Source organism: Mya arenaria, chromosome 17 (assembly GCF_026914265.1).
Source record: "Mya arenaria isolate MELC-2E11 chromosome 17, ASM2691426v1".
In the NCBI taxonomy this organism is placed as follows: domain Eukaryota; kingdom Metazoa; phylum Mollusca; class Bivalvia; order Myida; family Myidae; genus Mya; species Mya arenaria.
This window is the reverse complement of record NC_069138.1, coordinates 54848496-54970391: the sequence shown is the minus strand read 5'-3', so window position 1 is coordinate 54970391 and position 121896 is coordinate 54848496. Positions and strand designations below refer to the sequence as shown.

Below are 121896 nucleotides of genomic sequence, written 5' to 3'. Positions count from 1 at the left end.
CGAAATGCTTTTTGCGAATTGCTTAATGCGAAATTCTTTTTGCGAAATGCGAAAAGCTTCGATTCAATATTTTTTACCGTTGTTAGCATAAATTGAGCAGAATCATATGTATGAAATGAAAAAAGGAACACATTAATTTGAAAAATACTTTTATCTGCATGTAATAGAGGTGAAAAATAATACGTTTGTTGTGTCTATTCATTAGAATAACATATATAAACACACCAATACAATATAATATTCAGAAACGGTAAAGTAAAGAGGTGTCCTAGAGAAAATATGCCAGAAAGTCAGTTAGATTGCGAATAGCAAGATGTGCAACTCTGTATATTGCTGTAAACGCGTTAGGTTAGAAAGAGTATCGTTTCTTCCACCGTATAATAATATTTCTGTAGCAGTATCAGTAGCCTATGTTTTACATCCCCTTCACTGCCGGGAGCAGTTCGGAACGTGCACAATATTTCGTCCGATTCAATTTGATTGTGTTATGCCATATGCGAAATGCTTTTTGGGAAATGTTTTTTGTGCAAAATGCGAGATGCTAAATGCTTTTAAAATGCTTCATGCGAAGGAAATCCGTTATTCAGGAGGTGTTACTATATTTAGATTTCTCATAGCACGAGCTTCCGTAATTCCGTACCCGGCCATTCGATTGGTCGAAAATGAAACTATTGTTCTATATATATATATAGCATTTGCATAACGCATTTCGCAAGAAGCATTGAGCCCCGGCGTTCCATAGTAAACACATGCAATAGTTTAAGAGCTTGAGGCCGTCGCGAAGGCCTCCAACCCCCTGAATTACCATGAAAACACATGGGGGCCTTAGCGGCCAACAGAAGTCAATTTCAGAAGTTACGCCCCCCCCCCCCTAACTGAGAAAGCTGGATCCGCCACTGATGACATCGTTTACAATTGCCGGTCCAGGGGTGGGGTCACCCGGCACCCCCTAAAATCGTCAAAGTTTACTTATATGCACCATTTCTGGCTAGAAATTATTTAAAATAAATGATGGGGGACCTCCAAAGCAATTTAGGTTCTAGGTGTGGGGCGAAAGTACAAAGGTTACGGCCCCTAAGTTACGCCCCCTCTAACGTCAAATTCTGGAACCGCCCCTGGTTTATTTTCATAGCTGCACTCGGACTTGACGATGAAAAATAACGTCCATAATGTTAGCTTAATGTGTGTGTTATATGGTACAAGTTAAACCACTAAAACAAGCAAAGAATGTGTTACGAGGGAAAACGGAGTACCCAGAGGAAACCCACATGTGCAGCTTAAAATCACACTCACTCACTTTCAGCTCACTGTTCATGAATAATAAACAAAAAAAAGTGATTGTACTTGGCTTCTTAAAGATAACGTGGTTTAAAAATAAGTTAATCTAACCTGTAAAACTTGAACATTTCACTGTTAACAACTTTCACAGGAATGTTGACAAATCATGAAATGTGGATATAATGCTATACAAAGCTATTTACGAAATCGCAGCAGAGCGTTCATATTGCATGAACGCACGAAAAATAAGAAACATCCTTATAATTACATTTTCCAGTTTTCATTCCTTTTAAGCCCCCGAATGTCTGTTCGTCCGTACCCACATGTTTCCGATCAATAACTGAAGAACACTACAGCCTAGGAATCTAAAACTTTGGTAATGACCAGCAGAGGAACCCTATTGATTTGAGGTCAGTGTGTCAAAGGTTAAGGTGACCTTGAGCTGAAAGTCATTTTCCGATAAATAACTTAAGAACGCTATGACGCAGGGACATCAAACTTGGTACTCAGGTTGGTAATGACCAGCAGAGAAACCATATTGATACTGATGATTAATTCAAAAGGTCAAGGTCTTGGTAACCTTGAGCTGAAAATCCGTTTCGGCTCAATTACTGAAGAACACTTACCCCCAGATACCCCAAACTTGGTACGCAGGTTGATAATGACCAGCAGATAAACTCTATTGATTTTGAGGTCAGTGGATCAACGGTTGAGTCGTGGTTTACTTTAGCTGAAAAAAACTATTTCCAACTAATAACTGAAGGCACGAAGACGAGATTACAATCCACTCTACTTGCAGTGACTTATCATTTCCATGTACATACTTGGCTCTTTAAAAATGTTTCAGGTTAATATTTCCAAACTTCATGGGAAGGTAGGGTAGGTCATCATGAATACATGTTACATACTCAAAGCTATCTATTCATTCAAGCCCAAATACATGTACATACATGTCATGCATTTGTAACGTTCCTGTGACAGCTCTTGTTTGTGATTATAACGATTTTGGTGTAGTATTTTTTCACATTTTACCAGAAAATTATTGGATTTTTTTAATTCCTGTTGCACATATTCATGATCTTCCGACCCTTCGACTACATAAGTCACGAAAGGTCGACCGTTCATGCAAAATCAAGAAAATCAAGTATGAATGTAAATATATATGCCTATTATGCTATACAAGACATATTACATATCGATGCCTCAGTGGTCCAATGGTAAATTTAAGACAAGAGCACCGCCTGCGGGTGCTGAACGCTCGTCTGATTTGATCCTTTTAAGATTTATAACTTATTGTACGTTTGATGGTGAACATGTATTCCAAAGTTTGAAAGTGATAGCTTTGATAGTTTCCATGTAAGTGACCTAATACAAAACTTAACTTAAAAAATCAGACTTGCTACAAATTACAGTCCAGAAATACTAAAATATCCCCCACCCTCCCAAATATGTGACTCAAAAACATGTTTGATATATTGAAGGCATTAGCCATTTATTGTCTGTAAAAAAATTGATCTCAATTCAACAAAAATTGAAGAAGCTATGTCCAATTCTCAAAATCCATCAAAATTAATATTTTTTACCCCCTCCCCCCCAAAAAAAACCCAGGTGAAATGTGAAGAAGGGTATTAGATGAACAAGTTCCCTAAGTTTGAAAGTGATAGCTTTGATAGTATCCATGTATGGGCCTAAACGCAAAACTTAACCAACGCCTCCGACTCCGACGACAATCGAGTGACGACAATCGCTCGTTATTTTTTTTCAAAAATCCGAAGAGCTAAAAATGATTGACATTTTACTATGTTAATAACGCAGCTTTTGTGCCTTTAAATGATACAAGATACCATAATTTTTACTCAATAAAGTCAAGTATATGCTAACAAGAAACACTAGCTATATGAATAACAAACATACATAACATATCAAAACACAACAAAAGCTGGTGACTTAGAAATAAAAGCATATGGCTTTACAAAGATACAATATTGAAACAAGTTTTACAAAAGTCGTTTCCTATTATATCCATGCATACATTTACATCATGCATACATTTTCAAAAATTAAGATAGATAAGAGCACTGTAGAGAGTAACAACAACTAGTTTTCCTAGTTGTATGGTCTGTCCACATGGGCACGTTCCTCTTGTTGACTTACCACTGTAAAATGGTTAGTTTTTTCAAGAGTATAAACTATGGATATTTGTATTTAAACAAAATTGTAAGTAGCATCATGTATATGGGAATTACAGCATGGTACAGTGATGTGTAGTTGGTAAAAATGTTATAATTAATTCAGCTTGCTAGAAAATATCTTTGGAATCAGAATGAATTGCTTAGTATTGCTACTTAATTATCATGTAATTTAAATAATAGGATATTTTGCTAATATAATATAAAAAAACAGTAGCAGCAAAGGCATGGGATTCACAACATAGGTGAATATTAACACCTCAACTGCCATTCCTTAAATGAACTGCCTTTCGGCAATTGCGGTTATCATCCGATGTCATCTTCGGATCGCAATTCCTCGCATAACAATATACATTGAAACTATTGATCTTGTCATTGTTTATATTTTGTCAGCAGGTCCCGTAAAATATAAATCAACATTTTAGAAAGTGTTAACTTATTATATTTAAAATGTATTGTTACCATAAGTGTTTCAATTTTACATTTAAAAGTGATTTCAAGTGGTTGATCTTTTCCCGCGTTATTGTGACGTCATTTGAAAAAATTGTCTCCGGTTACAGTCGGGTCGTTCTATTTACATAATGGGTAAGGACGGATTACTGAAAGGTTTTCTTAAATGAAATGAAGTTTTTTTTAACAATTATTGAATGAAATAATGCACATTTGGTGTAAATATAAGTAATGAATTGCGGGGCTGATGTCATTATCGGGGATATGAACGCAATTGGGCTGGTCAAAGTACGCGCGGACTCCACACACTTTGACCAGCCCAATTGCGTTCATACCCCGATAATGACATCAGCCCCACAATTCATTCCTTAATTGAACTTTGTGTTTAAAATCATGGAAAATGCATCTGTTTAATATTCTCTTTGGAGTCAAAACATCATAATGTGGATGCTATGAATGTACAAAAATAATTCATGGTTTGAACTTATTCTTCTTGTCATTCATTATGTCTCGACTAATTGTTAAATATATCACACAGAAGTTGTTGAAATAAACATTAATGTGCTATTGCCATGCCAATATTTGGAATGAAAGTTTCAAATACACTTTGATTATTTCTGAATCCATCATCATTTTCAATTTTATTAGGAAATTTGTCTGATAATCAAACACTTACATTTAAGAAAGTACATATGTTTTTGTTTTATTTTCATGCGTTTGATTTTTTCTTTCCTTTCTTTGATATCTTTGTGACTGGTTTCTCGTCTGTTTCTTCATAGTGTGATCTTTTGACTGGTTGCTTGTCCATTTTCATTGTCTGTCTTCTTTTACCAGGTGATGGTACCATTGGCTTCTAAAACAAAAATGGTCTGGTCAGTCTGACCCTTATAATAATCATCCGGCCCCAATTTCTCGAAACTTCTTAAGTCCATTATAACAGGATTAAGCTAATCTCACTTTTTATTGTTGTTCTATAAAATGTGTTATATTTACTTCTTAAAGAATTTATAGAAATTATGTAGGAATAACTGTATGATTATCAGAATAAACCATTTTTCATTCATCAAAATCCATTTTTAGTATGTATTTTGGCTAATTGAAATAAGCGACTTAAGCCTGTTAAGCTTAAGAAGTTTCAAGAAACTGGGGCCAGAAAATTAAGTTACCTGCATGATAATAAGATAGGGTCATTGTAGTTGTAAGATTTAAAATAAAAAAACATATGATTTTCTGTAGTTTATTTAAAAATTACCGTGGAACTCCCTGTTTAAATTTTATTCAAAATAAATTTAAAGCATACAATAAAAAGAGAAACTGTTTGTTTAAAAGTAAGATTCTAATTTATTGTTTCTGGTGATTTATAGTGATTTATCAGTGAAATAAAAATGATATTTCACTGTTTTAAACAGCGCCACTCGTGAAATATAGCTCTTAGTGCTCGCTCAGTGAAATATATTACGATCTGACACTGTATTTTTGTCTATGTCCTTCAAAGTCTAATTATTGATGCTAAAAATCTTAGTGCAAGGGTTTTAGCCAGGTTTTTAACTGTGGCAGCGTGATACAGAAAAGGGACAGAGTACTAAGGGTAAAATGTAGAATGTTCAAGACTAAAGGACTCATGTAAAGGCACTGCACCCTGTCTTGTACTCATGCTGGTATCCATGAGGGCAGAAGGGTGCTACCGAACACGGGCAGAGTTCATCACTCTCCTTTAACTCATAAGCTTAACTCTAGTGATAGCCGGAGTTTTGTTTAGATGTAAAAAATATTATTAAGTAAGGAATATTAGAAACATTAACTTACATAACGCCTTTAGTTTTATCTTAGTTTTATCTTAAAAAAGAGTAGAATTTTAAAAAATTGTTAATTAAATATGTAAGGACTTGACCATACCTTTGATCCAGGTTCTTGGAACTGGCGGAGGTCAGCAGTAAAGAGTACCTGAAATGTATATTACAGTGTATACTCAATAAATGTACATAAGCATGATTCTATCAGGTGATTTCAAAGTCATTAATATACACTAATATTCATTAATAGAACAGGATAAAATTGCTAATAACTAATAAAATGTCTATTTGATGTTCTGTTTGTTTTTTATTTGATTAGTTCAGTCCGCCCAGAATAAAAGTCTAAAGCATCAAAGTAAAAAAGGGAAAAATTTACTTTTCCAGTTCTCAAGGTGAAATATATTGCAATCTTACACTAAAGGAAACAATTTTTCTTTTCGTTTTATGCTTACAGTTCATCAAAAGTACCAGTAATAATTAACTGACCATTGATTCAAAACATGCACCAAGTGATGTCATACCGAAAGTGACATCATTATTTTTCTTCCCTGTACTGTGTGGGTTTATGTTACAATAGTATCAGGATATATATCGCTGTAACTTTTCAATAAACCAACAAAAAGCATGAAATAAAGCAAAATTACAAACGTTCCCCTGAATTATGTTTTGTCAACCTTTAACATATACATCAAACATTCCAAACTTTTCTGTATTTCATGCTACCTTTGGGGGGAATTTAGAATTTGGTTAGTTTCTGTCTTGTTTGTGTTCCACATAATCTGTTTACATATTTACACAAACAACACAAGAACAAAGTCCATTCCTTTAAAGAATTATAACAGACTATATATAGATGTTCTCTTGCACATACAATGTCTCCATTCCAGGAAAGTTGGTGCATGTAGCCACTGTTTAGTTTAGATTGGATCTTTTTGTATGTTAGAGTCATACCAAGTACAAGTCCTCCTTCTTTAACAAATAAGATATGACTGTCAGAGTAAATCTAGGTTTTTAAACAACAAAACTCACACTGTGAGCCCATCCAGCATAAGGCCCCCATAAACTTCTGAAGTGATCTCCTGAAATATATGAAAAACATGATGTATGGAAATTATCAACAAGTTTTTGCACAATGTATTACACCATAGTATTATAATTATTTAAATAGATAATAGTCATAAAGAAATGGGTTTTTTGTAAATCATCTTTAATATAATGCGATGAATATCTAGACAAATTAATTATTTTAAACCAAATTATGGTTACTGTATGAAATGGTTAACAACTTAACAGTGCAATAAACTAGACTAGTGTAAGAAAATTTTTCATTTTCCTAAACAAAAGTTATTACTTATGATTTTGAAAGACAGCAGCTGATAAATCTAATACATAAAGCTTCTCCACATGGTTTTTCCAAACGACTTCATGACAAGATACTCTCTTTTCACCAATGAGTACAGGGTGCGATTCCCCCTTGGGCATACATGAGTTTGGTTGGTGGTTCCAAAACCAGACTTGTAGATTTTCTCTAGCTACTCCTGTTTCCCCACAACATAAGACCACACTCCAGTGGAACATCGTGTCAATGAGAGTGAATTAGCATAAGTTCATGTAACTTTCTTCACAAACGTTGTAAAATAAATCAATCATAAAGGAACTTAATTTTAATTAGTTCAACATGAACATGTACCCACCAATCTCATTATACAGTGTATCAGTGAGAGACTTTGCTTGCTTCAGCTTTGGCATGTAATCTCGTGCAGCTATCTGCCATACATGGGTGTCCACAGGAATGGCTCCCGGCTTGTCCAAACACATCAGTAACACACAGTCAGCTACCTGCAATATGGATGATGTCAGAGGTGAATAGTTGGTTGAAATACTTCATGAAAACATTTCCTAATACCTGTATTAGTTTTAATTACACTATTTTTATTGAAAGTATAATGCACTATTACCATGTAAGCATGTACCAGTAACCCTGTTTTAATCATACAGTTATGTATTTTTTCTAAAAGACTAAAGATACTCAACCATTTAAAAATAGACGTGATCCATTTAATAGTGTTAGAAGTTGCACAAATTTGGAAAAAGAATATGTTGGTGTTTGAAAAAAAATTGAATTAATGAATCAGAGCTACAGATAACGTTTTTACTGAAAGTGTACTTAACACCCTTATGCAATCTTGTAAAGTGTATGGTAAACCCTTGGGTCATTCATTAAAGTGTAATGCTGATTTCTATAGTGTACTGATACATTAAATTACATTGAATGAATTATTTTATTTATGAACTTTTATAGTACATAATTATATAAGAACTTTAAAATTTAAATGTTGCTCAACAAAGTACAAGTCCTGATTAATTTAAACATCTTCACTATTTTGCTTTTTTGGCTGATAGCCTTGTGAATGTCTCTTAAGATAGTAAATCGATTTTGACAAACCGGTTTAACATTTAGTCAAAATGGCTAGCTAGAACGGTAAAAAATACTCGGATGAATGCTACGCCCTATTTATTTTTTTAAACAGCTGTTTGATTTTATGTCGTAATGGGCGATTTTTAAAGTGTATTTACGCCCATTACAACCCTTTTCTGTAGCTCTGATGAATTCACTTGAAAATCAATACCTTAGCCCCAACTCCACACAATTTCAGCAGGCTAGCCTTTGCATCTGGATAGTCCATTTCCCGTAAGTCATACAGCCATTTTTCCCCACCCTGTCCTATTATGTATTCAGCAGACCTCTGGAATAAATGCAGGTAGTGGTAAAGGGATACATGTACTGTCACAGTCACCACGGTTACAATTTACTTGAAAACACTTAGCCTATTATCATCTGAGTCAACAAGTCGAAAGACAATGACTGGTCAATACATAAAAACACATGACTTTTTCATATTTATGCATTAAATTTAGAAAACAATGGTTATTTATTAACAATACAAACTAATCAGTAAACATTTGAAAGGGTACAAAACAGAATTTTTTCTGTAATGGAAAATCAAATTATTTATCTAAATTAAAAGTCACATTTTTAGTTCAAAGACTCAAAAGTTTATGGTTTATGGTTAGTAACATATAAGTAATTTAAGTCTCAGGGTATGGCTCATATAACAGCACCATTTTTCTATGAAGTGGTGCTACCTTACCTGTATATATTTAGCTCTGTATCCAAACCCAAGGGTTCTTAAACGCTCTTCAACCCCATCTTTTGCCAATGACGACACTTGTGGAAATGAAAAGTACTCCTGACCATCTAATTCCATGATTTTTTCGCCATAATTAGAAGCCAGTTTTTCTACCATAGATGTTATCCGTGAAATGTTATTATTAGAAGAACATATGAAGGAAAAGAGGCATTCAATCGGGTCTTGCCTTAGCATTCTAATACCAGTAAAAGTTCTTGCAACATTTCTGAAGTTTTCGTCACTTTCTGACCACAGTTCATACATATTTTCTAAGCTGACATTAAGCTGTAAGTAATCTCTTAGAATATTTAAGTCAGTTTTTTGGCAATTGCACATAATGTCTTCAGATTTCTTGCCATTTGAAACACACTTGCAGCAGCTCTCTAAGCTGTCCTCCGAAGAAAACTTGTGCACTAAAAGAAGTATAGGTTAAAACAGAATCAGAATTTTAAAAATGAATATGTTTGTATTTTCAAAATAAAATTCATGTCACTCTTTTATTTTCAAAGGTATTGTACCCAAACAACTATCAGCTAACCTTGGTTCAAAAAAGATCATAAATTATATAAGTTTTTATATTCTCTTTTTAAAAAATTCAGATCTCTGGATAACAACAGCAAAACGCAGCTTGAATTACCCCGGTACCAGGTAATTAATCAAACAAATATGAACATCATCATTGTTTAACTCTGAAAATGTATCTGTCAATGGAAACTTTTCTGAAGGCCTTTTTAATTAAATGAATGTACAAATTGAATGTATTATTTGTTTAAAAACTACAAGCTTTTATACAGAATACAACCAATCATAAATATTGCAAGGAGACTTACTTGGGTGTATCATTGGCAATGTGGAGTGAACGTTGCGGAAGGTTTGGTAGAAAATCTCTGTTTCAGACTGCTTCAATCGCCATACTGCATTGCCAATAACCCCTGTCCATTCCCCTTGTGTTGTCTGCTTCCATCTGCATTGTATAATATAAGAATCATAATAATTGGACTTAAAAAGAAACATTATTGCATGATTAAATAAATGAGGTAATTAACAGATCAGATTCAAGACAATGTTAATACCAGACTGTGACCCATCATCTGAAACCCCCAATACACTTCAACACTATGCTTCTTTGTGTACAATGGGTGATTTGGCTAAGAAAATCTCGTAATTATGAATAATTAATGAGGCAGTTTGATTGGTTCTGCATGGTACTAGATGCTTTCCCATTAAAAATTATAATTCTGGTGGAATCCAGGACTCGAATCGGGTCCTACTTTTCAGTACAATAATATTTGTCAGTAGTCAAGACCACTCGGCAGTGGTGGCTACTGACACTACTGAGTGAAGAATATTTAATTGTAAAATGTGAATTTATTGAAAAAAAGTTATCATATACACATACATGCCATATTTCTGAGAGGCTTCCCAGGGGGTTTTGGTCTGAATTCCAGGGGATTTTGATATTACACCAGGGGATTTTTATGTGACGAAAATTTGCGCAATATGTGCATTTAAAATATAAGAATAAATACAGAAATACACTCAAATTACAATAATGGTCCTTCATGGAATTTCACACTCATAATATTATTGATGCTTTCCACTGTCAACCTTAAGCTAGTTTTGAAGAAAAAAAAATCCCCGGCGGGCGACCAGGGGATTGGTTGAAATTCCGGGGGATTATTCCCCCCCGCCGGGGGATATGGCATGTATGTATACATATTTTAAAAAGAGATTTTGTCAGTCAATTGTCCCATTTATTTATAAAGTATAACAGATTCAAGTACTGTGGTTTCCAACCATGACACTGACTCTGACCACCTTAATACAATAACTCAATATCTGACTCTATTCCTATTTGCAGTTCTATTTCTATTTGCTGTTATTGATTTACCGTAATGTTACCAGGGTGACAAGGTATTTCAAGAAGGTGTTTTCTTTGAAATTAGTTAAAAGTCTATTTCTTATACACAATACATTATCAGCAAAATCAGTCCATTATTACGCCTGGTTATGGTCAAGTACTGACATGTTACCCTGCTTCCTGCTGTCCGTAGTAGCTCATCCTCCAGTGTTATTAGTTAAGTCTCACCGAGCTCTGCACTTTTGTTGGAAACTATGCTATGTTACCGTATGTGTTATATTAATTGCAACCTGGAGCTACCCATGTGGTTGGCATAATGGGATTTTTTTATTTTAATAAATAAAGAAGGGCTGATATGTGGCGCCTGTACATAATAATGTCGAGATATAACCAACCCCAGGCTAGATTAAACATTATAAACAGAAAATAAAATACAAACAAATAGATATATATCTGTAGCGCCTAAAATTCTCTGGGCATAATAAACAAGAGAAATACTGTCTAACATTCAACCACGTTTTATTTGGTAATCTCATAACAGAGTGTCATGATGTATATTTACTCAATCCCAATTATATTCTACTCTCAAAACATAATCCTCTCCTTTTATATCATTCGTAAACATCCAATATGCCATAATAATCATACAATCCCTAAGTTCCACCTAATCCAATATTTCCGAAACATCCATTTCTGTTAAATATCTTATTAACAAAAGTGTACATGTCGCTGTATTGCCAGGCAAACCAGGGTGGAGAATGTAACCAGTCCCAGCATAAGACTCCAACTTTAATGTAACAAATATGGAACGAGTTTGCCAAGGAAATTTAAACGTAGCATTTAATTAGTTTTCTCCTCCTGAGTGAAATTAAAAGATAAACTAAAACTGCTTCCAGTAGATATTTATGTTGGCATAAACAAAGACTATAAATACAAATTGAAATCATGAAAACAATCCTTTTCAGGGCAAATTATTTTTTTTCAGGGCAAATTGATTTTAATATATTTTAAAACATTTTAATTGTCAACAAATGTAATGTCTTGAAATTAGTTTATAAATGTTTGATAAGCAATTATGTAGATGGAATATATCTTAAAAATATTACAACCTACCTTCATAATATAATTTCAAATAATAACATGAGTGCAGGCTATTTGACCAAAATGGGAATGTTTGACCAAATTGGGGGCGTTTTGACCATTTTTTTCCAAGTGGGGGCTATTTGACCAAAAGTGTGGGGGCGTTTTGACTAGGGGGCTTTTTAACTTGGGGGCTATTTGACCAGGTTCCAAATCAATATGTTTACATCGCGAAATTTGGTGACATTTTCAATTACTTCGGGAAAGCATGAATTGTTTAGCGCAATTTTAAATCGTATGAAGAAATAAACGTTAGGTAAATAGAAACCTGAAGTTTTGGCCACATGCAAGGGCTCTGTCTAATCGAATTTCCGCAATTTTACACGGAAAACTCAGAAAAGTGGATGATAAGGGCGCAGACATCTTGTCGACTGGTTTTCAATTTCGCGAAAAACGCGATCAAAGTTAAAAGACGCATATACAATATTTTGCTATCCGTCAAGCGCCTGTATGAATTGAATAACATAATCATAAACCTGTCAAGTTGCTTGGGGAGACGTTTACAAATGGATAACTAATTGATAATTTTTGATGGACAAAATAGTCCTATTTAGCTGAATGACAGTGATTCCATTAATGGTAAAGTTGGTTTAACTTTCTAAACATTATGTTCCCTATCGAATGAAGCATGGGTTGAATTAGGGAATGAAAAGAAAAACAGTTTATTTAAAATAACTATTCGCAAGTTTATTTAATTGTTTTGAACTACAAATTACTACTTTGTTCTACTCAACTTCATGCACATCAGTTTAAAAAACTGTATCAAACAGTTCTATGTTGCTGACTGATCTTGTTTGGTAAACCTTAAATTTTGTAACAAGGAAAACGTGAAGTTTGGCCTTTGGTTCCGGTCTAGTCCAAATAATTGTACGTTGACGTTTTTTTTTTAGATATTTGATATGGCAAATCCTTCACGTACAAATTGTTTAGTATCAAAAGTGGGTAGTTGTTCCGATCAGGATTCCGGGTTAAAGCATATAGCGTCTATAAAATATCATAAAAACAAGAAATATTACCAGATAATGTTATTTTATATTAGTTCTGTACACAAAAAATAAATATCCAACTTATAATTATGAGTTTGATGGCTTTTCTTCATTTCATTCTGTCAAAACATAACGATATATACATGAAGGGCACCTGCAAGGCTTTAGGGCACAGTTTTAAATCGCTCGGAACATTTTGGCCATGGCCGAGTTGTTACGATTGTATAACAAGGTCTATCTCGAAGCTTTCTCGGAGGAGGCCGAGCTATTACGATTGTATCGAGTTGTACCCCTTCGCATAATTGTTGTCTGTGTCAGTCAACTTTCGTTTTATTGGAAAGGTAAACAACTTGTTTTAATGCATTAAATGCTTGTTTAGTGCAAAATAACATTTCACTTACATGGTGAAATATGAGTATAACTCTTTATGATCAATTTCAACCATAAAATACTTCACTTAAAACAATTTCAATATTTTTAAAACACCCCCGTTTTTTGCACATTCCCGTTTAGACGTTAGGGATTGGAAGAATCCCGTTTAACACGTCTATTATTTTAGACTAGTTCCGGTCAGTTTAACGACCATTTATAGTCTTTTTATAATTTTTTACTTGCAGATTCCTACTTCCATATAACTGACTGCCAATAATTACATAGTTTATTAAGTGCAATGATTTCAAATCTCTTCTAAAACAACAACATTTAATTAAAACTGGGTCCAATACTCCCGGATTAAAATTGTAATTTTTTATAAGTCCTGAAAATGTTTGTGCTTTCATATTATGATATTATAACAATAAAGCGCTAAAAATAAAAAGCCCATATAGTGGCTACCAGCTATTTTTGTCATGCACTTTGGTCCCCAAGTTCATCTTTTGGCCAAAGAATATATTAAAATGCATTCTAAAACACTGCGATATATATACAATAATCAAATGTTTGTGTTTATTTTACGAATGAAAATTCTCACTAATTCATACATTTTATAAGACAAATTGAGGGACCAAGAGATCAACTAGGGGACCATATTGCTGGTTGAACACAAGTACAGAGCTCTAAAATAGGTGACCTTTTATAATAGTTACTCTTATTAAGTTCCTCCCCACACAAAATACGAGGAGTTATTTTAATTGATGGATGTCAGAACTAAATTGAGTTTAGAACTGAATAGACTGAGATTAAAATGTTGTTGTTTAACTGACAACTTAGACGTTTTACCAGTGGTCGAAATTAGCACAAGCCCACAAGCCCTGCACTGGTAAAATGTCTTTCGGGCTTGCTCAAATTCTGAATTTTATATAGCAGGGCTTGTTCAAAAATTTGATGCTAAGCAATAGTATAATAATTCGGGCTTGTTGATCCAAAAGTCTAATTTCGATGACTGTTTTACTTGCATCAATCTCATCTGATGATGTGCATTCCTTAGATCACCAATATATCCAATGGCAAATATTTTTTTAAATATATATGAAAATAACACACATTCTTAAACCATGACTTTTTAACCAGGATATCAACAATGCATCTATAACTGTGTGACAGTGTAAAGTATCAGGATTTGGTGGTGTTCACACATGGGACCAGGTAGCCCTACATGTTGTTATTCCACAAACAATCATCTATGAGTGTTTTTTCAATTATAGGTCTAAACATTGTTACTGCACTTTTATTAACACTTAATAAATATAACTATGAAACATCACAAAGTTTGGTTGATTTTATTTTTAGATAAGAAAAACTAACAATATTTACATAAATAATAATGTAAAAGTTAATGATATAATGATATCTGTTAAACTTTGTTTTACTGTGATTTTGTTTCTAAGAGCTAATTTTTAGTGTGTTTTTTTAATTAATTGTATATAATTGGTTAAAATGGCATTTTAGTATTTTTTTAAAATATCTGTTAGTATATTTCCATAGTGATATTATATTTTCATAGTGATATTATGATAGTGATTTATTATATAATATTAGTCAAATCAAAATAGAGGTTGTTCGTAATGAAGTTGTTTCTTTTAAATATAAGTCTGATATATTTGAGTATCATTATAGTTGAAATGTTTGCTTATCATATTAAGCCCCGCTGTGCTTTAATGTTTAATTTCCATAAAGGTCTCAAAATAAACAATAACCTATACAAAAATTATCTTGTTTAATGATACAAAAATCAAACATCTGACAAAACACATCTCTATCTTATCTTTAAAGCACATTCAATTACAATATACACTGTCAAAAGTACTATACTAGTATTAGTAAATTATTGAATCAGTATGACTGTCATATACTTTATTTTAGTTACAAACAGTCTGTGCAAAATGCCACTAGCTTGTAAAGTTTCTTCTGTGTGAAAATAAATTCCTTTGCTTTTAATTATTAAACGACCCAATGGGCTGCAGTGAGAAGTCTTTAAACAAAATCAAGAACTTGTGTAAAATATTGTGTTGTGGTCAATAATTGATTACGTCAATTGCAAATTTATGTGTTTTGCAAAATCTGTGACATTGACTTCATCAACAGTATTTTTTTTTAAATTGATAATATTTAACTACTTGGAATTACCAACATGAAAAAATGATTGTACTGTCATTCATTGATATTATTTAGGGTCCCTTATAATGTCTGTAATACACATTTCAAACCTTTGAAAATTATCTATTTTATTTTTAAAAGAAACACATATTTTTTTCAAAATAAATATTATAAACTCAGGTTAATGAATTTATGCAGTATCAGCTAAAGCAAATTTGCTTGGTTATTAGTGTTTAATTTAAGGACCATTATAAATTATTATGAAGATATATCTTAAAAAGTTTGTAGTACCATTAATTGTAAATCAGTAGCTAAAAAATGTCTTAAAGCAATAAATTTACTGATAAGATATTATAATTTATATAGAAATCATAACTTTTAAAAATGTCTTACCGCCATAAATTAAAGATAAGATATTATAATTTATATAGAAATGCAGGTATTTTTACCCAAGTATTGCACTTATTAATCTTAAACAAAAATTAAATTGGTAATAAAAGTGCAGATTTTAAGATCTAATGGGTAATATTACAGTGAGGTTTATCTGTCTTATAATGTTATTTGTCATATTGCCAGTATGGTGATTTAAGCCTCGTTGAATACTGCAAATCTTTTATCCTCGATAGTTCAGTTTGGAAATAAATGGAATAACACTATTTTGACACCTGAATTATCCATTTAAACGGGAAGCTCATATTTCATGGTATGATTCTGTTAAAATATTGATATAAGGCTTAACTGCTATTAGATATTTGGTTGCAATATTGTGAAACGTCAATATTGATTGGTTTATATCTTCGGGTAGAGAAATGCGCCCAAAGAATTAGGGTTAAAGAAACTATCAATTAAAATATCTCTGTAAAGGTTTTTTATATGGTGACTTGCAGCCTATGGATTACCAGAGTTTATTAGAATAACGTAGAAGGTTTCTTCGATAGATTGTTTTTCCTTCTTTTGGTGTCGGTTGGATTGTGAGTTGGATACTTTACATTTGCATAAAATTTTACGTGTTTTTGAACTGGTAAGGAAGTTTGTATGTTCATACTCTGATATAATGAAAACAGTTTGATAAATGCGGAATTATAAAAATAAACAACAGATATGATCAAATAAGTTGTAATATTTCATTATTTTCAATACATTATGTATATATATATACAATAGATCTTATGCAGTTTTGACCTCTTTTTCAAGTCTAATTAAGGTTGATTTATTTAATCAACACTTGTTGGTATAAATTTCACGTTTATACCCTTAAACTTTTTGTCCCCACAATTGAAATGAACCTTTCTGATTGTCTGTGCCTGACTGCTGTGCCTAACTGCATAGGTTCTGAAATCGTTATGAAATTGACTTGGAAGATGGTTTCAGTTTTGTTTTCCCTCCATTCTAAACATTAAAGCCTTTTAGAGCTTTTATCCATTAGTAATGCTAATCATTTTTGCCCTACTTTTTTCCTTGCATATTCTTCAACCTTTTTTAGTATGATTATTTATGAATTAAAAAATGATACTATAATTGTATTATGATGACTTTTTTATAGCAATAATTAATGTACAAATGATTATAACTAAAATTAATACTAAATTTAAATAACATTATATATATATATATATATATGAATGTTTTTTTTATGATTATTTTCATATGCTAAACCCTATGAATGACATAGAGACAGTATTTGAAAGATTGCTCAATTTTAATTGATCTAAAAACTGCAAAATAAGTGTAATGGTTTTGCCTTGTATTGAACATATATTGATATTCAAATATCAAGTTTCAACTTCTAGCCAGAAATAAAACTTCAAACAACTAATGACTACATGAATAATTGAATGTTTAATTTCGTTTAGCAGTTAAACTAAACGAGTCCCAGAAAATCGTTGGGTGATCCAGGGTTTGATGGAAAACTGGACTTTTAAGTGGTGGTATCCAATATAATCAAACTCAAAATTGATCTGATCTGGTCTGATTTTAAATAGCTTGATCAAAGAGTTTGAAAAAAAGTGGTTAGTGGTTTACATTATATTGTCGAAACTAGCTACTAACTTGGCCAACCATTGTTTTAATCTACCACTTAAATTGATTATAATCAATAACTGTTGACTTGTGAATAATTTGTGATATTAATGTATGAGAAAACTTAAGAAATACTGCCTTCTCATTGGACAAAATATAACGTTGAACACTAATGTCCTTCAGCAGTTAAACAAAAATGTTCAGTGATCAGGTTTGGTGGAAAGCTGGACTTTGAAGTCCCAGGAGGAAACAATCGAATATAATGGAACTCAAGACTTGTTTGATTTTAAATATCCTTTTCTAAAACTTTGAAAGAAGGCTCTTTTTAAAGCAGGGCTTTGTACGGAAATAGGCCCAGATTTAATGGCTTTGCTTCTGATTGCCAGGCACCGTAATGTCTTTATTAGCAATTTTCACAATGAATAAAACACTCTGCGTGTACAATTTATAGATTAATTTTAATAAACTTTACTAAACTCAATACTGCAGTTGGTTCTTTGGCGTTAAAAGTTGTACCGGATTATAAACTTAACATATATAAAGAAGGTTTGTTACGAGTCTTTCCTATATGGCAGCGCTAACATTGGTTGCTGGGATAGGAAAATAATCAAAATATGCAATGAATGGAAAAATAGATTAAATTTTTATTATTGTTGAATCAATGTCATCTGTGTTCCTACTTTTGTGATATAATGCCTCCGCAAAGATTGAAGGAAATTTAATTAAGTTTCATTTTGACGCAAAAGTAAGCTGGAGATCAAACTTAATCGTCATTTATGAATAAACACACGTGCAACCGTTTAAAAGTAACAGCAATCAATCTACACTGTAATACAGCTCCCTGTACAACCAATCATTTTGCAAAATAGGTTTTGGGTCCAGCTCTTGTAAAAATTACTGTATAATGTTTGTTGTTTTTTCATCTTACTTTTCTACATCTACATTGAAGGATGCATTCTAATAACTATTTAATTGATGTTATTTAATGAACTTGGGCATTCTGTTGATATATCAAATATAAATAGATTATAGATATAAGGTTTTAATTGTTATTTAAGTTATTTTGTTATTTGATTAGTATAAAATAAGACTGAAAGTTCAGAACTTCATTAAGGTTAACAATTTGATTAACAATATTGCTGTTAACTTTCAAACAGGATTAGTTTAAGATGTGCTCATATATATATATATATTTAAATAAAATGAGTACAGCTGAAACAGTTGTCTCAAATCTTGTTAGAAATACAGCAGATCACAAGTTCCAGAGTGACAGTAAAGATTTGAAAGTTAACAATGATGATGTTAACATCGTTGTTAACTTTACCAATTTATTGAAAATCTTCCCACTGTCTTCTCTATATACTACAAATGTATTAATTTATTGACATTAAGCCAAGAAAATTATTTTCACAACGGTATTGCTAAGATATTGGGCGGTTTAAGAAACATGTCATTTGAGATGTTTGGTTGAAATAAAAGTTTATGTTTATGATTTATTTAAGTAATTTGGTATAAACTTCAGCAAACAAGGCTTATTTGAGACTGTGTACAGCAGTCATTAAAGTTTAAATTTGACTCAACAAGTCTGAAGCCTTTAACATTTGAATTGCTATGTATACATGCCTGTTAAAATCAAAAGAATTCCTGATTACGTAAAATTTATTGAAACCAACCTGGAAACAATCGTAGTGCCGGGCCTGAGTTGACCAAGCTCTGAGGACTGGTACTAAATCGACTACTATCATACAGCATGATCTTTTACTTAGAGTAACAGTGCTATCTAATTGTTTATTTCACAGTGTCATAAAAATGGAAATTCATCTCATTATAAGTCTATAATGGTATTACAGCACAATATTTCACTAATAATATTTCTGTTAGAAAAAAAACTAATAAGTAAATTAATTGTTTTTCTCCTTTTCAGTTGAATCTAACAAACTACCCATAAAATTGAAAACCAGTCAAAATGGTGAGTATACCAGACTGGACAAAGTTTCAACGTCTCAATGAGACACAACGGGAGGGGTCGAACGTTGGAAATCTCGATAAATACTACAAGCAACGGGAAGAGGAAACAATTAGACAGGCGGAACACCAGGTAACATCATATTTGTCCCTGTTATGTTAGTAGTTTTTCATCATCGGCAACCACGGTACTTAATTCTGTAATACTTCATAAATACCCAGGAACAATTGACTGACAAAATCTCATTTTATATTATATACATGAGGCAGGGAAAGCAAGTCTTCTTCCAATGAATTTGCATGTTACCAATAAGTATTCTTAAATAACAATGAAGGGCAAGTTATCATTCTACATAGCTGAGTGGTCTTGACTGAAAACAAAACAATTATTGTACTGATGATCACACAATGTTTTTTACATAATTGTTATGATAGAAATAAGTGATAAGTGAAAAATGATAAGATTCATTTCTAACAGAATGATGCTAGATAATTTGCCCTTTCTTAACAATTAGTTTTGCATGACATTACAAAGTTTAAGCTTTTTGTAGGGGAGATGGGGTTATGATTGTATAGATAGTTAGAAAATAAGCACCTGGACAATATAGCTTCAATGAATACAAGTATACAATAGGGTTATAAGTACCCCGTTTTGAGCCAGGAGGTTGTAATATTGTATGCATAATGCCACACAAGTGGATTTTGGCAGGTTCTGATTTCAGGCGGCAGTGAAGCGAGTGAAAGCAAAATTTGAAAAACTTAAATTATGCACTTTTTAACTTTGTCTGACGTCATTAAGCATTGCCCAATAATACTTGTTATGAAGATAATTTTGTTACACGTATTTCATGCAGAATGATGATGAGTACACAATAAATTTAAAAATATGTTTAATAAAAAAAAACCATCTTTTTCCAGGGACTGCTTATAACTCCTTCACAAGATTTCCTCATCAGAAACTGTGGTAAGCTATCCAATGGAAAATACATCAAGGATGTCTCTCAGTTGTTGTTTGTTCGATTGGACGGTTACCATCTGCGGAAAATCGGGGATTTGACATTTTGTATGAACATAAGGATTTTGGTTCTGAACAATAACTTTTTAACAAAGATAGATGGATTAGCAGCATGCAGGCATCTGATTAAGCTAGACCTTCATAGTAATCAGATAAGCCAACTTCCAGGCCTGGCATTCTGGTCAGGAATGCGAGCCCTGAAATTCCTTCATCTCCATGACAACCCCCTTGGGAAGTATGAAAGCCTGCAGAATCTTGCCACCTGCCCGAACCTTATGGCCCTGACGATGTTTGATACGCCCCTCAGTTTGAAGCGGAACTATCGACATCATGTGGTCAATAGTGTTTGGACTTTGAAGGTATTATTTATTTTACAATGTTTGTGAAACAACTATATTAACTTATGCTAAGTTGTGCAAGAATGTGGTCTTGTGTTGTTGGGGTAACCGAAGTACCCAGAGAAAACACACTTAATGCCCACAAACCAAACTTAATAAACCCTAGAAATTGTTTGAGAACTTTTCCTCATATGCATAAATTATCGAAGATGGAAAGCCAAAATCCTCATTACAGGATATTTTTTAATAAACAATTTCGTCTCTTGTTTTCAGGCATTGGACAACTATGTGATCTCAGATGAGGAAATTATTGAGGATGCTGTGTTTGGGGGTCCATTTGGAGCTAAAAATCCAAACTTCAGGGTCCAGTTGTATCATAACACCGGGGAGGTAAGAATGGTTTACTGTTCTTAACATGTGCTTTACATATATAGAAACAAGTTATGGTATAATTGTGAAAGCTGGTGTCTTTTTCATTGGCATGCAACATTTAGTCCTCATGGCTATAACTCAAAAACAGTTCAAGATATTCATGTGGTGTTTAGTACACATTTTGGGGACACTTATACCCTCACGTGTTTTACATACCATGACTTAGACTTTGAATAATGCTCCTTTCTTGGCTAAAAAAAACAACAGACTGCCAAATGGGATCACATGATTTCACATATGAAATACTATGGCTGATAAGCCCATTACAATGGACATTGTATGATCTCATAAGCTATTTTTATTTTTGCTATTGAAAAAAATGTTTGACACAGAAATTTCTGTTAGATTTTAACTTGAAACTGTTAGACAGGAAAGCAGAAAATTTACAGTCATGTATTGGATGGTAGATGTTTTTGTTTCTGTGTTAAATTGACAAGTTCATAACATTGCACAGTCTAGATCTAGTGAACTTAAGGTTACAGATTAACAGTGGATTGGTTGAATTGAAAAATAAACCATGTGTACATTACCAACTTATGAAAGAAATATCCTCAGTAAGTTAATGTATTTAAAAGTGACATATAATGTTTGATTAACAGCGATCAAGTTTTGCTGATGAGCTTCACCTAATGAAGGAGATTGAGTGGCATATTAACCAAATACAGGCACACTTCTCCCCGGTGTTGATTGTGCAGAAGTTCATGAGGGGACATCTATCTAGAAAAAAGTGAGTAGATTGTATTTGTAAGATAAAGACTTATTGAAGATACTTGATGGTGGTTGAAGATTATCCAGTGGTTATAAGATAAGGTGATGAAACATAATGTTTGTGGCTGTTGAACCAAATTCTAGCCAACTTCTCCCCAGTGTTAATTGTGCAGAAGTTCATGAGGGGACATCTATCTAGAAAAAAGTGAGTAGATTGTATTTGTAAGATAAAGACTTATTGAAGATACTTGATGGTGGTTGAAGATTATCCAGTGGTTATAAGATAAGGTGATGAAACATAATGTTTGTGGCTGTTGAACCAAATTCTAGCCAACTTCTCCCCAGTGTTAATTGTGCAGAAGTTCATGAGGGTACATCTGTCTAGAAAAAAGTGAGTAGATTGTATGAATAAGATAAAGACTTATTGAAGATACTTGATGCTGGTTAAAGATTAACAAATGAGTAATAAAACATAATGTTTGTGGCTGTTGAGCCAAATTCCAACCCTGTTCTACCCTGTGTTAATTGTAATGAAGGTTTAGGGGGCTTCAGGGCATCTGTCTAGAGAAAGATTGGAGTTATATGGTGGTCGAAATTAGCACGAGCCCGTAAGCTCTGCACTGGTAAAATGCTTTCCGGGTTTGCTCAAATTCTGAAATTATATATTCGGGCTTAATGATTTGTTTTATGGCAATCACCAGTATAATTCAGGCTTGTTTATCCAAAAGTCTAATTTCATTTACTGTCTATAACATTCGTAATAATTTATTATGTTCATTTACTATTAATACAATTTTGTCCCCCTATCCACATTTTATGGACATCAGGTATGGGTTTGCGCACAGATTTAAGTTTGAGTGGGCAGGGGGCATAACTCCGTCAATTTTGTTTAAAACATGTTAGTTATCTATTAACATCCTGAAAATCAGCTCCTCGATCTTTCAGTCATGGTCAGCTTAATGGTGGCATAACTTTGCCAACAATGATATTATATATATTTTCTAACATTCCTATTTCTTTTTACAGAAGGTACTAGTAGCCCATGTTTTTCAGATTAACAAAAAGTTAAATTGGACTCTTGAAGACTATATTTTTATGTTACAGGTATGGCTCTGTGCGTCAGCCCAAGGTCAAGTCAGCCCGGGGTACTGTCCCCCCACCCCCAAGTTCTTCTCCAGTACCTGATTCTATACAGAGGGTTAGTCTAGATATGTTGTTATTGTTAGAAATATTGACATATTTTATCAGTAATTACCTTGTTCTTCCTTATTAAACTTTTTTATCATTTTTTTTATGACATTACTTGCATTTGATATGATGATCCAGTTAAACATAAACTATAATACTGATGAACAATGCATGATCTTTCTAACTAGTGTTTTGGAAAAACATGTTTTATTTTTCTATTGGACAGTTGTATTTGTAACCACGTGATTGCCTTGTATATCAGGAGGCAACAATGATCCACTTCACTGATCGACTGCAGGCTTCCCCTTCACCCAGTGAGGATACGTCATATCAGAGAAAAGAACAAACGGAGGTACATTAGTATACCTGATACTGATTCAATGAAACTGTTGGTGATGATAAGCCATTTTATAATATCATCTTGATATGTAAGCTTTCATAAAAGGGACTAAAACATAAAGTCAGTTATGAAATATAGACTTAAGATTGATGATGCCTCTAGTTTTAAGAGTAAGTTATTTGTAAGTTACACTTTTAATTCCTGGCTATTAAACCATGTCAGGCCTCAATTTTATGAAAGTTCTTAAGCGTAACAGGCTTTACTAGCTTATTTCATTAAGCCAAAGTTCTTGTTAAGTCTAGATTTTACTGAACAGTTTTTCCTGATTTCTCTTAAAGATAATTTCCTTTTAAAGTCCAAAGACTGTAAAGATTGTTGATATCGCACAAATAATTCCAAAAACAAGTATAGTGAGCTTGGCTTAATCCTGTTATAAGAGACTTAAGATGTTTCAAGAAATTGGGGCCAGATGTCTTCCCTATAACATTAATAGATCAAATGAATATAATGGTGTTTCATATAGTATTCTCTTATAATTTGATTGTAGAATTAACTGTAACTTGTAAAGAAACATATTTTTGTATAAATAGATAATTGCATGTTTCAGCTCAAGATATGCAATATATAGTTCACCGAGTTGTGCACTAAAAGTAATATATCACTAGAGTAATATATCACTAGTGGCTTTGCCACAAGTAAAATATTTACTTTTGGTGTTCACAAGATGATATATACTGCAATCTTGAACTGAAACATGCAATTTTTCTTATTATTCATGCTTATAATTAATTTTAACAAAAACAAATTAGGTATTTAATAGGAAAACCCTGCAAAGTTCCATCCAAATCACATCATACTGAAAACAAATTTAAATGACTTTATTCCATTTTCTTCCCAGCATTGTATGTTTTTAGGTTACCATTTTACCAAGAAACAGGTAAAATCTGCGGGCACAACGAAATTATGTTACGATAAACTCGCTGTTTTGTACGGTGCATTTATCGACATATAATCCACCGTTTTATTTCAATTAACCACCGGAATGCAAGAAATAAAGTCTAATAATTACATTCCAGGGATACCAGGAGCCTTTCACCACACCCTTGGACATGGCCTATGACCCAGGCACAGGACCACCATCTGAGGCCATGACACGGAATGGCTCTCCTCGTAAACGTAAAAACCTCCTGATCAACCTTGCTAAACTTGAAACTGGAACTTTTTCAAGCATTTACGATGCAGAGCAGATTGCAATTGAAACAGTTCTACCTCAGGACTCCAGTGAAAAACCTGAGTCTTCGGCAAAACGACGATTACGAAAAAGGAAAGAGAAAACACCACAGAGAAAGATTGTGAAAAGCGTAAGACAATTTTTTGGGCCAATGGTCGGTAGCACTCCGACTCCCGATATTGAAGACAGACAGGAAGACGAGGAAGAAACACCGGTGACGGAATATCGATTACGAGGGTATAAACCAAATATAATACTTATCGATCCGACGACAGAGATGATTTTGTCAAAGCAGGAAGCGGGACGGTTCGTTCGGGATGCTGAGTTTGAACATCATAAGAGATTACAAGATGCAGCTACTCCCAGAATTAAACAGCCAAAAAAGATTGTCAGTAACGATCAAAGGATTTATTCCCGCGCGCACGGCACTATGGGAATGTCATGTTTGTTTGCCGTGCATCAGGCATACAAGGATAGAGAAAAGGCAGAAAAGACAGCATCAAAAATGGAACATATTCTGAGTATGAGAGATGAAAGAGATAGAGCAAAAGAGAGAATTAAGTTGTATCATGATGAGAAAAGGTCAAACGCTCTGAAGCAAAGAGATTTAGAAAGGGCAAAGACTCTGGAACATTTGGAAAAGCGTGAAATGCAGCGATTGAACTACCTTGACAAGAGGCATGAGATTAAGAACAAATCTGCTGATTTGAACAAGTCTTACAGACAAGATTACACGTTCATTACAGAATTTAGTAACCAACATACGTCCGTGTCTAATGCTCTTATGCGTCATGACAGACAGGCAAAGTTTGAAGATCACATACAAGGAAAGACAGACTTGGTTGCAAATATGAGTGCGGCTGAACAGGAACAGAAAGAGGTTGTTAAGAAGTACCTAGAACATCGTCAACTTATGCGACAAACAGAGTCTGCCATGGCGCGGGCTACTCTTGACACAAGAATGCTGACGGAGGTGAATGATCGCATGCTAGAAGCACGCACAAGAGTTGCACAACAAAAAGCACGAAGGGACACAGTTCAAGCATTCTATCCACTGCCAGTGATGACCCCTGTCCCAACCGCTAGCTCAGCCCCTGCTAACGTGGTACCAGGTTTACCTAGGTGGGATACAAACATTCTTATGACTTATGCTCGAGGAAGCAAACATCAAACTATGGTGCAGTGAATATTTTTTTGGTCAATTTTGATTGGTTAATTACATGCTTTGTTGATGAATATGGTTTTTCACCTTTTTTTAATAAAAATATCAAGGGAATAGAGTTCATATCACCATTCTGTTTCCAAATGTGATAGTGAATGTTTTGTGAGAGTATACTTGTAAACTATGCAGCATCTTTATGCAGAAAAATGGTCAAGACTTAGTACATGTATTTTGTAACTATTGTATCCTTTGTAACTAAATTCTGATCAATGCACTGTTCATTCAGTTGATTTAACATCATGTGTTTCTCAATATTGTATTTTTTTTCATTATCTGATATTAAATTCCTTTAAATTTGAAATTTTACCACCGATCTATCTAAAATCATCTTACTACTCTGAGAGTTATCATATTAATCCTTTATTTAGTAAAACCTGTATTTAGTACTATTGCAAATAACCATTCAAGGAAAGGAACTTTATTAGTTAATTCTACCATTCCAATCCTTTATTTTATATGTTTGTAACAAATGCTGTATTGTTGTTTTTCTGCATAATAAATATGTTTAAACTAAGTGATAGTTACATGTATGTCACCAAATTCATGATTGCTGTATATTTGGTTGTGTGGTTTCTCATTTTAAAATATTTCTTTTATTTTATTTACAATTATGCTCAATTGAAACATTCATTTAGTACTTCGATCATTTTCCCATACATTTTTGTTATGGGAGACATATAATTGTTCATGTATATTTTTTGTTGATTTTCTATATGTATATGTTTGATATTTTCTGTGATAGTTTATTTTACACCTGTATATTTTTTCAGTATTTACATTCATAGTTTCAATTTCCAGTCATTAGATTAGGATTTTTTTTTCGAGTCTGTTAATGTTGTAGTCTTGTGGTCTTCAACACCAGAATGCTTGGAAAATAATTAAAAATATGTTAAAAATATTAAATATATGGTAAACTTTGGTGAAGGATCGAAATTTAGCGTTGGCATCAGGATGCAGAGCTGAAGTTAAAATATATAATAAACAGATCATATCTAGTATTAGGGCAAAAAGTGATTGTATACTTCTATCATTTACTTTTATTGAAGATGCATTTTTTTATTATTTTTCTGTATACAGTATTGTTTATAAAATTGAGGTTATACGTATATAATTATGCAATGAAACAGGTTAACATTTCTTTTGTTTTTTATGCATGATTCATATACTTTATATCCATCTGAGCCTTCTTCATAAAGATTTCAATCACAATTAAGATGTAATAAATTTGTAAAACATGTACATCAAAGTATTTTCAGCTGAGAAAAAAAGTCAAATAAAATGAATTATATTGTATACAATTTGCTTTACTTCTTTGCACAACAGAGAGGTTGTCATAGACTACATGTACAGTATAGTGTATGTGTGGGCTTCCTTTTGTGCACTCCATCATCAAGGAATGTGTATTTTGTACAGGATTTGAAATTTTGAATGGTATGTTTCTTAATATAAGAGAAGTGATTTATCCAAGTATTTTACAGCCTGTACATGTTTATGGTAAAATTTTGTAAACAACTCAAACTGAACGGTAACTTTTACACTTCTGTGTCATACAATGACAAGAACATTGCAACCTATCTTATGTTGAGCTTGTAACTGTTTTGACTTTGGCTTAAACTATTCAAAGGAACTAATAATCTTCATTCTCCTCGATTGAAACTGATTGAGCACAGAGCTTTATATGGCAATAACAATAAGAATAGACCTCCACTAATCAGATGTGTTGCCAGTCAGTAGTTCTATAGTTTTTCTAGTGAAGGTCACAATGACCTTAATATTTGATCCATTGACCCCTAAATCAATTTGCATACCAACTTTAAGACTATACAAAGTAATGTGACACCAACTATGCTGATGATGCCGCTGGACAAAGTAATCCCTGTGTCTGCAATGCTTTCCAGGTGACACAGAAATGCTCCTTGGTGAAGTCTACATGATCGGGCACCCATATAGGCAAGAGGTTTTGAAGCTTTGTTGATAACATCAGTGGTTTCATCTCCCTCCACAACCGGAGTCCTATACTCATTGTTTACCTCAGGACGCATTATTTTTCAACATGACATTCCGCTTCAGTAGGATGCTAGTTTTCAAGTATTTCGTTGGAATGCTGACTTAATAGTTATCACTTAAGACTCTGTTTTAGCTCAGGATTCCTCGCTACAAGATGAAATGTTCAGAATATCACACAAAAAGAGTAAATCATTGTTAATCACATTATGTAGATGAATTTAATCTTAAGATGTAAATGTTGTTGTCACTAAAAGCTTTCCAGAGCTTATTATACTTGCTGAATTATAATCCAATAAAATAAATCAGTTTCAACTATTTAATAAATTGCTTTCCTAAGGTGAAGAATTAATCCTGAAATCAGTATTAAGAGCATTTAACTTCAGAAAATTGTAAAGATTGTTTTTTTGCTTTGTACCTTGAAATGAAATACATAGGAAACAATTTCAAAAGGGGTCTAAGTCCCTTTACTCTTCTTTGGGCCTTAATCCCTTATACTCAAACAGATACCCAGCTATTTTTCAGGATAGACTAATATCAGCTCTTAACACCCCTGATTATACCATCCCTGCAATGGGTACATACAAAAACAAACAAGCTAGAGTTTGAACACATTTAATAAATTAAAGTAGCACGTTTTAACAATAACAGGGTGAAATGAAATAGTGAAAATCAAAATCATATTGCAGCAAGGCAACAATAAAATATCAACTAAAACAACAACACTAGATTCTGCACATAAACTCTGAGCTTCAATTGTTACAATCTGTTATTTAGATGTTTTAGTCTACACAAGATTTATATACATGGAATTTAAAAGATCTTGTAATACTACCTACAAAGCCGAAGTGAAAACCATAGAATAATTAACATCTATATGTAACTAATTAATTATCATTGTATCTTTTAAATTAATTAACAACAACAAATACACTTACAAAGACCGATATTTATTATGATACCATTCTTTAACTGTTTCAGTCTTTTTAGAAGTGTCTTGTTATAATGTCTAGATCCATTCTTCCACATATCACATGCATGTCTTTAATATCTACTGGAGGGAATTTACTATTGCATTTGTGAAGTCTACAGTAGTGGCATAACCTCCCATGTCTTGTGTCCTCGTCTGAAAAACATATCAGACGGAAAATGTAGAAATGCAACAACAACTTTGACAGAAATATCCTGATCATTGGTGATGGTTAGAAAAGATCACATAATATTCTATAAAGTATATTTTATTGCCAAACCTTATGTTTGCAAAGCTAAAGGGTCCAACAAAGGCACTTTACAGGTATGTCATATTAATGTATATGTGATTTCATATTAAAATACAGTAAAATTAAACATTCTTTTCAGTATATCATTTATAGAGAAGCTGTATAGATTTTGTTCTAATTGATTCTTTTTAATCACTTAATTTTATGCGTATTTCACATTAATGTAATTGTTACAGTGTCCAAGACCAAGTTACTGTATTATAAATAGATAATTCCTATCATGAGGGTACTTGGTGACATGACTGTTGTGTACCATGCTGTCAACAGCAATGTTCGATAAAAAGCTTGTGGTATAAGTGAATAGTGTAATAATTTATCCACATGCTAGTTACTGAATGGTTGAGCTCCACCAGTCTGGCAGTTAATGTATATAGGACAACAAAGAAAAACTTAAAAACAAAGTACTCCATACTGGAATGCTTTGTGTCACAAAAGACACACAGAGAACATCAAAATTCGTTTATTTACTATGATAGATCATATGAAATTAGCCTAAGGTAGAAAAATAAAATGCTTAAAAAAATTTGAATGACTTTTCGTAAGATTAATAATTAATACATTAAACCAACCTTTCCACCTTTGACAACTTTATGTATGGCAGTTTCAATCTGCTGGGCATGGAAGTCTAGAGACATGTGGCGCAGCATGTTACATCCAGCAAGTAACACTGCAGTCGGGTTGGCTATATTCTTGCCTACAGCGGTGGCAAATGAATGGCGTGCTCCCTGAAAAGTGTAAGAGATGTCAATGTTTTTTTTGTATAAAAAATGATACTTATTGAATATACTTCAAATAGATACAATTATGCTCATTTATTTTGCCATCCAGGAAGTAACACAACCGTGAAGTTGGCTATATTCTTGCCTTAAACAGTTGCAAAAAAATGGAGAGCCCTAAAGAGCGAAAGTTACGACAAAGGCAAATGACAGCCTATTCAATTCTGGTTAGAACATAAATTCTGATCTTTACAATAAGATATGATACACCACTAAGAGACAAAAATATCAATGCAAACAGTGAAACTAAATTCACACCATGCCTCACTCTAAGAAAGGGCATTAATGCAATTAGGATGCTGGTACCTGTTCAAAGACAGCAACATTGTCACTGTAGCACTCCCCCGGTACAACGCCTGCCCCACCCACCAGCCCGGCAGCCAGGTTGTCTATTATGTTACCATAGAGATTTGGCATCACCATCACGTCAAACTGGTGCGGGTTGGACACAAGCTGAAAGAAGAATAAAAGTACAATAAAGAAGATTTGAAATAAATATGAACATCAGCGATAGTGGATGAGAGTGGCACCCATTATGTTGTGGGTTTGATCCCCACCAGGGGTACTTTCTCATGGCCACTCAAAAAGGACAGGCAGTGTTCGGTTTTTGCCCAGAAAAAGAAATCGAGAGTGATTTTATTAGTAATCAGTTTGTTACAATCAAGCTAAAACAAATTAGTAAATCACTTAAACTTTGAATTATATAAATTTTATAAAGGCTCCTAATTTCACATACTTTAAAATTCTAATAGTAGAATACACAGATTGATGCAGACTATGATGGCAGACTTACCTTTGGTATGGTGAAACTAGAACTCCGAGAGTCGGATGTGTCGCCTGACGAATTATTTACTGTCGACATTATAGCTGTTAGATTGGTATTTTATTTATTTATAGACAATGATGTTGCCATTTAACTTCAAGTGGCATTTGAACCCTCAATCAGAAATACCTACGGAATAAGTTTCAGGTTGAAACCTCCTATAGTTTACGAGATATGCCACGGACAAAACCTAAGCAAGAAAATTAACAAAGGGCAATAACTCTAAAAATATGGCAACAAGAGTAACGGTTCTTGTGCACTGCACTTGCCCTCAATGAGATCTATTTAGCTATGAAGTTGATACCTCTTATATTCTTCAAGATATGCCCCGGACAAAACTTTAAGCATGAAAATTAACAAAGGGCAATAACTTTAAAACTAAGGAAGCAAGAGTTACTGTTATTGTGCACTGCACTTGCCCTCAATGAGATATATCTAGCTATAAAGTTTCAAGTTGATACCTCTTATATTCTTCAAGATATGCCCCGGACAAAACTTTAAGCATGAAAATTAACAAAGGGCAATAACTTTAAAACTAAGAAAGCAAGAGTTACTGTTATTGTGCACTGCACTTGCCCTCCATGAGATCTATCTACATATGAAGTTTCATGTTGATGCCTCTTATATTCTTCAAGATATGCCCCGGACAAAACTTTAAACATGAAAAATAACAAAGGGCAATAACTCAAAAAATATGGAAGCAAGAGTAACAGCTCTTGTGCACTGCACTTGCCCTCAATTAGATCTATGTACATATGAAGTTTCAAGTTGATACCACTAATAGTTTAAGAGATATACCCCGGACAAGCGAAAATGGGACGCGAACGCCGCCGCCACTAAGAAAGCAAGAGTTACTGTTATTGTGCACTGCACTTGCCCTCAATGAGATATATCTAGCTATGAAGTTTCAAGTTGATACCTCTTATATTCTTCAAGATATGCCCCGGACAAAACTTTAAGCATGAAAATTAACAAAGGGCAATAACTTTAAAACTAAGACAGCAAGAGTTACTGTTATTGTGCACTGCACTTGCCCTCAATGAGATCTATCTAGCTATGAAGTTTCAAGTTGATGCCTCTTATATTCTTCAAGATATGCCCCGGACAAAACTTTAAACATGAAAATTAACAAAGGGCAATAATTTTAAAAATAAGACAGCAAGAGTTACTGTTATTGTGCACTGCACTTGCCCTCCATGAGATCTATCTACATATGAAGTTTCAAGTTGATAACTCTTATATTCTACAAGATATGACCCGGACAAAACTTTAAGCATGAAAAATAACAAAGGGCAATAACTCAAAAAATATGGAAGCAAGAGTAACAGTTCTTGTGCACTGCACTTGCCCTCAATTAGATCTATGTACATATGAAGTTTCAAGTTGATACCACTAATAGTTTAGGAGATATACCCCGGACAAGCGAAAATGGGACGCGGACGCCGCCGCCACCGCCGCCGCCGACAAAAGTAACCCCTATATGTCGTCTTTTCAGGCGACACAAAAAGCATTTCTTCACTTTATAGTAGTCATTAGGATGACAATATTTTTAGATTTTAGTAATCTTATAAATCTTTGATGTACCGTATTCATTTCAGTTCTCATTGCTCAGAAATGGTCAACTGTCTAATGAGTAGAAATTCCATAAATCCTGTACACTCATCGTATTACCTACCTGCATACAGCAGTTGTCAATTATCATGTTTTCCAGTTTTATTGAGGGGTAAAATTTGGCCACCTCTTCACATGATTTCAGGAACATCCCGTCAGCCAGCTTCCTGAAAAAATAGAAATGAGATTTATAATGTCCAAACAGTTGATTTGTTTTTATGCATAGTCAGCTTTATACTTGAGCATCCACTTTAGGAGCGGGAGGTTGCAGGTTCAACCCTCGGCTGTGTTATACAAAACATTTTCAAATGCTGTTGGTAGCTCCCTTGCCAGGGAAATAGTGAATACAAGTAAGAATCTGTTATTGGATATTATTGAGGACAGAGAAGTCTTTATCTTTGTCTTTATCTACTATATGTTTAAACATCAACATCAGACTATTTCAAAATCTTATGGTTTTTTTATAATTACAATCCTTTTGCTACTATTTAAAGACATACAATTAGTTCACAGGAAATAGAAGTACATGTATATCATATTTATAATTGTCTTCAATTTACTGGATGAAAACAAGAAATAAACCAAATTAGTTTAACAATGTTTTTATGAAAATTAATACAAGGTCTTTAACTGATATGTAGCGAATGATTTAAATGTGTATTAAGATCATGATCCAAATATACATGAACATGTACAACCTAGTCCATAACAAGCAAACTTACATGATGTTAGCTTTGTGTACTGCTGTCACCTTTTTCCTGTTGTGCCTCATCGCGTAATCGAAAGCAAACTTGGCGATGCGCTTTGACTTCACGGCGGTCACAATCTTCAGGGATTCTATAACTCCTGGGACACACTGTAAAACATAACATAATTACATGACTACTTTTACAAGATCACCATAAGACTGTTTTAAAAATTCAAGACTTGTCAATTAAAAAAAACTATGTATTTCTGAAAATATACATTTCTTTTTTATATGGAAGAAATGTTTTCAAAATTAATTTCATTTATTCAGCAATAATATTGAACATTTTGAGCTATTAAATAAGGTTGTCAGATATCTTTTAAAGACTAATTGTTAAGAGCAATACAAATAGATACCAGTTTGCTCATCTGCTTCTTTCTTTTTTTAATATGAATAACACTTCGCTCATGTATTGGCCCTGCTACACAGTGAGTGTAGTACAATAAAACAATAATAAAGAGTTATGGATCTTGATAAATAAGGTTCATGGGAAGTTGTTCAAAGCAATTTTCAGTTATGTCTAAGGTTTAAATTTTTGCATGACGACCCTTACAACACCATCATGGTAATAACATATCTTTACCTTTTTCATGGAAAAACAGACAAGTTAAAAAACCTTTGTCCATGAATGCCTTGAATTGTTTACAAGTTATGTACAAGGCTCAATATTTTGTACAATGACCCTGACAACAACATAAAAACTTCATATGACAATACATTGATTTCTTTTGACAGACTACCGGTAGTTAAAAGAATTTTATTGAAAAATGCCTTGAAATGTTTTCAAGCTATTGACTAATTGACAAGGTTCAATATTTTGCATAAAGACCCAGACTATTACACAGGGTTTCATGTGACAATACCGTACCTTGAAATTTTTTGTTGAAAAACAAACAAGCTAAAAATGTTAACATAGAAACCTCATGCTCCAGCGCACTGTATTCCCCCTCAGTCTGTTCTCGTATAATGACAAAGTCTAGGTTATTGTGCCGGGTGACGTACCCTGGAAGGCTTCGTACCAGCACTACGTTGGCAAACAGATCAAGGTCACGTCTGGAAACATAGAAATGCTGGTAAATCTCATTATATGTTTACCTCAAGTGGTTTTAGCTTGAAAACAAAAACACTAATGATCACAATCTGTCTTTGGTACACCTATTTTTAACAAATTAATTTACTTCCTCAAAAGAGGCATATAAAAAATTCACATTCAAAGGGTTTTTCACCTTAAATATAGATAGTATTGGGAATTTTATTATCAATTATGAAGATTTTGAAATCTGCTCAAAGGGCGATTTATCATCAAATATGTTTGTGCTTAGTTTACTAATTTAATATGCAAATAACAATAAGATTACCATGTTACATAGCTTTATGGCAATGTTTTCTCAAAGGAGGTTTAAACATTGCATTTGAAGGAAAAAAAACATTAAAATAAATTAGCCATGGAAGTCAATAGTTTTGCAGAAATCAAATTTGATGTGATGCATTATCTTCAACACATACCTGAGTTTCATGTTGAGGGTCTGCAGTTCTGTCCCCTGAAAGGTATGGGGAGAGGAGATAATGCCCTTTAAGCCAACTCCATTTCTCTTGAATGACTCCAATACAGTCTCATAGCTGGCACTTTGGGATCGGTGCACCTCACTGAATTAAAAAAGAATGATGTAGTGAAGTTGTAATATGAAATCCAAGCTTTAAACAATGGTATGTATAAAAGTTGGTGTAATACAAACTGTATTTGCATTATTTGGCCAACAGATTTGAGCCAAAAAAGTAATATCATTGTCTGTGGGTTTCTTTTGATTCTGATGAAAAGAAATAGTGGAAATGTCTTACAATTTAAGTTCAGTATTGTATATGAAATCCACAACATTTACAGTTGCATAATTCAATATCAAAAGGATAATAGTATAGTTTATCTAGACAAAAAACTTATCATAAACTGGACACTGGAAAATAATTTTATAAGAACAAAGCTCCACCAAACCTGAGAAAATGTTCTTCAAAGTTAATAGGCACCCCAGCAGTCTTGAACACCTGCTGTACACTGGCCATCATCTCTGGCCCCACCCCATCCCCAGGCACCAGGGTCACTGTGTGACGTCCAGCTGGCTTTGACACTGGCTTTGTGACTGCCTTAAATGTATATCAGTATTAGTTAGCAGACTCACTGGAGACCGTCTGTAAATGGCTTTCTTTTTTGGTCAGTTGCACAAACATCATTGTATGAGGTTAGCAGGCTTTGATACCAGTTCTGCAAATGCCTATAAATGTTCAGCATTAAAAGAGCATACAAGAATAATCTTACTCTGAATGTGATTTCAGGAGCTATATAATCATATAAATAAATTTTAATTTATAACAGGTTTAGTTTTCACATGCTTTTAAAGTGGCTGAGTTTTGACAAGCTATGTGGAAACAAATTCAGAGATTACCTTTTTAGACAGGCATTGCCTGCGCCTCTGACTTTCACAACTGGACTCAATATTCCTTGGTAAATACATTTTAATTCCAATATTGATATAATTATTTTCAAATGGTTAAACTGAGTAACATCCATACCTGTTGCACCGATGAAAGGTGAATTTCATTCTTTACAACCTGCTGCACCTAAAATATAAAAATGGAAGACGGACTTGTATTATCTACCGGGGAGGAATGACAGGTGAAATACTTTTCGGCCTTGCTTGAGATTTCAGATTGTTATTAGAGGGTTTTTTTGACATTTCTTCATTTATGGCAAGCACTAGTGTGAGAATTATGGCTTTTTCATTCAAAATTCTAATTCCATGACTGCTCACCTTATTTTCCTCAGCCTGTGCCAAATGTCATCAGTGATAAAAAAATAAAATTTTGACTTAATATAGTGTTTTAGCTAAAGCAGAATGGAAGGGCGGCCCGCCCTGCCCTTTTTTTACTCCGCCCTGTTGCCCCTTTTTACACGCCCTGTCATTTTTTTCCCGCCCCCTTGCGCCCTTTTGGCCATTCAGATCGTTGTTTATCACAAAGTTACACCCTAAAAGTATTTCATTGGTCAATGTCGCCGTCTGATTAACGGTAATTCACGCTTATAATCAGGGTGCTAATTGCTGTTCATTATGACACATTATTCCTTGTCTGAGACATCGAAGTTGTACCTCTAAATGTCGACCTTTGATGCCGATGTTGTTACAAATTTAATTAATTTAGCCATTTAATCTCCTAATCACATAATAGGGTCGTATATAATCCAATTATCGAAACGTCCCATTTTAACCAATCAGAGAAGACACTGGTCAAATGATAAAAAGTTTGTAAAATTGCAATAGATAAAGCGAAGAATTAATGAAAAATGTTGTCAAGCATTAGTAAACAATTGATACTTGCAGTGTAAAAACAAGGCACACTTTTTAGAACAGTGTTTCGTTTGAAGCAGACGGTCATTGAAAAACAGACGGTGGCGCTAAGAAAACCAAATATTTGACTTCATGACCAATATTTGATAGTTTTTGTGTTGAATGATCATAATGGAAATTTTTGTTATCTCAAATCTTTTTTATTTGCTTTATATAGCGTTTACTTGTGGTATTTTCCTCATTTGTACAATGTACAAAAGTAGAAGATTCGGCGAGTCACCGCCATTTTGTCAGAACATTTTTCGGAGTTTATTTCTCAATTTTCTAGTTCTATTATTAAGTATTAGTGAGTTTTTCATGAAGGATAGAGACTTTAAATGTCATTTTGTTTTAAAATGTCAGCATATTGAAATTTATTTAACCAAAGACAAGTAAACAACAGCAAAGCTGAATGTGACATTCGTACCCTATCCTGATCGTACCAAAACAAGATTCGCCCTCTGCACTTAAATGTTTTTAACAGCTCATATTTAAGGCCATTCTGATTTTTTCTAATGGTATTTTTTTTTAATGTCTTTGTTTTTATTTTCGACGCTTTTTGGAGGTAAACTTTACATTGCAAAAAGGAGACTCAAGTCAAGTACACTTTTGATAGGCCAAAACCCCCCACTTTTTTAACATTCCATCTAGTTAAAGCAATCAAATTAAATCTGAATTTAAAGTTTTGTGGCATGGCACAATATTTATTTCAAGTTTTACAATAAGTATCCTTAAAGTCTCCCCACTTCTCCCTAATTTGACTGGCTAGAGAAGTGGCTTCTCCCCCAAAAAACCGCCTTGTGAGAGCCCTGGTGACAACAACCCAAGATGGTAAAGAAAGTGTCTGAAGTGAAAATGAACAAGAAAGAATTAAGAGTATTCTGTTGGGATATTACTACAATGTGTGCATGAACATGCATGTACTTTGATAAGGTACATGGTCGTTTTACAATTATACAAAGCTAATATTGTACGCATTGTTTTCCCATTCAAGAAAACACCATGCCCCTATTTGGGCCCACCCTGCCCTTTTTTTGGCCCACCCAACTTTGGCCCACCCTGCCCTTTTTAATTCCTGGCTAAAACACTACTTAATAACCAAACATTGACAAATGAAATTGTATTAATAAATATGTTAATTATGTATGAAAAAAGTTCGACTAAAAAAACAAGTAAAGTTTACAACTGTCAAATCAGGACAAACATAAAACAGTGGAAATCCTACTGATCCAATTTGGCTCAACAATATACAAAACTTAAACTTTCCCCACCCACCTTCCATTTATCTAATGTCAACCATAATATTATATAAGTAAACTCGAACTCATAGAAATTACCCCAAACATTTTTAATAATCTCATATAACTCTATTATTAAATTTATATGTGATAAATTAGCATAAAAAGTACCAGTGAACACAATTTAGCAGACTTCTTAAGAACATTTGTTCTTGACATGGAGGCTGCCATCTTGGATACTGGGAGAAGTAAGAATATTAAAATATAAAATTAATCGTCTCAATTTTGAGAAAGTGCTTTATTTTTTCCACAAAATAGTTAAAAAATCTTTTTTTAAGATATCACTGATCATTAATAATAAAAATACTGATGATTTTCTGTACAATATATATTTTTTAATAACTTATCCCTGTAGAGCAAAATGTCACTACAAAGGCACTTGATTAATTCGGTCCAAAAGGTGAGATTAAAGAAGAATGGAAAGTCAATTTTGTAATTTGTGGTTGTTTCTAAAGATGATTTATCAAAATCGTTCAACATGCATGAATGACATTGATTATTTACGATTATCTTAACTCAGTTGCTGACCCTGGCAAACATACAGTAGGGGTTTCTCCAGATGTGTATTACCTTATACGTTACAATAGGTCCCCCATGCCTTCTAATGTGGAGTTAATGTGGCAGATTTCTCAGGAACTGGGCATGCAGGGTTGGCTGGACTGTTTTTGTTCTTTAGGTGTCTGACGCAACGTGACCCTCAACGCACCTCGATCTGACGTAATTGCTCCACCCCCTCTCTAATTTTCATAATATTCAGCCATCCATATAGTTCTTCGCAAACACGCCATAATCGGCCATTTTAAGCAAGTTCAGGCAGCATCGCAACTTTTAGAACATACATACATGTAGTATCAGCAGATTATACTGCGTCAGCAGATTATCTTGCTTGGCAAACTCAAAAAAGAAATGATGACACATTATATAATCTAAGGACACTCTGCGAGCACTAATTGTATCGTCTGGATCTGTTTAAGTTTTGAATTCCCTTTAAATTTGAAAAAGAGTACCTTTTTATTTTGACAGTTTACATCTTTAAATAGTATAAAGTACCAGAAAATTGTTCGTTGAAGTTTATTTAGTGTAAACATCCAAAAATATAACAGCCAAATTTTAAGTAAGGAAGTGTAGATCCACAGCTCAAATCGATTGATGATACAGATCCCAAATCTATATACTATATTCCCAGTGTGATGGGTTAAAAGATAGGAAAAAAATTGGTTACCAGTAGTTCATTCTTTTATAAAATATATTTTTTTGCAGGCATACAAAAGACTGCCTTTGTTGCCTATGGTATCCAAACAAAATAGGCCAGTCCACAATACTGCTACCTTGACCAGTGATAAATTCAGCAGGTTTCCTGTGCCACCCACAGACAGTCTTCCAGAAGATGTGAAAGCTAGAATTTCAGAAGTCACAGAAAAGGTCAGTTTATATTATTATTATTATTATTATTATTATTATTATTATTATTATTTTAGAGCATGAGAATGTAGTTAATACTTAAAGCTGCACTCTCACAGATATACCATTTTTACATCTTTTTTATTTTTTGTCTTGGAAAGAGCAAATTTATGCGTAAATATCTGCAAACCAATGATATAAGATTGCTGACAAAAAATCAAATCATAGATTTTCATATTTCCGTTCGAAAATTAATGTTTTATGACTTAAATTGTACTAACGGTTTAAGAAAAATGCATAAAACATCAATTTTTATGCCCCCGAAGGTGGGCATATTAAAATCGCACCGTCTGTCCGTCCGTCCCTCCATCCGTCCGTCCGGCTCTGTAACTTTCCCTTGTGTGGACAGATTTTAAAATTACTTGCCACATGTGTTCCACATACCAAGACGACGTGTGGCGTGCAAGACTCGTGTCCCTACCTCAAAGGTCAAGGTCACACTTAGTGTTTATTCACAATGGAGTGCTGCATATAAGGACATAGAGTATAGGTTGTCGTGTCCGGGCTGTAACTTTCTCTTGTATGGACAGATTTTAAAATAACTTGCCACATGTGTTCCACATACCAGGACGACGTGTCGCCTGCAAGACCCGTGTCCCTACCTCAAAGGTCAAGGTCACACTTAGTGTTTATTCACAATGGAGTGCTGCATATAAGGACATAGAGTATAGGTTGTCGTGTCCGGGCTGTAACTTTCCCTTGTATGGACAGATTTTAAAATAACTTGCCACATGTGTTCCACATACCAAGACGATGTGTCGCGTGCAAAACCCATGTCCCTACCTCAAAGGTCAAGGTCACACTTAGTGTTTATTCACAATGGAGTGCTGCATATAAGGACATAGAGTGTAGGTTGTCGTGTCCGGGCTGTAACTTTCTCTTGTATGGACAGATTTTAAAATAACTTGCTACATGTGTTCCACATACCAAGACGACGTGTCGCGTGCAAGACCCGTGTCCCTACCTCAAAGGTCAAGGTCACACTTAGTGTTTATTTACAATGGAGTGCTGCATATAAGGACATAGAGTGTAGGTTGTCGTGTCCGGGCTGTAACTTTCTCTTGTATGGACAGATTTTAAAATAACTTGCTACATGTGTTCCACATACCAAGACGACGTGTCGCGTGCAAGACCCGTGTCCCTACCTCAAAGGTCAAGGTCACACTTAGTGTTTATTTACAATGGAGTGCTGCATATAAGGACATAGAGTATAGGTTGTCGTGTCTGGGCTGTAACTTTCCCTTGTATGGACAGATTTTAAAATAACTTGCCACATGTGTTCCACATACCAAGACGATGTGTCGCGTGCAAGACCCGTGTCCCTACCTTAAAGGTCAAGGTCACACTTAGTGTTTATTCACAATGGAGTGCTGCATATAAGGACATAGAGTATAGGTTGTCGTGTCCGGGCTGTAACTTTCCCTTGTATGGACAGATTTTAAAATAACTTGCCACATGTGTTCCACATACCAAGACGACGTGTCGCGTGCAAGACCCGTGTCCCTACCTCAAAGGTCAAGGTCACACTTAGTGTTTATTCACAATGGAGTGCTGCATACAAGGACATAGAGTATAGGTTGTCGTGTCCGGGCTGTAACTTTCTCTTGTATGGACAGATTTTAAAATAACTAGCCAAATGTGTTCCACATACCAAGACGACGTGTCGTGTGCAAGACCCATGTCCCTACCTCTAAGGTGAAAGATACACTAAGTGTTTATTCACAATGGAGTGCTGCATATAAGGACATAGAGTATAGGTTGTCGTGTCCGGGCTGTAACTTTCCCTTGTATGGACAGATTTTAAAATAACTTGCCACATGTGTTCCACATACCAAGGGAATTCTGAATATAAGGACAGAACAGTGTAGGTTGTCAAGTATAGGTGGTATTTTTTTATGTTCAGAGGCAATTTAAAATAACTTGCCATATGTATTTGACACGTAAAGGCAAGATCAACTTTTCATGTACTGACCTTGTTCGTAGGTCAATGTCACATTCGGGGGCATTCGTCACATACTGTGACAGCTCTTGTTGAACTTAAATTTGTAGTAATGTGAATTAGACTATAGGTTGATATTACTTATGGTTTGCATTGTCTAAATGTATTCAGTTGTACTGTGATGCTTGTCGAGAATAAATGTGTGTAAAGCTTATGAAATCTTAAATTATTACAAAATATAAAAATCTGCGATCTATTTTTTTGTCAGCAGTCTTATATAACTGGTTTCCATGGATTTTCCCCAAAAATGGCTCGTTCCAAGACAAAAAAAAAAAAGTTGTCAAAACATTCAATTTGTGAGAGAGCAGCTTTTAAGATTGATCACATTTTTTCTTGCATTTATGCAGTATGAATGCAGAAGTGCTCACAAGCAAGTTCCATGAAGCGCACTAGCCTTATCGCTAATTGCTGCAGTTGGATTCTTTGATGTAAGAATTTGTTCGACAAGCTATAAATGTCAACATGTTTTTTATTTTCTTTCAGTCAGGGTTCACCCCGAATGTATTTTCCACCCTTTCATATCGACCTGCAGAGTTTAGGGCTTTCTTCAACTACTATGATATTGTTATGGAAGACAGAGGTATTGAACAACAGGTTTGAGGTTTATTCATTTTTTGTTGTTAATAAGTCTTTAGATTTAAAAGTTACTTCATGAAGAATACTTATATTTATTCATTATTACATTCTACATTAAACAAATCAAGCTTTAAAGGTATTGTTTCTTGTGGCATCTTAGAATTCATGCAAATAATGGTTTTAAAGAGGGATGGGAACAAGATCATTATTTTCAGCTTAAACAATATTATTATGTTTCATTTTGGCTTAAAGGGACTTGCTCATGTTTTGTTAAATGCACTATCATTAACACGAAATAGAATCTGGCAAATTATTAGGAGTGTCAAAAATAAGATGCTGACTGCTGGATCCCTTTAACAAATGTTGATATCTGCTCAAAAATTGTCTTTGAATAACGTAACTAGCAATTCAGTAAATTTTTGTAGTGTGATTGATTGATGGATATTATTATAAGATGTATTAGATAAAGTTTAAAATACACATCAGCTATTGTGTAAGTCCTTGTGACTTTTTTCTTGACTGTACAGGCAGTGGTTAAGAATATTTGTTAATACTTAAATTGTTGTTGTTTTCTGCAATTTCAGTATTAAAGAGTACTATTTATAAAATAAGCTTTCAGATGCATTGGTGGGAAAATTTTAGTCCAAAAATCATGAGCAGGTCCCTTTAAGGTTGTCAGAAATAAGTATAAAAAATGAAGACAGCAGCATAAAAAGGAATTTATATGATAACAAGTTTTGTTGATAGGAAATATATATTGAAAACACAATTTAATGAGTATACATGCACGTTTTTACTAAACCATTTTTATAATTTCACAGGAAGCCTGACAATGGCAGACAAAGAAATGATAGTGGTTGTAACCTCGGCAGAAAACAAATGTCTATATTGTATCATTGCTCACAGTGCCCTGCATAGAATCTACTCCAAACAGCCTGAACTGGCAGATCAGGTGAGAAATAAATGGCTCACAGCACACTGCACATAATATACTCTACTATACTCAACTAGCAGATCAGGTGACTTGAGTGAGGAATCAAATGTCTGTATTGAATCATTTGCCCACAGTGCCCTTCATAGAATCTACTCCAAACAGCCTGAACTTGCAAATCAGGTGAGGAATCAAATGTCTGTATTGAATCATTGCTCACAGTGCCCTTCATAGAATCTACTCCAAACAGTCTGAAATGGCAAATCAGGTGAGGAATCAAATGTCTGTATTGAATCATTGCTCACAGCACCCTGCATAGAATCTACTCCAAACAGTCTGAAATGGCAAATCAGGTGAGGAATCAAATGTCTGTATTGAATCATTGCTCACAGCGCCCTCCATAGAATATACTCCAAACAGCCTGAATTGGCAGATCAGGTGAGGAATCAAATGTCTGTATTGAATCATTGCTCACTGTGAGCCCTGCATAGAATCTACTCCAAACAGCCTGAACTAGCAGATCAGGTGAGGAATCAAATGACTGTATAACTGAATCACTGCTCGCATGCCCTGCATAGAATATACTCCAAACAGCCTGAACTGGCAAATCAGTGGCAGATCAGGTGAGGAATCAGATGTCTGTATTGAATCATTGCTCACTGTGCGCCCTGCATAGAATCTACTCCAAACAGCCTGAACTGGCAGATCAGGTGAGGAATCAAATGTCTCTATTGAATCATTTGCCCACAGTGCCCTGCATAGAATCTACTCCAAACAGCCTGAACGGGCAGATCAGGTGAGGAATCAAATGTCTCTATTGAATCATTGCTCACAGTGCTCTACATAGAATCTACTCCAAACAGCCTGAATTGGCAGGTCAGGTGAGGATACACATGTATGTACTGTATCATCATCATAGCGCCCTGCATAGAATACCATGGTACACTCCGAACAGCTACAACTGAGGAAACAAATGTTTGAACTGCATAATATGCTCACAGCACACTGCACAGAATAAACTCCAATTATCCGCAGCTGACAGATTAGGTATGGCCTAAACCAAATGGGTATGGCGTAAGATTTACTCATCCTTTTTTTATCAGTTTCTGTATACAAAAAATGAACAAAAATTCAAAGAAAGTATAAATTTCTTAAGAATTCAGGAAAATATGCTATATAGTAAAATTCTATTAGAATATTTGATATTATACTATTAGTTCCTAACAAATACCAAAAATAAGAACTTTCAATGGCATTATTTTTGCATATTTGCTGAAATTCTTAGCTAAAATTTTATTTTTAAAATGCTGGATGAAACAATGATGAAAAACACACAGTAAATGCTTTGTAAGTATGAGATGGTCATTCTTGATCAATACTTCTTCCTATAACTGTTCTTGTTTGATGCTCTTTCAGCTTTCTGCAAACTGGCGTACAGCAGATATAGACAATAGACAGAGGGCTATTCTAGAGTTTGCCTTAGATCTGTGTCACTGTAGACCGCTCACAGAGGTATACTTAGTCTATTTTATGGAATGCCCGGACTCTGTTTCAAAAAGATATCCAAGTCGTAAACCTGACGCTGCATAGGAGCGCTCAGATACACCGGTAAAGTTAAAGGCAGAATCTATGCAATAGATGTCCTAGCAATAATTTTATTGAAGCATAGTTAACACCAAAAACGGGGTTATGCCTGGAAATTTACGATCTTTATTGAAAAATGCCCTGTGTTGCAGTTTTACATTTGACTTTATTGTCAGCCTTCCTGTGGTTCAAATTATTTATCAATTATTATTTTTGATTATTATTAAGTTTCTACGTTTTGAGATTTAAGTCTGTTTTCATGTCCAAATTAAATATTCACGCACATAGGACACGGTTTTAAAGATGATATAAGATTGATAAACCATGTGGTGTTTTTCTGAAAAACTACAATTAACTGTCATTTTATATCCTTTTAGGCAAATGATAAAAAGAACAGTTGTTTGTTTCACTGTAAGATCACAATAAATTTCACTTAGTAAATGTTTCACTCATGAAATATATAGCTTTTGGTGCTCCCGTTGTGATATATATTGAAACAAACAGTACAGGAATTGTTGCGCCACTGTTGAAATATAATTTTCGGTGCTCACACGGTGAAATATATTACTATCTTACACTGAAACAAACAAAAACTTTATTATCGTCTATGTTTTTACTTCAGGAACACTTTACAAAGCTGGAGGCTCATGGACTTACCCAAGACGATGCCTGGGACATCGGCTCAGTTGTAGGGCTATTTGCTTTGTCAAACAGAATGGCGTTTCTTACAAACATGAAACCAAATAAAGAGTTTTACCTGATGGGCAGAGTGAAAAAAGAGAAAAAATGATTGTAGAGAGTTTGCCAATTGTCATTTGATTTTATTGTTCAGGATTATGCGTAGACTCAATAGTGTCTAATCAGGTTTTAACTACATTTACATGTATATTATGATTGATCATTATATATAGGATACATATTTATATATATATGAATTATATACTTCAATGTTATAATCAGACTAACTTGAAATGCCTTTAAGTCATTTTGTGTGGGAGCGTGTCAAGATATGGAACAATTTTTTACTGATTTGGCTTTTGAAAAGCCTGTTAGAGCTTGCTTGTTGGTTTTGATTCCTGTACTTTTAGGTCTTGGTTAAAATTTTAGGCTACTTGGCCTGACCCTGTAGTTGAAACTGTTGTATTGAAAATTTTGTATTGTTTTTTTCATGACTTTGTTAGTAAATGCAAGTTCTCTGATCAGTTTCTTAAGAACTCGCACATTGAATGTTCCTGCCTAACAGAATGAGGCTCCTTACAAGGATGTATTCATGATTCCAATTACACGTCAACGAGAGTAATAAATGTTATGTTGTAGAGACTTGTTTCAAAATTGTTGTACGGTAAAATAAACAAGTTTAAACTATTTTATTACATTGCAAGTATTTTGGTGTTTGTATTGGTATTTAATTGAAAATGTACATAACACATGCTCAGTCATGTTTAATCAAGCAAAATTGTTATAAATACTCATGGACTATATCTGTAGGAAGTTAATCACTCCCTCTTTCAATCCAACTAGGTACAGTTTTGAAGTATAAATAAAATACAAAACATATTTATTTTTAAACATTTATAAGTAGGAATGTAAGTAATGAAATAAAACAAGCAAGGAAAACAAAGAGATCTATTTTTTCCTTCTTTAACATGATCCTCTTCTTTTTTAGTCCAGGTTGTTAACCTATATTTACCAATTAGGAATTTTGCCAGGTTTTAATTGAAATCAGAAGGACTATTAAATGTTCATATAAAAAATAGTTTAATGTTATATAGATCAGGGAAACAATCCTTACATTAATATGTAAAAAAAATGTTATGATATATGTTGATGATATGATTATCTCCAAACCAAATTTCTTTAACCATCCACATGTCCAGGTAGCATGTTGGGGTATTATTCATAGCAGTGATATATCTTTGGGTATGTTATAAATTGATGTTAATTATAGTGTTTTCACTACAATTGATGTTGATCAAGATATCTTGTGATACTTCAGAAAGAATTATTGTGATTGTGTATTTTACGAAAATATCAGATTTTTTTTAATCTGGTTACATGGAAATAAATTATATTTTTCCTTCATTGTATGTGTTCAATTAAAGAAGTGTGTTGAAAAGTGCACTATTCTTATCCTGCTTATTTACAAAAAAATGTATACTCTTAAGAGCCTTCTCATAGTATTGTGCTGGTCCTTCAATTATCATATTTACTGTCTTTAAAATCAAAGGTTGAATAAGGTAACATTTAAAGTTAATGTCACACTGATGAAAAGTATTACTTTGAAAGTAAGGGTATTAATAAGTTAAAATTCAGCTATTTTAACTGACAATCTTATTAAGAACCATGGGCCGTACTTATTTGTGCAGGGAAGAACAGAGGGCACACCCTCGGACCAAGAGTCAGATACGCTAACCATGTGACTATAGCTACCATTGAACGCAACTTCCACATATCTTATTGCATCTTTTTTAACTTTGATCATAAGACTGGGTTATGTCTTTATTGGGTCTCCTTAAAATAGCACTGCAAGCGAATACTGGTAGGTACGCTACTTTTCACAGTTGATAAAGAGTCACTATTCAGCAACTGTTTAATCTTGAGTTATGGGAGTGGCTGCACATTTTCTGCTTTTACTGTCACTACTTAAACAAGTAAAAAGTTTCTTGTGAATATCTTGAATGTTTTTTGAGTTATATGCCTATGGCTTAGGCAAGATATTTTGCAGACCTTTTTCATGACATAAAGGGGCACTGCCTGACAAAACCAGAATTAGTTCAATGATCATTCAATTGGATCCTACAGAGTTATGGCCCTTGATCTTTTGTATCTCTGCACATGGACAGGTGTATATGCTCTGCATCATGTCTCCCTTGTTTACCAATATAAAAACAAAACTAAAGTAAAAAATCATGATACATTTATTAATCTTTACAATCATCAATGTATAAGAAGTTCATTACAAAAAAACAACAATATAAAACAACGCCCTTCAAGAATAGTCATCATCATCCTCTGTCCCATCCCCATGTTGTGAGGCTGTATTAACTGGCTGGTGTTGCTGCATTACTTGCTGCAGTTGTTGCCACTCTTGTTGCTCCTTCTGGGCTTGCTCTTGTCGGGCCTGGGAGCAAATAAATCATACAATGGTAAAATTAGGCTAAAACTTGTTAGGCAAGAAAAAATGGCAAGTTGACATGTTATGTTTACATGTTATGTATACAATACATGTACTTACTATGCTGAACAAATGCAAAGGTCATACAAACCACACAATGTTGCTGGTATTTTCACAGACAAAATCTGATTTTAAACCAGTGTGGAGTTTAAGCACCTGGTGACCCAGATTTCAGATTTCAAGCACCTTAGTGCCTGGTCACTAAAAGTTTCAAAAGGCATTCAGAAAGCCCTGACACATAGTACAAGTGGATGCTCTGTTTTTATCAATTAAAGGGCAAAATATGACAACTTTTACAGCCAGAGTTATGAGCCTTCTTACAAACGTACATTATGTCACTTGTGATATGTACACTAAGTTTCATGTGAAAAATTTAATTCATCAACAGGGTTATACTCACTAACAATATTTTAAGACAATCAATGGTCATAACTGGACAATGATTAATGCGCATTGCGGCATATGCATGTTGTTAACAAGTTTTATGGTCATATCTTGAAAAAAGATTCAGTTATATTTAATTTTAATTTTAATAATTTTGAACACTATTGAGTTAAAGTCAAAGTGTTTGCAATCCAACAAGCCTACAACACTTTTTTCTTGACAAGGTAAACACCATGAAATGACATAACTAAGGTTTGTCAAGAAATACCTGAGCAAAGAGCTCCTGTTGTTGCCTGACCAGTTCCTCCTCAGGAATGCCTAGGTTTTCAAGGCGCGAGCTTCCCCTCCGTCTCTTGGCGGCCACAGCCTTGGCTTCCTTCAACACCTCTGTAGCATCCTCCTTGTATGCGCCAAATCCTAGACTGTCGAGGGCTAAGAGAGAGATCAGTCCTTTTTTAGTGGTACACATGAGAGATAGGGAACTAAGTATTTAAAGGATACCATTCTTTAATATGAAATCTGTAACAGCCAAGGCCAGGGACTGCATAAAGTCAAGTTTAGTGAGAACCCTGATTTAATAAAGTTTAATGTTTATTTAAATTTCTGCAATGATCTGTGTTATGTTCGTGCAATTAAATCTTATAATATCATAAATATGTTAAGTATAAACAAAATCTACATCACAGAGCAAAAAAGCTGTACCTGCAAGAACATGTTCTGGTGATATCGTTTTCTTGAGCTGTTTATTGCAGATATCATTTGCTTCTGTAGACACAAGGTGGATAAACTCTGTACAGCAGTTGAGAATTAGTTCTCTTGAGTCGTTCGCCACTCGAACATTGGGTATTACTTCCTTAATCATCTTGTTCAAGGAAGCCCGAGGAATACTAAGATCATCGTCATCTCGATTGTCTCCCATGATGTTTAATTGTGATCTCACATGTATATAATGGGAATATTGTGAATACAACAAGGGCTTGGTAAAACGTCAACTGTATCTAGCATCTACAGCATTGTCAGTGTGTGAAGAAAAATTAATCTGAAAATGAAAATCATTTTCTCATGAATCGAAATGGACCAATCAACTTTGTAGAATAAAACAAATTTCATTTCATAAACAATGATGTTTAAGAATATAGATTAATTGCCAAACTAGCCATAATTGATAATGATCAGTACAGTAAATGGGTTGTCAAGTGCATATTTATTTTAATATTTTGACATTTATGAACAAAATTTGTTGCAAGGATTCGAACCTAGGATAGTTCCGGTCAAAAATAGATGTTGTGAAAGTAAGATGTGTAAAATTAAACACAGAAGGACCAAAAAATTATTTTGCATTAGCGATAATTTTGGATAAACAGTGTTCAGAATAGCGGTGTTTAAATGTATGTGGAAATATAGTTATTTCTATAAGAATAAGTTGTTGTAACGTTATTATGTCTCTTTACTTCCACAGACACCAGAATGTATGATGCAGAACCAGATTTTTGGGCTGTTTATCACGTCATGGGATATAAGAATAAGACTAAGAGCTGTGAGAAAGTCAGCTGTGGATGTTTAAAAATAAAAGACGATTAATATAGCGTTTCAGCCTTATTGTAATATCAATATCAAAAACAAAAATGTCATGATATTTGAAAATAAATGCAGTATACATACTTTTATTCTCTTAAGCACATTGAGGATACGCACATCTTGTATTTTTTCATTTTGTAATAGATGGCAAATTTATATATAAGGGCAGTAACTACGATTGCAACAGGCTATCGGTTACGATTAACTAACTTGCTTGTCTATTGAAAATCTTTACCTTCATCACAGTCTGCTGACGATTTGAGTGCCAATATTCCCTATGGACTCATCAGTAAGAATGAGTGGATTTGTACATATACCTCCCTTTGCACAAAACTCGAGTGTCATTAGTGTTGTGATCAGGTGTGTATCACATGGTCCGGGAGGTGGGGGCGCTGCGAACAGAGTCAATATGCATCTATTAGTCGATGGGCCGTACTTACAAATATGACTCATTCTGGTTATCCGGGGTTTCAATACTTTTCCTAAAATATTTGTTTATGCGTACATGTACCTGCAGTTATGTTTACCATTCCTTGGTGTAGTCATCGACGAAGCTCCGCCGAGCTGGGATCGAACCGCTACGCAACTTACCGATCGGCCGTCGCCATCCAAACGCTAAGCCCGGTTTAATATTGGTGATCCTCACGCAAAACAAAGAAATTTTGTCAATGGAAAAACAACAAGAATAAGGTTTAATAAGCCGTAACTGTGTTTAAGTTCATTTCTCGGTCACCAGAGAGTGAGGTAATGTGACTTACTCAAGCTTTTTGATAATAATAAGAAACTCCTGGCTAATATTAGCAGACGAGTTGTAATAATCCAAAGGTAATACAGGGACAAGCCCAGTAGCCTAATATGTAATCAATACATGTCTAGTCCAAAAAACACTTACAAACAGCAGACACATGGAAGAACCCCCACCCCACCCCCCACCCCCCCCCCCCCAAAAAAAAAAGAAAAAGAAAAAAAAGAGCATTTATCGCAATTAAAAAAATGCAACAAAACCGAAAGTTACTTTTAGTATAATCTATATTTAGCGCACATGTATAACGTCACTCCGAAATTTGCATATCACGTGTCTTACTGAATACCTAATGATTTAATTGCATTTTTTAACTAAGACGTTTTGGTTTTGAATTGTTTTCCCGTTTATGCATCAGAATACACTTATTTTATCATTATTTTACTCTTTGATATTGAAATTGCAGAAAAATATTGTTATAGTATAAAAAAGTATGTTGGTTTTAGTGGGGTGTGAACCCACGCCGGTAAAGTCAAGAAAAAGGTAACCAAAGTGAACCAACACCAAACGTTTTGGTTTTGAATTGTTTTCCCGTTAATGCATCTGAATACACTTAATTTATCATTATTTTACTCTTTGATATTGAAATTGCAGAAAAATATTGTTATAGTATAAAGAAAAGTATGTTGGTTTTAGTGGGGTGTGAACCCACGCCGGTAAAGTCAAGAAAAAGGTAACCAAAGTGAACCAACACCAAAACCATAAGGCCAACACGCCTTCCTTAAACGCAACGGATATTTTGACATGTTAACCATACATTGATAACATCACGTGACAATGTTAATCAACCAATTTCTCAACAACAAAGCTGTTGATGCTTGTATGAAAATAGTTGTCTTCAAAAACGATATTTGAGCAAATATCAACATTTGCTGAAGGGTTCCATTTTTTGGTATCTTAGATTTGCCACACATAATTTCTTCATGTTTACACAAAAAAGTGCTTTTTACAAAAACATGAGCGAGAACCAATCTGCGATTTTTCACTAAATAACATTTGTATTTATCATTCGAAAAGACTTGCATGACATTTACTTTAGAAACAGAAGCTTAATTTCTTTATGTGAAATTCCATTTGAAAATATTCAGTTTTTCTCTAGTTATTTCTCCAGTCTATTCCTGCAACTGCCCAGGTACTGTGTGCAAAGCGCTATGCTCCACACACTTATCTAACTCATTAACACATAGCGATTCAGTGGTCCAGTTTGGATTTTTGTTGGTGTCCCCCCCCCCACCCACCTCCCAAAAAAATAATTAAATAAATAATATAATAATAATATATTTACTAAACAATCGTGTGGACTCTGGAATCTACCAATATATGGGACTCTATCATAGTTATATACTTTTTTCTCTAATTGTTTAAGCATTTAACAAATTAAAAACTAATTAAAAGTGCATATACTTAAATAACAACGCAAAGAACCAGAGAAACAAACAACAACATTAATTTAATTCAACTTGTTTAATAGAATGAACTTGTTTGAAATTGTTAAATACTAATGAAAATAGTTCTCGTTTATATACATTGGTAATTGTGAGGTAATAAATTAAGCTATCTATAAAGTTACCATCGAATAGGAAACCATAATAAATGAAATCTTTACTGTCATGCCGTGCATATATCAACTAAACATACACTTAACTATATCAAAATAATATAGCAACATGGTATGTCTATGTCAAAGTATTGTCTAGAACATGTTACGACCACCAAACGCAACAGCGAAATGAGCAACACACTTTAAACAACATTTATCAACTAACAGTTTTACTACCGTAGCTTCAACAACGTATATACGAGTAAATACCTAGACTAAAGAATAATGTCCAAAATCCTAAAGTTCACAATATATATTCACTGATCATTCTGGTAGTTTGAATGTCCACATAATTAAATGAAACATTGAACACACCATATGATCACTATCTAAATCTAACAGAACTTTCAGAAAATATAATACTCACAAAATGGTTCAATTAAATCCATGATTTGTAGAAATGTCCCTAGCACTAAAAAAACTTTTACAGATTTATTTTTTTTACCCAAGGACCAATGATTAGAGAAATTTGCCATTATATGAATAATAAACACATCAAGGACGTTACCTCAAATACACACTTGGGTGTCACACACCCGAGTTCATCGTCCTGGCATGAACATATTCAGTATGTCAAACAAAAGGCATGGAAGAGAATACATTAATGAGGTCTAACAAATTCCTCTTCGACGGAAGATCATTACATTTATTTTATACAACCTTTATCAGACCCTTATTCGAGTACGCGGATGTCGCCTGGTACAATATCGCGCATGCGGAAGAAGAACTTGAGAAAATTCAACACGAGGCCGCTAGAATGATTTCTGATGCAACACGTCTTGTGCCCTTAAACAATCTATATCCGAAACTGCCCTAGAACCACTTAAGGACAGATCACGCACACAAAAGCTCACCATATTTTACTAGATGTTTCATTCAATGACCCCGCTCTACTCGTCGTCCATGATACCCTCCCGTGTCAGAGATACAACCACTTTTTACTTTCGGAACTCGGGTAATATCCGCAACTTGCCATGCAGATCAAAGCTGTTCAAAGCTGTTGTCCACCTCTTTTTCTTCCTTCTACTATATATCTTCGTAGAATGCCCTTCATGACGAAACTCGAACAGCCCCGTACCTTCCAGCTTTCAAACGCAATCTGAACAAAACCAATGCAATTGTTCCTCAGTTTTATTACGTTGGATATTGGAAGACCAACCAATTGGAAGAGTGTACACCAAGCAATGTCATGCTCTTTCAACGAGCATTATATAGCAGCCGGTCCATCTTGCCAGTGTCAGACACATACCACTTTTTCTTTCTCTGTCCACTTTACCGACAACACGAAAGCAAGAATACTTGACAAGCTACATACCCCAAGACCGATCACATTTCAACTCCTTTTCTCAGGCTCTAAAAATGCGAATGACCAAAGAAACTCGATGTGACCAAACATGTATCCAAGTGACTAACATATTTTTACTCATCATCAACAAAATTTGAACAGACTTGACATCTACCACCTACTTCTTGACATGTCATTTCTCTACTTTCCCAATCAGTCGTATTCGTCCGCTTAACATATCGTATTTGAAACCCTGTTACACGTCTATCATCTGCAATTTACTCTTATGCATAACTCATTACAATTTCCATTACGTACGATTCATAATGATTTACACTATATAAACACTTTAATACACGTACATAGCTTACACCAACCATGTTTTACGCTTTAAAAGCAGCTTATTAAAACAACAGAAACGAGACATTGCATAAACTTTCTTCTCAATTCTGTCATAACATTTCGAACAACATTATGCATTCTCATGAACGTAAGCTTACGTTTTTACTTGCACTATTTTGAGTATGCTAAATGTTTGTATCATTTATCATGTATTGTTTATCTAAATAAATACTGTTTATACCAAATGAGCTGCTCTGGTCAAAAGCTCCTACACAACTGTCCCCAAACTGGTTTTGCAACAGGTGGACTATTTATTATAAAAGGAGATAATTGTTTCAAGTTAAAATTCATGTATTACTTATGACTCAACACCTCATTGAGCTACATAAAAATATGTACTTTCGATTTTCAAGTATGTAAACATATGTTTGCACAAATGTTTGAAACACTCGCTTTGTAAGTATTATGCGATTGAGATCACATGCGTGAGATTTTATAACAAAACAATAAACACTGTTCTACAATTATATCTACTTAGTGTAAAATAATGTGAAACAAACGGATGTTACTAAAATTGTTGAACATGTATTCGTTATGAAGCTATATCAATGTAGATCTGTATAATATTCCTTGAAAAAGAAAATTAAGAGTAAACAAATGAAAGCATGCATTAAGTGTTGAAAGCATGTGATCTTCAAAGGAATGAAGGGCAATTATAGCTTAATGTTAAACTCGTGTGACATTTTACAAATAGTGATTTGGCCCATTTTAAAGCGTTAATAAACGGAGCGGTGACACTACTGGCAAAGCTTGTACGGGTTGTTGTTCATATGAATACATATTTATAAACTCGACTGACCAGTGGCGATAAAGCAAAGATTCTCCAGAGAGTTGTCTACATAGGTATGAACTGACCAATGACACTATAGCGAAGATTACAAAGAGGTCCGTCCTAAATGTAGCAAGCTTCTCCAGGGTGTTGTCCGTATAGGCATGAACTGGACAGTGACACTAAAGCAAAGATTTTCCACAGGTTTTTCTGTATAGTGTAAACTGAACAGTGACAAAATAGCAAAGATTCTCAAGAAAGTTGTCTACATAGGTATAAACTGACCAATGACACTATAGCGAAGATTCCAAAGAGATGCGTCCTAAATATAGCAAGCTTCTCCAGGATGTTGTCCGTATATGCGTGAACTGGACAGTGACGATATAGCAAATATTCTCCAGAGAGTTGTCTGTATAGTGTGACCGAAACAGTGAAAACAAAGTGAAATGAACAGTGAAATTTAGCAAAGATTCTCAAGACATTTGTCTGTAACGGCGTGAACTAAACAGTGACACTTAAACAAAGATTCTCAAGAGAGTTGTCCGTACTGGCGTGGACTAAACAGTGATATTATCTCCGTATCATTGTGAACCAATGTTGGCGCCAGTACAAACTAATGTAAACTTATGAGCATAAAGTGAAAAATGACAATTTAGCAAAAAAACTTCTACGAACGTTTTTATGTATACTACCAATCGATCATGGATGCTCCACGAGTAGTCCCAGAAGGTAGAACCACTGCTCTCCTGACAGTTGTGGTTGTAACAGTTTGTTCTATCATCCTTCCAGTTGCTTGCCTATTATCCGAGGTAACAAAACACGAACTGTCATTCTCAATTGTTTTCACATGGAACATATGCTGGTTTATTTTGAATGTCGCAGCCATAGGCATATTCTGCTATCTTGTGGTGAAAAGAAGTCATACGCATGTGATTCGAAGTGAGGAAATCGAGAGCAATATTCTGTTTCTTATACCAACTATAATGTTCGGTTTAGCAACTAGTTGCTCAAAAATATATTATTCCACCCGGGTGTTTCTTTGCATCAAGAATGAACTTGGATTGTTTTTAAACCTGACGAAATTTTTGTCAACGTTTTTCACCGGATTTCTTAGTTTAATACAGACTGGTTTCATAGCGTGTGTCTACAGGTGGCAATGCACAAGCTCCTATTCCCGGATGTTGTTGGCCATAATTATCTCCCAAAACATGTTCTTCAGTGTGAACAACATTTTAGATGTCTTCAGAGCATCGAACACAGATTCCAACAATACGTATGTTTTGCACAGTAATAACAATAACTCTAAATGGGGTTATTTTCACAATACTCTTGTGTTTACAACGTGTAACACAACCACGGAAGCTACAGACAGTGTCGCCAAACATGTGTACAAGTATGTGTATTCTTTCCAATTTGAGTACTGCATGTTATCTCTTTGTTTTCTCCTGCCAATATGGAACATCACAATTTCTACACCACAGGAGTTTCATGTCAATGTCAGCGACGGAGAGGACGACGAATATAATGAATATTCGCCGTTGTTAACGACCGAGGTTCCATCGTCAAGACATATGTTTTCAAGAGTGATGACTATCATTTTTGGGTTCCTTTCACGACATTCGTTGAAGTTCACTGTCGTATACGTATCAATTTACTTTGCCTTTAGAGTTTTTGTTGAAATTGAAAGTGCAGTCGAAGGCAGCGAAGTTGCTAAGAATGTATTGAAAGCAAGTTATTATGTTCAGACTATCTATACATACATTATATGTGTTGTGCCGTTCTTCGGTTACTTAGTTTCCCGAAAGAATAATCCTTCAAGTTGGAAGTTTGACATATGGAATACAATGCTGATTGTATGCGCCAGTGGCTTCCTCATACTGATTATATTCGAAACAATTGACAAAATTTCAGTGTTACATAATCATGATAAAAGTCACATAGGAGAGAAAGTTATCTACCTTGTTAACATTTTATTACATTTTGTTGGAATATACTGCCAAATACAGTTTATTCTCAAGGCCAGCGATTTAGTCTCCGACTCTCAATCGAGCGGGCAACAGTACCTGTATGTGAAAGGCATGCTCATGTTCCTATTCCTTGTAAATGTGGAGCACTCTGTTTCAGACACATTTTTGACCGCCCCTCCTTTAGAATACATTCAGGATATGGAAGGAGATGATACATATGGACGTAGGAATTGGTGGCTTATAACAAGGATTTTGTTTCCTATTGTTATTTATTATCGTATTTTTTCAGCCCTTATGTGCTTTAAAGTGTATCAGAAAACTCGAAATTGGAATGACATATGAAATGCATTGGTTAAAGACAGGCTCACTTGTTTGGTGATTGATAGAAATAAAACAGATAATAGTCGTTTTCTTATCTCTATATATGAAGCTTTAATTAAAAAACTCGAATCTTTACCTAAGCTACATGACACTGGTTATGTATCTTATTCGAACCCGAGAAAACAACCTATTGGAACTGATGACCCGCAAGTTCGGAGGCTAAACTGTACGTGCTACCGTTGCAAAAGAGAGTGTGTATAGTTAAAATAGAAAACTAAACTCTTGAACTGAATTGCGAATTTCGCGCTAACGGGGCACCGTATATGTTTGCACATCAATTCGCAAACGTCTATTAACATTTCAAACTGAAGAGCTAATAAATCTTTCTGCATACATACAACTATTTAGTCTACCTTTAAAGTGATACTCGTATTTATAATCAATCTAAATAATGTATTTCTGGAAAATATCAATTACTGATAACACGATTGTAATCGTGTATTTAATAGCTGAAAACGCACACATATTAAATGACTGGTGGGTCCTAAAATATTTATGGAGATCAATGATCGTCTCATAGAAATACCGTTTTTTATTCACCTTTCTATCAAATTAAACACGGTATCCTTTAAAAGAAGTTAAGAACCTTTGATGTTGATATTTATTCGAACTTTTTGGTATATTAAAACAATTTTCTTAATTGTGGTACTTCTTATTTGATGGCAAGTGTGAATCTTAAGCAATGTTGTTATAAATGGTTATAAAACTTGTACTTTTTTCTGTTCTTAAAAAAAGTTCTGTTCATCGTTTATTATCATTAAATTATATGTAATAAACTCGTACACCATGTGTGCATTACATGTACTTACATGTGTGACACTATATGGTCACTGCAGATTTCGCTATATTAAATGTTATCTGGCCATGAGTCCAGAAATACAAACTAGTATTCTGTTTCGGTCAGCATCTTTCAAAACGTGATCAAAGTGTTGACCAAGCAAAACTATTTATCCTATTTAAATAGAAATCTATTTACATATACACATTTGACCGTAAAAAGAATTTAATTGGCCGGGATAGACTGTCTAGCTCCCGGACGAACCTGCCCCAACACCCAAAACACTGGGACTATTTAAGAAGCCCAATTTCGTCCTTGATTTGAGGGCAATTCTGCTCGGAGTTGTTGGATTTCAAATACTAAAGTTCTTTTATTTTAATTGATAAGTTATTTAATTGTTTTATTTATTTTACATGTTACAAAACATTGTATTAAAATTATTGTCATTTTATCTTACATGGTTAAATGTAAGAAGTGGACTTGGAACAAGAATGATATTTTAGTAGTTTTACACAAGTGGATTCGGAACAGTAACGGACATTGAAATACTTATATATACCACTATACGACCACAGCTAGATAAATGGTTATTACATGCACTTGATTTATATGTATAAATATATTATTCTCGCTTGTACGCTTGTATAAGGACAATCTTCAAGATGACACATATGTATGCATATCTGTTTCTTTATCGCTTGCATGGCTTTTTGATAAGCAAAATATGCCTTGTTGTTTTATGATTGGAAATCGAATAAAAGTGAATATCCTATGTCTAAATGTTATATTTTTAAAAATTAATTATAATTGTTGTTTTGGATTGTTCTTTAATAACGTTTTCAAAGTTTGTTTCCTATTCTGACGTCGTGGGCTTATCTGCATGATTGCAGTTACATCTGTGCAAAGTTTAATAATATAGGGTCGAAATTCCCGATTACAAAAAAAGGAAGTCTAAGGTCAAGGTCATCAGCCTTAATTCCATGAGCAATTTCCTAAGTTGCAAAAAATGCTACATAGCAATGTCCTTAAACATTGCTTGAAAATATTTACAACGTGAATAAACATTGACTTCGGCGTGTTTTGTTGCTTTAAACGTCGTCAAAGTCACAGCCATTTTCTCTGATATTTCAAGGACTCGTTATCATAAGTACACTTTTTTACTCTCTTTAGTCAATAAAGTTTTGTTATCAACATGCCATATTGAAATAGATATTAAAAGCTGTCTTAATCGACGTCAGAGATCGAAGCAAGAAACAACATTTTATTAAATGTTGTTTTTTTGTCTCACGACCGTCACAAAGCTTGGATCACAAGGGTAGTTTTCCTTTAAAACGTTTGAACTGTTATTATCTTAATTGTGTTTTTCTTTAATAAGAATGAATGCTTCTATCTGACCTTTTTTAGAAGGATTTTTGAATTTGCAAGAGCACATTTGCTGTTTTGGTCTCATTGTCAACTCACTATAAGCATGTAGTCCGACATCGTAAATTTAGACTACTCACGGCGAGGGAAAAGGGTCGAATGCTAATAAGGTTTATCAATAATAAGGTGTCAAATATATCCAAGCCATACGCACTGATAGAAGACAATGTACAAAACTATTATGATGAGTTTAAAGAACGTTGATGTGGATAAAAACAGCGAGTTGAAACCAGGGGAGTTAACAACGACATTAGAGGGAATAGTAGCGACCGGAATGAAGACAACAGCGATAAGAGGGCTAATTACGGCAGATGAAATTAAATCACCGTTTACGATTTTGGAAGGGGTTAAATAGGCGATGGAATGAATAAAAACGGCGTCAGGAGTGCAAACAACGGCGAAATGAGGGCATATAACGGCGTAAGGAGGATAATCAATGATATTGGAAGGGGTTAAATAGGCGATGGAATGAATAACAACGGTGATAGGAGTGTGAACAACGGCGATATAAGGACTTATAACGGCGACATAAATGGAATCAATGGCGATATGAGGCTTAACAACGGCGGCATGAATGGAGCCATCGGTATTGGAAGGTGTTACATCGTAAATTGAATGAAAAACAACGCCGACTGAAGTGTGAACAACGGCGACATGAGGGCTAATAACGGTGGTAGGAATAAAATCAGTGGTATTGAAGGAGTTTAATAGGCGATATAATGGATAACGACGGCGACCGATGTTTAAACAACGGCGATATGAGGGCTGATAACGGCAACATAAATGGAATCAACGGCGATATGAGGTGCAACAACGATGATAAAATGGGTAACAACGGTGATGCAATATATTCTAAATCATGGTGACCGGGGTTAAAATACTGCGATGAGACGGGTACGGCGAACATAATTTCGGGCAAAAAAAACAAAAGCAGGTTTAATCGAGAAATTTAAATTGCAACAAAACGTGCTGACAATATGGAATGTTTTAGGGTAATTTTGTAAGATAATACCCACTAAACGCTGAAAAGAAAACCGTTTTGTTTACACTTTTCGCTTTCAATGTCACTTAAGCATATAGCATGGAACAAATTACAAATTACTTAAATTACATATATTTCGATTATATCAACATAACAAAAAGTCGTTGTTTTCTTTTGAAAACAACAAGACTTAGTTCAATAGATGGAAATAGTTGAAAAATAGTGACTGGTGACTGGCGCCGTATAAAATAACGCTAGCTAATAACGTACCATCGAAAAAGGAAACTGTAGTCATGGTCATTTAATGCAGATATAAACTGAACATACATTCTTGTTAAAGAAGTCCACATTTCGGTAAAATGTATCAAGCATATGCTCCTTAAATACATTAAATGTATTCACAATACAGGTACTTTCGATTTCCACTGTATATATATATATATATATATATATATATATATATATATATATATATATATATATATATATATATATATATATATATATATAATGTTATATTGCACATAAGTTTCAATATGTAAGTCATATGAACTTGTAATCGTTTGTATACGTGATATTATATAAAACAATGAACTTTACTTTTATTGATAAAGAGTAAAGATGTGAACTAGTTTAAGGATGTTAACCAAGTGTTGAAAGAACTTCATTTTCAACGGAATAATGGAAAAGTGTAGTTAAATGTACACATATTGTGACATTGCATAATTGTGATTTGTCCTAAAGTGTCCTAAAACGGAATTTTTAAAAAATAAATAGAGCATAGCTGCTACAGATTGTTATTCGCATCAGCGTACTTTCTACTGGGTGTCAATGGTATTTACTAAAGAAAATTCTTTACCGTCCGTATAAGCGTAAACTGAACAGTGAACACATAGCAACGTTTCTAAATATTGCTTTTCAGTTCTTCCGTAAACTGAACAGTGATAATAAAGCAAAGCTTCTGGACCACCAGAACATGGATGCACCACGTGTTGTCCCAGAAAGTCGTAGCACTGCTGTTTTGACAGTTGTGATTGTATCAGTTTGTTCTATCATCCTCCCTGTAGCATGCCTACTTTCTGAGGTTACTAATCACGAACTGTCATTCTCCATTGTTTTTATATGGAACATATGTTGGTTTATTTTTTCTGTTGCAGCCATCACCATTTTTGGCTATTTTGTTGTGAAAAAAAGACAAAAGCATGTGATTCGAAGTGAAGAAATCAAGAACAATGTTCTGTTTCTTATACCAGCTATAGTTTTCGGTTTAGCAACTTGTTGTTATCAAATATTTTATTCGACCCGTGTGTTACAGTGCATAAGACATGAGCTTGGATATGTTTTCAACCTGACAATGTTTTTGTCCACGTTTTTCACAGCGTGCTTTGGTTTAATACAGACTGGCTTCATTGCGTGTGTCCATAGATTGCAATGCACAAGCTCCTATTCCCGGATGTTGTTGGCCATAATTATCTCCCAAAACATGTTCTTCTGTGTAAATAATATATTGGATGTCTTCAGAGCATCGAATACAGATAATGACATTACATTCGTTCTGCACAATATAAACAATGACTCCAAAGGGGAACACTTTCACAATACTCTTGTTTTTTTCTACGTGTAACACAACCACAGAATTTACAGACAGAGTCACAAAGCATGTATACAAGTATGTGTATTCATTCCAGTTTGAGTACTGCATGTTTTCTCTTTGTTTTCTTCTGCAAATATGGAACATCACACATCCGACAGCTCATGATATCAACGTCAATCTCAGCAGCGGGGAGGAGAAAAGATATAATGAATCTTCGCCTTTGTTACAAACTGAGAATATATCGTCTAGATATACGGTTTCAAACGTGGTGACCGACCTTTTGTGTTTCGTTTCAAGGCATTCTTTTAAGTTCACTTTAGTATACGTTTCAATTTATTTTACCTTTCATTTGTTTGTTGAAATTAAAAGTGAAATCGAAGGTACCGAGGCTTATAACAATACACTTTATGGTTACGAGAAGGCAAGTTATTATGTTCAGACTATCTATACTAACATTATGTGTGTTGTGCCATTCTTCGGTTACTTAGTTTCTCGCAAGAATAATCCTTCAAGGTGGAGGTTTGATATTTGGAATACAATGTTGATGGTATGTGCCAGTGGGCACTTCATTCTAATTATCTTCGAAACAATTGACTCTATTGCTGTGTTCAATAATCACGATGAAATACATATAGGAGAGAAAGTTATCTACCTTGTGAAGATTTTATTACATTATGTTGGCACATACTGTCAAGTACAGTGTATTCTCAAAGCCAACGATTTAGTGACAAACTCGCAATCGACTAGACAACAGTACCTGTATGTGAAAGGTATCCTTGTGTTTCTGTTTCTTGTAAATCTGGAGCACACTATTTCTGACACATTTTTGAGCGCCCCTCTTTTGTTAGAATACATCCAGGATATGCAAGGAGATGATACTTTTGGACACAGGAATTGGTGGCATATAACAAGGATTCTGTTTCCCATTGTGATTTACTATCGTATTTTCTCAGCTCTGATGTGTCTGAAAGTATATAAGAAAACTCGAATTTAAAATGACATATGAAATGAATTGGTTAAAGGCAGACTATGGTGATTCTAATTTAAATAATACGAAGATTTTATTGCTCTTAGCCTTTACTGTATTTTGCGGTTATTCATCTTATTAAAACGCAATTAAAGTGCATGTCGGAACTGATCATCCGCTTTTTCGGATCATAAACTGAGCGTGGTTCCTTTGCAAACGTTTCATTATCAGCATTGATAATTTCGCGCCTACCTCGATTCAAACAAATCACAAATTTGAAACATTATATTCTTACGTGTAATTCCGTAAATCTCTGTACAAATTAATACAAATTGATATTTTCGTGTTCACAACTACTTAGTCCACCATTAAACCATATTGTTCTGTTTAAACGAACAAGGTTGATTTTTTGAAAAATACTATTGTTTTTTATGAATTGCGATATATTAATTTTCAATGTATATTTTGTGTTCAATGGATGTAAATCAGTCTTGTTTATTTAAGGAATGAATTGCGGGGTTGATGTCCGAAGGACTCCACGCATACTTTGACCAACCCAATTGCGTTCATATCCCCGATAATGACATCAACCCCGCAAGTCATTCCTTATATTTACACCAATAGATTATTATTTTATTCAAGAATTGAAATACTTCATTTCATTTAAGAAAACCTTTCAGTAATCCGTTTTTACCCATTCTGTAACAGAACGACCCGACTATAACCAGAAACATTTTTTTTTTCAAATGACGTCACAATAACGCGGGAAAAGATGAACCACTTGAAATCACTTTAAAACGTAAAATTAAAACACTTCTGGTACCAATATATTTAAAATATAATAAACTAACACTTTTAAAAATGTTGATCAATATTTTACGGGACCTGCAGACACAATACAACCAATAACAAGATCAATAGCTTTCATGTATATTGTTATGCAATAAATTACGATCCGTACATATCCGAAGATGTTGCGTTCATCGATTGATGAACGCAATTGCCGAAAGGCCGTCCATTTAAGGAATGGAAGTTGAGGTGTAAATATTGTTTGTTTAGCTTTTTGATGAACAAAGTATGTCACGTGTTTGTCCCCAGACGGTTTATTATTATATTATAATTTTGAAAAAATCACGTCCTTTACTGCCTTAAAAAATGGAGAAATACTTTAAAGGTTTGTCGATATTACTGCAATAACTTAATAACTTCTATATGTGATAGAAAATACCTTATGTTTTTTGACAACAATTACATATTTCTATATCGCCGTAGCCTCATACACAACTATTCTTTACGCTATGGATTTACAATGATCTCCACACCTTGCCTTCATATTTAAATACTGTTTGATGTGATTGCAATCCTTTTTTGTATAGAAAAGCGATTTGTTTTTGGCATAATAAAACGACTTTTTATACAATCAAAGCGTGTGTCCACACATTCGGCAATGTACAACATACGACTCATTAACCGAGTGTAATGTACAGATTTCCAATTAGATTGCACTTTGTTTCGTTTGAAAATAGAGAAATTACAGCGACTTTCGAATCGGGCCGCTATTTACCTTATCCGATAACAAAGCAAATTTGACGTTACAAACCACCTGATATGACCAAACTTGGCCGTTGTTAGCGACTGAGGATCCATCGTCAAGACTTACCTTTTTGGTTTCATTTTACAACATTCATTAAAGTTCACTTTCTATACGTTGCAATTTATTTTGCATTGTGGTTGTTTGTTAAATTTGAAATGGCATACTTCGTAAACAACGAAGTTGAAAATGCTTTGTATATATACTAGAAGGCAGGATATTATGTTCAGACTATCGATATATACATTATATGTGTTGTGCCTTTTTCGGTTATTTAGATTCTCGAAAGAATAATCGTTCAAGGTGGAGGTTTGATATTTGGAATACAATGTTGATGGTATGTGCCAATGGGCACTTCATTCTAATTATCTTCGAAACAATTGACTCTATTGCTGTGTTCAATAATCACGATGTAATACATATAGGAGAGAAAGTTATCTACCTTGTGAAGATTTTATTACATTATGTTGGCACATACTGTCAAGTACAGTGTATTCTCAAAGCCAACGATTTAGTGACAAACTCGCAATCGACTAGACAACAGTACCTGTATGTGAAAGGTATCCTTGTGTTTCTGTTTCTTGTAAATCTGGAGCACACTATTTCTGACACATTTTTGAGCGCCCCTCCTTTAGAATACATCCAGGATATGCAAGGAGATGATACTTTTGGACACAGGAATTGGTGGCATATAACAAGGATTCTGTTTCCCATTGTGATTTACTATCGTATTTTCTCAGCTCTGATGTGTCTGAAAGTATATAAGAAAACTCGAATTTAAAGTGACATATGAAATTATTGACCGCCCCTCCTTTAGAATACATCCAGGATATGCAAGGAGGGGATACGTTTGGGCACAAGATTTGCAGGCTTATAACAAGGATTCTCTTTCCTATTGTTATTTATTATCGCATTTTTTCAGAACGTATGTGCTTAAAAGTATATAAGAAAACTCGAAATTGGAATTGCAAATGAAATCAAATGGTTAAAGGCAGACTTACAAGAATTTTGTTTCCTTTTCTCCTGCATTATCGTTTTTTTTTCAGCCCTTATATCCTTTAAAGTGTTTCGGAAAACTCGAAATTGGAGTAACATATTAAATGCTTCAGTAAATGGCAGATTCAGTTCTTTGGTCTTCACTTTATGTAAAACAGATGGTATCCAATTTCTTATTGCCATATATGAAGCTTTCATTTAAAACAAATCGATTCTTGACCTAAGCTGCACTACGTCGGTTATACATCTTGTTTCAACCCGAAACAACAGCCTGTCGGAACTGCTTTTGGAGCCTAAGCCGAGCGTGTTACCGTATGAGCAAGTGTGTAGCTTAAATAGACGACCATCCCTTGTAGTGAATAGCAATGTTGGGCAAAACAGCGTACCTTATATGTTTGCATATCATTTCGCAAACGTCTATAAACATTCCAAACTGAAGAGCTAATAAATCTTTCTGTATGTAAACAACTATTTAAACTACCTTTAAGCTTAATCACAGTGTTTTATACATGTTTATGTAATTTGCAGATTTTTTATTAAGTAAAGGTGTCAGTAAAAATCGTGTGTTGATTGATTATTATCGTTTATTATGCTTTAAAGTTTGTTTTCGATTCTGACATCGTGGGCGTATCTGCATGCACTTACATCTGTGCACAATCTGTTCTACAATAATTTCGGGATTGAGATTCCCGGAGAAAAGAAAAAGGAAGGTTCAAGGTCATCAGTGTAAATTCCACGAGGAATTTCCATAGCCACAAAACATGTTAACCTACCATTGTCCTTGAACATTGGTTGAAAATGCATGCAACGTTGCATCGTTGTTGCTTTAAAACTAAGTCACGGTCATTATCTCTGATACCTCACGGACACATAATCGTGATTGCACTACTTTACTCTATCAAATTTTGTTATAAACATGTACTATCGAAATATATTTGAAAATCTGTCTTAATCAACGTCAGAGATCGAAGTAAGAATCAACATTTGTATTAATCATTCTATTGCCGTACGACCGTCACAAAGCTGCAACATTTGATATTTTATTATCCTAATTAGGACTTTCATTTATAAGAAAATTGTTTTTATCTGAGTTTAACAAGTTTTTGAATTAGCAAAAGCACATTTGGTTTCATTGTCATCACTACTATAAGCATGTAATCCGACATCGTTAATAAAGACTTTTATATCGCCGCGAGTTAAAAGGGTCGAATGCTATTAAGGTTTCAAGGTTCAAATATATCTTAGCCATCCGCTCTGTTTGACGAAAATGAACAAAACTATTACGGATCTATAATGGGGTCAGAAGACGTACAAGATTTGACCATTTTGTGTTAAGATGAACAAGACAAAAAATTATGAGATATCATAAAACATGTATAATCACACAAGATTAATATAATCAAAACAATAGACCAAAAAGGCATTCACTGGTGACTGAATGACGACGGAGTGGAACTGGCGATGGCGGAAAATGTCAACAAGTGCGGCAAAAATGATGATGACAGTTCAAGTAACGTCACCGACACTTTTACCGCGCCGAAAACCTGTACTAACATCGACATAGACCGAAACAGCGACGATGATAGCGTAACGATGAGAAATGAGGACAAAACTACATCAGCAAGGTCGAAACAACGACACCGTAAGGGATTGTGTACGACGACGACAAAGTATGTAGTATGTAGAATAGTAGCGATGGAAATGAAATCAACGGCAATGAATGGGCTTATAATAGCGGCATGAATGAAATCATCGGCGATAAGAGAGTAATAAACGGCGACAGGAATGGAATCAACGGCGATATGAGGCTTAATAGTAGTGGCAGGAATAGATTCAACGGTATTGGAAAGAGTTCAATGGAACGGGTAACAACGGTGACAGAACAGTACACAACGGTGATGGAAGGAAAACTACCAAAAAAGGTTAAGTCGTTAAATTTAAATTTAAAAAAAAACACATGCTAACGATGAGGAATGCTTTGGGAGTACTAAGATAACGACCAGTTGATACTTCCCACAAAGTTTCAGACACACAAAATGTTGTTGTTATCAGAATGACTGCAAGTTTTGCAATGACACCGGACTCTGTTAAAGATACATTGCTTTTTTCAGACCAATGTCAGCACTTATATCGTGAAGGTATATCACTGCTACTTCCTGTCTGGATCTTTGCTTTGACATACACTCACCATTTGTGAAGGCAATAACCTTTATATCTTCTATGACTATTCCCACTGTATTCTAGTCGCAAAGCCCTGGATCTGGAGGAAATGTAGTTACCATAAAATGCATAGATCGATGGGCCGTGCTTTCGAATAAAACCTATCCTGGATATCCGGGGTTTCAAAACTTCTCCTGAAGTATTTGAAGATGTGCATGCGATGATGTTCACCAGTGGTAATAATCCAGGAAGCTCTGTTGGAGTGGGGGTTGAGCCCTGGACCCTCTGAACCAGAGTCAGATACTTCACTCACCACTCGACCGTAGTCACAAATAAGTTCTGACCTCCTTTAAGATCTGCTCAAGCATAGTGGTAACCACTACCGCAAAGAAATGAGAAAAAAGCCAATTAAAAATTCAAGGATAAGCTTATTGATTTAGTAAAGTGGGATAGTTAATCCTCAGTCTTCCAACGGTGATGGGTACATGAATAAAATGAGACTTACTCAGTATTTTAAGATATATCATTGACCCACGGCTAATATGAGCAGAACGAGTTGTAATTACCAATGGAAATAGAGGGACAGGCCCATCGGGAAGGAATAAAGTAAAGACCAAACATCCGTTACCAGACAAAAGACAAAGAATTAAAAATAAAAAAAAAACAAAAAAAAAACTATATCAACAAACATTGTTGTCATTTAACGAACTAAAAACTAATTAAAAGTACACATACTTCGGTAATTCCGAAACAAAACATATGTACAAAAGTTCACAATATGTCTTGACTGATCATCCTAGAATGTGTGTCCACATAACTAAAATATATATTGATCACTCTTTGAGCACTATTTGAATTTAGCAACTCTTTCAGAATAATACCCACATTAGTTTTAAATGTAATTCTGACTGAATACTTCAATTAAATACCATGTTGGAGAAAACAAAATTTACCATAATTGATTTTGGTCTATCCAACATTTATAAAATTAGATAAATAAACAAAGAGATAATATATCCAAAAATACATATACCTGTAACACTTTCACTCTTATTATTTCCATGAAACATTAATTAACATATGTTGATTAAGCCTACTGGTAAAATACACCGTAGACGTGTTAGAATAAAAGTAAAGACTAAACTTCCTGACATATTTAATATACAATTATTAATTTCTTTTTACAACAAAATAAATTAAAAAAAACGTAGATGGCTTCTAAATGAGCTACTTTGGTCGAAGTACCTTACACAACTGTTTTTTCATGTTCCCCAAAACTGTTTTGCAACAAGTGGACCCTGAGTGTTTTATGGGAAACGAAATCGAGTATTTAAGGGGGTTGTTTTTGGAATAACGTTTAGGGTTAGGGCAAGGTTAAGGATTAGGTTTTAATCTCATCCATCACTTAGTTTAAATATTTCACATATAACCTTACAAGCAGACAACTTGATACAAAGGAAGATAATTTGTGCAAGTATAAATACATGTATTACTTATGACTCAAAACGTCGTTAGGCTTAACATGTACTTTCGATTTCCAATGTATATGTATGTTGCACAATCGTGTGAAGCACTCCTTGTCAGATTTAGGATCAATGACGTATTATTATATTATATAGAGCAGAATAGCGTAAAATAGAATACTGATGTTACTTAAATAGCTGAATATGTTTCTATTATATATTATTCCTTAAGATAAGGGAGTTAAGAGTTTAAAGAACACCCCCCCCCACACACACACACACAAAATTAAGGGCTGAAAATGGAGTTAAGAACAATTATAAAAGAATGTATGACTGTGGTAAAATTGCAAAACCATGGTTTTACAATATTGTCATAGCTTGTACAGAAGCGTTAGGTGAAAAGTGACACATAAGCAAACATTTTACAGAGTCCTTAAAACTGAAATAATACACTATATAACAAATATTCTCAAGAGTGATATTCATTAATGAATGAACTGGGTGGTGAAACTATATAAAGCAAAGAATCCAGGTAAAAAGCCAGGTGTAGCTGGTTGTTCATGTCCCAAAAACTGTGTTTGCAGCAATAAAGTGGACACTTAATTTTAAAAGGAGATAATTGGTCAAGGTTAAATACAAGTGTTATGTTTGGAGTTATATATAGAGAGAGTGAGTCAACATGATACGTGTTAAACTATGCTTTATGCTATTACAACTGCTAGGATGTTACTGTAGTGGCGGGATTATCTATAAGGTTCTGAGCATGCGCACTGCAGACACTGTGACCAGTTATATAAATAAATAACATGGGCATTCGCACAGCATATGCGATCATGCATAAACAAGTATTGCTTATGACTCAAATACTCGTGGGCTAAATATGTACTTTCGATTTCCAAGTATGTACGTATATGTTTCAATTGCACTAACGTTTGAAACACTCAATAAGTAAGTCTTATGCAATTGAGGTGACATATATGTTTGATTTTAAATCAAAATTATATTTATTATGAGTAAATTAATGTGAAATGAAATACGGATGTTAGCTGGACATGAATTCGTTATGAAGCGATGTTAGATATAAATCTTTATAATATTCATTGAAAAAGGAAGTTAAGAGTTAACAGATAAATGCAGCAAAATAAAGTGTTGAAATCACGTGATCTTCAAGGGAATAAAGGACAACTCTAGCTTAATATTTAACTGTTGTAAGATTTAAGAAATTATTATTTTGCACCATTTTGAAGCGTTTGTGACACTTCCGGCAAAGCTTGTACGGATTGTTTTCCTTGCTTCACAGATTGTTGTCCGTATAAGCGTGAACTGAAAAAACGACACTAGAAAAAACTTATTGAGAGTGTTGTCTGTTAAAGCATGACCTGGGTAGTGAAGCTATAGACGATACAATCAAGAGGGTTATGCGTATAGAGGTCAACTGACCAGCGACAATATAGCAAACGTTATCAAGAGTGTTGTTCCTATAGCAAACACTAAACAGTGACAATATAGCAAGAATTCCCACAGAGTGTTGTCTGTATAGGCGTAAACAAAACAGGGACACTATAGCAAATATTATCGAGAGAGTTGTCCCTATGGTGTACACTGACCAGCAGCAATATAGCAAAGACTGTCAAGGGAGTTGCCCCTATTAAGCGTACACTGAACAGATAGCGTTAACTAAACAATGACAATATAGCAAGAATACCCCCAGAATGTTGCCCGTATAGGCGTGAAATAAACAGTGACACTATAGCAAATATTATCAAGAGAGTTGTCCCTAAAGCGTTAACTGACCAGCGGCAATATAGCAAAGATTGTCAAGAGAGTTGTCAATATTAAGCGTACACTGAATAGTGACAATATAGCAAAAATTACCAAGGGAGTTGTCCCTATATCGTATACCCTATAGCGTAAACTGAACAGTGATAATATAGCAAAGATTCTCCAGAATGTTGCCCGTATAGGCGTGAACTAAACAGTAACACTATAGCAAGATTCTCCAGATATTTGAATTTATAAGCGTAAACTGAACAATGACAATAAAGCACAAGTTTATAAATTATTTTCCTAATAGGACCAACCGACAATGGATGCTCCACGGGTAGTCCCAGAAGGCAGAACCACTGCTCTTCTGACAGTTGTGGTTATAACTGTTTGTTCTATCATCCTCCCAGTTGCTTGCCTATTATCCGAGGTAACAAAACACGAACTGTCATTCTCGATTGTTTTCACATGGAACGTATGCTGGTTTATTTTGTATGTCGCAGCCATAAGCATTTTCTGCTATCTTGTTGTGAAAAAATGTCATACGCATGTGATTCGAAGTGAGGAAATCGACAAAAATGTTCTGTTTCTTATACCAACTATTGTGTTCGGTTTAGCAACTTGTTGCTCTCAAATATATTATTCCACCCGGGTGTTTCTTTGCATCAAGAATGAACTGGGATTGTTTTTAAATCTGACGAAATTTGTGTCAACGTTGTTCACAGGATGCCTAAGTTTAATACAGACCGGTTTCATTGTGTGTGTCTACAGGTGGCAATGCACAAGCTCCTTTTCCCGGATGTTGTTGGCCATAATTATCTCCCAAAACATGTTTTTCTGTGTGAACAACATATTGGATGTCTTCAGAGCATCTAATACAGATTCCAACAATACGTATGTTTTGCACAATAATAACAATCATTCCAAATGGGATTATTTTCACAATACTCTTGTGTTTTCAACGTGTAACACAACCACGGAAGCTACAGACAGTGTCGCCAAACATGTGTACAAGTATGTATATTCATTCCAATTTGAGTACTGCATGTTTTCTCTTTGTTTTCTCCTACCAATATGGAACATCACAATTCCCACAACACAGGAGTTTCATGTCAATGTCAGCGCTGAAGATGAAGAGGACGACGAATACAATGAATATTCGCCGTTGTTAACGACTGAGGGTGCATCATCAAGGCATACGGTTTCAAGAGTGATGACTATAATTTTTGGGTTCCTTTCACGACATTCGTTGAAGTTAACTGTCGTATACGTATCAATTAATTTTGCCTTTCTTATGTTTGTTGAACTTAAAACAGAAGTCGAAGACAACGCCGATAAAAATACATTGTTTGACTACGAAAAGGCAAGTTTCTATGTTGTGACTTTGTATACATACGTTATATGTGTTGTGCCTTTCTTCGGCTACTTAGTTTCCCGAAAGAATAATCCTTCAAGGTGGAAGTTTGACATATGGAATACAATGCTGATTGTATGCGCCAGTGGGTGCCTCGTACTGGTTATATTCGACACTATTGACAAAATATCAGTGTTACATAATTATGATGAAAGTCACACAGGAGAGAAAGTTATCTACCTTATTGACATTTTATTACATTTTGTAGGCATATACTGTCAAATACTGTTTATTCTCAAAGCCAACGACTTAGTGACAAACTCTCAATCGATTGGGCAACAGTACCTGTATGTGAAAGGCATCCTTTTCTTCCTATTTCTTGTAAATTTGGAGCACTCTTTTTCTGACACGTTTATGACCGCCCCTCCTTTAAAATACCTCCATGATATTCAAGGGAATGATACATATGGACGCAAGAATTGGTGGCTTATTACAAGGATTTCGTTTCCTATTTTCATTTATTACCGTATTTTTTCAGCCCTTATGTGCTTTAAAGTGTATCAGAAAACTCGAAATTGGAATGACATAAGTTAAAGGTACACTCATTTGTTTGGTCTGTTATACATGTAAAAATGATGATATGCAGCTCTAATTGCAATATATGAAGCTTTGTTTTTTTAAATAATCGAACCTTTACCTTAGCTCCATTAGATCAGTTATGCGTCTTATTTGAATCCGAGAAAACAGCCTACCGGAACTTAGTTTGAAGCTTAAGCCGAGCGTGTTACCGTTGCAAAAGAGCATATGCTAAAAAAGACAACCATCCCTTGTACTAAAGAGCAATTTTTGGCTAACGGCTTACGTTTTATGTTTGCCTATCATTTCGCAAACGGCTATAAACATTCCAAACTGAAGAGCTAATAAATATTTCTTCATGTAAACAACCATTTTAGTGTACCTTTCAGTTTAATCACAGTTTTTTATGTATGTTTATATTATTTGTAGATAAAAAATTTCTGGGAAAGGTGTTCATAAAATACTTGTCTTCATTGTGTATTATTAGTAAGTTATGTTCAATGTACTCGTACACTTTTTTCAATATATGTAAAAGCATGTATGCATACATGTTTCTTAATTGATAACATAGTTTATTGATGAGCAAAGTATGTCATGTTTCTTTCTTTGAAAATCGAAGTAAAGTAAACATTGTTTTCAAAACATAATCTGAATTATCCCAGAACAGTTATATCTGAGGTGTAAATGTTATATGTTAAAATGTAATTATTGTTTTGGATTGTTCTTTGATTTTGCTTTAAAAATTACCATAGCCTTAAAATATGGTAACTTGCCACTGTCTTCACTGTCTTTAGACCTTGCTTAAAATTCATACAACGTCAATAAGCATCGACTCCGGCGTGTTTTGTTGTTTTAAAACTCGTCAAGCCATTTTCTCCGATACCTCAAGGACATATAATCGTCATAACACAACTTTACTCTCTTTACTCAAATTTTGTTATGAACATGTACTATAGTTCTTAAAACTTTCTTAATCGACTCAGAGATCATAGTATGAAAACAACATAACTAAAGGTTTTATTGTGAAACGACCGCCACGTAGCTTGTATCACACGAACGGTTTTCCTTTGAATTAGCAAAAGAACATTTGGTCTCATTGTCAACACTACTATAAGCATGCAATCCGACATCGTTAATAAAGACTAGTATATCGCCGCGAGAAAAAAGGGTCGAATGCCATTAAGGTTTATCAATAATAACGTGTCAGATACATCTAAGCCATCCACTCTGTTTGACGAATATGAACAAAACTATTATGGATCCATTATGGGGTCAGAAGACGTACACGAATTGACCATTTTGTTTTAAAATTGAACGAGACAAAAATTGATGTATAATCACACTAGATTAATATAACGTTAAATAGATATCAAAACAATGGGCCAACAATGCATTCATTGGTGACGAAGTGACGATGGAGTGGAACTGGCGACGACAGTAATTGTCAACAGGAGCCGCAATAAAGATGATGACAGTTTAAGTAACGTCGATGACACTTGAAATGCTACGGAGCCGAAAACCCGTACTAACAGAAGTCCGAACAGCGACTATGATATCGTAACATTGACAAATGAGGACAAAACCTCATCAGCTAGGTGGACACAACGACGTCGGGAGGGGTTGTTAACGACGACGGCAGAGGGAAAAGCAGCAAAGGAAATTAAATCTACAGCAATGAGAGGGCTAATAACGGCGACAGGAGTGAAATAAATGGCGACAAACGGGTTAATAATGGAGACAGAGATTGAATCAACGGCAATGGGAGGGGTTATAATAGCGAAATTCAAGGAATCATCGGAAAATAATAGAGCTAATAACGGAGATTAAAACAAAATGTCAGATAAGGACCCGTTGATACTTCCCACATTGTTTCAGATAGACAAAATTTGGGTGTCATTAGAATGACTACACGCTTTGCAATGAGATCCTGTTAAAGATACAGGTCTCACTAGATTAATGTCATCTCTTGTGTCGCGGAAGTATATTACTGCTACTTACCAACTGGGTCTTGGCTTGAGCGTACACGGACTATTTGTGAGGGCAATTATCTGGATTGCATTTATACCTTTTCCCACATTTTTCCTGGCGCAAACCATGATTTGGAGGAAATGTGTTACCATACAATGCATAGATCGATGGTTCAAATAAAACCTATCATGGTTATCCGGGGTTTCAAAACCTCTTCTAAAATATTTGTAGATGTACATGCGATGATGTCCAGCATTCCTGGGTGATAACCAGATTCAATAATAGACAAAGCTCCGTCGGATTGGGGTCGAACTTTCTGAACATGGGTCATATACGTCACTCAACACTCGGCCGTAGTTACCAATAAGTTAAAGTGCCCAAACACAGTGGTTGCCCCTTGCAAAAAATGAAATAACGTCAATAAAAAGTACAAGGATAAAGTCATTAAAAGCGTATAATGGGGAAGTTTATCCTCAGTCTCCATACAGTGTGTGTGTGGGGGGGGGGGGGGTGCGGGGGGGGGGGGGGGTACATGTAGTTAAATGAGACTTACTCATGATTTAACAAAAACTTATTGACCCATGGCTTATATGAGCAGAACGAGTTGTAAAAACAAATGGTAATAGTAGGACATGACCAGTAACCTAAATAAGACCAACCAACCATATTAACAAGGATAAAGTCATTAAAAGCGTATAATGGGGAAGTTTATCCTCAGTCTCCATACAGTGTGTGTGTGTGTGTGTGTGTGTGTGTGTGTGTGTGTGTGTGTGTGTGTGTGTGTGCGTGTGTGTGTGTGTGGGTGTGGGTGGGTGCGGGGGGGGGTACATGTAGTTAAATGAGACTTACTCATGATTTAACAAAAACTTATTGACCCATGGCTTATATGAGCAGAACGAGTTGTAAAAACAAATGGTAATAGTAGGACATGACCAGTAACCTAAATAAGACCAACCAACCATATTAACATCTCAACTTCCATTCCTTTCGGCAGTTGTGGTTATCATCCGATAAACACCTTGATCTTGGTTGATCTTTTCCCGCGTTATAGTTAGGTCATTTGATAACATGTTTCCGGTTACAGTCGGATCGTTCTATTTACAGAAGTGGTGTATGAATTGCGGGACTGATGTTATTATCGGGTGTATGAACGCCATTGGGCTGGTCAAAGTACTTCGGACTCCACACACTTTGACCAGCCCAATTGTGTTCATACCCCGATAATTCCTTAATTAACCGGACAACAGAGAAAAACTTGAAAAAATAGTTTGTAGTTCAAATTAACTTCTAATCCTTCCTTATCAGATATAAAATGTTTTAGTATTAAAATTTAAAAGTTAGTTTCAACAAAAAACAATGTTGATTTTGACTTGTTAATTGTAACAGTAATATCATACAAGAAACCAAATGATCTTTATCAATAATCAATCTAAATTAATCAACAACTTCAATTAATAAGCTTGTACAAGTATCCACTTTAAACTTGGAATGTTTATAATTAACAATTACCATTCCATAGCATTGTGTTTAGTTACAACACTAATCAGCCCTATTAAAATTAATTAATACATTCCTGATAATTGAAAACTAAGACAAACATGAAAACTAAGACAAACAGCTCACTAGCTGTAAGTCATTGTTTAACATGGTATATGAGAAGTTTTACCTAAGCAGGCATGTCAAACCAAAAATGGCAAACGCATTAGTAAATGTAAAGTTCATTAAGAATAGCAGAGGAGGTCGAACACTGGTTTTAAATGGTTTCATGTTCAGCCTGAAAACCAGGAAAAATGAGAGAAGCTATTGGCGCTGTGTAAGACAGAGTCTGTAACGCCGCCAAGATAAACACTAGGAATGATATTCCTACCAAAGTATCTGGAGAACACAATCATCCCAGAGATGACAGTGCTATTGTTGCTGCGGACATCATGAGTGGGGTGTCCGAAAGCAAGTCAGGGGATCACCACAACCTGTTCCCTCTATCTTCAATGATATGTTGGCAGACACACGATCCATGGAGTGGGATGATTCCACCCAGGAAGTTATGGCTAAGCTACCAACATTCTACGAGTCACAATCTAGCATATACAGGTAACTATCCATAAAATAAGTAATAACCAAATAAATAATAATGCACTTTCTAGTTTCTTAAAATTACATATTTATTTCTGCTCTATATGCAGACAATATTCACTCTCTTATGCATGTACATTTTCTGTTAAAAATAAAGAATGAACACTCGTTGTGACCTTGTGATTTAAACTCATTTATTATGCATTAAGATACTTTATATGGTAGCAAAAAAGCTATTACGGCTGAACTGTTATAAAACTTTTTAAATAAAAAATGGGGTCAGTCTAGCATTTTCACCAATTAGCACTTATCAACTCTATTGTTACCAAAAAACAATACATCCCCAACCCCACCTACAATTTCTATAGAAAACATTATCGGCTGACAAAGTGGGAACACACCATATAAACCAACATTGAACATGGAACGAATAAAAAACAAATTAAAAGTACATAAACTTAGACAATAACAAAACTAAACCGACAACCCTCCCCCAACAATGCAGCTAGTTAAGTATAATGAAATAGTTCGAAATTATAAACATATAAATATATTTCAGTTTCACTGCATTGATTTCGTAATTGTTGGGTTCTACGGTTTTCATACAGTTACCATTGAATGTGGAACATAACAGTGACATGCATTAATTAACTACATATAATCTTTACTGTGTCTGAAGAAATTTAGCAGCATGGTTTATCAATGCCAAGGGATAGTCTGGAACACAACCACCAAAAGCAACAGAGAAAGAGAAAATAGCAACACACTTTTAAACAACAGCAACCTGATTAACTTAAAGTTTAACCATAATAGTTTCAAATACATATTGAAAAATTAAATACCACTAATAAATAATAATGTACAAATGTCCACAACATATATTGACTGATCATCCTAGTATTTGTGTCTAAATGATAAAGGGATATATTGAGCACTCTATGAGCACTAATTAAATCAATAAAACTTTCAAAATCAAAGCAAACAGTAAATTGACATGTAATCCTCACTGAATAGTTTCATTAAATACCATTTTGGGACATTTTTTTAGCTTGAATTAATCTTGGTCATCTTACATTTATGAAATTAGACGAATAAACATTGAGCTAATGAATCCAAAATACATACACAAGCTCAGTAGCAAAAAGTTTAAACATAAACCCAGTTTAGTGGCACTGGGTAAACGCCAAAGACATATAACATAAAATCACAAACAAGAAACATAGAAGAAAATGTAATACTGTAATACTTCCAATTTTTAAGAAAACAAAACATCATTTTATGTGTATCTATCTTTACAAAATACATTTTATGGGAAATGAATATGAATATTGAGTTTAATACATGTATTTACAACAACATTGACATGAATATTATATGTATGAAACGTTAATTAACATATGCTTTTTAAGCATGCTGGTAATGTATAACATAAGTGTGTTAAAATAATAAAAGATGAAACTCTAGCTATAATTAATATACAATCATTAATGTGTTTACAACAAAGTATGCGTGTTATATGAAAAACGAAATCGAGTATTTGAGGGATTAGGTTTAGGTATAATGTAAATGGTTGGGGTTAGGGTTAGTTTTAGTTTTGAATCCCTTTCATCGTCTAAATAAAGCATTTCACATTTAACACTACAAGCAGACAATTTAATACAAAGTGAGATGAATGTCCAACTATAAATACATGTATAACCTATGACTCAACACCGCACTTGGCGAAACATGTACTTTCGATTTCCATTGTATGTATATGTTGCACAAACGTTTGAAACACTCCTTGTTAGATGTAGGACCAACACAATAAACAATGACCTATAATAATATTCATAAAGAGAAGAATAGTGAAAAATAGAAAACGGATGTTAATCAAACAGCTGGATATGTATTCATTATAAAGCGATATCAGATATTGATCTGTTAAATATTCCTTAAGAAAAGGAAGTTAAGAGTAAAACGATAAAGGTTACAAAATGAAGGGCTGAAAGCGGAGTAAAGAACAATTATAAATAAATATATGACTGTGGTAAAATTGCATAACTTGTGGTTTTACAATATTTGCAAAGCTTACAGAGTGTCGTCCTTAAAAGCGTGAACTGAAATATGAAACTGTATAACAAATATTCTCAAGAGTGCTGTCCGTAAAGAGTGGACTGGATGGTGAAACTTTAGCAAAGGTTCCACAGAGTTTCCGTATAGGCATGGACTGAATAGTGAGAAATAAAGCAAATGTTCTTTAGAGAGTTGTCCGTTTAGCGTGAACTGAGAAGTAAAATTATAGCAAAGATTCTTCAGAGTATTGTCAATATAAGTTGGAGTGAACATTAAGCAAAGATTCTTCACAATGTTGTCCGAATTTGTGTGAGCTGAGATGTGATTACAAAGCAAAGATTCTCCAGAGTGTAGTCCGTATAGTTCAATACAAATCAGTGACAACATAACAAAGAATATCAAGAGTGTTGACTGTACAGTTGAGTGAACTTAGCAGTGACACTTTAGCAAGGATTCTTCGGAGTGCTGTCTGAATAGATATTCAATAAACAGTGACAATATAGCAAAGTTTCTTCGGAGTACTGTCTGTATAGGTGTGAACGAAACAGTGACAATAAAGAAAATAGTATTCGGAGTGTTGTCTGTATAGGTGTGAACTAAACAGTGACAATATAGAAAATAGTCTTCGGAGTGCTGTCTGTATAGATGTAAACCAAACAGTGACCATATAGAAAATAGGCTTCAGAGTGCTGTCTGTATAGCTGTGAACTAAACAGTGACAATATAGAAAATAGTATTCGGAGTGCTGTCTGTATAGGTATGAACTAAACAGTGACAATATAGAAAATTGTCTTCGGAGTGTTGTCTGTATAGGTGTGAACTAAACAGTGACAATTTAGAAAATAGTCTTCGGAGTGCTGTCTGTATAGATGTGAACCAAACAGTGACCATATAGAAAATAGGCTTCAGAGTGCTGTCTGTATAGCTGTGAACTAAACAGTGACAATTTGGAAAATAGTCTTCGGAGTGCTGTCTGTATAGGTATGAACTAAACAGTGACAATATAGAAAAAAAAGTATTCGGAGTGCTGTCTGTATAGGTGTGAACTAAACAGTGACAATATAGAAAAAAGTCTTCGGAGTGCTATCTGTATAGGTGTGAACTAAACAGTGACAATATAGCAAGGATTCTTCGGAGTGTTGTCTGTATAGGTGTGAACTAAAAAGTGACAATTTAGAAAAAAGTCTTCGGAGTGTTGTCTGTATAGGTGTGAACTAAACAGTGACAATATAGAAAAAAGTCTTCGGAGTAAACAGTGACAATATAGAAAAAAGTCTTCGGAGTGCTATCTGTATAGGTGTGAACTAAACAGTGACAATATAGCAAGGATTCTTCGGAGTGCTGTCTGTATAAGTGTGAACTAAATAGTGACAATATAGAAAATTGTCTTTGGAGTGTTGTCTGTATAGGTGTGAACTAAACGGTGACAATTTAGAAAATAGTCTTCGGAGTGCTGTCTGTATAAGTGTGAACTAAACAGTGACAATATAGCAAGGATTCTTCGGAGTGCATACACATGAATAACAAACATAAATTTTGAGTGATAAACCTTTAATTCCTTACTAGAAAATACATTTATGTGAAATTTCAATTACTGAAAACAAGATCATAACCGTATATTTAATAGGTGTCTGTATAGATGTGAATTAAACAGTGACAATATAGCAAAGTTTATCCGGAGTGTAGTCCGCATAGATCTGAATTAAACAGTGACAATATAGCAAAGTTTATCCGGAGTGTAGTCTGTATAGATGTGAATTAAACAGTGACAATAAAGCAAAGTTTCTTCGGAGTGTTGTCTGTATAGATGTGAATTACACAGTGACAATATAGCGAAGTCGGACATGGATGCTCCACAGGTAGTCCCAAAAGGCAGAACTACTGCTCTTCTGACAGTTGTTGTTGTAACAGTTAGTTCTATCATCCTCCCAGTTGCTTGCCTATTATCCGAGGTAACAAAACACGAGCTGTCATTCTCAATTGTTTTCACATGGCACGTATGCTGGTTTATTTTGAATGTCGCCGCCATAGGCATCTTCTGCTATCTTGGTGTGAAAAGGAGGCATATGCATGTGATTCGAAGTGAGGAAATCGAGAACAATGTTCCGTTTCTTATACCAACTATAGCTTTCGGTTTAGCAACTTGTTGCTCTCAAATATATTATTCCACCCGTGTTATTCCGTGCATTAATAATGCACTTGGATTGTTTTTAAACCTGACGAAATTTTTGTCTACGTTGTTCACAGGATTTCTAGGTTTAATACAGACTGGTTTTATCGTGTTTGTCTACAGGTGGCAATGCACAAGCTCCTTTTCCAGGATGTTGTTGGCCATAATTATCTCCCAAAACATGTTCTTCAGTGTGAACAACATTTTAGATGTCTTCAGAGCATCTAATACAGATTCCAACAATACGTATGTTTTGCACAATAATAACAATACCTCTAAATGGGATTATTTTCACAATACTCTTGTGTTTTCTACGTGTAACGCAACCACGGAAGCTACGGACAGTGACGCCAAACATGTGTACAAGTATGTGTATTCATTCCAATTTGAGTACTGCATGTTATCTCTTTGTTTTCTACTGCAAATATGGAACATCACATTTCCGACAGCACAGGAGTTTAACCTTAATATCAGCGACGAAGAGGATGACGAATATCAAGAAACTGTACATTTGTTAAGTACTGAGAACACATCATCAAGGCATGTGGTTTCAAGCGTAATGATTGATCTTACGTGTTTCGTTTCAAGGCATTCTTTTAAGTTTTCGTTAGTATATGTTTCGATTTATTTTGTCTTCAAGGTGTTTGTTGAAATTAAAAGCGTGGTAAAAGGCACCGAGGCTGGTAACAATGCATTGTATAGTTACGAGAAAGCAAGTTATTATGTTCAGACTATATATACCAACATAATGTGTGTTGTGCCTTTTTTCGGCTACTTAGTTTCTCGACAGAATAATCCTTCAAGGTGGAAGTTTGACATATGGAATACAATGCTTATTGTATGCGCCAGTGGGCATTTCATACTGATAATATTCGAAACAATTGACTCAATTGCTGTGTTAACCAATCATAGCAAAACTCACATAGGAGAAAAAGTTATCTACCTTGTGAAGATTTTATTACATTTTGTTGGCACATACTGTCAAGTACAGTTTATCATCAAAGCTAACGATTTAGTGACAAACTCGCAATCGACTAGACAACAGTACCTGTATGTGAAAGGTATCCTTATATTCTTGTTTCTTGTAAATTTGGAGCACTCTATTTCTGACACATTTTTGACAGCCCCTCCTTTAGAATACATCCAGGATATTCAAGGAGATGATACATTTGGAGAAAGGAATTGGTGGCTTATAACAAGGATTCTTTTTCCTATTGTCATTTATTTCCGGATGTTTTCAGCCCTAATGTGCCTTAAAGTATATCAGAAAACTCGAAATTGGAGTGACATATGACGATTTTGTTAAAGGCAGACTAAGTCGTTTGGCCTTTGCTTTAAGTCAAACATATGGTAGTTAATATCTTATAACAATACCAGAAGCTTTCTTTTTATAAATCAAATATTGGCCGAAACAAAATTTCATCGGTTAAGCATCTTATTAGAACTCGGATAAAAGAGTCAGTCGAGCTAATCATCCGCCTGAGTGAAATTCGGTGCCTAAGCCGAATGTGTTACCGTTGCAATAGAGCATGCGTGTAGGTAAATTAGAAATTTAACCATTTCATGTCAAACAATATTATCGCATCATCCATTGATACTATTCAGTCTTTAAGCTTAATCCCAGTGTTGTTATAATTGTTAATAAAAGTTGTTGTAAGTTGATTTACTGAAATAAGTTTTTGTAATTTTATTGTGTATTTCTATTAAATCATATTCTGTCAATGTACTCGTATACCTTGTGTTGGACATATGTAAAAATATGTATGCATACCTATTTTACTTGCATAATTTTTTGATGAGTAAAGTATGTCATGCTTTTGTATTTGAAAGTTGGATCAAGGTTTAAAAAAATGCTCATACGTTGTTAACAAAAATAATATGAATTAGCCTTGGACAAATAAATCTTAAGTGTTAATGTTATATGTTGAAAAGAAAAACGTGTTGTTTTGTTTAATTATGCTTTCAAAGTTTGTTTCCTATACTGACGTCGTGGCGTCATCTGCATGATTGCAGTTACATCTGTCCACATATACAATGATATGGGATCAAATTACCCGGGGACAAGAATGGAAGTTAATATCACAATGATATGGGGTCAAATTACCCGGGGACAAGAAAGGAAGTTAATATCACAATGATATGGGGTCAAATTATCCGGGGACAAGAAAGGAAGTAAATATCACAATGATATGGGGTCAAATTACCCGGGGACAAGAAGGAAGTTAATATCACAATGATATGGGGTCAAATTATCCGGGGACAAGAAAGGAAGTAAATATCACAATGATATGGGGTCAAATTACCCGGGGACAAGAAAGGAAGTTAATATCACAATGATATGGGGTCAAATTATCCGGGGACAAGAAAGGAAGTAAATATCACAATGATATGGGGTCAAATTACCCGGGGACAAGAAAGGAAGTTAATATCACAATGATATGGGGTCAAATTACCCGGGGACAAGAAAGGAAGTTAATATCAAAATGATATGGGGTCAAATTATCCGGGGACAAGAAAGGAAGTAAATATCACAATGATATGGGGTCAAATTACCCGGGGACAAGAAGGAAGTTAATATCACAATGATATGGGGTCAAATTATCCGGGGACAAGAAAGGAAGTAAATATCACAATGATATGGGGTCAAATTACCCGGGGACAAGAAAGGAAGTTAATATCACAATGATATGGGGTCAAATTATCCGGGGACAAGAAAGGAAGTTAATATCACAATGATATGGGTTCAAATTATCCGGGGACAAGAAAGGAAGTAAATATCACAATGATATGGGGTCAAATTACCCGGGGACAAGAAGGGAAGTAAATATCTAAGGTGATCAGCCAGACATCCACGAGCAATTGCCTTAGTCACAAAAATGTTAACATGACAATGTCCTTAAACATTGCTTGAAAATACATACAATTTGCGGCCAGTTTGTTGTTTTAAGCCTACTCTGATACCTCAAGGACTTAAACTCATAAGTAGACAGAATTTTATTATTTATATAATCAATTTTTTTTTTGTTTTCAACATGTACAATCGAAATAGATTTCAAAAGCTGTCTTAATCGATGTCAGAGATCAAAGAAAGAAACAAAATATAAAGTTTTATTGTCGTAAGACCTTCACAAAGCTGGTATTACAAGGGAGGTTTTTCTTTAAACAATTGAACTATTATCTTAATAGGGTTTTTCATTTATAAGAATTAATACTTTTACCTGATGTTTTGTTTTACGGATTACAGAATGCTAAAAGCACCATTTCTGTATTTGGTCTCATTGGCAAAATGGCTATAAACATATAATTCGACATCGTTAATTACGACTTCTTTATCGCGGCGAAGGAGAAGGGTTGAATAATTATGGATTATGAATAATTACGGGTCAATTATATCTAATCCATCCGCTCTGCTTGACGAAAATGAGCAAAACTATTATGGATTATGGGGCCAGAAGAAGAACACGATTTGACCATTTTGTTTTAAAATTTAGCGAAACAAAAATTGATGAGATATTTTACAGCATGTACAACCACACTAGATAATTATAACGATACAGGTAAGACAAGGATGTGTCAAAACAATAGACAAAAAAAATGCATTCATTGGTGACTGAGTGACGACGGAAAACGTCAACGCGAGCTGCAGTAACGATGATGACAGTTTAACTAATGTCGACGACACTTGATGTAGTGATTAGAGAGCATTCAAACCGAAAACATGTAGTAACATCGAAAGAAGTCCGAACAGCTACGAATATAGCGTAACAGTAATACATGAGCTGGAAGAACGTTGATGGGGACAACATCACATCAGCTAGGTCGAAACAACGACATCAGGAGGGGAAGATAACGACTACGGCAGAGAAACTAATAGCTTTCAACGGCACCGAAATCATGTTGTAACATCGGAAGATGTCAGAACAGCGACAGTAAAGCATGAGTTGAAAAAAACGTCAACATCACATCAGCTAGGCGGCAACAACTACTACAGAAGTGGTAGATAACGACTACGGCAGAAAAACAAGTAACGACGGGGATGAAATCAGCTATGAGAGGGGTAAATACGGCGAAAGGAATGAAAACAACGGCAATGAGAGGGCTAATAAAGGCGGCAGGAATTGAGTCAACGGTAACGGAAGGAGTAAAATCGGCAATGTAACAACGGCGACAGGACAGTACACAACGTCAATATGAAGGCAAATAACGGCGTTGTGAATGGAATCAACGACGATATGAGGCTTTATTTTGGCGACAGGAATTGAGTCAACGGTATTGGAAGGAGTTGAATCGGCAATGGAATAGGTAACAACAGTGACATGACTGAACAAAACGGCGATATTAGGGCTAATACAGAGGTAGAAATAGAATCGACGGTATTGGAAGGGGTAAAATATAGTCAATGTAATGAATAACACCGACAGAAGTGTAATTAACGACGACATTAGGGCTAATAATGGCGGTAGGAATAAAAGCAATGGTATTTGAAGGGGTTAAATAGGCAACTCTGTGTCTTTCCTTTTTAGATTGCTTGATATCCATCCGTATGCCTTAAACCTGGCCGCAATACCACAAAAATACTAATAAGTTAAATCTCAATATCAATCTCAACTCACGTATCAGCGTTATATAAAATGCTATGAAAAGTCATATGTAATTTTAAACTTTTTAAAATTTCATTATCTCGAAGATTATGTTAATGAAGATACTTTGATTGAGATAAATGACTTCAGATTGAGATTGGAATTAAGTATTTTCGTGATTTTGGGAAAAGAATATTAAAATAACTTTTATAGGCGTGTCCGTATATTTCGTGTCTTATTGTAGAATAACTGCATATTATATAATTATTGTATTTTTTGTATTACCAACAATTTTAATAGAGTCTACATTTCAGTAAATTGTTTCAAGCATGTGCTCCTTACATACATAAAACATGTATTCACAATCCAAGTACTTTCCTTTTACTCTGTATAAATGTGTTTTGCACAAGCTTTATAAGTCATGTGCACCTGTAATTGTTTTTATTACGACAAACCGTAGATTTCATATCAAACAATGACCTATACAGTTATTGATAACGAGTAAAGTTGTGCAATAATTTACGAATGTTGCAAAATACCTGATCATATTCATTATCAAGCGATATCAGATAACGATTAGTCATATGCGTTTCTGTGGTATTCGTTTAAAGAGGAGATTAAAAATGGAATAAAAATGAAATAAATAATGTGTTGAAACCCAGTGATTTTCATAGGAATAATGGGAAGTTCAAGCTAAACCAACATATATTCCATGTGAAAACAATGGAGAATGACAGTTCGTGGTTGGTTAGCCCCGACATTAGGCACTCTACTGGGAGGATGATAGAACAAACTGTTACAACCACAACTATCAGAACAGCTGTGATACGGCCTTCCGGGACAACCTGTGGTGCTGCCATGTTCGGTTAGTCCATAAGCTTTCGTCAAGACAAACGTCTACAAACGTGTTGACCGACCTTTTGAGTTTCGTTTCAAGGCATTCTTTAAAGTTCACTATAGTATACGTATCGATTTATTTTGCCTTCCAATTGTTTGTTGAAATTAAAAGTGTGCACGAAGGTTCAGAGGATGTTAACAATACATTTTATGGATACGAGAAGGCGAGTTATTATGTCCATACTATTTACACTAACATCTTCTGCGTCGTGCCATTCTTCGGTTACTTAGTTTCTCGAAAAAATAATCCTTCAACGTGGAAGTTTGGTATATGGAACACAATGCTGATTTTATCAGCCTGTGGGAACTTCATTCTGATTATCTTCGAATCCATTGCCTCTATTTCTCTGCTAAACAATAATTATGAAATACACATAGGAGAGAAAGTTATCTTCCTTGTTGACACTTTATTACATTTCGTTGGCACATACTGTCAAATCCTGTTTATTGTCAAAGCCAACGACTTAGTGGCAAGCTCGCAATGGAATAGACAACAGTACCTGTATGTGAAAGGCATCCTTGTTTTTCTGTTTCTTGTAAATCTGGAGCACTCTATTTCTGACACTGTTTTGACAGCCCCTCCTTTAGAATACATCCAAGATATGGAAGAAGATGATACATATGAACACAAGCATTGGTGGCTTATAACAAGGATTATCTTTCCTATTGTGATTTTTTACCGCATTTTTTCAGCTCTTATGTGCCTTAAAGTATATAAGAAAACTCGAAATTGGAATCGCATATGAAATGAAATGGTTAAAGAAAGACTAAGTAGTTTTGTTTCTGACTCTTTTGTTACATTCAGATCTCCATTATATTAAGCTTTAATTGTTTTTGGCCTGTTTTAAAGCAGTTATGCATCTAATTCCCCCATCCCCCTTAAAAGGAATATCGGAACTTATCATCCGCTTCCGGGCTCAGTTCATAAGCTTAACGTGGTTGCATTGTAAATGTTTGAAAAAAAGAATTTATACCGCAATGCCAATTTTACGCCAACCCAAATCGGAACATAGTACATTTTTGAGACGTCATAAACACGCGCATTATCTCGAAATCATCTGGAATCATTCGTAACTGAGCTTCAAATAAATATTTTCGTATTCATGAAAATATTAGTCTACCCCTAAGCCGATTAACATTGTTCTGTTTAAACAATTGGGATTGCTTTCCCGGAATATGGTTTTTTTCTGTAAAATACAAGTGTACCTTGTGTATTGCGATAAATTAACATTCAATGCATATTTTGTGTATAAACTGTAATATACATGTAAGTATATTTGTTTTACATATGTGTGACCAAAGTTCTTTGTAAAATCTTTTCGTTCAGTACAGGAATCCAAAATTGAATTAGTGTAGTATAACTACTCATGTTTATAATGCCTTAATGGCCTTTCAGAATGCAATAGCTAGATGGAAGGATCTAAACATAAAAGCTTATTTTTTATTAAGTTTTGATGTTCATTGTTTAGCAAACATAATTCATTCTTCTGTTACAACATGTGTAGGTGTAATCTGAGGTTGAGCAAGATTTTCAATCAAAAAGCGTAATTATTTTTTTCAGAAATGTCTGTTTATAAAAATGTGTTTTTGTTTGTAAAACTTATCTTGTGTCTTTTTGTTTATTGCAATTATTTAAAAATGTTATTTGCTTTTTGCAACTAGTAAAATGGCTCAATACCTTATTTTGCATTATTTTTTTGAATATCTTCCTTTTTTGAAAATATATCATCAAGAAGCCACAATGCTTTGTTGATGCGGTAGAATTGAGCATTTTGATATAGAAGCATGTTTATATTTTCGACAGACTTTTCCGAAAAATAAAAATGGTTTTTGATCCAAAATCCGATTATGTATTTTGTCTTAAACGCTTTACCCCTACTCGTTTGCAAGGGATGAATGTTCTTGTCGTTAACAAAAATGTTTAAATATTCTGCTACTGTGCCTGTTTCTGTAGCTTTTCGCATAAATATTGAAACATTTTAATTTTTTGCCTGCCCCGCCCATTTTGTCTATGACGAAAGCTATTAAATTACATCATAAAGTAACACTTGCGAAAGGTTTGTCAGTGTTACTCCTATAACTTAATAACTACTGTATGTGACAAAACTACATTTTGCTTTTTTCATGAACAAAATACAACAATAACATATCGTCAATTTTTTTACCCTATGGATATAAAATGACCTCCGGAACTCTCCTACTCTAAACGGGCCACTTTTTATTTAAGCGATATCCAAATTTGACGTCACAATTCTTATGTGAAAAACAACAGAAACGAGCTCAGTAGCCAAAAGTTTAAACATAACCCCGTTTAATGGCACAAAGTAAACGCCAAAGATATAGAACACAAAACAAAAAATCACAAACAAGAAACATGGAACAACAGCACAAAACCCCACACAAAACACAGTGCATATATACTGTAATATGTTGTACCCCCTTTATATTTTAACAATTGTCCGGATATCCGAATATTATTTCTGCAGCATTAAGATATTTGTTTTATTATATTTAGATTGTTTAATTAAGTGTTCGAATAGGATGCAATTTGTCATTCTCGATCGATTGATGTATATATTATTATGATTGTCTTGCAAGACTTTTCATATTTACTTGTTGTATTGTACTCGAGCCTTGGCACCTTCTTCTCACCTGCAGATGTGAGCTGCAGTCCTGCAGACCAATCAAAAGCCTTGCAGCATTGCTGGAGCATCTTGCGGGTATATAAGAAGTGTCAAGTTCGAGCTTGGGACAGTTGACATTTCTGAAACTTGAACTATTTTCAACATCTTGAAAACAAACATGCGAAGTATATTCTTTTGAAACATAATATAATTAAATCATCGCGCATCATTTATTAAGTAAAAGAACCTCGCATATAATTTAAACTAATTTAAGAATAAATAATCATTATAATTACATTGAACTTAACTTTATTAAACTTGTTGATCAACTCGTCAACTGTCCACCGAACATGTCCGCCATTGTAATTATTGACTTAACTTTAGTTGAATTGACATTAACTTGAATAAATAACGTTTAATTGAGAATCGGACTTGCGTTTTCGAATATTCATCACTGATCATTATTAAACTAGATATACCTTCGCTCACCAGGCACTAGGCCTGGTGTAAGCAGTGATTCACCACAGATATTCTTTTGCTCACCGGGTAAAATACTTGGTGTAAGCAGTGATCCACCCCATATCTTCGAAAATTAATCATTAAACTTTAAACGTATGAGACGGATGTTACAATACTATATAAAAAACTAAAAATGGATGCCGCAGCAACTCGAGTTTGCAAGCTTGGTTTATGAAGATTGGTATATGGTTAAAACGTCATTAGGAAATAGTGAACGTCATTACTTTGTTTTGTCGAACAATGATTATAGTTAGTATGGCAACGAACATATGGACACATATATAACTTTTTGACTGGATCCTGCAGTATAGTAATAAGAAGTATGCACGCCAGGTTAATGGAACGTTGTAGTTTGAGGGCCATAAGGAGATTATGCACGTCCTTTTGATATTGGCATTACACAAAAAGTATTTAAAGGCTGAAGTAAGAATGTCGATAAAGGGCCTTTTTTTAAAAATACTGTACTTGTTATCGAAACAAAATATCACTCTTTTAGACTGGATCTGCAATAAATCATGAACTATTCAAGCTTTGGTTAGTGCAACTTAATCTGTTGGCAAAAGGCCATATAGGAATCATGCCGGTAGTTTATATGTTAGTAGGAAATAAATTGTGGTTGCTATGGCAACAGATACAGTGGAAATACCACTCTTAGACAGGATCTTAGTCTAACACAAAAGGTAAGGGAGCTTTGTATACATTTATGAAACTTTGTATGAAGAAAAAAGGAGATTATGCAACTCTTTTTATCCTCTATTGCACAAAAAAGTGGTTGCAAGTGCATCAAAAAGAGTGAAAAATACCTTCTTTTGACTTTATCTTGGCATCACTCAAAAAGGATTTAAAAACTGCATGCATAAAAGTAAGGCTGTGGATAAAGGGCCATTAAATGATTATGAGAAAACATCAAACTTTTTGACTGAACCCTACAATAAAACAAGAAGTATGAAAGCTACGTCAATAAAGCCTTGTATTTGGTTACAAGGATATTTGTGGACTGTGTGTGTCGTTAAATGAATTTGTCGGAAGATATATGTTGCTGCTATGACAGTATAATGAATTGAACTTCTTCCTTCCGTCCGCAAAAAAATGATTGTCCGAATGCTGCGATAATTCAAAGACAATGCCAGGTAGGTATATGAAACTTGACGGACAAGTGATACTTATGCTCACCATTTAATATCATTGTTACATGTATATGACAAAGAAAACTACATTGAAACATAATAATATTGACGTGCCTTAGTAATACATAGTAACATTAAGTGACGTCATCGTTTTTGGCTACATTACCGTATATACACACTTATAAATGTTGGGACAAGTGTTAGATTGGGCAACTAGTTTTAACTGCATTTAGTTTTAACCCCCAGTAAACGCTGTTTTACTGGTCATTCCACGGCGGTTACCCCATCATTTATTAATAGTATGTGTTGTTTTGTGACGTTGTGTGTCTCCCGTTAAATGGCTCGTGGAAGGCTTTACCAATGTGCCTCTAAAGAGTGCCTTAACCATGTCGTTGCGTTACGTTGGCCATTGGGCTTTTCCCGGTAGTTTCAATCGAACATTCAACATATTGTTTTTAGAACATGCATAAGTCCAATTTTAAATAAGAATCGAAAATTATATGTCAAAGAGAACTGCATTGACGTGTCTAAAAATAATCCACCATCGAGGCGCCCATATTAAAAAAATGGATTTTGTGTTTTCAACTGTCAAGGGACATATGTAATGTTTATGGGAAAACTAATGACATAATACCAGTCCTGAAAACGTAAACTGAATATTCAAAGAAGGTGAGCAGATGAAAAAGATATGATTGGTATAAAAATGAGGTAAATATGAATTGGCTTACAAATGTTTCTTATAATCATATCCGTTTCTTGTATTTGCATAAGATGGAACCCCTTAAATTAAAACGTTCGTGTAAAATTACATATAAAATCCTTTCTGTTTGACCTTTATACGGCGATACATATAAGCATCCTCCATTTTATTACAGCTTTACGTATGGCGTAAGCTGTCCTATTACGTCAACAAAACATATGCACATAAATGTTAGATTGAGGCAAAAAACAACAACATACAATATGGCTGCCGATTAGTTATATTTGAATGGCAAACGTATAAAAGTAGATTTTGTTTTTTAAACCGATGTTTGTGTATATAAATTATTACAGGATTAGTGTTTGTATTAATGCACCTTTCATTATCATGGACACTAACACGGATAGCGAATGAATTATTGTTAATATATTTGATACTGTTTGATAACGATTAAGAGGGACTGCATACAATTTTGTGACATACTACGGTTTGATTGAGTACATAATATTGAACTTTGTAATATCAATATAAATCTTCCGAGAGGAACACATTTTCAGATGTCAACATGTTTCCTATGTTCAAATGCATGTATACTGCTTGGGAATTATTTTTTTTTCTATTTATAAGTTCAAAATATATATTGAGCACGTTTTTACGGTCACGTATACAATTTCAACCTCCATTTAGTTATCATTTAGATACGGCAACTACAATACTGATAATCTTTACTATTCTTCCGTGAATAATAACTTCAGTAAGCAAAACGTATGATATGATTATACAAACAGATCAAGTGTCAAGTTTAAAGTTTCAAGTTTTATTGTCCTCTGAAGGACAATCTTTGCGCGCTTTAGTTCTAGGAAACTAAACGCTTTTGTTTTGTAAAATATCTCTTATTTCTCTTAATGATACTAATGCTTTTGTACATGAATCTCGATATTGCATGGAACATATCATTTTACAAACTGAAAATGTACTGTAAACGTACACAAAGCCGCGATCAATGATTTCCAGACATAGCATGCCATAAAGCATACTGGAAATTTTATCCAATATGTGCTTTAATAAAAACAAAGAATAAAACTTCCTTATAATATATTCTACATTAACAATGCACGATTATTAGCGCAGGACTTTGAAACAGTCAGTACTTAAGTCATATGCATATATTATCTTTAACTTATAAGGGTTTGTATCAAAACAATCAGACCGTTTCCTTCAATGTTACAGTAGTGAAATGGTTTACGGATGTTGCAAAAAAGCTGAACATTTACTCATTTTCATGTGACGATGATTAGTCATACATATCGTTACAATATTTGTTGAAAATGGAAGTTAAGGATAAAAAACAGCAAACAACAAACTGAACGTTAAGATACAGTAATCTTCAAAGGGATACGGAAAACATATAGCTAAATGTATGAATTATGAGATAGTGCATAACTTTGACTCAAATTCATAGTGAATTGAAAAATGACATTGTAGCAAGAGATTGTTGTCAAGTTAAGCGTGAACTGATTAGAGACAATAAAGCGAAACTTCTAGGAACTTCTGTCTGCTAGGACCACTATACATGGATACCCAACAGGTTGTCCCAGAAGGCAGAACCACTGCTGTTCTGACAGTTGTGGTAATAACACTGAGTTCTATCATCCTTCCATTAGCGTGCATTCTCTCTGAGGTGACCAAACACGAACTGTCATTCGCCATTGTTTACACTTGGAATATATGTTGGTTTATTTTTTCCGTCGCAGCCATCGTCATTTTTGGCTATCTTGTGATGAAACGGCGACAAGCGTATGTGATTCGACATGAAGAAATCGAGAGCTCTGTTTTGTTTCTTATACCAACTATAGCTATCGGTTTAGCCACTTCTTGCTCACAAATATATTATTCAACCCGGACGTTTCCGTGCATAAAGCATGAGATTGGCTTGTTTTACAACCTAACGAAATATTTATCCACGTTTTTCACAGGATCTTACAGTTTAATTCAGACTGGTTTTATTACATTTGTTTACAAGTGGCAATGCAGAAGTTTTTATTCCCGAATGTTGTTGGCCATGATTTTGTCCCAAAATATGTTCTTTTGCGTGAACAACGTTTTGGATGTTTTCAGAGCATCAAACACGGACTCCAACAATACGGTTGTTTTGCAACAAAATAGCAATGACTCAAAATTGGATTACTTTCACAATACTCTTGTGTTTTCAACGTGTAACACAACCACAGAAGCTACAGACAGTGCCGCCAAACATGTGTACAAGTATTTGTATTCATTCCAATTTGAGTACTGCTTGTTATCTTTTTGTTTTCTTCTGCAAATATGGAACATTACACTTCCGACACCACAGGAGTTTAACGCCAATGTCAGCGATGGAGAGGACGACGAATATAACGAACATTTGCCATTGTTAACGATTGAGAGCCTATCGTCAAGACATAAGTTTTCAAGAATGATGACTTACCTTTTGGGTTTCGTTTCACGACATTCATTTAAGTTCACTTCTGTATATGTTTCAATTTATTTTGCATTTAGGTTGTTTGTTGAAATTGAAATTGCAGACTCCGAAAACGAAGTTGAAAAAACATTGTATAGCTTCGAGAAGGCAAATTATTATGTTCAGACTATCTATACTAACATTATGTGTGTTGTGCCTTTTTTCGGTTACTTAGTTTCTCGAAAGAATAATCCTTCAAGGTGGAAGTTTGACATTTGGAATACAATGCTGATTGTTTGTGCCAGTGGGTTCCTCATACTGATTATATTCGAAACAATTGACAAAATATCCGTGTTACACAATCATGATAAAAGGCACATAGGAGAGAAAGTTATCTACCTTGTTAAGATTTTATTACATTATGTTGGCACTTACTGTCAAGTACAGTTTATCCTCAAAGCCAACGATTTAGTGGCAAACTCGCAAGTGACTGGACAACAACACCTATATGTGAAAGGCATCCTTGTCTTCCTGTTTCTTGTAAATTTGGAGCACTCTATTTCTGACACATTTCTGACCGCCTCTCCTTTAAAATACATCCAGGATATGCAAGGAGATGACACATATGGACGCAGGAATTGGTGGCTGATAACAAGGATTCTTTTTCCTATTGTCATTTATTATCGCATTTTCTCAGCCCTTATGTGCCTTAAAGTGTACATTAAATTTCGGGATTGAAGTTACATATGCAATTAATTGGTTAAAGGCAGACAAAGTAGTTTGATCTTTGATTCAATTAAAACATATGGTAGTGAATTTGTTATCGCCATATGAGGCTTTTATTGCCGAAAAACGAATATTGACCTAAACTATAGTAACTCGTTTATGCTTCTCATTTGGGCCCGAGAAAACAGCTAATCGCCAGCTTCAGCTGAGTTCGTGACCTAAGCAGAGCGTGCTACCGTTGCAAAAAAACCTGTGTGAAGCTAAAATTAAAAATAAACAATACCAGGAAATTAATTGTGAATTTTGCGCCAACGGTGCACTTTATTTTTTTCCATATTTTTTTCGAAAACATCTGTAATTATTTGACACAGAAAATAAAAATAATCTTTTTGCATACATAAAACTATATAGGGTTAGGGTTAGACTATATAGTCTGCCTTTAAGCGTAATCACTTTGTTGTTATAACTGTTTATGAAACATATGGATTCGTTTTACACAGAAGTGGGCCGCATCGTGCGATTTTAGGCCTTTGTACAATAATTTGCTTTTGTTATGTTATTGGGTATTTGAATTAAATGACATTTCAGGACGTAATACTGAAAAAAGAATGACGCTATCACTTATAATGCATAAGATACGTGTTTATAAGTGAGACCATGTATTGCGCGTTTTGAATGCAAAATTTGACGTCATAAACATGACGTTATTAAAAATGTACATTATTGAAATGGCGTGCAATATTAAAGTATCAATATTACAACTAGTCAATCATTTTATTTGTTTTCCAAACACAGAATCGTTCTAAAAGAGTTTGGAAGAAATTAATAAGAAGAATATATATTGGATCTGACACGAGTTGTCATTTAATACAATATTTTATTAAACGAGTTCATGAAATTTGTTAGTAAGCGAGCCTCTGGCGATTTTCTCATAGAATGTGTTGATAAAAAGATATTGTCAATATTTTAAAAGAAAACTAATTCTAGAGCAAAATATATACTTGAGTATTTTATAAAGAATACAGAATTGTGCTCAAATACCTTTTTGGCTGTAGAATATATATACCTTGGAATTCGACCAAAGGCTTTTATCAGCATATTCTATGATAGAATGCACTTATAAAACTGTAAAAAAATATATATGAATTTTAATGAATTTTAATGCTATGTGATAAAATGTTTTGAGACTGAGTTTGAGATTTAACTTAAGTATTTTCGTGATATTGGGGGCTGTTATCATTACCTAGACTGGCATAGGCATAGAATATCTGACCTAAGCTCCCATCATACGTCTGGCCTAGTAATTAAACCATATTGCCCAGAACTATATTCAAAATCTAGTATCTGACCTTGTTTGTACATGACACCTAGATAATGTCGTTATGGTGCCTGACGTGGATTGAGGTCCTTGTTTTTGACCTACATAACCGTCAGGTCACCTCGTCTAAATAAACAATTACGTATCTGACCTTGAATGACGCCAGTATTCTTCATCTAGACTAATGTCTAACAATTAACGATGGTGTATGGCCACGTCACCTAGGCATACGTTTAAGTACCTGACCTAGAATAATGTACCTGTAACTGCCCTACATTGACAGTCCAGTACCTGACCGAGGTCCTGGTAATCAGTTTGAGGGTACCAATCACGTCTTCTTTAGCTTCTGTGAAAATTAGACTTCCATGCAAATTTTCATGAGAAAGCATAATCGAACGAATGGTCTGCAAATGATGCAGATCATGACTCTGACCAGAATTTTCAAGCAATGTGTTCAAGGCTAGGTACGGATATTGGATGAAAAGTTGATAGACAATATATATATGCAAAAAGCTACAGAAACATGCTCAGTAGCAAAAAGTTTAAACATAAACCCGGTTTAGTGGCAATGGGCAAACGCCAAAGACATAGAACACAAATTCACAAACAAGAAACATAGAACAGCACAACTCTACAAACAGCACAGTGCATAAATACTATATATATATATATATATATATATATATATATAATTGGTATGTTTATCAAGAATTGTTAGGTACCGCCTAGGAACGGTCAGTAAAATGTAAATTTACTGGGGGTTTAAACCAGTTTATGTGCACAAACCTCACTCTTATCCCAACAATTTTTAATAAAGATAAAACGCAAAAGATAAATCTTATCAAAGTATCAAAGAGGAAACTTATCAATAAAACAAATAATAATAAAAAACGAAAAGGTAAACCCCAAGTACTTCAATATTTAGAGATCCCAACTCTATCTGCAGACAGAGGGAAACAATTCAGAGCCCCTAATGCAAATACTTTTCAAAGATACGATGCAGTCATCGTTAGAAACCAAAAACATCACAAACAGTATGCCTTATAAAATAATAGGTTTAAAACTGTGTGATCATAGAGTTTCATAATAAAAAGCATCATTGTACTTAAAACGGATTTAAAGATAACATGAATTAGCAAATTATTCATAAAAATCAAAGCACTGAAAGTTTAGTTATGAAAGGATGCTATATTCAACCCAATATTTTGTTTCAGGTATTCATCTTCAATAACAAGAAGGCAAGTGCTCTTCAAAATATTGCCTTTATATCCACGGTTTAAATAAAATCCAAGTAATTCATTAAGTCTATCTGCCCAACTACCTGCTGGAAACATTTTAATTTTACAAGTCCAATAGATTCTATTTATCCCGGAAAGAAATGCATATTCAATTTGAACTTGAACGTGTTCGTTCCTGCCGTTTGAAACCTTGTGCTTATTTATATGCGATTTAGTTATGTCTAATGGCATGGACTATTTGTACTTAAAGGGGATGTGGAATATTGTTAGGGGCTTACCCTAGTTTCACGTTAGTCAAATGTGCTTGAAAAAAATGTATGTGGACACCAGCTATACACACTGTTCATTTTCAACTTCTTGTGAGCCCTGCAAACAGGTTCTCAGGTGGACGACTCAACTCTGATATTAACGAGACAATTATATAGTCTAAACCAATTACAACCACGTATTCAAAACAGTTTGTAAGTTTAACAGTTTAATTATATTAGGTAAAATAACACCCAAACTGAGAACAATTGTTCATACATTAGTACAATGTATTTAACTCATAATATGTATTTAGGGTCATTAAACACTGATTCGCTGGTGCGCACGTTCAGTGTATACCGTATGATATATCATATAATATATTTGTTATATTAACCATGAACCACGCGATGTTATTTCTGCAGTAATACGCGATTTTGATATTGCTCTGGTATAGAAATCTAAACGAGATAACACATGCAAGTGACCCTACATGCTCAATCTAGTTGTCTGACCTTTTAAATCGTACATTATGTTTTGTAACTGCTAAAGGTCTATTTTACTTTTTCAAAATTGAACGTTGGTAAAAATATTTATTATTTATCTATATAAGGAAACTCAAATGATACGCTTACTGAGTTATTATTTTAAAAGTAATACTTTAATGTTACTATCGTTACTATATGAGTTAAAACTCAGCTTAACTACTTTATAGAGCGTAACGTTGTTCTGCTCTAAAGAATGCTTGACTCAGACGGACTGCCAACGCGAATTGTAGCGCGTTTATACTCGCACGGCAACCGTCGCACAAAATGATACGGCTGCACCCAAAACGTTTTAAGAAATAATTTGCAGCCATTTTAAAAACTATCACAAAGAAAGGGTTTAAACAAAGTCCTAAGGTTTGGAATGTATACATTAAAAGGATGATTCACCTAACACATGACTTCTCTTGACCTTAAACCAGCGCAATGTGCGAAGAACAACAAAATGGCTGCCATTGTGCGAGTACAGAAAACATACGATCAATAAATGCAAGAAATATGGATATAACGTCGCACCAGCGGTGAAAAAGAAAACCCATTTTAACATTTATCGAACGAATCTTTAATTGAACGTTTAAAATCATTAAGCATGTTTGTGTTGAATAAGGATCACTTTATGCTTGTAAATACCGGTTGGGTAAAGTCTCTCTAAATTGCACTCGGCTGGACAACAAGATGGCGGAGGCGATATTGTTTGAAAAACGTGGTCGTCAAAAACTTGAATATTGTTAACTTTCTGTTTGAAATAACTATCAGTGATTATATGCAGTATGAAGTATAAACTTTTCTCCATTGTATAAGCATATTTAAACTATCATGAACTCCCGAAAAGGTTCAAAATTATCAAAGGAAGATCTTGACCAGATTGCCCAAGCCACGAGGTTGCTTTTGGATTCAAGATTTGATACATTGGAGTCTATGATTGATGAGTGTGCGAAGTCGTCTGATTTGACAAAAGCTAAATCAAACATTTTGGTAAATGTGTACAAAATTGACAATAATGATCAGTATCAGAAAAGGGAAAATATCAGAATTGGCAATTTCATGCCAAGTGGTGATCTCTTTGATGAGGTTGTTAATTTACTCAATCATATGGTTGGCTTGAAGGAAAAGACTGCTGGCTCCCAACCTGGTGAGAACAATGAAGCTGTCCAAAGCTCTCAGTCTTTGTTTAATAGCCAGGTCGATTTATCGCTTTAGAAGAGTTTGGACACTGAGTCTCCTTCGGTAGATGGTCCTTTTTCAAGAGTGGACATTAGTGATTGCCATTTCACGAATCCCAAGAGTGGTAAGAAGAAACAGGTGATCGTTCGTTTTGTCTCCAGGATGTCTGTAAGAACTGTGTATCGGCACAAGAGGAAGCTGCGAGATTCTCCAATTCCGGCGTATAAATCAGTATTTATTACAGATGATATCACCCCACTGCGGCTCAGGATGAAGAACGTGGTCAATCAGATTCCAGGTGTGGAAAAAACTTTCTTTAGGGATGGAAACGTGCATTGTATTTTCAAAAAGAAACATTTTAAACTTAGTTCGCCCGATGACATTTTCAAGGAGTTAGGTGTGGAGATGACAGACGGAATGCTGCGTGACCTTGACCTTGATAAGTATGTCTAGGATGGGTCGGAGAGTGATAGTACCACGGTTGTGAAAGAAGTTGTCGGACATTTTCAGCCAACAGAGAGCTGCATCACTACTTCTTGTACTGACTCTAATGTTCACAATGATAGCGTTGATGTTCAACTTGTTGATTCTAATAATCTTACTAGTCACAATTCTAATTTAAATGATGATATTGATGTTTCTTCTAGTCATAATTCTAATATTATTTTAGAACATAACTATTGTCATTTGTCAAATAATAATGTTATTAGTCTTGCATATGTAAATGTTTGTGGTTTATGCTCAAAATTGAACAATCCAGATTTTATAGCATTTGTTAAGCAGTTTGACATTGTTCATTTTGCTGAAACTAAGTTAGACTGTTTTGATAGTCCTTCAGTAGATGGCTATACATTTTTTGGCCAAAATCGTGAAGTATTTAAAAGGAAATCTGGAGGTGTTGGTATTTTGATAAGAAATTGTTTACTTAAGCATTTATCTGTACTCAATGTTAGTAATGAAAATACTTTATGGTATAAGTTTAATAATGCTGACAATATTATTGCAGTTGAATATATTCCTCCCGAGGGTTCACCTTACAGCTCATTAGAGATTTTTGATAGCATTGAAAGTAACATTGTTGATTTACTTTCACAGTATAACAATGCATCATTTACCATTTTTGGTGATTTTAATGCACACTGCGGCAAGCTGTTAGATTATGTTGAATTTGACCCTTATGTAGCAGATAATAATTTAGATGATATTGCTACTAGACAAATGTCAATTAAGAATCTTTTGGATCTGGGTATTCCATTAGAAAATTCTCATTGGATCAGAGTAATATTAATAACTATGGTTATCGCCTGTTGGATCTGTGCAAATCTACTGGTCTCTGTATTGCTAATGGTAGATGTGGAAACGATATGTTCTTGGGTAAATGTACATGTAAAAACACGAGTTTGGTTGACTATTTGTTATTGTCACATTGTAATTTCACAAATGTTAATAACTTCGATGTAAATGACTTTGATCCTATCTTATCGGATGCACACTCGTCTATTTCTTTAAAGTTTTGTTGTCATAATTTATCAGATATTAATGATAGTCAAGAACATGATAATGACTTTGATGTTGACTTTATAGAAGATGAAGTTAAAAAACCGATCTGGGATAACACTGTAAAAGAGAGATTTTTGTCTAGCTTTGGTGAAGATGCCTTATTAAATTTACAGTTAGAAGTTGATTCTATTTTTAACAATAAAAAGTATTCTGAAGATAGTATTAATAGTTTAACAAATAAAGCATCTGAACTCTTTGTTAATGCTGCTGATAACAGTAATCTAATTGTTGCTAAGAAGACCTCTATGTACAAACCACAGACTTCTAAGAAGAAACCTTGGTTTGATGCTGACTGTGATACTGCTAGGAAAAGATATTTACATGATAATAATTATTATAGAAGGATAAAAACTGTGGATAGTTATGATACAATGGTTAATAGTAGTAAATGTTATAAAAAGACAATTAACAAGAAAGTAAGATTGTTTAATAATGATGTAAGTAAAAAACTTATTAATTTACGCTCTAATGATCCTAAAGCATTCTGGAATTTGCTAAACAAGTATTCTGGTGATAGGAATGATACCGTTTCAAAGATTTCTAGCCAGGTATTTTATGAACATTTTATCAAATTGAACCAGTCTGTTGTTGATGATAATGATGTTGCATCCCAAGACTTTGATGATACTTCAGTTGAATATAGCAATGAGTTTTTAAATGCTGTAATAAGCATTGAAGAATTAAAAAAAGTTGTTAGACTGTTGAAAAATAACAAATGCCCTTCTTTGTTTGATAATGTTCTGAATGAGTTTATAAAACATGCAGACAGAGATGATATTTTATCTATTATTTGTCAACTTTTTAATGTTATTTTGGATTCTGGTATTTTTCCTGATGTCTGGAGCCGCGGAGTTATATTACCTATATATAAGAATAAGGGAGATGTTAAAGATCCAAATAACTATAGAGGTATTTCTATTTTAAGTTGTTTTGGCAAGTTATTTACAAATATTATTAATGAAAGATTAAATTGTTATTTAGAAAGTCATAATTTACTTTGTGAAGAACAAGCTGGGTTTCGTAAAAAGTATAGCACAGTAGATCATATCTTCTCACTAAAATTACTTATTGACTTTTACCTAGGTACAGGGAAAAAGTTATACTGTGCTTTTGTTGACTATAAAAAGGCCTTCGATTCTGTGAATCGCATTCATTTGTGGCAAAAACTTCTTGCACATAATATTGATGGGAAATGTATTAGCATCATTCGTAATATGTATGCTAAGGCAAAATCATGTGTTAAGGTGAATAATACATTGTCTAACTTTTTTAGTAGTCATACTGGAGTACGCCAGGGTGAGAATTTGTCTCCAATTTTGTTCTCTATATTTTTGAATGATTTATCCCAATTTATGTCTACAAAGTTTGAAGGATTGGCCACTATGTCTAAGGTTACTTTTGAATGCCTTAGTGATGATGATGTTGAAGTTTATCTTAGAATTTTTATATTGTTATATGCAGATGACACGGTATTATTGGCTGAAAGTAGTCATGACTTACAAAATGCTTTAAATGCTATGTTTGATTACTGTACGTTATGGGATTTGCAAGTCAATGAGGATAAAACAAAAGTTGTTCTGTTTAGTAAATCAAAAGTTAAAAATAATGTAGTATTTTTCTATAACAATAAAATACTACAGTGTGTTGAAGAATTCTCTTATCTGGGAATACTTTTTAATTATAATGGCAGTTTTTGTAAAGCTAAGAAAAGATTAGTTGAACATGCTAGAAGAGCTATGTTCTCACTTATTCAAAAGTCCCGAAAACTCAATCTTCCCATTTCAGTTCAGTTACATTTGTTTGATTCTATGATTGCTCCAATTTTGTTATACTCTTGCGAAGTATGGGGTTTTGAAAATATCAAAATAATTGAACAGTTTCAGCTGAAATATTGCAAATTAATACTCAATCTCAAGGCTTCCACCCCTAACTGCATGGTGTATGGTGAACTTGGTGTAAAACCCATAGCTTTACAAATTAAATCGAGAGTTTTATGTTATTGGAGTAAGATCGTGAACGAAAAAGATTGTAAAATATCTAAGTTACTATATAATACGGTTCTAAAACTACATAATAGTAATGTTATTGTTTCTCCATGGTTATCTTTCGTTAACAATACCTTAAATGAACTTGGTTTGTCTGATTATTTTAGTAGTCAAACAGTCATTAGTTCTGTTAATTTTAAGTCAATTGTTAAAAGTAGACTGTATGACCAATTCTTATCAAACTGGACTAGTACTGTTGATAGCTCTTCCAAATGTCTTGTATATAGAATGTTTAAAAGTAATCATTGTTTTGAAGATTATCTTGACTTGTTACCTAGTAACCTTTGTAAAATACTTTGTAAGTTTAGGACCACAAACCATTCTTTGCCAATTGAAAAAGGCAGGCATTTGAACATTGAGAGAAATCAAAGATTATGTCAGTTATGTACTAAGAATGTTATTGGTGATGAATTTCACTACTTACTTGAATGTAATCATTTTTCAATCATACGTAAAAAAATTATTGTTCCTTATTACATTCGTCACCCCAACTCTTTTAAATTAGATGAACTTATGAACTGTAACAATAAACCTAAATTAATTAAGTTGGCATTGTTCTGTAAAATCATCTTACTGAAATTCAGATGACTCACTCTCCATACCCCGTTTAACCAAAGAGCTATTGATAATTACAATACCATTCCATTGTGCCTTATTACTTTATATCTTCACTGATGTTGTTTAGAAAAATTTCTTCTTTTTTTTTCTTGTATTTGACATGTTTGTTCACTGTTTTATTTGATGTTAATTAATATGTGTTTCATTGTTTTGTTATGTCACATGCATAGTATATGCCTTGACGAATAAAAACTTGAAACTTGAAACACTAATGACAAATGTAAATCCAGAGTCAGTTCATGATACTTTATAGCCTCCGCATGTCAACATGTTGTCAATGGAACTTGAAATGGTATGTGTAGAATTAGATCAATTGTAATAGTATATGTCAATGTTTATAATAATCATATATGTAAACACTAATGCTGATAACAATAATAATTATAAATTGAAATTCAGGTCTCATTCACAAAAATAAAAAATAATAATAACAATATTATGGAGGATTATCGAGACATATCTTAAAATATTATTATCTCAGTATCTGTCCTTTGATTTTCATTCTATGAATTGTTACGGAGCGGCTAAAAACATGCATTGCTTTCCGAAGGAGATGCCATGTCAGCACGACATTTGTGATGGTCACGTCGCGTAGTTTGGTAAATATGAAATCACAGGGCTGTGTGGATATTAGCACGTTATGTATAGCATTGAACTCCTGTGTTGTTAAATGTTTAAAATAACCAAAATTATGGTAAGAAAGGTCATCGGTTACTCTTTTTGAAACAAAGAATTTCTTTGTAAATACTTGTAAACTTGTTTGTTTTCGTTAAAACTTATACGCGCGTGAATGTGTTTGACCAGCGACCAGTCTAATTGAAAGGTAAGCGAACAATGTGTTGGTTTTCGTCTGGCTATCACGTTTTCCTTTACAATAAAGTTGGAAAAAATGTCTATAGGTTATCAATAGAGCCTTGTTCATTGGAAATTGTAAACACGTATTTATAAATTACGTTTTGAAATGTTTAGCTTCAACATAATAAAGAATCAGCTTCATAAAAGGCCGAGTTAAACATCATATTCAATTGAGAAAGTAAAAGCACAACAAATTCAAAACCTTCGATTTTTAATTTCATCTTTAATAGTTACAGATTATATCGTAACGAATCAGTCTTAGACCAGTCCATTTTTGGATGGTTCAACCCTGTCCTAAAATATACCATGTTTGGGTGGATAAAGTAATGGGAGGCAACCTGAAACAAAAAAACATGAATACCAATTTACAATTAAAAGAGCAAAGAATTTTTGAAATAAATGACAAATTAAATCCACGAGCAAAAATTGCATGAATTAAAAGAAAAATTGCATTTAAGCAACATCCTCTAATACAGTGCTTTTTTCTTTATACCTTTTCGTAGTTTAAAATTGCTTTTTTTAATAAATTATTTTTGGTTAAAAATTATCTTTTGTTTTGTTTTGCATATTTCTTTTATTATCTGTTTGTTTAACAATATAAAACGTCTTTTATTCTGTATGGGCACTACTCCCACTTCTTAAATAAGCATTTCATGATAAACATAATGTTTTACATGTAGTGTGTATGTGATTAATTGTGTTGTGTAATGTTGAATAATTAATGAAAAAAATAAGAATTTAGAATTATCAGATAATAACTTATATTCAGTGACGTTGTGGTATGATAAACGACTGCAATCAGCATATATCAATGACCGTGCATATGTTACTGCCCCAGTATTCGCTCCAATGTCACTCGTGATAAATCGGCAAAGTCTAAATTTCACATCATACGTGGTAAATGTAAGATGTAAACATGTAGACGTCAACAACACGTATACAGTTTACAACCAAATTTGCTAAGTATTTAACGAATTTTAATATATTAAGGGCAATCAAAACCTGTTTCTGCCACGCAAATTTAAGAAATACAGTAATAATATATTCGACAAACACAATCGTTCAAAAGATGTTATATGATAAAAGTAATTATGACAATATTTAATTACTCCTTTGTTCGTAAAATTGTGAACCTTGTGACATTGTCGTTGATCTCGATAAATACAAACGTATAATGTTCGTGAAATTTGCTGAGATTATCCGTACATGTAACGCCATCAAGGTATTTCGCAGCGTTGTCACAATGAATAAAACTATAATCTCAACGAATGCTTACAAAACTCACTGTACAACACATTAGGCTGTGAACATACTTGCATGTTCGTACTATTGTGGCAAACCACGACGATTATTCACGGAAGACCACTTATGCGCATACGGCAGAACGTGTTAGATAATGTTACAATTGTCTTTGATAGCAACATAACATTCTATGTAAACGACGTTTTTAAACGAAGTTTTGTGTTCCGTTTTCACTTGTTTTCATTCCTTATAATTTGAACCAGAAACAAACTTTACAGAAACTAGCAGCTTTGTAAATATTAATGAGACTCATTCCAACTACACAAATGCCAGGCCTAGATCATAAACAAATTCTTTACAATCAAACTTTTTATATAACACCGCCTTAAGAAACAAATTAAGACAAACGTCTGGCATAAATCAGCTACTATGGATAGAGAAAACATTACTTTGACCATGCGGGACCCTCGTTAAATCACCAAGGCGTAGTTGCCAAATGTTGGCGAGAACTTGGTCGGCCTTCTGTAGACATTTCGGATCGGGCTTAGGTGTCCGGGTCAACACAGTAAGCCAGGGATCATCACATGTGTCATCGATTGCACTGAACCGCGTGCAGCACCATCCAATGGAGAAACATTTGTTGTCTGTGGCCACCACCTGGAACTCTCCGCTAACGACGTCTCCTGAAATGGTAGCCGACCGTTTAAAAATAATAATAAAAATGATGATAATAGTGGTAATAATAATAATAATAATAATAATAATAATAATAATAATAATAATAATAATAATAATAAGAATAATAATAATAATAATAATAATAATAATGATACTAATAATACTACTGATAATAAAACGACCCCTCGCTTTGGAAGCTTTTAAACGATTAAATCCTTTGTAGCATGATTTTAAATTAACTTCTGTTATAGTATGTTATGTTCTGCTTCAAAAGCTATTTTAATTGCACGGCAGTTTTATTGCCCTTTTTTACACAATCGAATACGCGGTTAAGCAGATACTGTCGTTTAAATTTGAAAATGATGTGCTTTTTATATACAGAGCTTACCTATAGTATCGATGTGTTTATATATGCCTGGCACTTTTGTGGGAAAATGCGTCGCTTTCACTGATGTGCACTGGCCGTTAGACCTAAAACCATCGGTAATTATCAATTTGATTATCATCTGAATGTGAAATTTAAATTTTAATAGTAAAACTTCTCAAATCTGATATATATATATATATATATATATATACGCATCAGTGAGTAACATACACTGAATACTTTGTAAGCATCTGTTATTAAAGACACTATGAGCAGTAAAGATATTTTCTATCTTACAGTTAAAACCGCGAAGCCTGAGATTACAAACTCTGATATGGTAATTATAAATGCCATTTCGTGTTTTTAATTTATTAGTACAGTCGATGAGTATGATTCAAATATAAATAGTTTAAAAACAAAACCAGCCTGAAAAATCAAACAGGAACACAGTTCCCATTCAGTGCTACACTCATGCTTCATAAGCAAAGGATATTCTGCAAATGTTTGGAATCATTTATTTTTTGTCAGTTTCATTTTGTTGTACTCTTGGTAAGAAATGACAGTTGAACTATGAGAAATTTTGGTCGAATTGTCCGTACCTGTTTATAAACTTACCTCCAGAATAATTGTAACTCTAATGCGCATTTTTCCGTGGGCTGAAAAACGACAGCCCTATCCGTAAACTTGCTCGAGCCCTGCCATGAACATGGTGCAAACCAATAGCTGAGATACCACAGGCCATTCCGCTGCGGGATACAGGAAATATTGTTTTGTATTTTGTATGCTACACTTTTGCATGCCAGAAAAATGACAAAGTGATATAAGTGATAAAGACGACTGTTTACGAAACTGACTTGCTTCAATTCTTCCATCCTTGCTACCTGGTAGCGAGAAGCCAATATGACGTACTAAATGGGTTAAGCGCAACAGGGTTAGATAATGGTTATGGCCAGTTTGCCAATTTATCGTCTCTGTCGCCAATAAAGGTTCTGTGCGCTTAAACGTTAAAGCAAATCATATGTTACGTTTTACAAAGATTGTCGTTCCTTTAATTATTAAGCGTAATGGTCCAAGTAGAAGTACCGTTCGGCACTCTTATATACGGTAGTTGCACAAATGCTTATTGATTACACATAGTCAAAAACGTACCACGAGATAGCGAGCATTGACTATTCTATTGATATACCCAAACGGGTTAACAAACACTTTTTGTGTACTAAAAATAAGCGCTCTACTTGTTTGTAGTGGTATACTGTATGAATTCATTACATAAGCATAATATTGGGAAAATATATCTTCATGTTTAGCATTAGCGTTTAAAATAGAATTTCTTTGTCATAACACGATTACCATGTTAGGGTTATAGTTCGGCATCACCGGTGGCCTCGTTCGTAGTCTCATTTTTACATCGTTGCCCTCGGCAACGGCTACGGTCAACACACAAACGAGGACAGCTAAAGTCACACTGAAAGAAAGGACATAGAAGGGATGCGTATTGAAATGCCGGGGAAAGCATGCCGAGACTTGTGCTATATTAGTCATATGTTTACTTTATTTATATGCCTAAAAAGGACATTAATTGATAATATATTGTTGATTTTAAGAAAAGAGCGCTAAATTGTATGCAAACGTTACGTCATTTCGGAAATGATTGAACCCGTGTCCCAGCTCTGTACGCGCTACAGTTGTGGTATTCAGAGCAGGCTAAATTTTCAAAACAATAAATATATCAAAATTTTATTTTACTGTTTGAAATATTATTTCTATTTCATTGATAAATCTATATAAATACTTATGTGAAAAACTACAAATAAAAGCCCAGTAGCCAAAAAATTAACATAAACCCCATTTAATGGCACAGGGTAAACGCCAAAGATATTGAACACAAAAACAAGAAATCACAAATAAGAAACATGGAACAACAGCACAAAACTTCACAAACAGCACAGTGCATATATACTATATAAAAAAACTAGGTATGTTTAACAAGGATTGTAAGGTACCGCCTTCGAACGGTCGGTAAAATTTTAATTTATAGGGGGTTTAAACCAGTTTACGTGCACAAATCTCACTCTTATCCCAACAATCCTGAATAAAGGAAAAACGTAAAAGGTTAATCTTATCATAGTATCAAATAAACCACCGGAAAGCATAAAACATTAAGTTTAATCATTGTTACAATCAATATGTTCAAATTTCATATATGAAATGAAATTGTTCGCAATCTCACACTTTAAATCGTGAACGAGTCAGGCGCAAAATAAAGATTAACCATTGTGTTTGCATTTAAATGCAATATCGTCTTTAGCGCATTTGATTTAAATGATCAGAACAAATAAAACATGCATATGATCTAGGTAGATAAAATTCGGCGCTACATTAACTGTTTTTTTGTGAACACGTAGCTATTGATTCAAAAGCATTTACATAAAGGCCTATATGTTTTAATCTGTACCAAAATCGAATGAATTTTCTTTTCTATTCTATCATTGAAGACAAATCTAAAAACTTATGTTGTGCACCTTTAAGGTACTTTCTCATAAGTAAACAATATTTTAATAATAGTTTAGAACATTTCTTTGTTATTCGTTTGAATACACTTGTGATCAACTGTATTGTTAACAGAATTTGAGACAATTGTTTCATGCGCTTTTGCTTATTTAAATGATTTAGACCTAACATCTATATCGTTAATAACGTTCATTACTTGCACAAAGTTCTGACGAATCAGCCCATTTAGAAATGTATTTCAAAACAAGATAGATGTACGACACAGTATCACAGTGGACTACTTTATGTGTTCACCGACCTTATTTTACAGCGTCTTAAGTTTCAAAGTGTTAAATTTGTGTTCACTTCTTGTCAGATGAACAATGCCCTGTAAAAGTGTTGTTTAACTTTGAAAATATTATAACAGGCATATAAATAAATATTCCTTAAAGAGGGACGAAGGGAAAAATTAGTTTTGTTTCAAATTTGGATTAAAAAAATAGACGTCATTTAGAACAATTTAATTGCCCATGATAAAAACAGTTTGTTCTCTGTTGATGCTGTTGATAAGATTGTTAAAAGCATTAGCGATGTTTATTATACGAGTTTTAGAAATAGTTTTAACGCAAGAATCCTGGAAGGATAGAAATGTTTTTTTTTAACCATCTATAGTGCGCGAAATTAAAAGCATAAGGCAAATATGTATTCAAGTCACAAAGAATTCGAGTGCTATCCAATTAAAATCATTAAAATCTTCAAATCCGAGGAAATTTAGAAACTTTTAACGGCAAATGAAAACAAATATTGCTGTTGACCTGTGATTTAGAAACTTATTTTAGAAATGCTTATGTAGATGAAATTACAAACGGTACCGGTTAACTAAATATCTTTCAAAATGGTTTCTCCGATACAAATAATGATGAATTGAATTGATACTCAATAAACATATCATTCACTCTCAACCACTTATAAAATATATCTATGTTAAGTTGTTTAATTTTGTATTTGAATCTGGTTTTGTACCCCGACATAGGACTATAGGTGTTATAAACCCGACAATATACAAATATAAAGGATTAATAAAAGAACTGTCGTACTTTCGACTTATAACATTATTAATTTGTGTAGGAAAACTATTTACGTATATTTTAGGTTATATACTTTGGTGTCAAGTACATTTAAATTAACCAATGCCACTCTTGCTTTAAAAAAGGTTATTCTACTGACGATAGTATAGGGTTTATAGACTTAAAACATAAGAAAAAATATTATGCTTGAGTGTACCCTTAAAGGTGCATTTGGTATTGTAAAAAGACCCTTGATATGTTCTAAGCTGATGTCATACATTATTTTAAATAATATGTATAATCAGGCAAAATCGTGTGTTTCTGCAAATGACACATGTTCAAACTACTTCTCTTGTTCCATTGGTTTTCGACAAAATATTACGCCAATATATTTTTTTTACTATTTAAATGATCTTCATATATTTTCCAAAATACCAGAATGAAAGAACAATTAGGTCATATATCTAGAATTATTTACACTTTGTATGCTAATGACACAGTCTTTTTATCTGAAACAGTCGATAATCTACAAAACACTATTAATCTTTATGAAGAATATTGTGATCAATAAAAACTCACCACCAAAACAACTAAAACAAAGAAAGTAAGTTTTTTAGAAAGGCAGAATACGTTATTATCATGTTTTTTATAAAGGCACTCAACTGAAAATAATTGTTAGTTTTAAGTAACTAGGTATAGTATTTAGTAATAATGGCTCTTTCTATACGCTGAAATATCACAACAAGCACTAAGGGCTATGTACTGCCTTCTAAGGAAATGCAAGCCCTCTTCCGATTGATATGGAAATGTATCTGTTCAGTACTATTATTATACCTTTACTTTTAACTGGTTGCTCATGTTTTGAATACAGAAATAATACGATTTTGGAAAGATTACAATCAAAACAATTAACTTTTGCTGTGTATATGTGAGTATTGCACACGTTCTTTTAATTTGAAACAGCCTCGTTTCGCATTATGAATTTATCGTCTCATAGACTGTCAAGTTATCGTGACAGGGTTCGTTGCCAGTGCAAGTTTCATTGACTATTAAAAACAATACAGAAATGTAGAAGCACATATTAAAATCATGCACATATATATACAGAATTGATTTAATTTTCATCATGTGAAAATGACAGCTTGTTTTGCCTTCATAATACAGACTATTGTTGCATCATTTAATCGATTACCAGGTATTTGCAAATATTTAGGTCCTGAGTGAGAATTGTTTATATTTATATGTTAAATCTGCGTTAGGAAGTCTGGATTTTTTCAATAAACGTTTTGTTTTTTTCATATATATCCAATATGGCTGCCGCTGTTTCTGATACAGCGGGGTTGGCCATTTCTCGGCCACCGGCCAAATGTCAGGTTGAAAGTTGGCTGTTTTCTGGCCATTTCTTGGCCAAATATGGGCCGCTCTGTTTAGACACCGGCCAGAAAACGACCCGGCCAATTTTCAGCCAGTTTATGGCCAAATCCATGGAAATTGCTGGGAGATGGCATTCTTGTTTAGGTTTTCATTGAGACAAGCCGCATTTTTAGTTTTCTATAATTATTTTAATAATTTTGGATTTTTGGCGAAATGTTTAATAATTTTACAAAGGTTTAAAATGATTAACATTTATGCTGCGGCTGTCATTTTATCCATTGGGTCGTTTTAAACACAGGCAATGAATCAAGTTGGCACAAAATCCTTGGTTGCTATGAAACATGAGCAAACTAATCGTCATTAATCGTAGAGAAAATGTATAAAAGAAGAAATTAATATATATATATATATATATATATATATATATATATATATATATATATATATAAAATTATATTTTTTGCTAGTTTTATATATGAATTTTTTTATTTGTAATAATTACATTCGAAGTAACAAAATCATGCGATGCGGTCCATATGTGTTTTGTAAAATTCCTTGTGTTTTGCTATATCTTCAATGCATACTTATTTTGAAATAGTTAGTATATATGTATGTATATCTGTTTTGTCTATTGAGTTTGTAGCTTTCTAATGAGTAAAGTATGTCATCCTTTTATAACTGTAAATTGAATATTTTAGCACACATAATGATAAGTATATACATATGCATTTATTTCTTTATATTGATTAAGAAATACAACATTTTACCATTTAGGGTACAAACATGTAAGGCAATGTCTCACATATTTAATTACTGAATCGTTGTCTTATTTGGTTTGACATCCGGGTTTCTGAACATTTTTTAAACTGTTTGCAATTGTTTATACAATTGATGTATATTGTTGTTACGGCATTTAATAAATTTCCATTTTCTGGTCGTTTGTTGACTACTTACTAGCTGGGGATATGAGAATCATAACCGTGCCTAGAGTAATTCATAACTGGTTTTAAGCCTGAACATTTGGGTAGACAAGTTTTTTTGGATAACTTGATCGTACTTTGGAAGATTAAGAACAGTTGGCTGGCTTGTTTCATTCAATAAAATGTAATGTCTGTATGCGGTCGTGGAACACAAGAAGTCCGCTTCTTATTGTATAGAATTTGTTTTACCCTATTCTTGGATATCTACACATTGATGGTGGAACTGATTAGACTGATATGTTTCTTTTTTGTTATTATTGATAAGGATTGGGACAGGCAAACTACTAGTGGAATCCTAAGTGTCTTAATTGCCCGTACTTATGCAATAAGCTAGAAACATGTTACATAAACTGATGTCGTAAATGATGAGATCGTAGCATTACGTGCGTGTATTGTCGAATACATACAATCTGTTGATACAAGTTGGGAAAAGTGTGATGTTGAGTTCCCATTAACATTTATTGATATGTGTGAATTCAAATGTGAATGCAGTCGGTTGTTTTGTGAAGTTGTGTGTCTCTCATTAAGTGAACGTAAGGCATTAACAATATGCCTCTTAACAGTGCCTTTAACAATTTCGTTACATGTTTGGAAACTGGAATTTTCCCTGTAGTTTATATGTTATATGCTGTTTTTATAAAATAAAGCACAATATTTCAGAAAAAATTCAAACATATACATAACGCATTTATAAAACACGAAAAACATGCCAAAATGTTCTAACGTAGATTTATATTCACATTCATTTATATATAGTGAATTACTCTGAGGAAATCACCTCGTCATTTAGCCATCAGCAACTCAACATTATATCTATTTTGCACATCCAACTTTTCTCTATCATACTCCAATCCAGCTTGTTTCCATCGTCGAAAGTGTTGCTGTTCAGGTTTTATTCGGATGTAGGACTGAGTGGTAGTGCACGACAGCAGCTTGTAAAAATCTCTCTGTAAGCCTTTGCAAATTGTTTGTTTGTACAAAAGTAGATCACCCAGTTTAATGACGGATGTAAATGTGCAAACGTCGTGATGTATATGTGTACTTCATGCGGAAAGGTGTCTTTGGTGTCCACCACTATGAGCAACGCATACGGTGCCCAACACGTGACAAAAACAGCATAGATGATAAATAATGTCTTCGCGAGTTGAACACTTTTCAACTGTGTCATGTTTCCAATTGAGTATATGCTGTTCTTGATTAACTTTTGTCTGTGAGCTCGTACGAACAAGTAGATTCTCAAATAGTTTATTCCAGATATAATGGAGGGTATCCAGACTAGAACTATCGAAAACACGATTGTATATGGGTACGTGGCCATTCTGTCCCAAATGCACTCCAGACTTTTCTGGTCAAAGCCATGGTCGCCTATACCTAGTGTGTTAAGAAGTACCAGTGCAGTTCCAACAAAGTAAACTGATACGCACATGGCGATACAGCTTTTCCTGGTAAAGATTTTGCTGTAAAAAGCATTTTCGCATATGAAGAAGTACCTGTTTGTACTCATAATTGAAATCGTCATTAGTGATGTCACGCAGGATATCGTGCAAAGACTGGCGACGATCTTACACAGGTTAGGTATATTTTCAAAGAATTGTTCTCCCTCTATTTTAGCTGAAAAATATAAACGATATGGCACTTAGAGTTGATAGTCAAAAGACAGACAGACGGACGGACGGACGGACGGACATACAGACAGACAGACAGAAGGACGGGACGGACAGACGGACGGACGGACGGACAGAAGCGGTGTAGTCAGGATTAGTATATTTACTGTTTGTGGTCGAGTGGTGAAATATTTTGTGATCTTACACAAGTGTTTAATCCTCCTATTTCACGTCTAAAACGATTTTAAAATGCCATTAAGAAGCGCGCTAAATTGTATGCGAACTTCATCATTTCGGGATTGGAATTGTGTATAAGCCCTGTGCGCGCTGACGTTTGAATGAAAGTGAGAACGGCATTTTTTTAAAACATTTACTAATATCAAATTTATATTTTCACTGGTTTAAACAGTTAAGTATCAATTTAATAGCACTGATAAATTCCTATTAACCACAGTGAAGCATTTAATAAAAGTCAATCTTGCATTAGGCAATTATACGCCTAATTCACGAAACACCATAAGTTTAGTCTTATCTGTTTTTGATTGATAGATTATCAAAATGGCTTTGAATTTCCTCAGTAACTTCGCCTACAATGGCCATATTATCGTCTAAGTATAATAATTTTAAAACAATATATTTCATGTGTTACCTGATTTAATATCAATTTGTAAATACAACTCAACGTCTTTTACGAATAAAGAAAACAGTTTTGCCCTTTTTACAAACAAATAGCCTAACTAAGAAATCCGAATTTCTTCAAAGCACGTGTAATTCAAAATAATTTAAGTATAACTGGTTCCTTTTACGGATAACCCTATGTCTTAAACAGACATTTCATGCTTAATTTGAAACAGCGTGTGCCGTTTAAACATATAATATAAAAATGCAACATCAACTGTTCCACATTTACACTCGCGTGCTTAAGCAATCTTTGTGCGAGCGATTTTCCTTATGTTTTACAATTTAACTAAACATTCTCAGAATAAACATCGTATGAAGGATTTAATATATCTTTGACGTTTCACTGAAATATAACCAACTGTTTTGTCCTGTAATAATTAATATATATCTCATAGACTGAAAACCATCAACGTTTTCGAAACAGTTCAACCAACATGCAAGTAATGTAATGCAAATTACTCTATGCATCCATTCTCTTTCTTAGAATAAAGTTCATAAATTTAAAATGTAAACTAAAACTCAAAGCAAGTGCTTGAACTGAATTTTTTTTTATTAATAACATGACTGATCGATATACACACGTCGGATATGAGATCAAATATTTTGAAATACAAATACTCGTTTTGAAACTAAGTTGGGATAAAACTTATGAGTAGTACAAAAGATTACAATATTCAAAAATCCACAAAGATATACAAATATCCAAAAATAAGCCACATGAAATAACACGACATGTCTAGCGAATCATAAATGCAATGCATAATTTAATCATGACAAATATTTACATTTGAGAAATAGAGGCCCCATAAGTATTTCATAAGACATTAAATATTAGATTACTCAAGAAAAACCGGTATCGTAGCACTTACCAATCGTTTAAATAAATATGTTTGCGTTTTCAGCTATTAAATGCCCGGTTACAATCTTGTTATCATTCATTATTATTTTCAATAAAACAGATTTAAATATAAAGATAAATAAGTTTAGTAATAAGTTAAAAGTTTGTCACTAAAAATGTATGTTTGTTTTACATGTTTTGTATTGATTTTGACCAAAAGTGTTTCTCTAGTTGTTATCGATAATCAAAACCAAAAACAACAAGAAACAAAATACGACATTAATTATTTTGAAAGGCATAATTGTTTGTCAATAGTTCGGAAGTGTTAGTTTAACTTTTGTTTATAATAAACAAAGGAACTAGCATCACTAACACTAATATATTGTTTTATAAACGATGATACTATTGTTTCACATTCGTACAAGATACAAGAAACAGGAATCTTTATTCAAAGATGGGTATACGATAACAAAAACTATGAGCTATTTTCCGACACGAATAACAAGCATACTTAACATAACAAGGAATTGGTGACTTCGAATGAAATAGATGATATTTCTTGATTTCAGTGTATGATCGTATCATCTTGATTTCAGTGTATGATCGTATTTTATTTCACGAGTGTCACAGAAAAAAATTATTTTCATGAGTGGCGAAGCTTGATTCGCTTGTAGAGATGTCGCTTTTTAGGTAAAGACCACCGCACGGTTGTTGATCATTTTTAAATCCTTTTTTGTGTGTGTTCATAATTCTCATTGTTTTATAATAATGTTGGAAAATGTATAGCTAAAACAATTTTCGAATTTTCATATAATCAATTATCATTTTCTTCAAGAAATGGACATATTTATATTCTTCTGCACAACAAATATTTGTATTATAAATTTGAATAAAAAAATAAAACAAATTGAGATGTGGGTTTGGTGAAAAAAAAAAAAAATATGTTTATTGATATGTGAATTTCCCGGAAAGTTTGTAAAAAACGTGTTCCAATGACAAACTCTTCGAAAATATAATTAAACGATGCAATAATTTAGTATTTATGTTAGTGCAGTTGTTTACATATGTAATTTGTTTTGCATAAAAGGATATATTCAAATATTCAGCGTCAAAGTTAAATAAAAATGTTTTAAAAAACAACAGGATTATCTAATAAAGAGAATTTGTTTATTTCCAAACATATGCTTATGTAAACTTATGCAACCTTTTATAAATGTCAAATTGTTTTAATTTTGATGATCAAAGGGAAGTATACTATAATGATTTTAGAAGTAGTTCTTAACGTTTATGTTTACTCCTTAGTTTGCAGTTGTTATTTGAAATTTCCTTTATCGTCAAAAGGCACGAAAGAAAAGCTTTATAGTTTTAAATTGGTTACACATTGAAAACAAGTATTTACAAATGTCAATTCATTGTATGCAGCCAATTACAAGAAGTACATGTAAATTGGATTTAAGCAATGTATTTAATGATAACAATAACTAGTTGCGCTGGCTTTACGGCCAATCGCAACGTGCATGGTTCTGCTAGTTGACATACAAAATATCACGTATCAAAACACAAGTTTTATTAGTTTACTTTAGCTTACAATGTTAAACTTAATAAACCGGAACACCGGAACGAAATATATAGATAGTAACCAAGATAATACAAATGTATTAGACCATTTGCATATTCAACGCAACTCAACATTGTTTATTGCATAAAACATATATACATGTTCATATCAATTACAACAAATGCAAATACATTAATTAAAGCAACAAAGAGTTTTAAAATAAGAGCACAACAATAATAAGGACAAAAAGGTTCTTAAAGATGTTTGCATTGTATGTAAACTTTGCCAGATTAATTTGAGTTTTTCTCGAAATTTCGGATAATAAATTGACATTTTTGTTTTGTTTTAAAAACGGAACCGTTCTCAAATATGAAAAAAAAGAGAACATATGCATAATCCATGAAAAAATATTTGTATCGTCTGATATAAACGGTAAATTCTTACCTAGTAAACTCATTGGGCCAGCTATCAATGTGACGTACATATCACTGAGTGCCAAGTTGGCGATGAACGTAGACTCCATTTTGTTACGTAACTCCGATTTCGTTGCAATAACGAACAGGATAAGAACGTTTCCGAAAGTTCCGGCCAACGACGCAACAGCTTGTATGATTATACACGAAACTGCAACATATGGTTGGGAAGTGAGGAATGCATGTCGTCCTAATGAACCATCCGATGCAGTGTTCATTTGAACGCTAACATTGGCGTATGTGATATTCTCCATTTTGACATCGGATTGCTTATTGATGAGTACGTGTATGGTTTCACAACTTCTTATATCTGGTCAACTCCATACCCATGTCCGAGGATGTCTTGTTGTTTCTATAGTACATTTTATGTTTACAGATTCTTTTTCACAAGATATGCAAAAGCGTTAATCTCTGTTCACAAATCCTAAAGGATCGCTTTTCATAGTAATGTTACTTTCTGAATTGACCAATTAACAGGGTTTTTATATGCATTTTACAATATTTAACACGTTGTATGTTTTACAATAGACAGTGTGATTAATACAATCAGATATATATATGATATGCAATTATAGAGATACAGCTGCAAACAAACAAGTTAATGCTTATGTTTGTGCAATAAACCTAATGAAACCAATTACCGGACGTCATCTCGTGCGGAATCTGTAACAAACATTTTCCATTTTGATGCTGGAATCCTTATTAATAAGTGAGAATGTTGTGAGTTTTAACAACAACAACAATTACCTTTATTTGCCATGGTAACATTTGTTACAACAGGCTATACAGCTCAATAAAGAATCGGTAAACAAGATGGTAATGAATATTTCGTTACAATATATTTGCTTAGATAGTTCTATGCTATCGAAGTGAAATTATTACACAATATAATAATGTTAACATGTGCACCTGAACTAAAGCTTCATAAAAGTATTTGCGGGTTCAGTGACATGGGTAAAATTTATTAAACAATTCATTTTAACATTTTTAAGTAAAATATTTTTGAGAGGAAATGTAGGATATTTATGGTATTAGTATTTTGTGCACGTAAGTAGTTGTCTTTAAAAACAGATTATTATACATACATCGTTCATTTTATTTGACAGTTTAAATACTGCTATGAAAACATAACGCTTTCGTGTAATCCGGCACAAATCGAAATCAATTATACGTCCTTTTCAGACTTTACGATACGATACGATATGTTTAATGCGTAAAACATTATAGAATGCTCATAGCATGTAAACAAGTGAATCAATCAATGTAGAGTAAGTAATGTGATTTCTAAATCAATACATTATGTTTGCCTGTATGAATGTTTTTAAATTAGGCGTTGTAGACGAATCCAAAAATCTAGGCACTGTGTTTAGTGCAAATAGTAATTTCAGTACGAATCAAAGCACTGAAGCAAGTAAAGGATTAAGGGCCATGAACAAATTGTTATTAAAGATAAAGCACTAAAGCACATTTGAAGGGGCTGTACTCCGTATAATGAAATAGCGAAAAAAGTGTCAAAAACCGACATAAACTTGGTATCGATGTGTACAATGCATTGAAACTTACTAACTAAAGTACCATATATTTACAATTAATTAATTCATCGCATTTTGTTCATTTTTATTCATTAAAAATGATTACTAGGTACGTCTACCCCTAGTAGAATTAATTCCTTATGCGTGATTGGCTAGTCGATGTTATCACGTGATATTACCAAGTTAAGTATATAGCTTAAATATTCCATCTATTTATCGTAATCCTTCCTAGCACAGTGGATACAACACTGGAATGCAATTTTGGCGACACCAGTTCGAACCCGGTCTCCGAACTCATTTTTTTAATAGGAAACGAACTTTATAATCTTGCCACCTAAATAAGAGATATATATAGCTGTGTGAAGTTAGCTTAACATACGACATTGGACATTCAAAATCGAATGTTGTGCTGGCACGACATTGGACATTGGACATTCAAAAATGAATATCGTGCCAGCACGACATTGGACATTGAGATTTCGAATATGAATGTCGTGCTAGCACGACATTGTACATTGGACATTCAAAATCGAATGTTGTGCTGGCACGACATTGGACTTTTAGACATTCAAAATCGAATGTTGTGCTGGCACGACATTAGACATTGGACATTCAAAATCGAATGTTGTGCTGGCACGACATTGGACATTGAACATTCAACAGTGAAAGTCGTGCTGGCACGACATTGGACATTGGACATTCAAAAATGAATGTCGTGCCAGCACGACATTGGACATTGGAATTTGGGATTTCGAATATGAATTGTCGTGCTAGCATGACATTGGACATTGGGATTTTGAAAATGAAAGTCGTGCAAGCACGACATTGGACATTCAAAAATGAATGTCGTGGCAGCACGTCATTAAACATTGGACATTGGATTTCAAAACTGATTGTCGTGCCAGCACGTCATTAAACATTGGACATTGGACATTCAAAAATGAATGTCGTGCCAGCACGTCATTAAACATTGGACATTGGATTTCAAAACTGATTGTCGTGCAAGCACGACATTGGACTTTGGACATTCAAAATCAATTGTTGTGCTGGCTTGGCTTGACATTAGACATTGGACATTCAAAATCGAATGTTGTGCTTGCAAGACACTGGACATTGGACATTTAGAAATGAATGTCGTGCCAGCTCGACATTGGACATTGGACATTTGGATTTCGAAAATGAATGTCGTGCTAGCACGACATTGGACATTGGACATTCAAAATCGAATGTTCTGCTGGCACGACATTGGACATTGGACATTGAAAAATGAATATCGTGCCAGCACGACATTGGACATTGGGATTTCGAATATGAATGTCGTGCTAGCGGGGAATGTGCCTTACTTAGGGTCCCTGGGGTGCGGGGGCATTTGGCGGGGATTTTACCATTAGTTTGTTCCTGCAGGGCGGGGGTTTTACCCTGGCTTGGCTAGACCAAAAGTCAAAGTCCCCACTATTCCCCGGACCTGGAGGGGCCGTGGTTACAATTGACTGGTGCATTATACCTCTATTGACGTCTATATATATTGAGTTTTCACATGCTTTTACTTAAATGTAAACTGTGATATAATAAAGTAATATTGAGTTGCAACTTATATTTTTTAGAGCCATTATCGGAAAGGGACGCAACTCATGCCATGCTTATTGATCAGTTCGTTTTACTATTATATGTATTGGAGGATAGTTATTAAACATAAAATAATTCGCTTTTCCGTTTGAGCAAAAATGAAATAATGTGTATAATGAATATATGAGAATTATTTTACTTGACACGTTAGTGTTTCTATATTTATTAAATAAACGAATGTTTTTACATATAATATTTAATATAAACTATTTTACTTGACACGTGAATGTTTTCTATATTTATTTCATTAACGTAGTGTTTTACATGTTGTGTCTGAAAATTGTATTAACTATGATATATTTAGTTTGTGCATGAACTGTGTACTATGTACAAGTAGATAATTCCTTAAATAAAACATGGTTTATTTTAATTTAATATTAGTTCTTTTGCTTTTAATAAATGCTTAAAAGCAATGTTACTTCTCATAAAATCATTGCGTGTGTAAGTATCTACTTTTTGCAAATCGCAAATTGGCGTCGGTACCTGACCCGAAATTATGTTATCAAATTCCGTTTTAAGAACCACACTAGAAGAACTAATGTCATTGAAATCTGCAATGTGTTAAAACTTCAACTCTATAATATGGTGACATAAATTTGAACTATGTTCTTATTTATTCACTTTTTCAGAATACGGACATGCTTCGTAAATCAAAAAGGATTGCAGCTTGATTCTAAAAATAGTTGTGCATGATCCGTTTGTATTTATATATTTATAATATTCTCAATTTATTAACATCAAAATGATTCACACTTCAGTCTAGTTTTCATCGCTTTAATACTTGAACTATGAGCAGAACTCGACTTAAACCATTACGGTTTCTTCGTCATGAATATACACGAATAGAGATACACAATTGTTGAAAAATAAAAAATACACGAGTATGAGTTGCTAGATTTGACATATCAACAAATTAATACTTACATATTAAACAATGTATGAGTTCATAAATATGGAAACAGCATAACAAATTCTTGTATTATATACCCATCATATATCCACACGCAATACATATCGCAAAATACGGTAGTCCGTATTCCACTCCAGTGCAATACGGCGTTATTAGTCCTGCGTTTTGATCTGGAAAGTCGCATTCGACTCTCATGGAATTTTGCAGATATTGATTTCACTCGGCTGACGCCTCGTTAAATCCGAATCTGCAAAAATTTACTCGAGTCGAATACAACCTCTCGGATCAAAACGCAATACTAATAACCCTATTAAATTTCATCACATCATGTTACGCAAAGAGAAAAACGCTCAGTGTTGTTAAATACGTTATTTCTAAGTCTATATATATATCAGCTGTTTGAAGTTAGCTAAACATACGACATTGTACATTGGACATTCAAAGTCGAATGTTGTGCTAGCACGACATTGGACATTGGACATTCAAAATCAAAACGGTTTGAAATCATCCGCTGGACACGCATTCATTCTCTGAGGTTTACTTAGATCTGTACATAAAATGGCCTATTCCTTTTTTAATATCAGTTTTTTATTGGTTCTAAAAGTATGCAAACCTTGTATAAGTTATTTTTCAAACAAACGTCTTTGATGATTATAAAAGTAATAAAAT

At 34.0% G+C, this 121896-nt stretch overlaps 7 protein-coding genes across 10 annotated transcripts; 2 read left to right on the top strand and 5 right to left on the bottom strand.

The window, feature by feature from the left end:
• Positions 1-3116: 3116 nt before the first annotated feature.
• On the bottom strand, positions 3117-12265 carry LOC128224227 (N-glycosylase/DNA lyase-like). The gene is made up of 8 exons (XM_052934019.1): positions 12171-12265; positions 9732-9865; positions 8863-9314; positions 8341-8457; positions 7405-7549; positions 6740-6789; positions 5814-5861; positions 3117-4770 (listed from the first exon to the last, which is right to left on the bottom strand). The coding sequence occupies exons 1-8, from the start codon at positions 12263-12265 to the stop codon at positions 4627-4629; spliced, it is 1185 nt and encodes a 394-aa protein (XP_052789979.1). The 3' UTR covers positions 3117-4626.
• Positions 12266-12392: 127 nt separating this feature from the next.
• Positions 12393-27168, top strand: LOC128222901 (uncharacterized). 3 transcript variants are annotated; one of them, XM_052932074.1, is made up of 8 exons: positions 12393-12481; positions 19367-19540; positions 20326-20781; positions 21034-21150; positions 21792-21919; positions 23005-23098; positions 23351-23440; positions 24505-27168. In XM_052932074.1, exons 2-8 carry the CDS (start codon positions 19409-19411, stop codon positions 25843-25845), a joined length of 2358 nt encoding a protein of 785 aa, XP_052788034.1. In that variant the 5' UTR covers positions 12393-12481; positions 19367-19408; the 3' UTR covers positions 25846-27168. The 3 variants fall into 3 exon arrangements, with proteins under 3 accessions (XP_052788034.1, XP_052788035.1, XP_052788033.1); XM_052932075.1 differs by lacking the exon at positions 12393-12481 and adding an exon at positions 16224-16394; XM_052932073.1 differs by lacking the exon at positions 12393-12481 and adding an exon at positions 16224-16444.
• A 1316-nt stretch (positions 27169-28484) lies between these two features.
• On the bottom strand, positions 28485-37975 carry LOC128222823 (isocitrate dehydrogenase [NAD] subunit beta, mitochondrial-like). Its single transcript, XM_052931954.1, has 10 exons — positions 37910-37975; positions 35689-35736; positions 35114-35262; positions 34630-34770; positions 34044-34176; positions 33098-33231; positions 32440-32542; positions 30248-30394; positions 29735-29890; positions 28485-29011 (listed from the first exon to the last, which is right to left on the bottom strand). The coding sequence occupies exons 1-10, from the start codon at positions 37967-37969 to the stop codon at positions 28937-28939; spliced, it is 1146 nt and encodes a 381-aa protein (XP_052787914.1). The 5' UTR covers positions 37970-37975; the 3' UTR covers positions 28485-28936.
• A 184-nt stretch (positions 37976-38159) lies between these two features.
• LOC128224356 (uncharacterized) lies at positions 38160-46430 on the top strand. The gene is made up of 6 exons (XM_052934173.1): positions 38160-38198; positions 39059-39220; positions 41742-41838; positions 42656-42786; positions 44182-44277; positions 44972-46430. The coding sequence occupies exons 1-6, from the start codon at positions 38160-38162 to the stop codon at positions 45137-45139; spliced, it is 693 nt and encodes a 230-aa protein (XP_052790133.1). The 3' UTR covers positions 45140-46430.
• An 819-nt stretch (positions 46431-47249) lies between these two features.
• On the bottom strand, positions 47250-53181 carry LOC128224283 (protein Dr1-like). 2 transcript variants are annotated; one of them, XM_052934095.1, is made up of 5 exons: positions 52397-53181; positions 49722-49878; positions 48611-48947; positions 48177-48340; positions 47250-47470 (listed from the first exon to the last, which is right to left on the bottom strand). In XM_052934095.1, the coding sequence occupies exons 3-5, from the start codon at positions 48825-48827 to the stop codon at positions 47339-47341; spliced, it is 513 nt and encodes a 170-aa protein (XP_052790055.1). In that variant the 5' UTR covers positions 48828-48947; positions 49722-49878; positions 52397-53181; the 3' UTR covers positions 47250-47338. The 2 variants fall into 2 exon arrangements, with proteins under 2 accessions (XP_052790055.1, XP_052790056.1); XM_052934096.1 differs by lacking the exons at positions 49722-49878; positions 52397-53181 and adding an exon at positions 49571-49637.
• Positions 53182-104006: 50825 nt separating this feature from the next.
• On the bottom strand, positions 104007-106238 carry LOC128223719 (uncharacterized). The gene is made up of 3 exons (XM_052933047.1): positions 106116-106238; positions 105499-105732; positions 104007-104145 (listed from the first exon to the last, which is right to left on the bottom strand). The coding sequence occupies exons 1-3, from the start codon at positions 106231-106233 to the stop codon at positions 104102-104104; spliced, it is 396 nt and encodes a 131-aa protein (XP_052789007.1). The 5' UTR covers positions 106234-106238; the 3' UTR covers positions 104007-104101.
• A 6549-nt stretch (positions 106239-112787) lies between these two features.
• On the bottom strand, positions 112788-117413 carry LOC128223630 (melatonin receptor type 1B-A-like). Its single transcript, XM_052932904.1, has 3 exons — positions 117131-117413; positions 113048-113616; positions 112788-112913 (listed from the first exon to the last, which is right to left on the bottom strand). Exons 1-3 carry the CDS (start codon positions 117411-117413, stop codon positions 112788-112790), a joined length of 978 nt encoding a protein of 325 aa, XP_052788864.1.
• Positions 117414-121896: the final 4483 nt, after the last annotated feature.

What these genes read in the sequence shown, in the direction of transcription:
- LOC128222901 (XM_052932074.1), top strand. Translation starts at nt 19,409, where the DNA reads ATGGTGAGTATACCAGACTGGACAAAGTTTCAACGTCTCAATGAGACA. An exon ending in TACCTGATTCTATACAGAGG is followed by an intron (nt 23,099 to 23,350) that starts GTTAGTCTAGAT and finishes CTTGTATATCAG; the next exon opens with GAGGCAACAATGATCCACTT. An exon ending in AGAGAAAAGAACAAACGGAG is followed by an intron (nt 23,441 to 24,504) that starts GTACATTAGTAT and finishes ATTACATTCCAG; the next exon opens with GGATACCAGGAGCCTTTCAC.
- LOC128223719 (XM_052933047.1), bottom strand. Translation starts at nt 106,233, where the DNA reads ATGATAATCAAATTGATAATTACCGATGGTTTTAGGTCTAACGGCCAG. An exon ending in TAAACACATCGATACTATAG is followed by an intron (nt 105,733 to 106,115) that starts GTAAGCTCTGTA and finishes CTACCATTTCAG; the next exon opens with GAGACGTCGTTAGCGGAGAG. An exon ending in GAGGGTCCCGCATGGTCAAA is followed by an intron (nt 104,146 to 105,498) that starts GTAATGTTTTCT and finishes TTTTTGTTTCAG; the next exon opens with GTTGCCTCCCATTACTTTAT.
- LOC128224356 (XM_052934173.1), top strand. Translation starts at nt 38,160, where the DNA reads ATGTCACTACAAAGGCACTTGATTAATTCGGTCCAAAAG. An exon ending in TGATTAATTCGGTCCAAAAG is followed by an intron (nt 38,199 to 39,058) that starts GTGAGATTAAAG and finishes ATTTTTTTGCAG; the next exon opens with GCATACAAAAGACTGCCTTT. An exon ending in AGCCTGAACTGGCAGATCAG is followed by an intron (nt 42,787 to 44,181) that starts GTGAGAAATAAA and finishes ATGCTCTTTCAG; the next exon opens with CTTTCTGCAAACTGGCGTAC.
- LOC128224283 (XM_052934095.1), bottom strand. Translation starts at nt 48,827, where the DNA reads ATGGGAGACAATCGAGATGACGATGATCTTAGTATTCCTCGGGCTTCC. An exon ending in ACCAGAACATGTTCTTGCAG is followed by an intron (nt 48,341 to 48,610) that starts GTACAGCTTTTT and finishes TCTCTCTCTTAG; the next exon opens with CCCTCGACAGTCTAGGATTT. An exon ending in AACAGGAGCTCTTTGCTCAG is followed by an intron (nt 47,471 to 48,176) that starts GTATTTCTTGAC and finishes ATTTGCTCCCAG; the next exon opens with GCCCGACAAGAGCAAGCCCA.
- LOC128223630 (XM_052932904.1), bottom strand. Translation starts at nt 117,413, where the DNA reads ATGGAGAATATCACATACGCCAATGTTAGCGTTCAAATGAACACTGCA. An exon ending in TGGCCCAATGAGTTTACTAG is followed by an intron (nt 113,617 to 117,130) that starts GTAAGAATTTAC and finishes TATATTTTTCAG; the next exon opens with CTAAAATAGAGGGAGAACAA. An exon ending in AAGACACCTTTCCGCATGAA is followed by an intron (nt 112,914 to 113,047) that starts GTACACATATAC and finishes ACTACCACTCAG; the next exon opens with TCCTACATCCGAATAAAACC.
- LOC128224227 (XM_052934019.1), bottom strand. Translation starts at nt 12,265, where the DNA reads ATGTCTGCGCCCTTATCATCCACTTTTCTGAGTTTTCCGTGTAAAATT. An exon ending in GCATGTGGCCAAAACTTCAG is followed by an intron (nt 9,866 to 12,170) that starts GTTTCTATTTAC and finishes TATACAATGCAG; the next exon opens with ATGGAAGCAGACAACACAAG. An exon ending in ACAGAGCTAAATATATACAG is followed by an intron (nt 8,458 to 8,862) that starts GTAAGGTAGCAC and finishes CATTTATTCCAG; the next exon opens with AGGTCTGCTGAATACATAAT.
- LOC128222823 (XM_052931954.1), bottom strand. Translation starts at nt 37,969, where the DNA reads ATGGCAGCCTCCATGTCAAGAACAAATGTTCTTAAGAAGTCTGCTAAA. An exon ending in ACAGTGCGCTGGAGCATGAG is followed by an intron (nt 33,232 to 34,043) that starts GTTTCTATGTTA and finishes TATGTTTTACAG; the next exon opens with TGTGTCCCAGGAGTTATAGA. An exon ending in ATGTTGCTGTCTTTGAACAG is followed by an intron (nt 29,891 to 30,247) that starts GTACCAGCATCC and finishes TACACTTTTCAG; the next exon opens with GGAGCACGCCATTCATTTGC.